Here is a 144,179-nt window from a genome sequence, read left to right as displayed (position 1 = left end):
GTGCAGCTGTTTTGGGACCCACAGCTGAGATGGGCCACCTTCCCTGTCACAGTTACATGTGTTATATACAAGGGTGTAGCTACCAGGGGTGGATTGGCCCACCAGGACATCATGACAGATTTCGATGGGCTGGTCCCATATCCCCCTCAGCCAGGCCGATTCACACTCAGGCTGGGCTGGCTCACACTGCTTCCAGTAGTTCATTGGAATGCAATCTGGAAGTTAGGCTAGCGGGCCCTTCCAGGTGCTGCTAGCCATGAAAAGTGATGATGCTGTTCAACCAATGGGGGACCTTGAGAAAGTTAACCAGCCCAGCAGATCCTCTCCCTGGCCCCGGTCAAAGGTCTCTTCAACAAGCCCGGCCCAGGAGCAGCAGCACAGCTTGACAGTAAGAGGGCGTTTGTGGTTGGCTACTGACTGTTTTTTGGGAAAACGCAGGTGTGTCCAGGCGTTTGCAGGGTGGGTATCTGATGTCAATTCCGGGACCTCTGTCGCTAGAATCATCGCACAGGATAAGTAACTACAGGGCTAGTCTTGTTTTGCACAAAATGTGTTCATGTCGCTCGGCTGCACATGCGATCGCACACTTGCAAAGCGAAAATACACTCCTCCGTGGGTGGTGACAATGTGTTTGCACAGCTGCTAAAAGTAGCTAGCGAGCGATCAACTTAGAATGAGGGCCACAGTCACAGGTTAACGTAAAGCAAAGAAGGCCCCAACTGTGTCTATCTTAGAATCAGGACCTCTGAGGAGTGACCCCGCCCTCTTGACAGGCTCCTCCCCCTCAACAGACTCTGCCCTCATTAGGGCTGCTTCCATGAATTTCCCGGGCTGGTGTTCGATCCCAATTCGCCCCTGGCAGCTACTATGGGGCCCAGAGCTGAGAGAGGCCACCTTCCCTGACACAGTTACATGTGTTATATATAGGGGTGTAGCTACCATAGGTACTGTGACTGCCTACCAGTGTAATTCCTCACCTACTGGTGTGATCTCCACCTCCTGTGACATGATCCTCCTGCTGGTGCTGTGACTGCCTACCAGTACAATGCCTCATCTACTGGTGTGATCTCCACCTCCTGTGACATGATCCTCCTGCAGGTGATGTGACTGCCTACCAGTGCAATGCCTCACCTACTGGTGTGATCTCCATCTCCTGTGACATGATCCCAACTCTGACAGCAGTAGAGAAGGGACACCATCGCGCGCCGAAGGTGCGCGCCCGATTTAGGGGGCGTGGCCTAGCAAAATGGGGGTGTGACCTCGGCGCAAGTGCCACAATCGCAAGCCACGCACCCGGTTTCGTCATTATGGGGGCATGAACAGTGCTGTGAGAGCTGCTGGTCATGCCCCCTGTCCCTCTCTGCTGTGAATAGACGCTGTGCGCATTCTCACAGGTTCTATTCACCGCTGCTCTCCTCAGAGCAGCGAGTGATAGGGAGAGATCTCCCAACTGCCCCCCCCACCCGCGGGACACTGAGACCCACGGGTGGGACAGCGGGACAGACCGTGAAAAATGGGACTGTCCCGCCAAAATCGGGACAGTTGGGAGGTATGTGATCCTACTGCTGATGCTGTGACTGCCTGCCATGCTGCATTAGCCTTGCTTACTACCACTGTGGGTAGTGCTAACAATTTGCTTAAGCCCAATTTGTGTTGGGCCCCGCTTATAGCTGACTTACTCCAGCCTACATGAGGCCACTTTTCATATATTTCCAGAGCCACTTTATGTTCCCAATCCACCTCTGTCTGGCATGGAAGAAATGTGAATGATAAATCAATGTACCTGTACTTGTCCTTTGCTCTGGGCACTGATAACCCAATAGCAACCCTAAATGGCTGTCTAGCTGAACTACAGGAGTGGATGAGCGCCAGTTGGCTGCGACTGAACCCGGATAAAACAGAGGTCCTTATGATACGACCGCAACATCAAAGGACAAGACTGCAGCTTAGCCAACCAACTGGACTTACACTCGGGGATTCAGAATTACAGACCAGTGATCTTGTGCGGAATCTTGGCGTTGTCCTGGATGGTGGCTTGACACTTAAACATCAGATATCAGCCACAATCAAATCCTCATTCTTTCACCTGAGGAACATAGCCAGAATCAAGCACTTAATTCCCTCAGATGATATGCCAAAAGTCATACATGCATTTGTATCATCTCGTTTAGACTACTGTAATGCCCTCTACCTTGGTCTACCAGCAAAAGAATTGCAGCGCTTACAGCTGGTGCAAAACACAGCTGCCAGGCTATTAACCAACCAGCCCCGTTCTAGCCACATAACACCCATCCTCTACTCCCTTCACTGGCTGCCTGTACGATGGCGAATCATCTTCAAGATTGGCTTACTGAGTTTCAAAGCATTACATGACCAAGGCCCAAGGTACCTGAAACAGCTTCAGACCCCATACTGCCCCACTCGATTACTGCGATCTGTAGATGAAGGACTTTTAGCAGTACCTAGAATCTACCGTAATTCATCTGGGGGTCAAGCTTTTAGTCATGCGGCTCCAACTCTATGGAACTCACTTCCCCGCACAGTGCGAGAGGCCCCAACTATAGAATCCTTCAAAAGTAGACTCAAGACTTTTCTGTTTACTCATGCATTTCCATAATGTCCCTTTTAGTATCTTCATGCTTCTGTATTTTATGAAAATGTACTTCATTATTTTCTGTACTATATTATGCTATGTATCTGTTAAGCGCCTTGAGTCCTATTGGAGAAAGAGCGCTATATAAATAAAATTATTATTATTATTATTATTATACCAGGAGGTATTGACAAGCCTTTATAACATTATCTTATACTGTGAATTTCTTACCCTGTTTCCAAGACAATTAGTTAATTTAACTTGTTAATTATGTGAAAGGAAGACATGATATTTTCCGGGAGATGTATCAAGTCGTGAAGAGAGATAAAGTTGAGTATTTGCCCAAATCAAATGAAGCTTCTAAATACAGGTATCATTTCATGTACTGTGCTAGATAAGTGACAGAAGGTGATTGGGTGGTTTGTACATCTGCACTTTAGCTCTCTCCAAGGCTTGATACATCTCCCCAAGAGTGCTGTATATAAAATATATGTCTGGCTGCTATACAGCCGGCTAGGAACACCAGCAGGACAGTAGAGTAACAGTCATATCAGTAATAATTTGCGGACCCTGTGAAATTAGCATTCAGTAAAGATGGGAGTCTAAGTCAATGAATACATAAAACATTTTTTTAGTTTATGTTAAAATATAAAAAGTTTATTAAGTGGAATATTTAATAAATAATATTTGCGAGACATCTCCATAAACAGTCAGTTTTGGGGGGCTGCCCACAAATATTAACCAGCCCCTGAATGTATGTATTGGGGACTGCAATGGATATTTTAGATATCTATTGCGTTACTCCTATTTTGAACACAAAAGCAGCCACCAAAAGTTTCTACGGCAGATGGTAAACTGTGAAACTCACCAAGCTCCAGAATGCAAAGTATTTCTGAGCTTGGCACAGCAGCTAATGCCATTTCTAAATGGCTTTTGTAGCCTGTGGGCTACATTATGCAATAATTCCCAGGAGAAGGATCATTGGGATCCCTCTTCATTACTGTATGCTCTCACATACACAGTCTGATGATTGCACATGTGAACTAGCGCAGCCAGGGTCTAAACCCAGAAGTAAAGTGATCGCATTAGCAATTATTTTACTTCTTATACATTGCAGGGACGGGCATGAGATTGGTACTCATTATGGCATAAAAGCTACACCTCTGGACTCATGAAGAGTCATCCTTCAGCACTCAGGAGAGGAAAACCCCCTTGGGGGGAAACCTCTGGGGAACCATGGCCTTAGGATCGCCCTTCCCTCTGGGCATTAAAAGATGTACTAATAGAGGGGTCAGTATGCTATCGCAGCGCATGGGATCCCGGTGGTTGTCATACCGATGCCGGGATCCCAGTACAGAAAAGACCGACAGGGGTGAGTAAGGGGTGTTCTCCCCTCTCCCCATCCCCCTAATCCTGCCTGTCCGTACTCTAACCCTAACCTCCCCCTTTTTGCCTAACCCTCCCGTGGAGGTGCCTAATCCTAACCTCTGTCCCTGCTGCCTACACCTAAGCCTCCCTTCCCCGCTGTCTAACCACTCTCGGGGGTGCCTAACCCACCCTACCCACAGCCTAACCCTAACTTCCCCCACACACAGCCTAAACCTATCCTCCCCCCATCAACAGCCTAATCCTAACCCCCCGCCTGATGCCTAAACCTAACCCTCCCTTCCCCACAGCCTAACCACCCCCAGGGCTGTTTAACCCTAACCAACCCTACCCGCTGGCTAACCCTAACCTCCCCCCACCCACAGCCTAAACCTAACCCCCCCACCTGATGCCTAAACCTAATCTCCCCACTTGATGCCTAAACCTAACCCACCCTACCTGCGGCCTAACCCTATCCTCCCCCCACCCGCAGCCTAACCCTAACACCTCCACATGATGCCTAACCCTTTCCCTCTCCCCACCCCCCTAACCCTGCCTGTCCACAGTCTAACCCTAACCTCCTCCCTTTGTGCCTAACCTTCCCGCGGAGGTGCCTAATCCTAATCTCCGTCCCTGCTGCCTAAACATAACCCTCCCTCTCCTGCAGCCTAACCACCCCCCCCTCCATCCCTGGTGCCTAAACCTTACCCTCCCTCCCTCACATCCTAACCACTCCCAGAGGTGCCTAACCTTAACCCACCCTACCCACAGCCTAATGCTAACCTCCCCCACATGCAGCCTAAACCTAACCCAGTGCCTGATGCCTAAACCTAACCCCCCCATCCCTAAACCTAACCCTCCCTCCCCCACAGCCTAACCACCCCCAGGGGTGCCTAACCCTAACCCACCCTACCCACAGCCTAACCCTAAGCTCCCCCCACCCGCAGTCTAAACTTAACCCCCTCACCTGATGCTTAAACCCAACCCTCCCTCCCACGCAGCCTAACCTCCCCCGGGGGTGCCTAACCCACCCTATACGCAGCCTAACCCTAACCTCCCCCCATCTGCAGCCTAACCCTAATCCCCACCTGACGCCTAAACCTAACCCCTGCCTGATGAATAAACCTAACCCTCCCTCCCCCACAGCCTAACCATTCTCCCCCCTTCCGTGCCTGATGCCTAAACCTAACCCTCCTTGCCCAGTCCTAAACCTATGATCGTGGGAATACGGGCGTCGGTATCCTTGCTTATTCGGAGCTCCAACGTCGGGATTCTGAAGAGTGTCGGGATCCCAGTGTCAGTATTCTGACTGCCATAAACCTGACAGCCGGCATCTTTACCGCATCTCCTAATAGGTAATGCATATGTCCCAACATTTGGAGCATGTGTCCGCAGCTCTCCTCCCAGGGCAGCTATTCAAGGATCATCCACTGCGTGTAGACGAAGAGGAAGAGATGAAAAATCATTGTTAGTGGATGAACAAGCAGAGAGACAAACTGCAAACAGTGGTGTGGTTGTGTAGAGAGAAAAATCTCTCTATGTAAATATGTTACTCTAATTACTGAGGACATGGAAAATACCTAAAATAAGGACAATTATCCCAAAGGGCCCATTGTTTTTATACAATACACACATTGGGGGATAAGTTCTCTCTTATAGCAATTAGTGGGTACCTTCAGAAAAGAAATTTTACCAGTAAATAAAAAAAGCTTTAAATTGCTAACATTTAGGGGTCAATTCAATTAGGTACGAGTTACCATTGCTGCAACGTTTCAACAGCATCCAAACTCACACCCTTCGTGGCCAGATTCAGCCTATGGGGCTACCGGAAAGTGCGGCTGTTGTAAGACAAACTCGCACCTAATTAAACTGACCCCTTAGTTGTTAAATGTGATAAAATAGTAAAATATAATGGTGTAATTGTGGGCCTGATTCAGTTGTGGTTGTTGAAGCGATCGCTGCTGCAATCTTGCCGTTCACATTTGCATCGTGAGTCTGAGCAGTCGTAGGCTGAGCAAGTCTCCTAGACACAGGGGGCTCTCCAGCAGCAACACAGGTCGCAATGGGTAATTTATGCACGCACACGGAACAGCGTTTGAACAGACCTCACATGCCTGTATACAATTAGCCACCCCCGTTACCACCTCAGATGCTGACTTCCTGTCAATCACTTTGCGATGGGATCCTCTATGTGAGCTTGATTTCATTTCGTACACAGTGCAGCTTACACGCATGCACAGTGAAAAAGCATTGAGCCACTTGGTGCAGCAGCAGCTCTGCGTCCGCATCTGAATCAGGCCCCCTGAGCGGTAGGGAGAAGGACTCTAGAGAAAGGACTATGTCACCTTTATTATATGTAAAGATAGGGAAACAGTCACTTGTTACAGCTCCAATTCACATCATTTATACCATTCTGTACCATTTCATCATTTGGTTATTCTATGGGGGAGATGTATTAAGTAGAGATGAGCGGGTTCGGTTTCTCTGAATCCGAACCCGCCAGAACTTCATGTTTTTTTTCACGGGTCCGAGCGACTCGGATCTTCCCGCCTTGCTCGGTTAACCCGAGCGCGCCCGAACGTCATCATGACGCTGTCGGATTCTCGCGAGGCTCGGATTCTATCGCGAGACTCGGATTCTATATAAGGAGCCGCGCGTCGCCGCCATTTTCACACGTGCATTGAGATTGATAGGGAGAGGACGTGGCTGGCGTCCTCTCCGTTTAGAATAGATTAGAGAGACACTTGATTTACTAATTTTGGGGAGCATTAGGAGTACTCAGTACAGTGCAGAGTTTTGCTGATAGTGACCACCAGTTTTATTTATAATCCGTTCTCTGCCTGAAAAAAGCGATACACAGCACACAGTGACTCAGTCACATACCATATCTGTGTGCACTGCTCAGGCTCAGGCCAGTGTGCTGCATCATCTATTATCTATATATAATATTATATATATCTGTCTGACTGCTCAGCTCACACAGCTTATAATTGTGGGGGAGACTGGGGAGCACTACTGCAGTGCCAGTTATAGGTTATAGCAGGAGCCAGGAGTACATAATATATTATATAGTGAGTGACCACCAGACACACAGTGCAGTTTATTTAATATATCCGTTCTCTGCCTGAAAAAAGCGATACACACAGTGACTCAGTCAGTCACATACCATATCTGTGTGCACTGCTCAGGCTCAGGCCAGTGTGCTGCATCATCTATATAATATATATTATATATCTGTCTGACTGCTCAGCTCACACAGCTTATAATTGTGGGGGAGACTGGGGAGCACTACTGCAGTGCCAGTTATAGGTTATAGCAGGAGCCAGGAGTACATAATATTATATTAAAACAGTGCACACTTTTGCTGCAGGAGTGCCACTGCCAGTGTGACTAGTGACCAGTGACCTGACCACCAGTATATATAATATTAGTAGTATACTATCTCTTTATCAACCAGTCTATATTAGCAGCAGACACAGTACAGTGCGGTAGTTCACGGCTGTGGCTACCTCTGTGTCGGCACTCGGCAGCCCGTCCATAATTGTATATACCACCTAACCGTGGTTTTTTTTTCTTTCTTTATACATACATACTAGTTACGAGTATACTATCTCTTTATCAACCAGTCTATATATTAGCAGCAGACACAGTACAGTGCGGTAGTTCACGGCTGTGGCTACCTCTGTGTCGGCACTCGGCAGTCCGTCCATAATTGTATATACCACCTAACCGTGGTTTTTTTTTCTTTCTTTATACATACATACTAGTTACGAGTATACTATCTCTTTATCAACCAGTCTATATATTAGCAGCAGACACAGTACAGTGCGGTAGTTCACGGCTGTGGCTACCTCTGTGTCGGCACTCGGCAGCCCGTCCATAATTGTATATACCACCTAACCGTGGTTTTTTTTTCTTTCTTTATACATACATACTAGTTACGAGTATACTATCTCTTTATCAACCAGTCTATATATTAGCAGCAGACACAGTACAGTGCGGTAGTTCACGGCTGTGGCTACCTCTGTGTCGGCACTCGGCAGCCCGTCCATAATTGTATATACCACCTAACCGTGGTTTTTTTTTCTTTCTTTATACATACATACTAGTTACGAGTATACTATCTCTTTATCAACCAGTCTATATATTAGCAGCAGACACAGTACAGTGCGGTAGTTCACGGCTGTGGCTACCTCTGTGTCGGCACTCGGCAGCCCATCCATAATTGTATATACCACCTAACCGTGGTTTTTTTTTCTTTCTTTATACATACATACTAGTTACGAGTATACTATCTCTTTATCAACCAGTCTATATATTAGCAGCAGACACAGTACAGTGCGGTAGTTCACGGCTGTGGCTACCTCTGTGTCGGCACTCGGCAGCCCGTCCATAATTGTATATACCACCTAACCGTGGTTTTTTTTTCTTTCTTTATACATACATACTAGTTACGAGTATACTATCTCTTTATCAACCAGTCTATATATTAGCAGCAGACACAGTACAGTGCGGTAGTTCACGGCTGTGGCTACCTCTGTGTCGGCACTCGGCAGCCCGTCCATAATTGTATATACCACCTAACCGTGGTTTTTTTTTCTTTCTTTATACATACATACTAGTTACGAGTATACTATCTCTTTATCAACCAGTCTATATATTAGCAGCAGACACAGTACAGTGCGGTAGTTCACGGCTGTGGCTACCTCTGTGTCGGCACTCGGCAGCCCGTCCATAATTGTATATACCACCTAACCGTGGTTTTTTTTTTCTTTCTTTATACATACATACTAGTTACGAGTATACTATCTCTTTATCAACCAGTCTATATATTAGCAGCAGACACAGTACAGTGCGGTAGTTCACGGCTGTGGCTACCTCTGTGTCGGCACTCGGCAGCCCGTCCATAATTGTATACTAGTATCCAATCCATCCATCTCCATTGTTTACCTGAGGTGCCTTTTAGTTGTGCCTATTAAAATATGGAGAACAAAAATGTTGAGGTTCCAAAATTAGGGAAAGATCAAGATCCACTTCCACCTCGTGCTGAAGCTGCTGCCACTAGTCATGGCCGAGACGATGAAATGCCAGCAACGTCGTCTGCCAAGGCCGATGCCCAATGTCATAGTACAGAGCATGTCAAATCCAAAACACCAAATATCAGTAAAAAAAGGACTCCAAAACCTAAAATAAAATTGTCGGAGGAGAAGCGTAAACTTGCCAATATGCCATTTACCACACGGAGTGGCAAGGAACGGCTGAGGTCCTGGCCTATGTTCATGGCTAGTGGTTCAGCTTCACATGAGGATGGAAGCACTCAGCCTCTCGCTAGAAAAATGAAAAGACTCAAGCTGGCAAAAGCAGCACAGCAAAGAACTGTGCATTCTTCGAAATCCCAAATCCACAAGGAGAGTCCAATTGTGTCGGTTGCGATGCCTGACCTTCCCAACACTGGACGTGAAGAGCATGCGCCTTCCACCATTTGCACGCCCCCTGCAAGTGCTGGAAGGAGCACCCGCAGTCCAGTTCCTGATAGTCAGATTGAAGATGTCAGTGTTGAAGTACACCAGGATGAGGAGGATATGGGTGTTGCTGGCGCTGGGGAGGAAATTGACCAGGAGGATTCTGATGGTGAGGTGGTTTGTTTAAGTCAGGCACCCGGGGAGACACCTGTTGTCCGTGGGAGGAATATGGCCGTTGACATGCCAGGTGAAAATACCAAAAAAATCAGCTCTTCGGTGTGGAGGTATTTCACCAGAAATGCGGACAACAGGTGTCAAGCCGTGTGTTCCCTTTGTCAAGCTGTAATAAGTAGGGGTAAGGACGTTAACCACCTCGGAACATCCTCCCTTATACGTCACCTGCAGCGCATTCATAATAAGTCAGTGACAAGTTCAAAAACTTTGGGTGACAGCGGAAGCAGTCCACTGACCAGTAAATCCCTTCCTCTTGTAACCAAGCTCACGCAAACCACCCCACCAACTCCCTCAGTGTCAATTTCCTCCTTCCCCAGGAATGCCAATAGTCCTGCAGGCCATGTCACTGGCAATTCTGACGAGTCCTCTCCTGCCTGGGATTCCTCCGATGCATCCTTGCGTGTAACGCCTACTGCTGCTGGCGCTGCTGTTGTTGCCGCTGGGAGTCGATGGTCATCCCAGAGGGGAAGTCGTAAGCCCACTTGTACTACTTCCAGTAAGCAATTGACTGTTCAACAGTCCTTTGCGAGGAAGATGAAATATCACAGCAGTCATCCTACTGCAAAGCGGATAACTGAGTCCTTGACAACTATGTTGGTGTTAGACGTGCGTCCGGTATCCGCCGTTAGTTCACAGGGAACTAGACAATTTATTGAGGCAGTGTGCCCCCGTTACCAAATACCATCTAGGTTCCACTTCTCTAGGCAGGCGATACCGAGAATGTACACGGACGTCAGAAAAAGACTCACCAGTGTCCTAAAAAATGCAGTTGTACCCAATGTCCACTTAACCACGGACATGTGGACAAGTGGAGCAGGGCAGGGTCAGGACTATATGACTGTGACAGCCCACTGGGTAGATGTATGGACTCCCGCCGCAAGAACAGCAGCGGCGGCACCAGTAGCAGCATCTCGCAAACGCCAACTCTTTCCTAGGCAGGCTACGCTTTGTATCACCGCTTTCCAGAATACGCACACAGCTGAAAACCTCTTACGGCAACTGAGGAAGATCATCGCGGAATGGCTTACCCCAATTGGACTCTCCTGTGGATTTGTGGCATCGGACAACGCCAGCAATATTGTGTGTGCATTAAATATGGGCAAATTCCAGCACGTCCCATGTTTTGCACATACCTTGAATTTGGTGGTGCAGAATTTTTAAAAAAACGACAGGGGCGTGCAAGAGATGCTGTCGGTGGCCAGAAAAATTGCGGGACACTTTCGGCGTACAGGCACCACGTACAGAAGACTGGAGCACCACCAAAAACTACTGAACCTGCCCTGCGATCATCTGAAGCAAGAAGTGGTAACGAGGTGGAATTCAACCCTCTATATGCTTCAGAGGTTGGAGGAGCAGCAAAAGGCCATTCAAGCCTATACAATTGAGCACGATATAGTAGGTGGAATGCACCTGTCTCAAGTGCAGTGGAGAATGATTTCAACGTTGTGCAAGGTTCTAATGCCCTTTGAACTTGCCACACGTGAAGTCAGTTCAGACACTGCCAGCCTGAGTCAGGTCATTCCCCTCATCAGGCTTTTGCAGAAGAAGCTGGAGGCATTGAAGAAGGAGCTAAAAGGGAGCGATTCCGCTAGGCATGTGGGACTTGTGGATGCAGCCCTTAATTCGCTTAACAAGGATTCACGGGTGGTCAATCTGTTGAAATCAGAGCACTACATTTTGGCCACCGTGCTCGATCCTAGATTTAAAGCCTACCTTGGATCTCTCTTTCCGGCAGACACAGGTCTGCTGGGGTTGAAAGACCTGCTGGTGACAAAATTGTCAAGTCAAGCAGAACGCGACCTGTCAACATCTCCTCCTTCACATTCTCCCGCAACTGGGGGTGCGAGGAAAAGGCTCAGAATTCCGAGCCCACCCGCTGGCGGTGATGCAGGGCAGTCTGGAGCGACTGCTGATGCTGACATCTGGTCCGGACTGAAGGACCTGACAACGATTACGGACATGTCGTCTACTGTCACTGCATATGATTCTCTCAACATTGATAGAATGGTGGAGGATTATATGAGTGACCGCATCCAAGTAGGCACGTCACACAGTCCGTACTTATACTGGCAGGAAAAAGAGGCAATTTGGAGGCCCTTGCACAAACTGGCTTTATTCTACCTAAGTTGCCCTCCCACAAGTGTGTACTCCGAAAGAGTGTTTAGTGCCGCCGCTCACCTTGTCAGCAATCGGCGTACGAGGTTACATCCAGAAAATGTGGAGAAGATGATGTTCATTAAAATGAATTATAATCAATTCCTCCCCGGAGACATTGACCAGCAGCAATTGCCTCCACAAAGTACACAGGGAGCTGAGATGGTGGATTCCAGTGGGGACGAATTGATAATCTGTGAGGAGGGGGATGTACACGGTGATATATCGGAGGGTGAAGATGAGGTGGACATCTTGCCTCTGTAGAGCCAGTTTGTGCAAGGAGAGATTAATTGCTTCTTTTTTGGGGGGGTCCAAACCAACCCGTCATATCAGTCACAGTCGTGTGGCAGACCCTGTCACTGAAATGATGGGTTGGTTAAAGTGTGCATGTCCTGTTTTGTTTATACAACATAAGGGTGGGTGGGAGGGCCCAAGGACAATTCCATCTTGCACCTCTTTTTTCTTTTCTTTTTCTTTGCATCATGTGCTGATTGGGGAGGGTTTTTTGGAAGGGACATCCTGCGTGACACTGCAGTGCCACTCCTAGATGGGCCCGGTGTTTGTGTCGGCCACTAGGGTCGCTAATCTTACTCACACAGTCAGCTACCTCATTGCGCCTCTTTTTTTCTTTGCGTCATGTGCTGTTTGGGGAGGGTTTTTTGGAAGGGACATCCTGCGTGACACTGCAGTGCCACTCCTAGATGGGCCCGGTGTTTGTGTCGGCCACTAGGGTCGCTAATCTTACTCACACAGCTACCTCATTGCGCCTCTTTTTTTCTTTGCGTCATGTGCTGTTTGGGGAGGGTTTTTTGGAAGGGACATCCTGCGTGACACTGCAGTGCCACTCCTAGATGGGCCCGGTGTTTGTGTCGGCCACTAGGGTCGCTAATCTTACTCACACAGCTACCTCATTGCGCCTCTTTTTTTCTTTGCGTCATGTGCTGTTTGGGGAGGGTTTTTTGGAAGGGACATCCTGCGTGACACTGCAGTGCCACTCCTAGATGGGCCCGGTGTTTGTGTCGGCCACTAGGGTCGCTTATCTTACTCACACAGCGACCTCGGTGCAAATTTTAGGACTAAAAATAATATTGTGAGGTGTGAGGTATTCAGAATAGACTGAAAATGAGTGTAAATTATGGTTTTTGAGGTTAATAATACTTTGGGATCAAAATGACCCCCAAATTCTATGATTTAAGCTGTTTTTTAGTGTTTTTTGAAAAAAACACCCGAATCCAAAACACACCCGAATCCGACAAAAAAAATTCGGTGAGGTTTTGCCAAAACGCGTTCGAACCCAAAACACGGCCGCGGAACCGAACCCAAAACCAAAACACAAAACCCGAAAAATTTCAGGCGCTCATCTCTAGTATTAAGCCCTGCAGAGTGATAAAGTGGAGAGAGGTAAAGTACCAGCCAATCAGCTCCTAACCGCCATGTTACAGGCTGTGTTTGAAAAGTGACACCTAGGAGCTGATTGGTTGTTAGTTTATCTCTCTCCACTTTATCACTCTCCCAGGCTTTGTACACCTGCCCCCAGTTCATTGATATACTGTAAATGTCAGCCATTTACTATCTCCCCCGATCTGTATTGTTCTTCCCCTGATCTGTGTGTTCTGTATCATGCTCTCCCCACCCTTCCTGTTTTTCTGTATTACAGTATGTTCTACATCTTGCAACCCCCAAAAGTGTATGTCCTTCCTCTATATGTCCTATAGAGTACGCCACAATTTCTATGTTTTTGTATTGTGCCCCCACACCATCTGTATGTGCTATACCAAGTTGCCCCCTTCTGCATGTTTTGTATTGTCCGCTCTCCCCACCATAGACCCTATGTTTTGTATTGTGCTCTCAATACCCCCCACCACACACACACAATTACACAAGTATGGTAACTTACCTCCTGCATGCTATTCTCCAGTCACTAATTCCTCTGCGACCCCTCCCGTCATCTTCAACTGACACTTTGCAGATCTCTTTGCCGGTTACCCGACACTCTGCAAATCTCTTTGCCAGATTATCTAAAAAACACAAAAGACTATCATTAAGCATAGTACTAGTTTAAGTACAATAAAATATCCATGAGTCAACCAGTTTCCCAATTTTCCTTAAACCAAACAAGATACTTTCAAAGTTATCAATATCCCATTTATCTATTTTATTAACTTTTTCATCCCAAAGCCATGATCCTGCCTCATAGAGTCCCAGGTTATCTGCATCCCCTGTATGTGTGCTTATCCTCCATACTGACCTCTTTATTCCTGTAATGCTACATTCTTATTCCTAAATATGTCGTTCCTTCCTGCACTTCTCCTATTTATCATGTGTCCTTGTACCTCTATTCCCTGTTCTGTATCTTGTCTTACCTTTCAGCTGACTATACTGCACTCTGTCTTCCTTACCCCTCTCCATCATACCCTGCTATGTAGGACTCACCTCCTCCTACCTGTCTTCCTGCATGGAAACTGGAAACGTCAGCAGCTGTAGATAGAATGTTACAGGAAGAAGCATTGTGATGTCACGGGCTAGTGATGTCACAGACTAGGTGTGATGTCACAGTAACCAGCAGCAAAGCTACAGAGTTACAGCTATCTTACATATACATTTTCTACATCAATTACAACTGGATATACATGAGTTTCTAGTGTAAAAAAGATTCGACTATTGTAGAAAATGAAGTATAAGGCAATGTTGTACAGAGTGCCTCAATATATAGGTAAAGGGAAAATATAAGTGACAGGAATTTATAGACTAAATCACCGCTAATATTTTATAAGGAAATAAAGCTCTTTATCTAAGAGGCTGAATTAATCATTTTCCGTTATGTGTGTGTGTGTGTGTGTGTGTGTGTGTGTGTGTATATATGTGTGTGTGTATATATATACATATATATATATATATATATATATGAGAGAGAGAGAGAGAGAGAGAGAGAGAGAGAGAGAGAGAGAGAGAGAGCTATTATACTATCCCATTAACCAGGAAACTCATGAATTATACAGTTTCTGTGGCTGGCTGACCTCAAGTCTGCATTTCACCTGGTTTAATCAGCCACAGAACCTGTGTAACCCGTGAGCGTATAAAGAGGAGAAGAAATAAGAGTTGTCATTTTTACTGGCGCACTAGAAATGTATTATTCAATACCAGCGTATATAAAACTGTAAGGCGGGCCCGCAAGGTGACATTTACAGGGAATAGGTAATGAAATCCACTCGACTTGTTCACACCCGCTGGACGTGTTGGAAAGAGGTTGAGTGGACAGAGAGCGTGGCTGTGCCCTGTGGCACCATTGTACCGACAGCCGGACTGCTGAGAACGGAACCTGGAGGGTACTTAACTTTTTGGTTTTCATTTCATCTCATGACACTTCACCCAAAGCTACTCTTCTGGTTATCCTATCAACTAGGCCAACAATGAAGGTCACTCCATAACATTTCTTCCATTGTTTTTCCATGTCACAGAAACATTTTATGTGTGTTACAGGTGACCATCCTAATCATCTCTCCTTCACTTCACAGTAATGTCATTGTTACTGATACATTATTTGGATCAAGCATCAAAAGGAAACTTAGGTATAAGAGTCTGGCCGGCATATCACTTATTGCATGACGACCTTGTGCCTGCGCTGTACTGTATGTAGACGGAGCATTTGGTTTTGCTAATGACTTACATAGACTCCATAAGAGGGCATGCCGACATAGCATATTGTTCAATGTTAACATGTATGATCTTAAACTCCATCTATAAATGTTCTGTTGCGAGACTTCCAATATGCTCAGAATATTTCTACTGTGACAGATGATTTAGTATATACTATCTGGAGTACCCGGCATTGCCCCGGATTTTAAGAATGTCTGTTTACGAAAATAAATGTAAATATTAAACACACAGTATAAATAACATTGTAGATAGCTGAATACCCGTGCTTTGGTACGGGATGAGGATGGTAAATTAGAATGATAGTTTGATCATTTATGTTGATTGGAGATCTAGTACATAGGCATATCTTGCTTCCCTGATGCACTTTGTGTAGTGGCCGCACCCCTTTTTGGTCCCCCAAGGGACCCTGCTCTTCCCACTATACAACTCTCAGTCTGTGGCTTCCTGCTGCCTCCATTCCCCTCCTCACATTATGTCACTGGCCCTGTCACATGCAGCCCTGTCATCACTGAGATGTATCATGCATGTCCTAATACAGTGTGTGCTGCTGGCCCACCCCTAGGGGTGCTCATGGTGTGTTACCCTCACAGTGTTTGTTCCCAGAGTGTAAGCATATCTGTAGCAAGTAAATTGCTCCAGGCATTCCAGAGTTATGCTGACTGCTGAAAAACTCTGTGCTGCTGCCTCACCCCTAGGGGTGCTAGGGATGTCTTCCTCCCACAGTGTTTGTTCCCAGATTGTAAGGCATATGTGTACCAAGTTTTGAGTACATTGCTCCAGCAATTCCGGAGTTATGCTGTCTCCTGATATACTCTGTGCGGCTGTCTGCCCCCCTAGGGGTGCTAGGGATTTCTAATTATTTTAGTTGCCTCCGCCGTGTTTTAATACACTTGTATGTAAAATTTCACGGTCGTCGCTTGTAAACTGTGGATTTGTATAGAAAGACAGAAAGATGGATTTTCACTTTTATATAGTAGATACACTTAGGGGTATATTCAATTGCGGTCGAATTCCAGAAATTGTCGAATTTCGGGTCATTTTCGACCAAAAAAAAAAATCGCCTATGCAATTCAGTGCTTTCCGACCAAAAAACGGACTTTCAAAATTCGACTTTTTGAAATTCGAATTTTTGCAAATTCGACTTTTCTGCAATGATACAAGTGCTGCAATTCGACCAAAGCGTATTCAATTCAAGTTTGGAAATTCGACAGCAGTGCTTTTAGACAGCAAATTCGTCATTTTCAATCCGCCACACTTTGGAGGGTGAAAACAAATAAAAAAATTTTAAACATGTTTTTTTTTGTGTTTTTTTTGGGGGGAATAGCAGATGTATTTATATTAGAAGGGATTAGGTACTTTTTTTTTTTTTTTTGGAGGCACAAATATTATTTATATATTTTTTAAAATATTATTTTTTTTTTTTTTATTTATTTTTATGCTGGAACGGTGAAATCATAAAAAAAAATGGCGTGGGGTCCCCCCTCCAAAGCATAACCAGCCTCGGGCTCTTCGAGCTGGTCCTGGTTCTAAAAATGCGGGGAAAAAATTGACAGGGGATCCCCCGTATTTTTAAAACCAGCACCGGGCTCTGCGCCTGGTGCTGGTGCCAAAAATACGGGGGACAAAAAGAGTAGGGGTCCCCCGTATTTTTAACACCAGCATCGGGCTCCACTAGCTGGACAGATAATGCCACAGCCGGGGGTCACTTTTATGCCGTGCCCTGCGGCCGTGGCATTAAATATCCAACTAGTCACCCCTGGCCGGGGTACCCTGGGGGAGTGGGGACCCCTTCAATCAAGGGGTCCCCCCCCCCAGCCACCCAAGGGCCAGGGGTGAAGCCCGAGGCTGTCCCCCCCCATCCAATGGGCTGCGGATGGGGGGGCTGATAGCCTTTTGTGATAATAAAAAGATATTGTTTTTTCCAGTAGTACTACAAGTCCCAGCAAGCCTCCCCCGCAAGCTGGTACTTGGAGAACCACAAGTACCAGCATGCGGGAGAAAAACGGGCCCGCTGGTACCTGTAGTACTACTGGGAAAAAAATACCCAAATAAAAACAGGACACACACACCGTCGACAGTAAAACTTTATTTCATACGTCGACACACACATACTTACCTATGTTCACACGCCGACATCGGTCCTCTTCTCCATGTAGAATCCACGGATACCTGAAAAGAAAAGATCAATATACTCACCTCAGCCATGGTCCAGAGATAAATCCACGTACTTGGCAAAAAAACAAACCGAACACCCGCTCCATGCCGGACTGAAAGGGGTCCCATGCTGACACATGGGACACCTTTCCACGAATGAGACCTGTCAGTGACAGCTGTCACAGAAAGGTCTCTAAGCCAATCAGGAAGCGCAACTTCGTTGCGCTCACCTGATTGGCTGTGCGCTGTCTATACTGTGACAGCACATCGCAAAGCCGCTCCATTACTTTCAATGGTGGGAACTTAGCGGCTAGCGGTAAGGTCACCCGCCGGTCAGCGGCTGACCGGCGGGTGACCCCACCGCTACCCGCAAAGTTCCCACCATTGAAAGTAATGGAGCGGCTTTGCGATGTGCTGTCACAGTACAGACAGCGCACAGCCAATCAGGTGAGCGCCACGGAAGTAGCGCTTCCTGATTGGCTGAAGGGACTTCAGTGACAGGAGTCACGTGATGTCCCGGCATTCGGGAGAAAGGGGTCTGATGTGAAAGCATTGGACCCCTTTCTAGTCCGGTATGGAGCGGGTATTTGCGTTTTCTTTTTTTTTTACAAGTACGTGGATTTATCTCTCTGGACGTGGATTTATCTCTGGACGCTGGAAGGTGAGTATCATTTTTTCACAGGTACCCTCGGATCGTCGGAGACCGTGGCAGTCGGCGTGTCAACATAGGTAAGTATGTGTGTGTCGGTAGTGTGTAATAAAGTTTTACTGTCACGGTGTGTGTGTCCTGTTTTATTTGGGGTATTTTTTCCCCAGTAGTACTACAGGTACCAGCGGGCCCGTTTTTCTCCCGCATGCTGGTACTTGTGGTTCTCCAAGTACCAGCTTGCGGGGGAGGCTTGCTGGGACTTGTAGTACTACTGGAAAAAACAATATCTTTTTATTATCACAAAAGGCTATCAGCCCCCCCATCCGCAGCCCATTGGATGGGGGGGGACAGCCTCAGGCTTCACCCCTGGCCCTTGGGTGGCTGGGGGGGGGGGACCCCTTGATTGAAGGGGTCCCCACTCCCCCAGGGTACCCCGGCCAGGGGTGACTAGTTGGATATTTAATGCCACGGCCGCAGGGCACGGCATAAAAGTGACCCCCGGCTGTGGCATTATCTGTCCAGCTAGTGGAGCCCGATGCTGGTGTTAAAAATACAGGGGACCCCTACTCTTTTTGTCCCCCGTATTTTTGGCACCAGCACCAGGCGCAGAGCCCGGTGCTGGTTTTAAAAATACGGGGGATCCCTGGCCAATTTTTCCCCGGATTTTTAGAACCAGGACCAGCTCGATGAGCCCGAGGCTGGTTATGCTTTGGAGGGGGGACCCCACGCCATTTTTTTTTCCGGGTTTTTCCCGTTTTTTACCGGTTTTTAAAATCGCGGCAAAATCCGCCAAATCGGCCGATTTTCGCCCGCGACTCTGGCGAATCCGTTTTTCATTGAATATGGTGAATTCCGGAAGCCACCTTCCGGAATTCACCTGGCGAATTTAGTCGAATTAAAAAACGGCGAAAAATTGCCGCGATTCGCCGTGAATTGCATATACCCCTTAGAGTTTACTTTGATATGTGACTGTCATACTTGGCAACATTTTATAACAAGTTCCAGGGATGCTTGGTGGCTGAGCCCAGTGCATGGTGGAATGTCATGTGCGGATCTGTCTAGGAGGACCTTGGTGCACTACAACTCCCATCGTGTCATGTGTACTGGACTTCATTATAATGTGATGATTTGTTTTTAATTCATGTTAATTACTCATGTTCCATACATTTTCATTTATACCACTTAATGTGCACATAACACAGTGTTTATAGGGCCTAATTCAGACCTGATCGCTCGCTAGCATTTTTTGCAGCACTGCCATCAGGTCAGAACTGCGCATGCGTATGCACCGCAATGTGCAGGCAAGTCGCACAGGAACAAAGCGGTTCGTTGCTCTGCGATGGGTTTGTGCAAAGAATCCATTCGCTTGGGCGATCTCAAGGAGATTGACAGGAAGAAGGCATTTGTGGGTATCAACTGACCATTTTCTGGGAGTGGTTGGAAAAACGCAGGCATTCCCACGCATTTCTAGGGCGATCGCAGCAGCTGAGTAAGTCCTGGGCTATTCAGAAACTGCACAAACTCTTTTTGTACCGCTCGGCTGCACATGCGATCGCACACTTGCACAACTAAAATACACTCCCCGGTGGGCGCCGACTATGTGAACGCAGGACTGCAAAAAACAGCTATCGAGTGATCAGGTCTGAATTGGCCCCATAGATCCTCCAGAAACCCCATGGGGCTGTTTTACTGGTCCATGTAAGGTTTGGCCATCCAAGTGTGAGGTCAAATTGATCAATAATCCTGGGCCGCAGCTCCAGAGGCGGGATGGGCCTGCATGTGGCCAGCTGTACAGTGGAGACATCGGATAACAGCCCATGTCCTCTCATGCTTTACACTGTTTAGTTGCAAAATTGGTGGTTTGGTAGGCTAAAGCACTTGGGTTCGTTACAAATACTGGAGTCTATTTACTAAGCCTTGGAGAGAGAAAGTGGATGGAGATAAGTACCAGCCAATCAGCTGCTAACTGTCATATTATAGGCTGGGTTTAAAAAATTACAGGAACTGATTGGCTGGTACTTTATCTCCATCCACTTTATCTCTCTCCAAGGATTAATATATAGACCCCATTGTATGCAGTGGATGTGGGGGTGATGAAATGGTTAAAAAATACTTTTTTGCTGGTGAGCTACAGGGCCCAGATATCACACACTTACCAAGTTCTTGGTTGCCAGTTGGGAGGGGTATGGCACAACCGTGTGGGCAGTGCAGGGGCATGACAGCAGAATCGCATCATCAAGGCACAGTATATAAAGCCACGATTACATCATTGTAAGGGGCCATGATAATGGGATTCAGTAGGAATAGCGTCATCAGCTCGCCTGGACTGGTCACTTCACACGGGAAGTGGGCATCAGCGTGTGGAACTGAGGTGTTACTGAAAATACTGTATGCCTATACCTTGGTGCCTGCTATCCTGGAGTCTCCAAGACATTGCGAAAGAATAGGCAAGTACCATATGCTCTATCATGCATTGGGATCGTGTAACCGGCGGTTGGGATCCCAGCGGTCAGCATCCTGATACCGGGATCCTGGCCGCCAGATTGCCGGTGGGGGTACGAGTGCAACAGAGCCCCATGCGGGCTCACCAAGGGCGTAGCTATCATAGGTGCAGGGAGTACAGCTGCTATGGGGCCCAGAGCTGAGAGGGGCCACCTTCCCTGTCACAGTTACATGTGTTATATACAAGGGTGTAGCTACCATAGGTGTAGGGAGTGCAGCCTCCAGGGGCGGATTGGCCCACCAGGACATCATGACAGATTTTGATGGGCCGTTCCCATATCCCCCTCAGCCAGGCCGATTCACACTCAGGCTGGGCTGGCTCACACTGCTTCCAGTACTTGTGGTTCATTGGAATGCAATCCGGAAGTTAGGCTAGCCAGCACTTCCAGGTGCCGCTAGCCATGAAAAGTGATGATGCTGTTCAACCAATGGGGGACCTTGAGAAAGTTAACCAGCCCAGCAGCATCCTCTCCCTGGCCCCGGCCAAAGGTCTCTTCAACGAGCCCAGCCCAGGAGCAGCAGCAAAGCTCGACAGTAAGAGTGCATTTTTGGGTGGCTACTGACTGTTTTTTGGGAAAACGCAGGCATATCCAGCGATGTAAATTCCGGGACCTCTGTCGCTAGAATCATCACACAGGATAAGTAACTACAGGGCTAGTCTTGTTTTGCACAAAATGTGTGTCACAACTGAGGGCTGTGCTCAGTACTGGAAGCCTCAGTTGTAGGGGCTGAGGTACACTTAAATGTGAGAGCCCAGATAGGACTCCTGGACATGCGTGAACCTGCAGTACCTAAAGCCCGAAGGCGTGACCACGACAACAGAGGATATGTTCAACAGGTTTATTAAATGATTTCAACTCACAAATGATAGCGACAGTTAGCAGTATGGTAACAGGATGACAATTCACGGCTCTCAGAGATGCACATAGGAAGTCTCTAGGGGGTATATTTACTAAGGTCCCGATTTTGACCGATTTGGTGTTTTTTTGTCAAAGTGTCATCTTGGGAATTTACTAAACTCAAATCTCGGCAGTGATGAGGGCATTTGTATTTTTTTTTAAGTCAAAGAAAAAAAATACGAATGAATACACCATCGGTCAAATACGCCTGTTATTTGATAGAACTCGGTCATTTACTAAAATTTGTATTTCACAAACACTGCCGGCAATAGCCAAACACTGCCGTGAATAAATACAAATCGTAAAAAAAAGCAGTTTTAAAATAGACCTGCTTTTTTTTACCGTGTTCTGATAGGCATGCACGGATCCGTGAGATCTGTGCATGTTTATCAGTGGTAAGGGGTGGGAAAATGTTAATTTAAAAAAAATTTAAAAAAAATGCGTGGGGTCCCCCCTCCTAAGCAAAACCAGCCTCGGGCTCTTTGAGCCGGTCCTGGTTGACAAAATATGGGGGAAAAAATGACAGGGGTTCCCCCATATTTCATCAACCAGCACCGGGCTCTGCGCCTGGTCCTGGTTCCAAAAATACGGGGGACAAAAAGTGTAGGGGTCCCCCGTATTTTTAAAACCAGCACCGGGCTCCACTAGCCAGGTACATAATGCCACAGCCGGGGGACACTTTTATTTTGGTCCCGGCGGCCCTGGCATTACATACCCAACTAGTCACCCCTGGCCGGGGTACCCTGGAGGAGTGGGAACCCCTTAAATCAAGGGGTCCCCCCCTCCAGCCACCCAAGGTGCAGGGGTGAAGCCCGAGGCTGTCCCCCCCATCCAAGGGCGGCAGATGGGGGGCTGATAGCCTTTTGAAAAAAATTTGAATATTGTTTTTAGTAGCAGTACTACAAGTCCCAGCAAGCCTCCCCTGCATGCTGGTACTTGGAGAACCACAAGTACCAGCATGCGGTGGAAAACCGGGCCCGCTGGTACCTGTAGTACTACTACTAAAAAAATACCCCCAAAAAAACAGGACACACACACCGTGACAGTATAAGTTTATTACATACATGCACACCTCCAAACATACATACTTACCTATGTTCACACGAGGCTCGGTCCTCTTCTCCATGTAGAATCCTCGGGGTACCTGTGAAAAAATTATACTCACATAATCCAGTGTTGCTTGTGTTCTTTGAATAATCCACGTACTTGGCAAAACAAAAAAACGGAAACCCGACCACGCACTGAAAGGGGTCCCATGTTTACACATGGGACCCCTTTCCCCGACTGCCAGGACCCCCCCTGACTCCTGTCAAAGAGGGTCCCTTCAGCCAATCAGGGAGCGCCACGTCGTGGCACTCTCCTGATTGGCTGTGTGCTCCTGTAGTGTTTGTGAGGCAGCAGACGGCAGAGATACAAAGTTGCGCCTATGCGCTCCATTGTATCCAATGGTGGGAACTTTGCGGTCTGCGGTGAGGTTACTTTCGGTCAACCGCTGACCGCAAAGTTCCCACCATTGGATACAATGGAGCGCATAGGCGCAACATTGTATCTCTGCCGTCTGCAGCCTCACAGACACTACAGGAGCACACAGCCAATCAGGAGAGTGCCACGACGTGGCGCTCCCTGATTGGCTGAAGGGACCCTCTTTGACAGGAGTCAGGGGGGGTCCTGGCAGTCGGGGAAAGGGGTCCCATGTGTAAACATGGGACCCCTTTCAGTGCGTGGTCGGGTTTCCGTTTTTTTGTTTTGCCAAGTACGTGGATTATTCAAAGAACACAAGCAACACTGGATTATGTGAGTATAATTTTTTCACAGGTACCCCGAGGATTCTACATGGAGAAGAGGACCGAGCCTCGTGTGAACATAGGTAAGTATGTATGTTTGGAGGTGTGCATGTATGTAATAAACTTATACTGTCACGGTGTGTGTGTCCTGTTTTTTTGGGGGTATTTTTTTAGTAGTAGTACTACAGGTACCAGCGGGCCCGGTTTTCCACCGCATGCTGGTACTTGTGGTTCTCCAAGTACCAGCATGCGGGGGAGGCTTGCTGGGACTTGTAGTACTGCTACTAAAAACAATATTCACATTGCAAACGCTAGGCCGCCGCCCTCTGGGAGTGTATTTTAGCATAGCAGAATAGTGAACGAAAGAGTAGCAAAACTGCTACTAAATAATTTCCTGCAGTTTCTGAGTAGCTCTGGACCTACTCCTAGATTGCGATCAGCTCAGTCCGTTTAGTTCCTGGTTTGACGTCACAAACACGCCCTGCGTTCGGCCAGCCACTCCCCCGTTTGTCCAGACACTCCTGCGTTTTTGCCTGTCACGCCTGCGTTTTTTAGCACACTCCCTGAAAACGCTCAGTTACCACCCAGAAACGCCTCTTTCCTGTCAATCACTCACCGATCAGCAGTGCGACTGAAAAGCGCCACACAGACAACAGCAAAACTGCTAAGTTTTTAGTTAAATAACTAAGCGCATGCGCACTGCGTACCATGCGCATGTGCATTTAGCAGCAAATCGCAGCATAGCGAAAATCGGCAACGAGCGAACAACTCGGAATTACCACCAATGTTTGCAAACGGTCTCTTATGTGACCCAGAGGGGTCGCCTGTGGATGAGAAAGCAGAACCTTGAAAAATCACATCTTCCACTGATTTCTCCAGCATTCTGCATGAGACTCAGACTTATCTAATCTCCTACTGATATGATTCACACTATCACGTATTTTTTTCACCCATTCAGGCTCGTGGTGTGCCAGCAGTGCCACCACATTACAACTCTGTGTCCCTAAAATGGCTCCCTCAGGGGAAGAACTCCCTGCCTCAGACATGTCACACAGTGCCGTTAGTACGTGTGTGCCGAGTGTGCGCTGCCCACAGCGCATGGGCACTGCAGGCGCAACCGGCACACTCGTTCTCCGCTCTCCCCCCTCCCACGCCGCCCTCGCCGCCGCCTCCCGCATCCAGTGCACGCAATCGCGCTGCCGCCCGCCCTCTCACGCGTAGGTGGCCTGTGTCCCTGTTTAGCAGATAAGCCGTTGCCTGGGTGATGTGCAGAGCTCCGGTCTCCGGAGCTCTGCCTTGAACTCGGTGGCGGCACACGTGATTGCAGGAGCCGGAAGAAGCGCAGGAGCGGACCGAGGCAGTGTGGGGTTAGTAACAGAGACGGAGGCGGAGGGGGGAGGTTACAAGTGGCAGCCGCAGCATTAACGCACACTTAGCTCGGCACTGGCAGCTCCATACTGACTGATGTCACCACGCACTGTTCCCTACACCCCAGTCTATGGTCCCCTCAGTGTCACCCACTTGCTCTGTTCCCCTTACTCACTGCTCCCTACACTCACCCTCTCTGCTCCCTACACACACTTGCTCTGTTCCCATCACTCACTGATCCCTACACTCACCCTCTCTGCTCCCTACACCCACTCTCTGCTCCATACACCCGCTCTCTGCTCCCTATATCCACTTGCTCTGTTCCCCTCACTCACTGATCCCTACACCCGCTCCCTGCTCCCTACACCCGCTCTCTGCTCCCTACACCCACTTGCTCTGTTCCCCTCACTCACTGCTCCCTACACCCACTCTCTGCTCCCTACACCCACCCTCTCTGCTCCCTACACCCGCTCTCTGCTCCCTACACCCACTTGCTCTGTTCCCCTCACTCACTGCTCCCTACACTCACCCTCACTGTTCCCTACACCCACTCTCTCTCTGCTCCTCACACTCGCTGCTTCCTACACCCACTCTCTGCTCCCCTCACTCACTGCTCCCTACACCCACTCTCTCTGCTCCTCACACTCACTGCTCCTGCACCCACTCTCTGCTCCCCTCACTCACTGCTCCCTACACCCACTCTCTCTGCTACCCTTTCTGCTCCCTACCAGGGCCGTAACTAGATGTGTGCCAATGGTGCCTTGCCCACAGTGCAAATGCACTGAGGGCGCACCATCTGGCAGCACACCCCTCACCCACATGGCCACTTTCCCCAGCCCGACTCACTCCCACTGGCGCCTGTCTCCCGTCTCCTGCTTCCTTTGCTGCAGGGGACTCAGTAGCGCTGGCTCAGTATGCGGGCAAACAAGGTGATCGTCCGCGGCACTGCTGCTGCCTGCTGCAATCATCCTGCTAGCGCAGTCTAATCTGACAGTGCCCACTCACCACTATCAACTCCTCAGCGTCCAGGCTTCGCTGACCCAGCCCTCTGCCTCTGCACTGATCACCAGCACCAGCAGCGAGCTGTTCTCAGACATAGTTGCATCGATGGCTCCTTTACCATACCCCTGCAAGTTCCATACTTGTCAGTGCTGGGAGCAACTGCATCACGCCGGTGGAGCGGCCGCTGGGGAGAGAGGATGGAGGAGCAGCAGCTCTGGCTCCAGAGTCCCGGGACATAGATGTTCGCCTCTGGATGCCGGATCGCCACCCCTTGCAATTCGGGAGAGACTGCACTGCGAGGAGCTGAGAGCTGGGGGAGGAGGAGGAGGACTCGGCCAGGAAGGAGAAGAAGAGAGGCCTGCCACTCTGCCAGCTGGTCACAGTTAAGTACACACACAAACACTGTCACTCTCACACACACACACACGCACACACACACACACACACACACACACACACACACACACACACACACACTTTCTCTCTCTCTCTCTCTCTCTCTCTCTTTCATGTAAAAAGGGTGACTCTGCTTCCTAATGTGTAAAATGAGACTCTGCCTGCTTAATGTGTAAAAAGACGAATCTGCTGCCTAATGTGTAAAAATGGGACCCTGCATGCTTAATGTGTAAAAAGGAGGCCTCTGCTGCCATAATGTGTAAAAAAGGGGACTCTCTGCTGCCGTAATGTGTAAAAAAAGGGGACTCTCTGCTGCTGTAATGTGTAAAAAGGGGACTCTGCCTGCTTAATGTGTAAAAAGGGGGACTCTGCCGTTGTAATGTGTAAAAAAGGGGACTCTACCTGCCTAATGTGTAAAAAAGGGGGGCTTTGCTGCCATAATGTGTGAAAGGGAGCTCTGTGGCCATGCTCCTATAGTTTTGGCATGCGCCTGATGTGCGCAATGGCCCTGTTTTGTATATGGGGGGGCGCCGATGCTGTTTCTTGCACACAGCGCTAAAATGTCTAGTTACGGCACTGATGTCACACACGTGCACAAACACACCACAAATACTCCGGGACTTATAGGGGACAGACCCACAGTAAAATCTGTCAGAAGGACACAGATAGGAGCAGCCGGTTCACAAACCCAGCGCCAATAACACAATGCCTGTGAAACATAAAATGCCCACTGACATGCAGCGCTTTTTTATAATGTCAATACACAATATAAAGCACCAATTTCACTGTGCCCAACCCCCCCGTTTTGCACCCTGATACTTGTATTCAGTAGTGGAGGAGGACCAGCGTTGTCTCTGCAGCCTGAGGAGAGAGAGAAAATGGCACTGAGCAGTGTGCTGGCTGACTGAGGAGGAAGCTCCGCACCCGCGTTTCTCCTCAGAGATTCTGATATTTATACTGGCGGGGGTAGGGCTGTGCCTCGGCATCTTATGCCCCTTTTCTGCCAGTTATATAAGGTTTTATGTTGCCCAGGGTGCCTCCCCCACGCCCTGCACCCTGCAGTGCCTGTGTATGTGTGGGCAACATGGCGCGCTGTGCTCCTGCCAGCCGCGCGGTACCTTTAGCCGTCACATTGATTGAAGATCTCTCTTCTAACACTCACCTGTCTTCTGACTTTTGGCTCTGCAAGGGGGGTGACGGCGTGCTGTGGGAGTGAGCATCTAGGCACAGCTAGCGTTCAGTACCCTTCAGGAGCTAATGGTGTGCTGTCAGCCAGAAGCAGAGCCATGAAACTATTCAGGAAGTTGGTTCCTACTTCTGCCCCCTCAGTCCCATGAAGCAGGGAGACTGTTGCCAGCAGTCCTCCCTGAAAATAAAAAACCTAACATAAGTCTTTTCAGAGAAACTCAGTAGAGCTCCCCTGGAGTGCATCCAGTCTGCCTGGTCACATTTCTAAAACTGAGGTCTGGAGGAGGGGCATAGAGGGAGGAGCCAGTTCACACCCTTTGAAAAGTCTTAGAGTGCCCATGGCTCCTGCGGAACCATCTATACCCCAGGGTACTGAAGTGGACCCCAGGGTACTGAAGTGGACCCCAGCATCCTCTAGGACGTATGAGAAAAACACTTGTATGTGTTTATGGTCAGGCTGTGCATCAGACTGAGAAGTTGTCAATTGTGAAAAAACAGGAAAAAGGGTGACTTCCGGTTCTGGTGCTGGTGTGAGAGAAGGGAGAGCTCCGGAGTCCCACTGACACCGCCGCAACTTTCTGCTTCAATCACCACTAGGCGGTGTCCATGCGCTATACAGTGTCCTCCCCACAGTGCGCTGGCCGTCTATGGAGCGTTATTTCGGCCCCAACATGCCTTCTAAGGCCAAAAACAAAGCTAAGGCTGAGATGGCTAAAGAATCTAAAATGGCTGCTGTGACTGCTGCACAGCATTCTCAGCAACCCTCTGCCCTCACCAGGGGACCTGCTGGCTCATCTCCTGCAGCCTCTACCATACCAGAATCGGGCAATCAGGTACCTGCTGCCTCCCCCTCTCAATCCCAGCCTCACGCTGACCTTACACTCCCAGCACTTCAGCTGGAAGCTCCAATTACATACTCCATGATGGTGCAGACAATTAAAGAAACAATGCAGCTGTGGTGTTTGCCCAAGCTATACAGCAAGTCACTGTGCAAGTAAAACACCTTGAAACTACTATGTGCACTTGAAATTTTTCGGGTTTTGTGTTTTGGTTTTGGGTTCGGTTCCGCTGCCGTGTTTTGGGTTCGACCGCGTTTTGGCAAAACCTCACCGAATTTTTTTTGTCGGATTCGGGTGTGTTTTGGATTCGGGTGTTTTTTTCAAAAAACACTAAAAAACAGCTTAAATCATAGAATTTGGGGGTCATTTTGATCCCAAAGTATTATTAACCTCAAAAACCATAATTTCCACTCATTTTCAGTCTATTCTGAACACCTCACACCTCACAATATTATTTTTAGTCCTAAAATTTGCACCGAGGTCGCTGGATGACTAAGCTAAGCGACCGTAGTGGCCGACACAAACACCTGGCCCATCTAGGAGTGGCACTGCAGTGTCACGCAGGATGGCCCTTCCAAAAAACACTCCCCAAACAGCACATGACGCAAAGAAAAAAAGAGGCGCCATGAGGTAGCTGTGTGAGTAAGCTAAGCGACCCTAGTGGCCGACACAAACACCTGGCCCATCTAGGAGTGGCACTGCAGTGTCACGCAGGATGGCCCTTCCAAAAAACACTCCCCAAACAGCACATGACGCAAAGAAAAAAAGAGGCGCAATGAGGTAGCTGTGTGAGTAAGCTAAGCGACCCTAGTGGCCGACACAAACACCTGGCCCATCTAGGAGTGGCACTGCAGTGTCACGCAGGATGGCCCTTCCAAAAAACACTCCCCAAACAGCACATGACGCAAAGAAAAAAAGAGGCGCAATGAGGTAGCTGTGTGAGTAAGATAAGCGACCCTAGTGGCCGACACAAACACCTGGCCCATCTAGGAGTGGCACTGCAGTGTCACGCAGGATGGCCCTTCCAAAAAACACTCCCCAAACAGCACATGACGCAAAGAAAAAAAGAGGCGCAATGAGGTAGCTGTGTGAGTAAGATAAGCGACCCTAGTGGCCGACACAAACACCTGGCCCATCTAGGAGTGGCACTGCAGTGTCACGCAGGATGGCCCTTCCAAAAAACACTCCTCAAACAGCACATGACGCAAAGAAAAAAAGAGGCGCAATGAGGTAGCTGTGTGAGTAAGCTAAGCGACCCTAGTGGCCGACACAAACACCTGGCCCATCTTGGAGTGGCACTGCAGTGTCACGCAGGATGGCCCTTCCAAAAAACACTCCCCAAACAGCACATGATGCAAAGAAAAAAAGAGGCGCAATGAGGTAGCTGTGTGAGTAAGCTAAGCGACCCTAGTGGCCGACACAAACACCTGGCCCATCTAGGAGTGGCACTGCAGTGTCACGCAGGATGGCCCTTCCAAAAAACACTCCCCAAACAGCACATGACGCAAAGAAAAAAAGAGGCGCAATGAGGTAGCTGTGTGAGTAAGCTAAGCGACCCTAGTGGCCGACACAAACACCTGGCCCATCTAGGAGTGGCACTGCAGTGTCACGCAGGATGGCCCTTCCAAAAAACACTCCCCAAACAGCACATGACGCAAAGAAAAAAAGAGGCGCAATGAGGTAGCTGTGTGAGTAAGCTAAGCGACCCTAGTGGCCGACACAAACACCTGGCCCATCTAGGAGTGGCACTGCAGTGTCACGCAGGATGGCCCTTCCAAAAAACACTCCCCAAACAGCACATGACGCAAAGAAAAAAAGAGGCGCAATGAGGTAGCTGTGTGAGTAAGCTAAGCGACTCTAGTGGCCGACACAAACACCTGGCCCATCTAGGAGTGGCACTGCAGTGTCACGCAGGATGGCCCTTCCAAAAAACACTCCCCAAACAGCACATGACGCAAAGAAAAAAAGAGGCGCAATGAGGTAGCTGTGTGAGTAAGCTAAGCGACTCTAGTGGCCGACACAAACATCTGGCCCATCTAGGAGTGGCACTGCAGTGTCACGCAGGATGGCCCTTCCAAAAAACACTCCCCAAACAGCACATGACGCAAAGAAAAAAAGAGGCGCAATGAGGTAGCTGTGTGAGTAAGATAAGCGACCCTAGTGGCCGACACAAACACCTGGCCCATCTAGGAGTGGCACTGCAGTGTCACGCAGGATGGCCCTTCAAAAAAATACTCCCCAAACAGCACATGACGCAAAGAAAAATGAAAGAAAAAAGAGGTGCAAGATGGAATTGTCCTTGGGCCCTCCCACCCACCCTTATGTTGTATAAACAGGACATGCACACTTTAACCAACCCATCATTTCAGTGACAGGGTCTGCCACACGACTGTGACTGAAATGACGGGTTGGTTTGGACCCCCACCAAAAAAGAAGCAATTAATCTCTCCTTGCACAAACTGGCTCTACAGAGGCAAGATGTCCACCTCATCATCATCCTCCGAAATATCACCGTGTACATCCCCCTCCTCACAGATTATCAAGTCGTCCCCACTGGAATCCACCATCTCAGCTCCCTGTGTACTTTGTTGAGGCAATTGCTGCTGGTCAATGTCTCCACGGAGGAATTGATTATAATTCATTTTAATGAACATCATCTTCTCCACATTTTCTGGAATAAAGCCAGTTTGTGCAAGGGCCTCCAAATTGCCTCTTTTTCCTGCCAGTATAAGTACGGACTGTCTGACGTGCCTACTTGGATGCGGTCACTCATATAATCCTCCACCATTCTTTCAATGGGGAGAGAATCATATGCAGTGACAGTAGACGACATGTCCGTAATCGTTGTCAGGTCCTTCAGTCCGGACCAGATGTCAGCATCAGCAGTCGCTCCAGACTGCCCTGCATCACCGCCAGCGGGTGGGCTCGGAATTCTGAGCCTTTTCCTCGCACCCCCAGTTGCGGGAGAATGTGAAGGAGGAGATATTGACAGGTCGCGTTCCGCTTGACTTGACAATTTTGTCACCAGCAGTTCTTTGAACCCCAGCAGACTTGTGTCTGCCAGAAAGAGAGATCCAAGGTAGGTTTTAAATCTAGGATCGAGCACGGTGGCCAAAATGTAGTGCTCTGATTTCAACAGATTGACCACCCGTGAATCCTTGTTAAGCGAATTAAGGGCTCCATCCACAAGTCCCACATGCCTAGCGGAATCGCTCCGTGTTAGCTCCTCCTTCAATGTCTCCAGCTTCTTCTGCAAAAGCCTGATGAGGGGAATGACCTGACTCAGGCTGGCAGTGTCTGAACTGACTTCACGTGTGGCAAGTTCAAAGGGCAACAGAACCTTGCACAACGTTGAAACCATTCTACAATGCGCTTGAGACAGGTGCATTCCACCTCCTATATCGTGCTGAATTGTATAGGCTTGAATGGCCTTTTGCTGCTCCTCCAACCTCTGAAGCATATATAGGGTTGAATTCCACCTCGTTACCACTTCTTGCTTCAGATGATGGCAGGGCAGGTTCAGGCGTTTTTGGTGTTGCTCCAGTCTTCTGTACGTGGTGCCTGTACGCCGAAAGTGTCCCGCAATTCTTCTGGCCACCGACAGCATCTCTTTTACGCCCCTGTCGTTTTTTTAAAAATTCTGCACCACCAAATTCAAGGTATGTGCAAAACATGGGACGTGCTGGAATTTGCCCATATTTAATGCACACACAATATTGCTGGCGTTGTCCGATGCCACAAATCCACAGGAGAGTCCAATTGGGGTAAGCCATTCCGCGATGATCTTCCTCAGTTGCCGTAAGAGGTTTTCAGCTGTGTGCGTATTCTGGAAACCGGTGATACAAAGCGTAGCCTGCCTAGGAAAGAGTTGGCGTTTGCGAGATGCTGCTACTGGTGCCGCCGCTGCTGTTCTTGCGGCGGGAGTCCATACATCTACCCAGTGGGCTGTCACAGTCATATAGTCCTGACCCTGCCCTGCTCCACTTGTCCACATGTCCGTGGTTAAGTGGACATTGGGTACAACTGCATTTTTTAGGACACTGGTGAGTCTTTTTCTGACGTCCGTGTACATTCTCGGTATCGCCTGCCTAGAGAAGTGGAACCTAGATGGTATTTGGTAACGGGGGCACGCTACCTCAAGAAATTGTCTAGTTCCCTGTGAACTAACGGCGGATACCGGACGCACGTCTAACACCAACATAGTTGTCAAAGCCTCAGTTATCCGCTTTGCAACAGGATGACTGCTGTGATATTTCATCTTCCTCGCAAAGGACTGTTGGACAGTCAATTGCTTGGTGGAAGTAGTAAAAGTGGGCTTACGACTTCCCCTCTGGGATGACCATCGACTCCCAGCAGCAACAACAGCAGCGCCAGCAGCAGTAGGCGTTACACGCAAAGATGCATCGGAGGAATCCCAGGCAGGAGAGGACTCGTCAGAATTGCCAGTGACATGGCCTGCAGGACTATTGGCATTCCTGGGGAAGGAGGAAATTGACACTGAGGGAGTTGGTGGGGTGGTTTGCGTGAGCTTGGTTACAAGAGGAAGGGATTTACTGGTCAGTGGACTGCTTCCGCTGTCGCCCAAAGTTTTTGAACTTGTCACTGACTTATGATGAATGCGCTGCAGGTGACGTATAAGGGAGGATGTTCCGAGGTGGTTAACGTCCTTACCCCTACTTATTACAGCTTGACAAAGGCAACACACGGCTTGACAAATGTTCTCCGCATTTCTGTTGAAATACTTCCACACCGAAGAGCTGATTTTTTTGGTATTTTCACCAGGCATGTCAACGGCCATATTCCTCCCACGGACAACAGGTGTCTCCCCGGGTGCCTGACTTAAACAAACCACCTCACCATCAGAATCCTCCTTGTCAATTTCCTCCCCAGCGCCAGCAACACCCATATCCTCCTCATCCTGGTGTACTTCAACACTGACATCTTCAATCTGACTATCAGGAACTGGACTGCGGGTGCTCCTTCCAGCACTTGCAGGGGGCGTGCAAATGGTGGAAGGCGCATGCTCTTCACGTCCAGTGTTGGGAAGGTCAGGCATCGCAACCGCTACAATTGGACTCTCCTTGTGGATTTGGGATTTCGAAGAACGCACAGTTCTTTGCGGTGCTTTTGCCAGCTTGAGTCTTTTCATTTTTCTAGCGAGAGGCTGAGTGCTTCCATCCTCATGTGAAGCTGAACCACTAGCCATGAACATAGGCCAGGGCCTCAGCCGTTCCTTGCCACTCCGTGTGGTAAATGGCATATTGGCAAGTTTACGCTTCTCCTCCGACAATTTTATTTTAGATTTTTGAGTCCTTTTTTTTACTGATATTTGGTGTTTTGGATTTTACATGCTCTGTACTATGACATTGGGCATCGGCCTTGGCAGACGACGTTGCTGGCATTTTATCGTCTCGGCCATGACTAGTGGCAGCAGCTTCAGCACGAGGTGGAAGTCGATCTTGATCTTTCCCTAATTTTGGAACCTCAACATTTTTGTTCTCCATATTTTAATAGGCACAACTAAAAGGCACCTCAGGTAAACAATGGAAATGGATGGATACTAGTATACTTATGGATGGACGAGCGACTGCCGACACAGAGGTAGCTACAGCCGTGGACTACCGTACTGTGTCTGCTGCTAATATAGACTGGATGATAATGAGATAAAATTAAAATATATATATATATCACACTAGTACTGCAGCCGGACAGGTATATATTATGTAATGACGGACCTGCTGGACACTGTCTGTCAGCACTGCAGACTCCTAAAGTAAGCTACTAGTATCAAGAAGATAGAAAAAAAAAAAAAAAACACGGGTAGGTGGTATACAATTATGGATGGACGAGCGACTGCCGACACAGAGGTAGCTACAGCCGTGGACTACCGTACTGTGTCTGCTGCTAATATAGACTGGATGATAATGAGATAAAATTAAAATATATATATATATATCACACTAGTACTGCAGCCGGACAGGTATATATTATGTAATGACGGACCTGCTGGACACTGTCTGTCAGCACTGCAGACTCCTAAAGTAAGCTACTAGTATCAAGAAGATAGAAAAAATAAAATAAACCACGGGTAGGTGGTATACAATTATGGATGGACGAGTGACTGCCGACACAGAGGTAGCTACAGCCGTGGACTACCGTACTGTGTCTGCTGCTAATATAGACTGGATGATAATGAGATAAAATTAAAATATATATATATATCACACTAGTACTGCAGCCGGACAGGTATATATTATGTAATGACGGACCTGCTGGACACTGTCTGTCAGCACTGCAGACTCCTAAAGTAAGCTACTAGTATCAAGAAGATAGAAAAAAAAAAAAACCACGGGTAGGTGGTATACAATTATGGATGGACGAGCGACTGCCGACACAGAGGTAGCTACAGTCGTGGACTATCGTACTGTGTCTGCTGCTAATATAGACTGGATGATAATGAGATAAAATTAAAAAATATATATATATATCACACTAGTACTGCAGCCGGACAGGTATATATTATGTAATGACGGACCTGCTGGACACTGTCTGTCAGCACTGCAGACTCCTAAAGTAAGCTACTAGTATCAAGAAGATAGAAAAAAAAAACCACGGGTAGGTGGTATACAATTATGGATGGACGAGCGACTGCCGACACAGAGGTAGCTACAGCCGTGGACTACCGTACTGTGTCTGCTGCTAATATAGACTGGATGATAATGAGATAAAATTAAAATATATATATATATCACACTAGTACTGCAGCCGGACAGGTATATATTATGTAATGACGGACCTGCTGGACACTGTCTGTCAGCACTGCAGACTCCTAAAGTAAGCTACTAGTATCAAGAAGATAGAGAAAAAAAAACACGGGTAGGTGGTATACAATTATGGATGGACGAGCGACTGCCGACACAGAGGTAGCTACAGCCGTGGACTACCGTACTGTGTCTGCTGCTAATATAGACTGGATGATAATGAGATAAAATTAAAATATATATATATATCACACTAGTACTGCAGCCGGACAGGTATATATTATGTAATGACGGACCTGCTGGACACTGTCTGTCAGCACTGCAGACTCCTAAAGTAAGCTACTAGTTTCAAGAAGATAGAAAAAAAAAATAAACCACGGGTAGGTGGTATACAATTATGGATGGACGAGCGACTGCCGACACAGAGGTAGCTACAGCCGTGGACTACCGTACTGTGTCTGCTGCTAATATAGACTGGATGATAATGAGATAAAATTAAAATATATATATATATCACACTAGTACTGCAGCCGGACAGGTATATATTATGTAATGACGGACCTGCTGGACACTGTCTGTCAGCACTGCAGACTCCTAAAGTAAGCTACTAGTATCAAGAAGATAGAAAAAAAAAAAAAAAACACGGGTAGGTGGTATACAATTATGGATGGACGAGCGACTGCCGACACAGAGGTAGCTACAGCCGTGGACTACCGTACTGTGTCTGCTGCTAATATAGACTGGATGATAATGAGATAAAATTAAAATATATATATATATATCACACTAGTACTGCAGCCGGACAGGTATATATTATGTAATGACGGACCTGCTGGACACTGTCTGTCAGCACTGCAGACTCCTAAAGTAAGATACTAGTATCAAGAAGATAGAAAAAATAAAATAAACCACGGGTAGGTGGTATACAATTATGGATGGACGAGTGACTGCCGACACAGAGGTAGCTACAGCCGTGGACTACCGTACTGTGTCTGCTGCTAATATAGACTGGATGATAATGAGATAAAATTAAAATATATATATATATCACACTAGTACTGCAGCCGGACAGGTATATATTATGTAATGACGGACCTGCTGGACACTGTCTGTCAGCACTGCAGACTCCTAAAGTAAGCTACTAGTATCAAGAAGATAGAAAAAAAAAAAAACCACGGGTAGGTGGTATACAATTATGGATGGACGAGCGACTGCCGACACAGAGGTAGCTACAGTCGTGGACTATCGTACTGTGTCTGCTGCTAATATAGACTGGATGATAATGAGATAAAATTAAAAAATATATATATATATCACACTAGTACTGCAGCCGGACAGGTATATATTATGTAATGACGGACCTGCTGGACACTGTCTGTCAGCACTGCAGACTCCTAAAGTAAGCTACTAGTATCAAGAAGATAGAAAAAAAAAACCACGGGTAGGTGGTATACAATTATGGATGGACGAGCGACTGCCGACACAGAGGTAGCTACAGCCGTGGACTACCGTACTGTGTCTGCTGCTAATATAGACTGGATGATAATGAGATAAAATTAAAATATATATATATATCACACTAGTACTGCAGCCGGACAGGTATATATTATGTAATGACGGACCTGCTGGACACTGTCTGTCAGCACTGCAGACTCCTAAAGTAAGCTACTAGTATCAAGAAGATAGAGAAAAAAAAACACGGGTAGGTGGTATACAATTATGGATGGACGAGCGACTGCCGACACAGAGGTAGCTACAGCCGTGGACTACCGTACTGTGTCTGCTGCTAATATAGACTGGATGATAATGAGATAAAATTAAAATATATATATATATCACACTAGTACTGCAGCCGGACAGGTATATATTATGTAATGACGGACCTGCTGGACACTGTCTGTCAGCACTGCAGACTCCTAAAGTAAGCTACTAGTTTCAAGAAGATAGAAAAAAAAAATAAACCACGGGTAGGTGGTATACAATTATGGATGGACGAGCGACTGCCGACACAGAGGTAGCTACAGCCGTGGACTACCGTACTGTGTCTGCTGCTAATATAGACTGGATAATAATGAGATAAAATTAAAATATATATATATATCACACTAGTACTGCAGCCGGACAGGTATATATTATGTAATGACGGACCTGCTGGACACTGTCTGTCAGCACTGCAGACTCCTAAAGTAAGCTACTAGTATCAAGAAGATAGAAAAAAAAAATAAACCACGGGTAGGTGGTATACAATTATGGATGGACGAGCGACTGCCGACACAGAGGTAGCTACAGCCGTGGACTACCGTACTGTGTCTGCTGCTAATATAGACTGGATGATAATGAGATAAAATTAAAATATATATATATATATATCACACTAGTACTGCAGCCGGACAGGTATATATTATGTAATGACGGACCTGCTGGACACTGTCTGTCAGACTCAGCACTGCAGACTCCTAAAGTACGCTACTAGTATCAAGAAGATAGAAAAAAAAAAAAACCACGGGTAGGTGGTATACAATTATGGATGGACGAGCGAATGCCGACACAGAGGTAGCTACAGCCGTGGACTACCGTACTGTGTCTGCTGCTAATATAGACTGGATGATAATGAGATAAAATTAAAATATATATATATATCACACTAGTACTGCAGCCGGACAGGTATATATTATGTAATGATGGACCTGCTGGACACTGTCTGTCAGCACTGCAGACTCCTAAAGTAAGCTACTAGTATCAAGAAGATAGAAAAAAAAAAACAACGGGTAGGTGGTATACAATTATGGATGGACGAGCGACTGCCGACACAGAGGTAGCTACAGCCGTGGACTACCGTACTGTGTCTGCTGCTAATATAGACTGGATGATAATGAGATAAAATTAAAATATATATATATATCACACTAGTACTGCAGCCGGACAGGTATATATTATGTAATGACGGACCTGCTGGACACTGTCTGTCAGCACTGCAGACTCCTAAAGTAAGCTACTAGTATCAAGAAGATAGAAAAAAAAACCACGGGTAGGTGGTATACAATTATGGATGGACGAGCGACTGCCGACACAGAGGTAGCTACAGCCGTGGACTACCGTACTGTGTCTGCTGCTAATATAGACTGGATGATAATGAGATAAAATTAAAATATATATATATATCACACTAGTACTGCAGCCGGACAGGTATATATTAGTAATGACGGACCTGCTGGACACTGTCTGCAGAATGCGTTTATAAAAACACCACACGACGAGTGTTTAACTTTTTCAGGCAGACAATCACAATATACTGGTGGTCAGCAGACAATCACAATACTGGTGGTCAGTGGTCACTGGTCAGTCACACTGGCAGTGGCACTCTGGCAGCAAAAGTGTGCACTGTACTTAAAATATGTACTCCTGCTATAACTGCTCCCCAGTCTCCCCCACAATTAAGCTGTGTGAGCAGGGAGCACTCAGCAGTCAGATAATGATATACAGTATATGATGCAGCACACTGGGCTGAGCACAGATATGGTATGTGTGACTGTGTCACACTGTGTATCGTTTTTTTTCAGGCAGAGAACGGATTAATTAAACTGGTGGCACTGGTCACTGGTCACACTATCAGCAGCAAGTAGTACTCCTCCTATATGCTCCCCAAAATTTGTGTCTCTCTCTAGTACTAGTCACTCTAAACGGAGAGGACGCCAGCCACGTCCTCTCCCTATCAATCTCAATGCACGTGTGAAAATGGCGGCGACGCGCGGCTCCTTATATAGAATCCGAGTCTCGCGATAGAATCCGAGCCTCGCGAGAATCCGACAGCGGGATGATGACGTTCGGGCGCGCTCGGGTTAACCGAGCAAGGCGGGAAGATCCGAGTCGCTCGGCCCCGTGTAAAAAAAACTGAAGTTCGGGCGGGTTCGGATTCCGAGGAACCGAACCCGCTCATCTCTACTTGAAACTACTATGGCTGTGCTTGAAAACAGAGTAGGGGGGAGTTTTCAGGATATTAGATCCCAGCATGTTGTAACTTCCAAGCTGCAAAAGGACACTTTTCAGATATGGAATAAATTAGACGACCTTGAGAATAGGTCCAGTCATAATAACTTGAGGTTTATTGGTATTCCTGAAACAGTCAAGGGACCAGCCTTATATCACTTTCTGAAGGTCACGTTACCCTCCCTCCGTCAAACTGACTCGGTTTGTGCAGACTTAGTGATTGAAAGGGCGCACAGAATTGGACCACTATGTGATCATAACTCCCAACGCCCCAGAGTGGTAATCTTTCGCTGCCTGAAATATGCTCATAAAGATGCTATCTGGGCCGCATCGAGACGTCATCGTAACTTACACTGGGAAGATTCTAACACTAAATGACTAATATTCCAAGATTATTCAGTTGAAGTCACCAAAGCTCACAAATCTTTCTCACCGGTGTGTACACGGCTCATACAGGAAGGCCGCAAGTTTGCTTTGCTTTACCCCACACGAATTGTGTTTTTTTGATGGTTCCGCTTCCATTGAATTCACTACAGTGGCTGATTTGGAAGCACACATGCTGGACTGCCAGGCTGAAGCTCCTGACAATTCTGATCGTTTTGACGAGGAAGATGATATTTTACGTTTTACCTTTATTTCAATGTCATGATCTATTATAAGCTTCTGAACTTTAGCCTTCGATCCTGACCTAGGCCTGCCTTGCCACTGCTACCAAACCTGCCACATATTGTATTTACCATCTCAGTACTGATTATCATTATGTCTCTATACTAGATTTCTCTATTCTCGTATAGCAATGGTTATATATATATTTATACATATTTTTCTGCCAGTCTGACCAACTATAGTTACTATGTGGGCTGTACAGGTTTAAATGTATACTTGTTTTTCATACCTTTCCAACCTTTATATTTTTGACATTAATGTCTGACTTGGTTATGGTTCTTTTTATTTGTTATAGGACTTTTTTGGCCCTTTTGGCTTATTGGGGTTTGTCTCATATTTTTGATATTTTTGCGGCGTTTGCTTAGGGGCTCCGTCCGCGCCCTGTTTTCTTATTTCTTGTTTTCCTGTTTAGCGATTTTTGCTGCCGCTATAGCTACCGGAGGATGCACGTGCATGTATTAATTCACATGTTTGATGTATATAGGCAGGTAACCCGGAGTTTCCCTGTCTATTAACTTTTTTATGTTAAACTCTTATGCTTAACTCTCTTTGTTTCTCTCGCTTATCTTCTTCCTATATCTTTTCACCTCTTTTCTTTCACCTTTTCTGCCTCTTTCTCTCTACACAGTCAGAGTGAGGATATGTGGTACAAGTGTATTGACCAACATACTTTTATAGGTTTATTGTATTTACCATGTGTATTCTTCTCATTTACTCCCCTGATGCATTATAATGACGTCCCTTAATATATGCTCTTGGAACATCAGTGGTATTAATTCCCCGGTCAAGCGTAAACATGTCCTCACCAGAGGCAGAACTCTGGGAGGCAACGGAGTCATCTGCCGCCGGGCTCCTGCTCTGGAGGGGGGCACCTCTCCTCCCATTCTGTGTCACCATTGAATTAAGTTAACTGATAGCTGTCGTTGTCTTTTCAGTGGCCGACTTCCTCACTGGTCCCTGCACTTTACAAATCACACCCTCTTTATTATACTGAATATACACATTTTACAAGTATCACACCCAGGATTAGAAACCACAACCTATTACACTGGAAGCAGACACCTTACTGATGAAGTTATTTGCTCCTGTATAGGAAATATGAGAATTTTAACTATATGAAGATACTTCTCTGACAATTACATGTAACTTCATATAGTTAGAATTCTCATGCTTCCTCTACAGGAGCAAATAGCTCCATCAGTAAAGTGTCTGCTGTTAGTGTAACAGGTCATGGGTTCTAATTCTGGGTATGACTGCTAAGAAAATGTGTGATTTAAAATAAAAGACAATTAAATGTATAAATACAGTCACACACACACATATATATTAATATAGGAAATAGGGGGGCACCAATATTTATCTTGCCTCCGGGCAACTGTGACGAACTTACGCCACTGGTCCTCACTTATATAAAGGAATTGAATATTGATGTGGCGTTACTCCAAGAGACACACTTGTCTTCATCAGAAACTGCCGAGCTGACTATGTACAACAAAGTAGTATTAGCATCTGCATCAGGGTGTTGGAATTTTACTGAAGAAATCTATACCCCATGTGCTACTTTCTGCTGCGGGGTAAGCTGGGCTCCACAAGGATTAACATCGGGGTGTGGAGTAGGATCTTGATCCGAGGCACCAACAGGCTCAAAGCTTTGACTGTTCCCAAGATGCACAGCGCCGCCTCCTCTATAACCCCGCCTCTGTGCACAGGAGCTCCGTTTGTAAGTTGTGTGACATCACATTTTCAGTGAAAGGAATGTGTAGTGGATGTTATAATGGTAAGGGGGCACTGTAATGTGGCACAATTAGAACTAGGCGCACGGTAATGTGACATAATATGAACTGGAGACACTGTATATCATAATATGAATTGGGGATACTGTGTGGCATAGTATGTACTAGCAGCCCTACAGTGTGACATAACGCAAACAAGGGAACTATGATGGTTCATAAAATAAACTTAGGCACTAATAATATGGGGCATAATATTTACTAGGGCACTAATATGGTTCAGAAAATGAACTAGGGCACTATTATGGTACAAAATTAATAAGTGCTGCAGAGAGGTGTCTCTCAAGAATCATTGGCCCCCTTCAATATGTTGCTATGGGGCCCACACAGTTTTGGTTACTCCCCTTTGTCACCAAGTTTACAATCTTCTCTATATATCAGCTACATGTGTATGTATGTAATATGTCAGATTTTACTTTGTTCAGCAGATATCTTTTAATAACAATTTAGGCATGATAAGTGTGCAGCTGTATGTAATATGCTACAGTAGCATCCTGATAAGGCTGTATATTCTGTTACTTATACTGTACATAGAAAAAACCCTCTAAATAACTGTGTAATACTATCGGCTTAATATAGCATAGAGCATCATGGTCGGCTGGGTATGCCTTTTGCTATGCATAGACTAATATTGGTACATGTACTGTAGATACTATGGCTAATTGGTTTACTTCTCTGCTCCCCTACCAAGCAGGTCTCGTTGTGTGAGCATATATATTACTATTTGTGTTATGTAACCTGGGGGCACTATTGCTTAAAATAATATGTACTATGGGCACTACTGTCTGGAATAATATAAAAGGGGCAGTGCTCTTTGGCATAATGTGAATTGTGGGCACTATTATTTGGCATAATGTGAAATGTGGGCACTAAGAAATACTGGCACAATGAGAATTGTGGGTATACTGTTAGGGGGAAACCCAGGCCAGCCATGGAAAGAGATGAACCCTCTCCTGTATTGTGGAGGTGCACAAAATCTTCTTAGTGGATCTTTTTACAAGTAGAAATGTGCTTAGTCACGCCACTGCTATAGCAACAGAACTCGCAAGATGTGTTGGCGATCCTAGAAGCTGGATCTTGAGCCACCCATTACCAAATGTCTAATTTCACTCTTTGATTGTGTTCTAAGGTTCTGGCGATGTTGTTCAATAAATTTCTGTTGTAAAAATATGTAGTAAGTGCTTGCACTATGGCCCTCATTCCGAGTTGTTCGCTCGCTAGCTGCTTTTAGCAGCATTGCAAACGCTAGGCCGCCGCCCTCTGGGAGTGTATCTTAGCTTAGCAGAATAGCGAACTAAAGGTTAGCAGAACTGCTACTAAATAATTCCCTGCAGTTTCTGAGTAGCTCCAGACCTACTCCTAGACTGCGATCACCTCAGTCCGTTTAGTTCCTGGTTTGACGTCACAATCACGCCCTGCGTTTCTCCAGCCACTCCCCCGTTTCTCCAGCCACTCCTGCGTTTTTACCTGGCACGCCTGCGTTTTTTTAGCACACTCCCTGAAAACGGCCAGTTTCCGCCCAGAATCACCCACTTCCTGTCAATCACACTACGATCACTCGAGCGTTGAAAAAACGTTGCTCAAGCTTGTGTAAATCTACTAAGTTTTGTGTTAAATAATTAAGCGCATGCGCGCTGCATACCATGCGCATGTGCTTTTTCTACATGATCGCTCTGTTGCGAAAAACGGCAACGAGCGAACAACTCGGAATGACCACCTATGTCCTGAGTTTCAACAATAATACAGAGCGGTACTTAAATATTTGCAACAAAATGCAGACAACCGTTTTTTCCACTTTTTTGTTTGTGACAAAACCTGCTGGTACTTTGTCCCTTAATGTATACATCAATGGATAATAATTTTCTAAACCATCACATCCACAAATGAATTGCTCTGATTTCTACAATAAACTCATGGCGAGTTTAAAACTAATTCTTCACTAAAAATATTTTTTTCATCATGAATATGCCCCTTCAACTTTGACATTAAAGGGAATTGCCTATAAAGAAAAAACACAAAGAGATTTACCAAGCTTAGTTTTACAGTTATACATTGAAATTAAGCTTCTTAATCTATACAGATGTGTTGACCTCAGGTCACATACAACTTTCAAAAATAGTTAATGATGCTCAAAGTGGCATGAAATCATACAGTAATACACCCAGCATAGAAACATTGTAGACTCTGGAAACTGTTTGCATGTTCTCATTAACATTGGTTTAAAAAAATAGAATAATGTTAAAGGTTAAATGTCTGCTACTATAGTTTAAGATTGATGTCTAATATATTCCTTTGGGTTAGAATCTTTGTTTGGTGACAGGCTCTGTTTTTATGGCTTGGCTTAGTACTTCTTATTGTAACTGTGCCAAAATGTTGGTTTTGTGTGTTTGCAGTACTATTACCCCGGTGCTATGGTTTTGGTCGACAAGAATTAACAATTTCTTACAATGGCCATTGATATTTACAGTGAACACAATTAATTAATTCAAATGAAATGGCTGTATTCTATTTATACAGTATGCAGTTATTGCCAGGATAATAAATCCGAGAAAGGCAACTAAAGAGTTTATAGCCCAAGTAGCAAGATCCAGGATAGGGAGGACAATGTGGAGGTAGTAAATTGGATAAGCAAGTAGCGTTAATGTCAGATCAGCAGTGGAAACATCTTCGTGTTTTAATGGGTAGACCCTTGTAAGCTAACATAACATCTAACTAAAAATGTATAACTGAGTCCTCATAAGGCTATTGTATGGAAAAAGTATTGCTATTAATATGTCAATAATAATCATTTTATAAATTTGCTTCATTATACGAGGATGGTAGAATAGGTAAGGCAATAAGGCGTCTCACGTGTGTAATGTTCTCTATTTCCTGCCATGCCACAGCAGGTCGACTATTGCTTTCCCTCACGGCCAATAGACTGAGCTCGATATGGGGGATAAAATGTAACGGCTGACAGCAGCATCAGTCAGAAATTTTAGTCAAATCATCATGCATAGGAGAACACAAATAGGTTGAACTCGATGGACAATTGTCTTTTTTCAACCTCAGATACTATGTTACTATGATATCAGTCATACTGTCCCAACATCAGCTGTGAGGTAGCAGGGCTGGCGGAAATGGGTTCCAATGTATAGACAGACAATGTCTAGGTTGGCAGTCAACCCCATATGGTCGACATGCATTAGGTCGACACTGACAAAAGGTCAACATATGAAAGGTCATCACTGGAAAAGGTTGACAGGTACAAAAGGATAACTGGTTCAAATGGTCGAAATGGCAATGGTTGACACACGTATGGTTGACACATTTTGACACACTTTTTAAGGTTTTTTTTGCATTATTTACACCTTTTTCATACTTTACCATCCACGTGGACTACGATTGGGAATAGTAACATGTGCCAAGAGCAGCAGGACATGCAAGGGGACGCGGTACCCTAATTGGAGTTACCTGTGCTCTGACGGTGAAAACGACACAAAAAAACTAAATAAATGTTGTCGACCTTTTTGTGTCGACCATTTCCCACGTCGACCTTTCATAGGTCGACCTTTTGTCCATGATGACCTTTTGTCAGTGTTGACCTGATGCATGTCAACCATATGGGGTCGACCTTATGAATGTCGATTTAGAAATTGTAGGTACGGTATTCTATACCATACCAGGCGGAAACTTGGTCAAACATTGAGGTAAGTAGTGTGAACATCTCAGTGGACACTGTGCACAACATCGTTCATGAGCAACAGGAAAGAGTGTTTACGCTGGGTTCTGCAGCTTGACACTGATTTCTTCTATGCAGAGATAGATACCTTGGTGTACTGTTGGAACAAATGCTTAGACAAGTATGGAAAAACTGAATCTGTACCAAGGCCATATAATTGTTTAAACGTATATATACACTAGTTGAATAAATGTATACAATAAGATTTTTTGCAAATATAACCCCTATCAATCTGTAACTGTTTGCTATATACGATCTGTAGTAAAGCTACTGCAGAGCCGCCGGGAGCATTCAATGGAAGCTTCGGGTAGGCACCCTGCAGCCTATGAAGCTGCCCGGAACGCCATGTTCTGGGCAGCTCTCTCTTTCACAGATTCGGCAACCCAGCCCCCTAGCATGAACATCATGTGTTTAGGGGCATGGCCATCACAGGGCACACTGCCACCCAGTTATGGCACTCCATGTATAGTATGTCCCTTCTCCACATTTTGCCATTTTTGGTGTATCGGCTATATTGAGCTGTCTGTCTATAGCAGCCTCCACCGCCACTCAAGTTACCAGCATCATTAGCTCTGGACTGCTAATTTCAAAAGCAACTCCTGCTAGTCTTTTAAGAAGTGATAAAGTTTGGTTTGTATCTGGGTAGAGGATTGTAGGACCTGGAAAAGTGGAAAGTGTTGTTAATTATACTGTATATATTGCAAATGGTTCCATATAGCACAGTGGTTTATATTTGCATAATAGATGTTAGGTGTATGATGCACATCTAACTCATAAAAAAACAAAAATACTCCGCTAAGTTGAAATTTTACTTCAAGTTTAGAGATCAAAAGTAAAAATGAATTTAGTATTTACTGCATTTATTAGATTTATTTGCATCACCAATCACTTCAGTATGGAAATGAGTATTTGCATACAAAAGGTGATCAATTATTTAACATATTTCAATATAGACAACGGTAAATAGAATTTTGGCAAATATAGTGTTATCGGGGCCATTAAGACTGCCAGGAGGCCTGGGTGTTGAAGGGTGTGTGGCCAAACATGAGAGGCATGGTCACACCTCCTCCAGGAAAAAAATGTAACAGAAATTACATTGTGCAGCACCGTGAAGTGTTGCAGCACGCTACAAACAGGGACCTCTGAAGTTAGCCAGGGCCCCTCCAACAGGCCAGGGCCCAGGAACTTAGTACCCGGTCCATTCGCCTCTTGGTGCCCCTGAGTGTTATACATTTGTACAATTATGACTACCTACATACAATGGTGTAAATTAAGTGTTGAATGCAAGACAGTTGTGCAGATGTATCTTGTGTGTTTCACACTGCGCATGCTCCTGAGCTGAGTGTACGCAAGTATGGGCAACACAGAGTCACATGCAAGTTTCTCCAATTGTGGCTTAAAAGGTGTAAATGGATGGTAACCGGCCAATATCACAGAGTTTACATTCAGAGACGTATAGACAGAGGTTCAGTCTATGCATATTTGTGCATACTGCATAGGGAGAATTACACTGGATTTCAGACTGATCTTTTGAACCAGGGATTGGGTTGGTGTCAGAGGAGCATTGATAATGATCTTGGCACTGTGCATAGTGGTGGTCCAATCATAGCACAAAACACAGCCAGTTATTTATTTATTTATGTTGACTGCTCTAAAAAAGAAATCTTTTTTACATTTATAACAATTATTATACAATTGACATATTATTCTTACTTCCAAAAGTTTTCAGTATTACATTAACAGTCTATTTTCATTATATTTACAACCTCCACTATTAATATACAAGAACAGCTTGGAGAAGAACAGACCATGGAGGCAATGTAGGAAGCTTATTACCAAATTATTTTTTGTACACACGCATATTTAGAGCTTAGACTTTACATTTCATAAATGCTGATATATTTTAGCAACCATCGGTGAACTGATGCTATTTCACATCGTTTTATAGTCAGTTTTCATATGCTCCCCTGTATAGAGATCTCTACTATCCTATCACACCCTTTTTGTGCCAAGAGATCTAACACATTACATAAAAAAAGCTTCTATTTACATTACAATAAGTATAAAACACAATTTACACAGTGCAACTATTTTGTTAAAATGTCTGAATCTAAAATAGTTTAATTTTTAAATGTACATTCTCATTTTAGTATATTTACAACCTTCACTATTAATATGCAAGGACAGCTTAGTTTCCATTTGGAGAAAGGCATGGCATGGATCCAAGGGTACCATTACATTTCTATTGGTGCTGCATGGTGCCATTGTAGATCCAAAGACTTGAGCTTCTCAAATTAAATAAATATCACTAATCTTCAAATCAAATAGTGTGTAATATTTGAGTAGCATAAATTTGGGGCTGCTTGGCTGCCTCACATTGGTATCATTTTCCACATCTGGCTTCTCTGACTATTATTACATGGTTTTAAAAACAAAAATGTGTTTCCATTCTGTGTGGTCCCAGGTTCCATGCATTTGCCTGTAGAAAGATGTAAGATCGATCCCACCTGAAATTCAGATATCACAGTAATGATTTATTTAAATGTATATAATAAAATAATTGCACTACATTAACCAATATGTTCTTACAGCTACAGTACCTTAACGTATACTGGGGATTATTTACAAAGCATCGGGTTGTAAAGCCTGGCACTTCTGATAGTGCTTATTGCCAATATTTAAAAGGACGGGTTGGGGCTGGAATCCCCGCGGCTGGAATCCCGGAGGTCAGTAGGATCCCAGCCGTCAGAATGCCAGCAGCAGGGCGAGCGCTAGGAAGCCCCTTGCGGGCGCCCTGTGCTTGCAACAGGTTCTATTCCCACTCTGTGGGTGTCATGGACACCCATGAGTGGAAATAGCCCTAGCGCAGTTGTCGCCATTCTCAGCGGTTGGGATCCCGGCATCGGTATTCCGACCGCTGGGATATTAACTACATCCCAAAAGGACAATGCTTTTACTAGCAAAACACAGCTGGTAAAAGCTTTGTCCTTTTAAATATGGGGAATAAACATGATCAGAAGGGCTGAGTTTTACAACCTGACTTTTGGTAAATACCCCCACTGTATTGCTTAGTTCATTTACTGTATGTATAATACTAAGTTTTGAATGTATTACAGCATAAAATCTTTTGTAGCATTTTGGATTATTAGTCTGAATATATGATTGAAGGGGTGAAAGGTTTCAATCTATTGATAGTATCTTACCTATTAAATGAATGTATTTTACTGTATGAGGTTGCTATGGAAACTGGCACTAATATTAATAAGTAAATACATATTATCGACAGATGAAATTTGCAGTAGTAAATGTTATTACATTTTAATCAAATCAATGTTTGCCAAGGTTTCCAAGTTTTGAGAGCTTTCAGAAGTTAAACACAAGTGGAAATGCAATTACAGTGAATGAGTCTATATAAAATGAAATCTCTAGGAATGGGCAGGCCTGTGGAAGCTATGATTTCATGTTACCTTGTAAGCCGGTCATTTAATAATAGGCTCCACAATTTACATCAATTGTCTGAGATCATTCTACTAAAACATAAAAGTGTAGCGGCTTATAAACCACTTTTATTGGTTGCTATATTGAACTTCTCAGGGTCTACAAGTCTGTAAACCTCTCACCATTACATATACTGTAAGTCTTGAGATGTGTAGCTCTACAATATTATTTAAATACAAAGCATTTGCTTAAGTCTAATGTGCAAGATTCTAAGATCCCAGTATCAACCGCTAGCGCTCCAAATAAATTATCTTACAAATGAAATACTGCAGTAAAACAATCATAGGTAATGATGACAATAAAGTTAACATTAAAAATCTATACTAATTTTACAGAGTGCAAAGATCAGCTAATAGTGCAGCGTGGGGAACTTCAGTTCTCCTGTTTGCACCTGATTTTAACTTTATATCCTGAGCATGCAGTCGAGAATAACGTTTGCATAGCATTCTGGGGCACAAAATCGGGAGTGATATATGCTGACCACCAATGCTGGGGAGCCAGGCCAGCAGCAGGGATGCAGTTCCGCACTTATAATGTAGACATGCACAGTGTCGACAATTTCAACATGTCGTTATTTTGTCAATATTATGAACATGTCAGCATATTTATCCAACACGTCACCATTCTGAATGTTAACCATTCAGAATGTCAGTGTAAAGTGACTCGGTAGAAGGGCTATTTAAGGTACCAGGAGGCTAGATGTATATGGACACATCTGTATCTACATTTAAAATATCAAACTGCATATAACTATACAAACTCAAAATTCTAGATCTATACAATGATGTTTAATATAATAAGATAACATATAAAAACAACTAATATTACTGTTTGGCATTTGCTTACCCCACTAAAATCCCATGTGGAGACATCATAGAGAGTGCAGTTTCGGAGAGCTATCTGTTCATGTTTTACATCAAGACATAGGGATTCTGTTACTTTTGATTGAATCTTCCTATTGTGATAAACAAATTGCTGCAAAATAAAATGTTTATATTAATAAAACCTAAAAATACATGTACTGTATATGCATCTACACATTTTTACACGCCTACTTTTAGATGAATATGCACAGATGCTCTATTGATTGTGTTAGTCAGTTAAACACTTTATTTGATCACAAACTGTCAAACATGCAGAATGCTGACATAAAATAACCACACATTAACTAGGCTCTAAAGTGCACCAAGAATATTTGATTATATTAACTTTTTACATTAGAGAGTAGATGAATTAAAGCTTCCATAAAGGAGATAATGTAACATTTTCTCTTTATACACTGAAGTGGTTGTGCTCGCTCAGTAGGCCAAACTGACTTCCTTTCTTTATGGCTGAATTAGTTCTACCACTAATTACCTGTTTTGTGATATCTTCATTATGATTGTTGATATTGTAAATGTCATCAATATGACTGCACCCCGTCACAGTACTGTGTTCAATGTTCAGTGGGGAAGATATATTAACCTGGAGAAGAGATAAAGAAGTGATAAAGCAGTGATAAGCACAAGGTGATAATGCACCAGCCAGTCATTACGAATTTGAAAAATGACAGGAGCTGACTGGCTGGTGCATTATCACCTTGCACTTATCACTGCTTTATCACTTCTTTATCCCTTCTCCAGGCTTAATACATCTGCCCCACTGAACTTTGAACACAGTACTGTAACGGGGTGTGGTATGGCTGACCGATGGTCTCCTGACCGCCGGTCAGCATACCGATGCCAGGATCCCGGAAGCATACTGTTGCCAGGATCCCGGCGGGGGGGGCGCGGGGGGGGGGGAATGCGGGTGCAGAAAGCCCGTTGCCGGCTCGGTAGTGAATTGTGGTGGCCACAGGTTCTATTCCCACCCTATGGACACCCACGAGTGGAAATAGTCCCTGTTGGTCGGCATGCCGAACGTAGGGATAGTGAGGGGGTGGGATTGTGGGGGAGGTCTGCTCACCGCCGGTCACATGAATACCACCCTGGGACGGGGTCCCAGTATTTGATGTTCACTATTTGCATTCAAGATGTGTCCAATTTTAAGGGAGACTTTTTTTATTTTATTTTTATGTTGTTGTTCTTTTGTATGGTTCTTCTTTTATGCCATCTATTTAACCTGTGATACTCATTTTAAAAAATAAGTTCAAACTATTTTGTATAAGTTTTAGCAATGTAGCATTTATACTAGTGCTAACATTTATCCTAATTATTTTTTTTTTATCTATCACAATATTTTAATGTATTTTAAATACCATTGATTGATATTCATAAAATAATTTCATTCAACTTTCTGTATACTTTGGTCATTCCCATTTGCTATTGCAGCTCACATTACCATGAGTATGTAAGAGGTTTGACTTATTAATTATATGGTTGTGACACTTGTCTGAACTGTCCCTTATTACGTACAAGCTCTCCGGGATTGGGAGTAAAGGGATTGTCTAGTGACTGCCTGAGTGTCAGAAATTCTATAGATTACTAGTATACAGTATTTCCATATCAGTGCCAGAAGCCATATTTACATGTACCCGATTAGTTTATTTACATGTACCTGATTCAGTTGATCACTACAATTGGAAAGCTCAACCATCTGAATTATTTTATTATATGTGCATTGTACACAATGTCCAGCATCAGAATTGAAAAGCTGTAAAAAAAAAAAAAAGACACACAGTACAGTAAAAAGATTTAAGGCTATTTCAAAACGATGTGTGTAAACAAATAGGTCTGAGATGAGCTTAAAACCTGTGATCAGCATTCCAGCTGACAAGAGTCCATTCCCTCTTTTACAATCTATTCTTCACTCGCTTCTTTATAGACAGAAATTGACCAAGGAGAGTGGAGGACTCACTACAGGTTATTTTTGACTTTCAATAGCAGCACTACAACAGATGAACCAGTTATCACCAGGAGTCAGCTACCTTCTGTTCCTCCAGCCCCCTTGTGTCTTTCCAGGGGTGCGGGGGTGAAGCATAACTGCAAAAGTTGCCCAGTAGCTGTGATAGCTCTTCCTAAGAAGCCTCTTCTATCGATCCAGCCCCCTTCTGTCTCTTCAGTCCCCTTCTGTCTCTCCAGCTCCTTTTCTTTCTATCCCTTCTGCATCTCCAGCCTCTTGCCTCTCCACCCCTTTTCTGTCTGTCTTGCTCCTGTCCCTTGTGTCTCTCCAGCTGCACCACCATACTCGTGTCTCCCCAGCTCCTTGTGTGTCTTCACCCCACCCCACCCCCTCCCCTTCTGTCTCTCCAGCTACTTTCTGTCCCTCCAGCTCCAGCCCCAGCCCCCGCCCCCATGTGTCTTTCCAGCCTCCTTCTGTCCTTTGTCCTTATCTTTAATACAGTCCGGGAGGGGCCCCATCCCCTCTGTGAATGTGATCATGTAATTAGTGTCATCATAACAGTACGCCTTGCTACAAATTGACATGTGCACTGTCACTGAGTAACTGCCACCTCTTCTTCTCAGTCATAACCTCTGCATTTCCCAAAAGATGTGCAACTTAAGCAACTATGGGTCACTTGTACACTTAATTTATTCTGGAATAATGATTCTCAATCATTTTACACCTGAGTATCCCTGACAGAACATATAACTTATTAGCACGCCCAGCATTTGCAAAGTAATAGTAAAATTTGTATTGAATATATTTGGTTTTACTGTAGATTAAATGTTTAGGCCCTGCTTTCTATAACAGCAATACATGTGCTATAAATAAGATATATTTTTTTAAAAGACACAGGAATACAATGAATTGTACATGTATAGTTCTCACATATTACTATTTATGAAAACATGTAAAATTGGTACTAAAACTTTAGTCCACATACGCTTTCTGGCTTACAGACTATCTCATTTTGTTATTAGGGTCCTAATCTGAAGCATGGGGCCAGTGATCCGTACAGCTTTCCCTATGTGTCCGAGTGCCACCAGGATGTCCTGCCCTGCCATTACAAAATATTGTTCAAGTGCCGCCGATCACAGCGTGTACCCCCGAGGGGGTCTCCATACCCCAGGCTGAGAATCACTGTTCTAGAAGAACTGTATGGGACTGATACAGCATTGAACACTAGTCCGTTATGTGGACAGATCTTGCAGTTTTAGTACTGTGCATGCTATGTAGGAGTAAGTGTATGCACATACAGGTAAGTCCGAACCACACGCATCTGTTCACCTAATTCAGCATGGAACGCTGCGTCAGCTTTCACATGTTGATGCCCAGTGCAGTGTGCACACGCGCAGAATCCGCACTGCGCAAGCACACACGGGGTAATTCAAACCTGATTGCTGCTGTGCGTTTTCGCACAGTGGGCGATCAGGCATAAACTGCGCATGCATATGCGTCGCACTAGTACAAAGCGGATCACCACTCATCGATGGGTTTGTGCGACGGATCCGCTCGCACGGGTGATCGCAAGGATTGACAGGAAGAAGGCGTTTGTGGGTGTCAACTGACCGTTATCAGGGAGTGTCTGGAAAAACGCAAGCGTGTCCATGCGTTTGCAGGGAGGGTTCCTGACGTCAATTCCGGTCCTGGACAGGCTGATGTGATCACAGAAGCTAAGTAAGTCCTGGGCTGCGCAGTGACTGCACAAAATCTGTTTGTACAGCTCTGCTACACATGCGATCGCACACTTGCACAGCTAAAATACACTCCCCCTGTAGGCGGCGACTATCTGATCGCAGCAGTGCAAAAATGGCTTGCTAGCGATCAGGTCTTAATTAGGCCCACAGTGAGATGTGATGGCATCTCACATGTGCAAACGCCTCTGCCTGTTTGATAGGCAGAGGCGTTTGCGGGGCAGGAGGGGGTGTTGCAGCGGTGTTTTAGGGGCATGGCTGCGGCATTGGGGGGCCCAGTCCAGGCAATGTAGGTATGTCTGGACTGTTTGCGAGCCGGGCCACAGCATCTGCCTTACGCACAGCCGTTGCGACCCAAAAGATGGCGGGTTGTCGTCTGCCTTAGCAGCTGCATAGGCTGAGGGCAACCCTAAACATGGGAAAGCATCGCTATCATAGTAACATAGTAACGAAGGTTGAAAAAAGACAATTGTCCATCGAGATCAACCTGTTTGTGGTCTCCTATGCAGTTTTATTTTAGGACTAGTTATTTTTATGTTAGGACTAGTTATATTAACTATAATGCGTGACTACGCACCAGAACCCTGAATATCTTTATCCAATAGGAATTTATCTAACCCATTCTTTTTAAGGTGTTGACTGAGTCCGCCGTTACTACTCTCTCAGGCAGGGAATTCCAAACACGTATTGTCCATACTGTGAAAAAACCTTTTCTCCTCAATGTGCGGAAACTTCTCTCCTCTAACCTAAGCGAGTGACCACATGTCCTCTGTGCTGATCTTATTGAAAACAGGTCCCTCGCAAGCTCTGTGTATTGACCCCTTATATATTTGTAAATGTTGATCATGTCCCCTCTTAGTCTCCTCTTTTCCAATGTGAACATGCCTAGCCTTGCAAGCCTTTCCTCGTATTCCAGCGTCTCCATGCCCTTAATTAGTTTGGTCGCCCGCCTCTGAACCTTTTCTAGCTCCAGGATATCCTTTTTGTAATATGGTGCCCAAAATTGCACACAGTATTCAAGATGTGGCCTCACTAGTGATTTATATAATGCGAGTATAATACTCTCGTCCCTTGCATCAATTCCCCGTTTTATGCATGCTAATATCTTAAAGGCCTTCTTTGCTGCACTCCTACTTTGGGTACTGCTGCTTAATTTGTTATCTATGTGAACCCCTAAGTCTTTTTCCAGTACAGAATCCCCTAATATTACCCCATTTAGTATGTAGGTGTTATTTTTGGTCTTACCACCACAGTGCATTACCTTACACTTGTCTGTGTTGAATCTCATTCTCCATTTTGCTGCCCATGCTTCCAGTTTAATTAAGTCATTCTGAAGAGACTCAGCATTCCCCTCCGTATTTATAACCTTACACAATTTGGTATCGTCTGCGAAAATTGACACCATGCTCGCTAGATCTACTGTTAGGTCGTTGATGAAAATGTTGAACAAAAGTGGTCCGAGTACAGACCCTTGTGGCACACCACTTAGCACTTTAGTCTAATTTGAAAATGATCAATTGACCACAACACCCTGTTCCCTATTATCTAATCAATTACTGACTCAAGTGCATATTGGGCTCCCTAGCCCTATTTCTTGTAGCTTATAGATAAGTCGCATGTGTGGTACTGTGTCGAAAGCTTTGGCAAAGTCTAAAAAGATTACATCCACATGCGTTTGCATGTTTGCGAGGGGCGGGGGTAGGATCTGGCACGCGGGGCGAACTTTCCCTGTGCTGGGCGTCCCTCCGCATGTCAGTGTAATGGGTCGTGGATGTGCAATTTTTCACACATCTACAATCCATGCGGAATTAGACCCTCAGTTGTATGTCCAATTGGGCAGTAGTGGATTTTCCACTAGGCTCTTGAGGCACGTGCATAGGGGTGACACTCGATGAGGGGCGGCACAGCCAGATAAAGCAAGTGATTTTTATTTATTTTTTTGTTATCATTTGACTAATTATACTACTGTATTTTGCGACTGGTAGGGGGAGGGGTGGGGGAATCGAAGGCTGGTAAATTGTGTTGCAGGAGTAGGTGAGGGGTGAGGTTGGGTCTGCTTTGGTGGTCTAGAGGCATTGGAACGGGCCCCAACATGAGAAGGTCAAAGGGGGCAGTGGTGATGGGGGCGATCAACAATGTTGTACCTAGGGGCAGCCTAACCCTTAAATTCGCCCCTGCAATTGGGTGTAACTGGATAGCAATGGGGCATTTGCACATTAGTTAAGCATGTACAGAGATCCACCTGTTGACAGCGTATGAATAGGGACAGTGTAGCTGATAGATGCATACAGCTGTATACAGAGAAGAATATCGCATTAAGTTCTGTGCATGTACTATAGTATGCATGTAATTGTGGGTGATTTACGTGCAACTCTGGATTGGCTCCTATATATTTCTTTTGAAGTATGTTTGAACGGGATCTGGTCAGAAACCCGGCAGTGGAAATACCGATGTCGGGATCCCGACACTACTCAGAATGCCGACACCAGAATCCCGAATAGGCTTACAAGTCCGGCGCCGGAAGCCCGACCACCGGGATCCCGAACGATTGTGTTCCAGGCTGCAGGAGAGGTAACAGCCGGGGAAAGAGGTTAGATTTAGGCTGCGTGTGGAGGGTTAGGGTTAGGCTGTGGTCCGGTGGGGTTAGGTTTAGGCTGCAGGGAGGGAGGGGGTGCGGAGGCGTAGGGTTAAGCACCGCTGAGGAGGGTTAGGGCTAGGCTGCACGGTGGGGGTGGGTGAGGAGGGTTAGATTTAGGATGCTAGAAGGGAGGGTTAGGCACCCCTGGGGTGGGTTAGGGTTAGGCTGCAGGGAAGGAGGGGGTGCAGGGGCTTAGGGTTAAGCACCACTGAGGAGGGTTAGGGCTAGGCTGCACGATGGGGGTGGGTGAGGAGGGTTAGATTTAGGATGCTAGAAGGGAGGGTTAGGCACCCCTGGGGTGGGTTAGGGTTAGGCTGCAGGGAAGGAGGGGGTGCAGGGGCTTAGGGTTAAGCACCACTGAGGAGGGTTAGGGCTAGGCTGCATGGTGGGGGTGGGTGAGGAGGGTTAGATTTAGGATGCTAGAAGGGCGGGTTAGGGGGCCATTGGGGGAAGGTAAGTATACTTACCTTTCCCTGTCAGAATTCTAAGCATCGGGATGCCGCTGTCGGTATTCTGACCGCTGGCATCCTGACCGCCTGCATATCCATCCCAACCCGTTTTAACATAATGTACATTAAATAAAGCAGGTTATTGATGGTTACTCTAACAGTTGTTGTTTTTTTTACTTTTCATAACACTCAAAAAAAAAAAATGAAGTATTACTTGTCCTGATGACTCCAGGGCTGAAAACGAAGTGAAGATCTCAGGATAAATATTGGCTAAAAACCACTGGAATCCTTTGCAGCCAAGTGTAAGCCGCAGTTGCTCACGCTCAGTAACATCGGCTGCCTCAATCTACAGTAAGTCAGAGAAATTCATGAAACAATAAATAAATAAATAAAAAAGTGGTATTTGTGAATAGTGCCACAAAGTGGGAGAACAACTGAAAGAAAAAAAATGGTTTAAATATGGAACTGACACGAGGCTATTTATATTCAGCAACGTTGTTCAAAGTGTGCTTTACCTAATAACATATACAATTGGGGACACTAATTAAGAATATAAACTATAATCATTATGTACACTGGTAACATAGTAAAGTATATTATATTGTATGTACATTATTTTGTACCAAATAGGAAATATAACCAGAGGAAATCAGATGATTCTTTCATGTGCCTTGTCTTTTGCTGTCAATAATGAAGTAAGTGTAAGGCCAGGGCACACATTAGAGCAACCGCCAATCTTGCTGATGGTTGGGGAGATTTCCATTCACCCGAACCAGCAGAGATTGTTGGTACACACTACTTGATGTAATGAACGACATTGTTCCGTTTCATTACACTGCAACGGGTCGCACACGATATCTTCTGATATCCAGAAGATATTGCATGCAACCCACAGGAGCGCGCGATCAGACGTATACACACTAGACGATATGTACAATTTGTTGTTCTAATATGACAAATCGTACCGATATCGTCCTAGTGTGTACCCTGCCTAACATGTCACTAACTATTAGATGAACATTAAACAGCATCTACATATACTGGATTGTAAGTAAAACCTGATATGGACCTGAGCTGCAGGCCTCACTTCACTTTCCTGGTGATTTCAGTTTCCATAGTTTAATTTTAAAACCATGTATAAAGTAGAGATGAGTGGGTTCGGTTTTACTCGGATTTACCCGAATCTCCTTATTGGCTATCGGACGTCACGTGTTTTGGTTAACCAATAAGAAAAAAACTGAAAATAAGAAATGGCGATAATTCTGGCGTAAAGAACCGAGAAAATCCGAACCCGCTCATCTCTAGTATAAAGTGCTTGTCAATCTCTGTTGACATCCTGGGCTGATGCGGAGTAGCATTAAAAATGTAAATTGCCTCTGTACATGGGGGGTCATTCCGAGTTGATCGCTCGCTAGCTATTTTTTGCAGCGCAGCGATCAGATAGTCGCTTCCTATGGGGGAGTGTATTTTCGCTTTGCAAGTGTGCAATCGCTTTTGCGGCCGAGCAGTACAAAAATGTTTGTAGCAGTTTCTGAGTAGCTCTGGAGTTACTCAGCCGCTGCGATCACGTCAGTCTTTTTGGTCTCGGAATTGACGTCAGACACCCGCCCTGCAAACGCTTGGACACGCCTGCGTTTTTCCAAACACTCCCAGAAAACGGTCAGTTGACACCCATAAACGCCCTCTTTCTGTCAATCACCTTGCGATCGGGTGTACGAATGGATTCTTTGTTAAATCCATCGCCCAGCACCGATCCTCTTTGTATCCGTACAATGCGCATGCGCATTGCGGTGCATATGCATGCACAGTTTTGCTGAGTTTTGACCTGCAAAAAATAGCTAGCGTGCAATCAACTCGGAATGACCCCCATGGTCAGATGCATTTACGGCTATGGAGATTTGTGTGAATCCAAGACTTTGACTGTTTGCACCTGGAAAGGTGATACAGGGTGTACTGTACAGTGTTCTAATGTAGGCTGAGTACAGTAGAGGCAATCTCACCTACATTAGCTGTGAACAGATACAGACTGGCACAGAAATGCAAAGCCGTATCATCTATGCAAATACACATGCATGATGGCTGTCACCAGCTAGTACTAGCTAGCCGCTTCTGATTGACTAATTGTGGATTTACTGCTGAAATGTATAAGCGCTTTTATGTAATGCCTGGCGCATACTGTATATTATGATTTTATGAGCAGATTTAACTAATTTCCTCTGACGATAACATATTATAATGCATTTTTCATGGCAAAATGGCAGACTATGCATGCGGTTATCTTACCAGGTTACTTAGTAACTCCTTTCCAATGTTATTATAGAAGATGTTTTTGTATGAGTCCAACCATACCTCGGCTATCCGAATTTTGTTTCTTAGAATGGCATTATTCTGAAGTGTAGTATAATTGTGAAGCAGGTGACCAACACGTGAACATGGAACAATTTCTACTGATCCACCACAGAGCCAAATCTGCAAAGGAAATACATTATTTAATAAAGAAAATAAATAAAAAAATAATATATACACACACACACACACACACACACACACACACACACACGAGGGTAAATTCTGCACTCATAGTGGTAATCTGCTTCGTTGCCTTCCCCAAATATAAATGTAGGTGAGCGAATGTCCAAAGGAGCAGGCGGCACTCGAAGACTTTCAATGAATGGTATTTTATCATCTATGTTTCAGGGGACGAACCCCTTTCGTCGGGAGGTGATCTCCTGATGAAAGGGCTTCGTCCCCTGAAACGTAGATATAAAATACCATTCATTGAAAGTCTTCGAGTGCCGCCTGCTCCTTTGGACATTGGCTCACATGTATGTATGTATGTATGTATGTATGTATGTATGTATATTTGTATGGTGATCAAAAGTGCGCTATAATCTAAAATGCTTTTCATCAATTATCTTATAAATTGGAATGTCAGCAATATTGTACCAATCTATTTGGATTCTGATATATCTCTATATCTTATGTCCCATCAAATGACCATATAATCTATTTATTTTGTACATTTGTTAAAATAAAAAAATAAAAATATATTAAAACCAAGACATAACATATATCACAATATACAATGCACAGTGGGGGTCATTCCGAGTTATTAGCTCGCTAGCAGATTTTAGCAGCATTGCACACACTAGGCTGCCGCCCTCTGGGAGTGAATCTTAGCATAGCAGAATTGCAAACGAAAGATTAGCAGAATTGCGAATAGAAAATTCTTAGCAGTTTCTGAGCAGCTCGAGACTTACTCCTAGACTGCGATCAGCTCAGCCCGTTTCGTTCCTGGTTTGATGTCACAAAAACGCCCTGCGTTCGGCCAGCCACTCCCCCGTTTCTCCAGACACTCCCGTGTTTTATCCTGGCACGCCTGCGTTTTTCCGCACACTCCCAGAAAACGTCCAGTTTCCGCCCAGAAACACCCACTTCCTGTCAATCACACTCCGATCACTTCAACTATGAAAATTATTCGTTCGGACGTGAGTAAATCTACTAAGTTTTGAGCTAAAATACTTAGCGCATGCGCACTACGTACCATGCGCATGCGCATTTTCGCCTTAATCGCTCCATTGCGAAAATCAGCAACGAGCGAACAACTCGGAATGACCCCCAGTGTTGGAGTTGTTGGAGATCAGGAAGGAAGAAAGTCTAAAGTGGGGGTACTCGGTGCGGTGTCAAGTGGGAGTGTGGCTGCTACGGTTAGGAGGTGGGGTTTCATAAAGTAATGAAAGCATTGCAGGGTGGGGGAGAGTCTGGTCAGGCATGGCCTGGAGATTTATAAGTGATTAGCAGTTCAGGACAAACCTTGGGGGCAGGTGAGTGGGACATTCAATAGAGATGATTTAAGGAGCAGGTCAGAATAGCCTATTGGAGAGAATATAGACAGGAGGTCAGAAGTAGAAGTAGTGAAGTGTTGTTGATGACTTTATAGGTGAGAGCCAGGAGATTGGAGTGGAGGGCATGTAGTACACATGAAGAGTTGTGGAGCTAGTGTAAGGAGTGAGACATTTAGAAAGGATTGGCGTGTGTTGGGTAAGAACAATCTTAGTTAAGAGATGGTTGCAGCAGTAGAGACAGGAGAATATAAGCAAACTGAATAGGTGATGACACCAAGGCAGCAGGATACAGGGGAAAGTGTGGATTTGTAATTTATGGTAAGCAAGATTGGAGGGGATCTTGGTAATGCTGGAAGTCAGACATATTACATTTTAGGTATAGCTGGGACAACCATGGGTGGATGACAGAGAGATAGCTGGAGAAGTAAAACTGTATAGAGGTGGAAAGAACAAGGAGGAGATGTTGGTGTCACTGGCATAGTGATTGCACTGAAGGTGCATATACTGTAATTGCACAGAATCAGAGGCAGAACTCTGGGAGGCAACGGAGTCATCTGCCGCCGGGCTCCTGCTCTGAAGGGGGGCACCTCTCCTCCCATTCTGTGACACCATTGAATTAAGTTAATTGATAGCTGCCACTGTCTTTTCAGTGGCCGACTTCCTCACTGGTCCCTGCACCTTACAAATCACACCCTCTTTATTATACCGAATATACACATTTTACAAGTGTTACACACAGGATTAGAAACCACAACCTATTACACTGGAAGCAGACACCTTACTGATGAAGCTCCTGTTTAGGAAATATGAGAATTTTAACTATATGAAGATACTTCTCTGACAATTAAACGTAACTTCATATAGCTAGAATTATCATGCTTCCTCTACAGGAGCAAAATAACTCCATCAGTAAAGTGTCTGCTGTCAGTGTAACAGGTCATGGCTTCTAATCCTGGGTATGACTGCTAAGAAATGTGTGATTTAAAATAAAAGACAATTAAATGTATAAATACAGTATATAATTTTTTTTCAGACCACACACGCACGCACACACACACACACACACACACACACACACACACACACACACACACACACGTGTGTGTGTGTGTGTGTATATATATATATATATATATGCACACACACATCTACATACATATATTTATCTTAATATAGTAAATAGGGGGGCACCAATATTTATCTTGCCTCCGGGCAACTGGGACGAACTTACGCCACTGCACAGAATAGAAATGTACAATGAGTCAAGAAGGGAGTGAAAGGCAGCAATCTAATTGTGCTTACAAATTGCTCAAGTAGTTTTGGTGCAAAGAGGATAGAAATTTGGTATTACTTTGGTAAAGAGGCTGGTTCAATAAATGTTTCTTAAGGATAGGAGATATGGAGTAAGCTTGAATAAGAAAGGGCATTGTGTTAGTGCAAGGAGACAGATTTAAGATGGCAAGCATTGGGGAGAGGGAGCAGTAGAATTGAGAGAAATGGGGTTGAGGGGTACACCCAAGAGAATAGAGGGCAGGTGTGGAAAGTTATATTTGAGATGTCTTGTTGAAATTCTTTTATTGATGTAGATGTGTCTTTTGAGGGAAGAAGATGTTCATTGGGGGGAGACTAAAGCTAAAAGGGCAAAAAGTTGCCTGGAGTTAGATGTTTGGGAGGACTGCAGAGTCTTGAAATATGATTGGTTAGAGAGAGGGCAATGTTGTAAGATACCAAGTCATTTGTAGAGCAGTGAGTTATTACTGAAGTAAGGTTTCCTACAGTGGTCCTTAGCAGCGCAGGGGCACTTTTGTAGGTAACAAGTCAGTTTATTATACAGTAAATTATACAGTAGTAGGAGACAGATAGATCAACTCAGGACTATTGGGTTATGGGTTAGTGGAGAACTTACAGAGAAGTTTCGGCTTCAAGATCACATAGGTGATGCTGGATGCGCATGAATGTAAGAGAGTCAGGGCGGGCGGAGAGTGCATGGCTGCAGAGAGCAAAGGAAGGCTGACAGAAAGGAGGGGGAGAGAAAGGGAATGCTGGCTTGGAGAAAATAGTTTTCAGGAAAAGAGGAGTTCAGCAGAGTGTCCAACAGAGTGGTGTAAGTTCCATTGGAAGTTATTATGTTATATTTAGATACTGTATTGGTTCAATAAATATATATTCTGTTAACTTACCCGAATAGAAAGTTCTATGTTTTCAACTCCTGAGTAGTTCATGCCTGTGTCAAATGCTCCAATGTTTTGGAAGTAGTGACGATTGACTGCTATAACATATGCAGGTATTGCTGGGGATCTATAAATTCAGATTAGATACTTTATCACAATTAAATTCACTATCTATTTCTACATTAAACAGCTAGCAAAATCAAGCCACAAAGAATGGATTAAATTGTCAGCAATAGGGAGGCCAATCCCGGGCCATTTTTTTAATACCGGGTCACGGGATTGAAAAATGGTCAAGTCTCGGGATTCCCAGTATTGGTGTTTCCCTGTGTTTCCGCCCCCCTCGCCCCGCCCCACACACATAACTCACCATACACCAGGGGCAGGCGGGTGGGTAATATCAGCTGCTCTCTCCCGGCGGCTCTCAGCGGTGAGTGACGGCGCAGCGTGACCTCTCACTGGATATTACGCTGCGCTGGGGAGCTGGAAGAAGGAAGCTGGGCAGCGTCTGAACGCTGATCCCTCAATCCCCAGGACTGGAGCTTCCAATCCCGGGATTGAATCCCGGCCGTTTTTGGACCTAAATCCCGGGATCCCGCCAATCCCGATCCCGGGATTGGCCTCCCTAGTCAGCAACTACTACTCTTGTATCACTTTCCCTGCAGCGACACACACTGTATACTTCAGCACAAAAATCCACAGCGAGAGTGATTGGTAACAGATGGATTCCCCAACATTCTAAATGTGGGGGCAGATTTAATTAACTTTGAGAAGCCTCTCTAAAATCAGAGAAGCGGAGATATTTTCTTTAAATGTATTCTTTAGTTTAATTGTTAACACTAGTTTATTGCAGTTTTCGTTTGTATGGTGATTTTTGTTAAAAAATGTACACAAACATAATGCAGGCTTGGTGCAGACTTATTACAGTGCCAAACAAATTACAGCAATGGGAGCAAAAGTCCAAATGTAACATTGTAAAAATCAACATGGTATGAATTACTTTACCCTAATGGTTGTCATGTCACTTCACATGGTTCATAAAATCTTACTTAGGGTGTTCTGCTGCCAAAAACCTAGTTTGATTCATGGATCATAAGTTAGAGGGCCTGATTCTGAGATTACCAAGCTACCATTGTCAGACGCAGTGTAGTGATTTCTTTCTTCTGCGCATGCATCTATGTGGCACTGAGTATGCGTCTAGATCAGTGGTTCTCAAACTCAGTCATCAGGACCCCACACGGTTCACGTTTTCCATGTTACCCGGCAGTTGCACTGTGTATCACCAACTGTCACATTTTAAAAATCCACAGGTGACCTGCAAAATATGGACCGCATTTGAGAACCTGTGGTCTAGATAGTCGGAGTTGCAACTGAGATGCACGGGAGACACGGTCTCAGAAATGTGATAAAATGTAGTGGCTATTCCCAGGTCGTGACAGGGAGGTGGCTTAGTGCACACAGAGATGAGCCATCTTCTGGGAGTGTCAGTGAAAGTAGCTGCATACACAGATGCTCAACCGCTCACATAGGAGGGCATACTCAGACAGAGAAACTGCACCTGCCACAAGGTCGGTGCAAGTTTTGGTGGTGAGATCAATGGTGAGTCTAAAGACGCACCAATCAGAATTACAGCATGTATGGATGCCGACAGTCCATGCACATTAGATTACATGAATGTACATGATGGATGGACTCACAGACAGGCAACCACTATAAGACACAGGGCCTGATTCAGAGATGTACACAATGCCAATATTTACAGTTGAGTGATTACCAGCCATCTGCGCTTGCGTCATGGTCACAGTGCTCCTGCACCAAGCTACCTTAGCGATGCCGCTTGCAGTCAGGATTTATTTGCATAGTGAAAGACAGTCAGGGACTGTCTGGGGGAGGTTTAGAGGAGTTGCGGCAAAAATACAGGCATGTTGCGACCATTTTTGGAGCATGTTTCAGCCGGGTGTAGTACGGTATGCTGGCGGCCAGGCTCCCAGCGACCAGCATACCGACGTCGGGAGCCCGTCCGCCGGCATACCGACAGTGTGGCGAGCGCAAATGAGCCCCTTGCGGGCTCGCTGCGCTCGCCACGCTATTTAATTCTCCCTCCAGGGGGGTCGTGGTCCCCCACGAGGGAGAATATATGTCGGTATGCCGGGTGTCGGGATTCCGGCGCCGGTATACTGTGCACCGGGATCCCGACATTCGCCATACAGAAGACCAACCGTTTCAGCCTACTACTGCAATTCCCTACTCAGAAACATGACATCAGTGTCTCCGTTCTCGTAGCCATTCTACGTGACCATAGGGAGTTGATTAGCGAAGGATCTGCGACCACCGGTCTTGAATGCAGTTGCTGGGATATGAGAAGCCGCTGGTGGGCGCCTCAATACATTTCCAGGTAGCTGCAGCATTGGCATTTTCACACATTAGCTGATTACGAGATAGCAGCTGTGAGTGCATTAGTGTACATCCGTGTATCAGGCCCACAGACATGGATACACTTGCGTTCAACTCAGAATCAGACCCATAATCTTTGTGTGTGTGTGGACAGTTTGCCCATCATTCTGAATATTCCATGGATAAAACCTCCCAATCAAAGGCATATACATTCACACTAACCAAGTACACAATATACTGTATGAAGTAAATTAATGTTTGCCAGGTGTATACAATTTGGATTTACAAAGAACGTGTTACACAATTGAGGAACTGTCACAATCCTACTTATATACTAATGTCTGTAAGTAGTATAATTTAAATAAAAAGGGATTTTCTTTTTCCGCAATAGAGAAATTCTTGCCATGTACTTTTCTTACTGTGTCAGGAAGGAATAGAGATTTGTTTTGCGTAATGTGTCCCTTTTAATATTTCACTCACTCATATGATGGCAGGTGCACATCACATCCACCCAAAAAATGTCATCCGATTCCATTGGTTTATATATGGCTACTCCACTCATATCTCAGGAATAAAAAAAATGTTTAAAATATAATGAAAAGGATAATGGGGCTGATATATCAACAGTGTTTTTTTTGCGTTAAAAAATTAGATAAATTTCGATTTTCGTTAATTTTCGCATTTTTTTTAAGTATCATCTGTATGTATGTAAGTTCTTCGATTTTATTTATCAGGGGTTTTTTTTTCCCCGCAAAAATCTACTTTTCGCATTTTTTTTCAAACTTTTCCAACCTCTATTGAAAATGAATTGGAACCTTATGTATCATTGTATTATCGTGAAAATTGTCTGAAACATTTCATATCTTTTTTTCGCCAGCTTTTACTGGCGAGTTTAGCAATAGGCCATGATTGTTCTTGTAGTTCCACCTCTAAATTTACTTTTTTTACAAAAAGAATATGCTAAAAATATCTTCCTTTATCTAAATTATACTTATATATATTGAAGTAGTCTAAAAATGTACTAATATTTTCTATATGTTGTTTGCTTGAGATTTATATTATATAAATATATAAAAATGATCTCATATATTATATATATATAATATCCCATTTGGGATATTTATGCATTTTGGCGCAAACAGGTCACACTGTACGCCAGCCGGGGTCGAGGCACCTCCCCCTTTTGTGACTTCCTAGTCATCTTTTTCACCATACCGCACCCTTTTGTCCAGGTGGAGTTCCACAGTCACTTACACAGCGGTGTCCACTTTAGCACCAGGCACTCACAAGTCAATCTTCACGCATTCACCATGGAGACCGCATCCTCTTCAAGGCACGATGAAGATACACCGGGATGCAGAGGGATGCCATCAGTCCTGGGCGAATCCTTTAGTTTCACGGATGACGACGCGGAACGCCTTCGTTTCACGGAACAATTGGGCGCTTCAGAACGTACAGGGGGCATTGAGGATGTCTATCATCAATTACTGAAGCTGAAACGCCGTGAATGCGATTATTTACTTCACGGCATCTCATTGTCGGAATATCACCGTGAAAAGCTGATCCCAAGAGGCTTCAGAGTAAGGAACGTCCCCACCATCGGGCGGTACAATCCCGAGTTCTGCAAGAAATGGGTAGGCATACTCAACAAATGCAGCCTCGACTTGATCTTGCTGGTCGTGGAAGAATCGGGCCGAGAACTGAGGCAGACCAGGGACAAGATCTCCAAGCTTGAGATTGAACACAAGACTGTCCTGCAAGCGGATTGCAACCACGATTGGCTCACTAAACTGCAAAAACAATGCGATGAATATAGGAAAGACTTAATTAAATTTAAGCGCAATAAACAACAAATAGTCAGAGAAGACTATGACCTAAACAAGGTATACAGATGGCTGATGGGAGGAGAGGGTGGTCAAAACACCACCTATAATGCCAGAGGCCGACAAGGCTGGAGAAGACGGCGGGAGCAGAAGTCATTCACTGCCGGTACATCAAACAGCGACAGCGAGAGCGCCTTCTTAGACTCGGAAGGGTCATCCAGGGCACAGCCGGTCCCTTTAGGGACCCCCGGGGCTACCCCAGTAGAACAAGGCAGAAGAGGGCGCCCACCCGCAGGGGCAAGCAGTGCGCGCGAATCAAAGGCGCGTGCAGCCAAAAAGAATCCCTGATCTTCAACCTATCCAGCAGATCCTTCTCGGATATAGAACTGAGAGTTCTGGAGAAGGGTCTTTCTTTTGTACCCACCAATCCATTCAACAAATTTCAGTGGCAAATTGACCTGCACCGCTTTTCACGCAAGTTGAGACTGCAGGAATTTTTTCAAAATTCCGACCCACAGGATCCAACAACAGTCTCCTTCAGCGACAGATTCTATCAGACCCGACATAAATCCACCTTCGATCCCCCTTCAACCAACCCTTCCATACAAGCTTTTACCAGATTACTGGACGACTCAGTCGCCAAATACACAGCGGCGACACCAACTATACATCGGAATCTCTCCAGGGCTGAGCAAACAGCCCTCAAACAGTTGGGAACGTACCGCGATGTAATCTTCCGTCCTGCGGACAAGGGAGGAGGTTTAGTTGTCCTTAACCTCTCCGATTACATCAAAGAAGTAGAGGGACAACTGGCAGATCCGGAGACGTATGAGGAATTGTCCCACGACCCCACCTCCGACTACCAGCAAGAATTGGAGCAGCTGCTCAACCAGGCCCGGTCCAATGATCTACTAACAGGAAAGCTGTGTGAGGCACTCAAACAGGATCACCCACGGGTACCCCTTTTCTTTGTGGTACCCAAAATCCACAAGAATGCCACATCCCCGCCCGGCAGACCCATCATAGCCGCTAGAGAGTCCATCTTTCAGCCCATCTCCACATTTCTAGATGGTATTCTGCAACCATTGATCGTTAAACATCACAATTACATCAAGGACACCACCAGTTTCCTGGAGCGAATCAACAACATTGGGCAGGTTCCTCCAGGGACACTAATGTGTGTGGTAGATGTTAAGAGCTTATATACGAGCATCCCCCACCAGGAGGGTCTACAGGTTATGCAGGATTTTCTCATTAAAGAAAAGATGGACACTCTTGACATTGGGCTCTTCATGCAACTCCTTACATTGACCTTAAAAAGGAACTTCTTCATGTTTAATGGGAAATTTTTCCAACAGCGAACAGGATGTGCGATGGGGAGCAACGTCTCCCCATCCTTCGCGAATGTCTTTATGTTCCAGGAGGAACAGGCGGTATTCTTTGACAACCAGGCCGTTGCGCAGAACATCTTGATGTTCGTCAGATATATAGACGATTTGTTCCTACTTTGGACAGGGGACAAAGCACATTTTGAGCATCTTATGGAGGAAGCAAACAACAGACCATCCACGATCAAGTACACCTACAATATCAGTTACGAAACTGTGAATTATCTGGATGTCAGGATCATAATCAAGGACGGTACTTTAACCACCGGCCTGTTTTCAAAGCCCACAGACAAGAATGTGTATCTCAGGGCTAATAGTCATCACCCAAGACCCTTAAAAGAGGGACTCCCCAGATCTCAGATGATCAGGGCGTCCAGGATCATCAGTGACCGCTCTACCTTGGATCAAGCATTAGGAAACATGGTAGACAAGTTCGCTCAACGGGGTTACAACTACCATAAGCTCAAGGTACAGAAAAACGAGATCATGGCAACGCCGAGGGAAACCTTACTCAAGCCCACAGTCCGCAAGAACCAAGCGGTTATACCGTTTGTGAATCAGTTCAGTACAGCAAGCCCAGTAATCCAGAGAGCGGCTAGGGCTTTGTGGCCCATAGTGGCCTCAGACGCGAAACTTCCAATGTTCAGAAAACAACGTCCGATGCTATGCTTCACCAGAGGCAAAAGCATAAGAGATATTACAGTACACTCGGATATAACCGGGTTCCAAAGCGAGACACAACGATCCTCTACTTTTCTCTCAAAGGCCCCTGGATGCTACAAGTGCCCCAAATGTACCACCTGTAACAATATGACCACTGGGTCTTTTTTTAAACATCCTCACAAAGAAAGGACCTACCAGATCAGACACGTGGTAACTTGCACTACCACCCACATAGTGTATACACTTACCTGTCCGTGCCACCTAGTGTATGTGGGCAAGTCCATCAGAACTTTTAGAGAGAGGATGGCCCTACACAGGTCCGCAATTAAGCAGGCCCTTTCGGGCAAATCCTCCGAACAACCCGTGGCCAGACACTTTGCGGCGATGGGCCACTCATTGAATGACTCGAGACACCAGATTATCGACCACGTACCCCGCAGCATCCGAGGAGGGGACAGGGATCGAAGATTACTACACATTGAATCCAAATGGATCTTTGAACTGGGCACCATCAGCCCAGGAGGGCTGAATGAAAAATTTTCATGGAATATATTCATATAATTCTATGCTGCTATGTTCCACTCTGCGTTCCGGGGTGACCCAGCCACTCACTGCATGTTTCCCCATCCTGGTCCAGCCTGACACACAGGGCGCGCACATTGAGTCCTTAGCTGGCATCTGACAGAGCTCGGTGAAAGCAGGTCCCCCTCAGCAGCATATACGGCTCACAGGTGGAGCATGTTTTTTCACCAGCAGACACACCGGTCATACAACCAGCCCAGCCATCGGGTTTCATGCCCATGCGCACCACAACGGTCGCAGTGCCAGGCCGGCACGAGCCGCAGTCATTACCAGGGCACACGGTGGATCCCAGGAGTCTATATTTCCCACAGACTCCAGCATGTTATCACTTTTATTAGCTTTGAGGGTCCAGCTCCCACCGAGTCCTGCCACATGCATGCAATATTGTCCCTCTGCGCTCGGATCACATAGTGCCCCACGGAGATGTTGGGTTCCCCAGGCACTATTACACGTAGTCCTTTTTGCACTCTATTCATCACCCTGATATGGTCACCAGCTGAGTTATCATCACACTTTTCGGCATCAGGCGTCCCAGTTGCCATAGCTACGAGCACACGCACCCAGACGTCACGTAGCCATGGACGGCTATTCGGGCGTCCCTGTTACCACAGCAACGGGCGCAGTCTTTCAGACGTCACAGAGCCGCGACCGGAAGTCCGGCGGCTCCACCGCGTCTCCGTTCACACACCTGCACTGAGTTGAACTTCACGGGGATATAAGGTAAGCCTTCACTCCTACACATTGTTATACACCTTGACAAAGGGGCATGTAAGCCCCGAAACGTCGGCCTCTTGTAACCTTCTTTTGAATACAGTTTACTTGTTTCACTAAATCCTCGAGTGCCGCTGTTTTCTTCTGGATTGCTATATATATACTGTATATATATAAAATATATATATGAAAAAAAAAAGATGTCTAAGGGAGCTGTGTAATTGTAACTTTAGATGTAGGTTCTTTTCCAAGATTATTTGACCACAGAATCATTAAAATAAATTTATTCACATATTGTCCTTGAACAGTACATTTGCAGTGAGTAATGTGTACCTGACAAAGTTTAAAATACAGACTTTGATACACAACCTGACATAAAAATTCTAAATGAATTCATCCAATAATGTCTTTCAATGAATGTCTGATGTTCTCACATCTGAACCTCAACCCAACGCGTTTCGTCCCGAAGGACTTCATCAGGGGTTCATATCAATAGATGTTGAAAGGGCTCTATGGGATCAATAACCGATTTATCAGTAATGCTGTTCCCACAGGGATATCAGTATGGAAATAACACAACAAGAACGTTGAATTCGTCAGTATTAGACAACGAATCAGGCCAATATAAAAAAGTCATAAAAGGATCTCAATGCTGTATTCTCTACCAGTTATAACCACAATTATGTTGGTCAGGCTTTGTGGTCTGACAGGCTCTCAAGAACGTTGAATTCATCAGTATTAGACAACGAACCAGGCCAATATAAAAATGTCATAAAAGGATCTCAATGCTGTATTCTCTACCAGTTATAACCACAATTATGTTGGTCAGGCTTTGTGGTCTGACAGGCTCTCCAGAACAGCAGTTCTGGAGAGCCTGTCAGACCACAAAGCCTGACCAACATAATTGTGGTTATAACTGGTAGAGAATACAGCACTGAGATCCTTTTATGACATTTTTATATTAGCCTGATTCGTTGTCTAATACTGACGAATTCAACGTTCTTGTTGTGTTATTTCCATACTGATATCCCTGTGGGAACAGCATTACTGATAAATCGGTTATTGATCCCATAGAGCCCTTTTCAACATCTATTGATATGAACCCCTGATGAAGTCCTTCGGGACGAAACGCGTTGGGTTGAGGTTCAGATGTGAGAACATCAGACATTCATTGAAAGACATTATTGGATGAATTCATTTAGAATTTTTATGTCAGGTTGTGTATCAAAGTCTGTATTTTAAACTTTGTCAGGTACACATTACTCACTGCAAATGTACTGTTCAAGGACAATGTGTGAATAAATTTATTTTAATGATTCTGTGGTCAAATAATCTTGGAAAAGAACCTACATCTAAAGTTACAATTACACAGCTCCCTTAGACATCTTTTCTTTTTCTTGTATCCTACCTCAGTACCCCAGCTAACAGAGGGTACGTCTTAAGGTTGAAGCTCACTTATTAGCACGGAATTAGGTCTACACCACATCCATATATATATATATATATATATATACACACACATATATATTACATACTGTGTGGGTATATATATATATATATATATATATATGTGTGTGTATAAATATATATATATACACAGTGTATAAATAGTTAGATATTTTGTTTGTGATACTCTTAATAGAGTCACACTACTAAAGGCCAGTGAAATGTCATTTTAGTAACCAGTAGCGGATGTTGCCACGGGCAAGCAGGACTTTTGCCCGGGGCGCCACCTTCCGGAGGGCGCCGCACCATGGCAAGATCCGCTACTGCAGTGCTGTGCCCCCCGCTGTGTCCCGCTGCCGCTGCGTCCCGCTGTGAAGGGCGTCAGGGAACTAGACGCGTAGCGTCTAGTTTCCCTTCGTGGAGAGGACCTTTACTGTGCGGTGCGCGATGACGTCATCGCGCACCGCACAGCATTTCAGCGGCACTACTACTGTACACGGGGCGTAACTGACCACGCCCCCTGCATGAAGCCACGCCCATACTACCCGCCTGGGGCGCAAAAAGGCAGAGAACCGGCCCTGTTGGTAACATGTTTATAACAGTCATTAGAATAACCAATCGAATTGTCTTTGTAAAAGTTCCCTCCCCTTTCAGTTTTCTAATACGTGTCCCCATAGTAAACTAGCTTTTTTTTCCTGTTGTTGTAGGTCAGGTACGTGCTGAACGCCACCAAGGAAATCATTGTGCATGTCCGGCTCTGAAACAAATCAGGCACACTTCATTTCATTATTTCGAAATGCGATTAAAAAATTTGATAAAATGAGCGAAAAGTAGAGCGATAATTATCAAATTTTTGAGCTTTTATCACAATCACAGTTTCGATTAAAAAAAAAAATTATACATACTCCGGGGGGGGGGGGGGGGGGGGGAAATTGAGTCACGAACAACAAACGATAAGTGACGGAAAAAAATGTTGAAACTTATCACATTTTTGATACATCAGCCCCAATGAGGCTTACAGACATCTAAATGTTTTCACAAGATTCGTTAAAACCCCATTACTTTATACCCCTTTGGGTAAGGTTTTTTCGATCGCAATAATCTCCAAAATCATCATGTATCAGTCATCCCAATTTGCATTATTGTTACCATTAGATAAACAAATCTATTGTCATTACATTTGATCAGTGCTGATTTAACAATCCAGACTAGTGCGTTAATGGACACTGTCAGTTTGATGATAGAGCGGCGCAGTAGCGCCCACCTCTGAACCAGACATGTTGTTATATACATTTTAATACATTAACAATTGAATAGTCTATTCATTATACAGTACATGCAAATGTTTTCATTATTAGGGTATGAGAGTAGTAATTCTATATAAATCAAAGTAAATGACTCCTTATATGTATTATTACAGCAGCATTGGGCAATTGGCAGTAAATGGTTTACATGTGACTCTCCGCACTCCAGTACTGTAATAGTAATCTATAACAGGACTTCTCATGAATTTTCATAGCTAACATGAGATTTATACTGCACCTGTCACAAGTAGGCTGTAGAAACAAATCAGCCTCATTAATGTATTTGACAAAATGATGTTTGAACATTTGAGTATCAAAATACATTTGCAGAATAAGGAATTATAATGTTTCAGTTTGTTCTAAAAACAATTTATGAAAAAGTCTTGCATGTCGCAAATACTGTACAATGAGATAACCTGATTCTCAGAGTAAACGGGAACAGATAAAGTACAGTAGTTCTTGCTCTCACACAGTGATACATGAGAAATTTAATTTACACCTACAGTATGGGACTGATTCAGACCTGATTGCTGATGTACTTTTTCACACAGCGGGCGATTAGGTCTGAACTGCGCATGCGTATGCACCGCAATGTGCAAGCATGATGGACCGCAGCAACGGTGATCGCTGGGCAGCGACGGGATGGTGCAAAAATTACAAACTCACCGGCGATCGCAAGATTGACAGTAAGAGGGCGTTTGTAGGTGGCACCTGACCATTTTCAGTCCGGAAAAACGCAGGAGGGACCTTGCCTTTGGAGGGAGGGTTTCTGACGTCAGCTCCGGCCCCGATCATCGCACTGGAAGAGTAAGTCCTGGGCTGCGCAAAATTATTGTGCAGCTCTGCTACACATCCTAACGCACACTTGCACAGCGAATTCCCCCTCCCCCTGTAGGCGGTGACTACCTGATCGCAGGGATGCAAAAACTGCACCCTAGCGATCAGGTCTGAATTAGCCCCTATGTGAGAGCCCTAACGCCTTTATTCTTGACGGAATATGAAAACATTACCTGTATGGAATGATGGGAGATTGGCGTACCTTCTCTTCCCTTTCTGGTAGAGTAACCCAGTGAAAATCGAGTTTCCAATCAAATACTCCTCGTCTCAGTTCAGCAGTGTGGTAATAGTCAAATGTTTTCCAGTCAATGACATCTAAGACAGGGGATACGATGCGATTTCTTTAAAAAAAGAAAACATTGAATTGCTGTCACTAAAGATAAAGGAACAGAGTAAAGACTAGGGTGTCCAACTGGAATAACTACAAAACACGTTTAGGGGTATTCACTAAGAAACTATTTAGTATTCAGTATTCAAATCCAAAACGCAGGTTTTATTATGCTGCAGTTTGGGACTGAAACCTTACATCGGGATGCAGTTAATATCCTGGTGGTCAGGATCACGGCGGTCAGAATACCGACGCCGGGATCCCGACCACCGAGAATGCCGACAGCTGCACCATGGCTATTCCCACTCATGGGTGTCCGCGGCTCCCATAGAGTGGGAATAGAACTCTTGGTGAGTGCAGCGAGTAACTGAGCCTGCAAGGGGCTTTCTAGCGCTCGCCCCGATGCCGGCATTCTGACAGCGGGGATCACGGTGTCGGTATACTGACTTCCGGGATCCCAGCCGCCGGCATTCCATACCTAACCCCTCACACCACGCCTGATGTGTAGCAAGCTCTTAAACCACATGCGTTGCAGACTAAACCACATGGTAAAATCAGATGTGAAACTATGTGCACTATCAGTCTCACTTGTGTTAAATATAAATGAAAAAAAAAAAAAAAAAATAAGACACATAAAACTCCCCTTTACCAGCCTACATGGCATCTGGTAGGTCTGATAAATAGATCAAGCCTCAACACCTACCATAGTAACATTGGATCTTCCCAGTGTCCCTGGCCATGGGACACCAGGGTAATAGTGGGAAATATAGTGCAAGCTTTTATGGCATTATAAAAGCCAACATGTACTGACAGTTCATGATTTTCAGTGCATGCTGGTGCCTTAAGAACTACAGGTGCCAGCAAGCATATTTGAGCAATTTTGGATTGAGTACATTATTTTGTTCCGGACCAATAGTATGTTAGTTGCTTCTTATAGATGTTACACTTGTAGTGCACAATTGTGGTAAGTATACATAAGGGAAGAAGCAGATAGAAAGTACTCAGGCCCAGGCTGTCATGGAAATACAGCAATGCCCCCCCGAAACAGCATGAACGCCAGCCTCCTTCAGTGGGCTGCACAGCACATAAATAGGGTCCTGGTAATCACATTGTGTGTGTACCATGCTTCCATAACTTGTCACCTAGGATCTAAAAAGAGACTTGATATTCATAGTGTGGTCCAATTGGTTGTGACAAGCAGGGAGCATTTGTGTGTGTGTGTGTGTGTGTGTGTGTGTGTGTGTGTGTGTGAGAGTAACAGGGAAGTGGTGACTAAAACGCAGGTGTGTCGCGACCATTGTGGGGGGGGGTGTCACAGCTTACAACTGCAATCAGTTAAAATGGCTTTGACAAATTACATCCTGTGGCCATGCAGCAGGTTCATGGGTTACCCAGAAAGTCAATGACTAAACAATATGCATGCGATATCCGTGTCTTTACACACAAGTGGCGGATCTCAGGAGCCCTAAGTGAGCGTCCCAACACAAATCCTGGAGGCTGCAACATTTGTATATTTTTGCATAGCTGCTGCGTACTGAATGGCATTGTGTACCTCTCTGGACAGGTCATACATAGCCTAACACATTGATAACACATTCACACTGGGGCTCATCTTCTGTTAGAAGCCAATTAACACATTAGTATGTTTTGGTTTTTTTGCTTGTTGGAGGGAATTGGAGCATCCAGATTAAAACCCACATAAACATGAGTAGAATATACAAACTCCCCACCCAGAGCTGACGCTACCTACTCAGCAAGGGTATGCAGTGCAGGTAGGCGCCAACTGCACTGCTACCCTGCTGCTGCTGGCTGCCGCTGCGCCTGTCACACTGGGTGTCAAGCAGTGGCGCCGGCAGTGTGTAGCGTGGTTCCCCAGGTAATGTCCTTCTGGCTGCCTCCCCCTCCGCCCCAGAGAGACTGCTGCCGCCCACAGCCCACACACAGCGCCACCGCCATCCTCCAGAGCCGCCGTTCCTGGCTGAGTAACGGAGCAGAGCATGTGAGAGGTAGGTGGAGAAGTCGGAGGAGGTGCAATCCCAGCCGAGGCCTCCTACAGGTACAGGGGGTGGGAGAGGAGAGGGAGAGTGTGCAGCGCAGGGGAGCATTTAGAGGACCCAAGCGCCGAGCAAGAAACAAAGTCAGTCACACTGCAAAATTGTGTACTGGAGTGGACTCACTCATTCACTCCAGTCACCAGGGCAGCCAAGCAGTGCAGGCACTCTGTGTGAGTGTGGGCAGTGTGTGTGTAGGGCACTCAGCGTGTGTGTATATGTGGCCTTTATCATGTGCATAAGGGGCTCTGCTATCGTGGGCTTGTGCATAAGGGGCGCTGTACTGTGGGCATGTGTAAAAGGCACGCTGCTACCCTGGGCATGGGTAAAAGGGGCGCTGCTACCCTGGCCATGTGTATAAGGCGCGCAGCTACCCTGGGCATGTGCAAAAGGCACGCTGCTACCCTGCAAAAGGGGCGCTGCTACCCTCGGCATGTATATAAGGGCCGCTGTTACCATGGGCATGTGTATAGATGCCACTGATAACATGGGCATGTGTTTAAGGGTTACTGCTACTGTGGGCATGTGTATAAGTGGTACTGATACTATGAGCATTATTATGTCTATAAGTGGCACTGATACTGGGGGCATGTGTATAAAAGGCACTGATACTGTGAGCATTATTATGTGTATAAGAAGCACTGATACTGTGGACATGTGTATAAGTGGCACTGATACTGCGGGCATTATGTTTATAAGGGGCAGTACTGTGTGTCATCATAATGTGAGTAAGGGACACTACTCTGCTGTAATATGAAATAGGGGCACTATGTGAAGTGTAATAAAGACTGTGCTACTGTGTGGCGGAACTTGAATTGTTACTATTGTGGGGCCTACGGCGCGCACTGTCCCTTTATACAGTATGTGGGCACAAATTTGTAGTTTGTAGGGGGGACGAACATCCTCCCATCAGCCCTGGCTCTGCCTAATGGGTATGGAGTAGGTGGCGGGGGAAATGAGGTCCACCACCTCTCCAGGACCACTTTAAGCCCTGGCTCTACCTAATATAATGTGTATAAAATGCTCTACCCGACATAATGTGTATAATGGAATCTACCTGGCATAATGTGTATACTGGGCTCTACCTGGCATAATGTGTATAAGCAACTCTACCTGGCATAATGTGTATAAGCGGCTCTATCTGGCAAAATGGGCTCTACTTGGCATAATGTGTATAACTGGATCTACCTGACATAATGTGTATAATGGGCTCTACCTGGCATAATGTGTATAAAATGCTCTACCTGGCATAATGTGTATAATGGGCTCTACCTGGCATAATGTGTATAAAATGCTCTACCTGGCATAATGTGTTTAATGGGATCTACCTGGTGTAATGTGTATAATGGGCTCTACCTGGCATAATGTGTAAAAACTGCACAACATAGCATATTGTAAATAATGGACTCTACCTGGTATAATGTGTATAAGCGGCTCTACCTGGCATAATGTGAATAATGGGCTGTACCTGGTATAATGTTTGGATTGGGCTTTACCTAGCATAATGTGTATAAGGGGCTCTACTGTGGCATAACATGTATTAGGGCTTGTATTTTAAAGTGTTGCTTGGATTTGTAAGTGTATGTGAGTTGGAATCAGCAGAAGGTGAGTTCTGATTATTCTCTTTCTATCCATATAGGGATAAGTTAATCTGATTGTTTGTATCTGTACTGGGTTTTTTTTTTTGAGGGAGAAAAAAAAGTGTGAGGAGATAGCCAGAGGGAGGGGGTTGAATCAGGTGTGAGTAATCAGGAGGAGGAGGGTCTGACTAAAACAGCTGGCTGAGCCTATATAATCCATGATTTGACTCATTGGAGCTTGCTCATTGTAAGGGCTTGTATTTTAAAGTGTTGCTTGGATTTGTAAGTGTATGTGAGTTAGAATCAGCAGAAGGTGAGTTCTGATTATTCTCTTTCTATCCATATAGGGATAAATTAATCTGATTGTTTGTATCTGTACTGGGTTGTTTTTTTTGAGGGAGAAAAAAAAGTGTGAGGAGATAGCCAGAGGGAGGGGGTTGAATCAGGTGTGAGTAATCAGGAGGAGGAGGGTCTGACTAAAACAGCTGGCTGAGCCTATATAATCCATGATTTGACTCATTGGAGCTTGCTCATTGTAAGGGCTTGTATTTTAAAGTGTTGCTTGGATTTGTAAGTGTATGTGAGTTGGAATCAGCAGAAGGTGAGTTCTGATTATTCTCTTTCTATCCATATAGGGATAAATTAATCTGATTGTTTGTATCTGTACTGGGTTTTTTTTTTTTGAGGGAGAAAAAAAAGTGTGAGGAGATAGCCAGAGGGAGGGGGTTGAATCAGGTGTGAGTAATCAGGAGGAGGAGGGTCTGACTAAAACAGCTGGCTGAGCCTATATAATCCATGATTTGACTCATTGGAGCTTGCTCATTGTAAGGGCTTGTATTTTAAAGTGTTGCTTGGATTTGTAAGTGTATGTGAGTTGGAATCAGCAGAAGGTGAGTTAGAATACAGAAAAAGGTAAGTTTTATAATACGCAATCAGGAACACATATTTGCAGTACCATTAAACTTCTGGTGAGGCTGCAAGGGGCTGACCTTGTGAGTGAGTGAGAGGGTCTCTTACTTGGAGTAGCAGAGGGGCTGTGATTGTGCGTGTGTGAGGGGCTTTTTTTTTTAGCAGGAGCTGGAAGCCGAGTGAAAAGGAGGTGCAGTGAGCTGGAACAACTGCAACTGCTAAGTGGAGTATCGGTGCCGCAGGAGAGGTCCCACTCAGAGGTGGCACTGGAGTACTACGGCTGCATAAAAACGAATGACCAAGAACCGCACAAAGATAGATAAGTATAAGCCAGCTTAATTATTGTATAAGTGAGTGTTTGCCCAGATTGTTTGTCTTCTACTTTTTCTTTTTGCTTCTTTTTCTTTGAGAGTAACAGGGAGTTAGACCTTACAAACAATATGAGAGGGGCTGTGATTGGGGACCTCACTCAGTGCATGTCGTGCAAGATGTATGCACACCTGGAGCTACCGGCCCAGTGTGATTACATCTGCACGAGGTGTGTGCGAACGGTTGCCCTGGAAGCCCAGGTAACTGATCTAGAGCAAACCGTTACGCGACTGTGGGAGATTCACAATCTCGAGCGAAGTTTAGACAGAACGGTGGAGGAGTTGCGGGAGGGATCACTGGTAGAAGAGGATGATGATCAGGTAGCCAGCTGGGTCACAGTTAGAAGGAAGAAAAAGAGGGGGAGGCTCGACATCTCCGAACTATCAAACCCGAACAAATTTGCCCGACTGGACGAGGAATCTGAGGATGATAGTGAAGAAATGACGGTGCCGGAGGAGACTGCTCCCTCTAGCATCCTGAGGAGCGGTCCCTCTGGCGCAGTTGGGATAAAAGATAGTGAGGTACCTAGTCAGATGGTGGTGGTAGGGGATTCTATCATCAGGAAGGCAGATAGGGCAATCTGCTACCGGGACTGTGATCGCCGTACAGTCTGTTGTCTCCCGGGTGCTCGGGTACGGCACATCGCGGACCGGGTAGATAGATTGTTGGGAGGGGCTGGGAAAGACCCGGCGGTCTTGGTGCACGTTGGCACCTGCACGTTGGCACCAATGACAAAGTTAGCGGAAGGTGGGATGTCCTTAAGAAAGACTATAGGGACTTAGGAAAGAAACTTAAGGCAAGGACATCTAAGGTAATATTCTCCGAAATATTACCAGTGCCACGCGCTAGCCCAGGGAGACAGAGGGAGATTAGGGAGGTAAATGTGTGGCTTAGGGATTGGTGAAGGAAAGAGGGGTTTGTGTTCCTGGAACACTGGGCGGACTTCTCAGTCAGGCGCCATCTCTTTTGTCGTGACGAATTGCACCTGACTGGGGAGGGGGCAGCGGTGCTGGGGGGAAGGATGGTTAGAAGGTTGGAGGAGATTTTAAACTAGGAGCCTGGGGGAAGGGTTTAGCTAGAAACTACAGGTCATGCAGTGAGAATAGTGGGGATGGCGGTAGTAAACGAAATGGGGGAGAAGTTGGGGGGAGGGTAAGAGCAGGCGGTAAGGTTACTAACATGGGTACTAAAAGAGATTTTACCATAGCACTAACCAATGACGATTACAGGTCATCATTGCTACATAAGGTGAAAGATGTCCCTAACGCAAAGGGAAAATACTTATCTTAGTTGTATGTATGGAAACGTTAGAAGCATTACTGGTAAAAAGGGCAAACTAGAAATACTTGCAGCAAGCAAACAGTATGATATTATAGGCATTACTGAAACTTGGTGGGACGAATCTCATGATTGGACAGTCAATCTAAAGGGCTATACACTGTTTAGGAGAGACATATTAAATAAAAAGGGTGGAGGGGTGTGTCTTTACGTAAAGCCGTTTATAAAACCTGATATACGGGAAGATATTCAGGAGGGGACTGTAGACACTGTCGAGACATTATGGGTAGAAATTGCATGCGGGGAAAAAGGAATAAAAAAGTTAGTATTGGGTGTATGCTATAGGCCGCCTGGTATCAACGTATCTGATGAGGAATTGTTACTAAAGCAAATTGAAAGAGCAGCAGGAGTAGGAGACATAGTAGTGATGGGAGATTTTAACTATCCAGAGATAAACTGGAAAAACGATTCATGTGATACTGCTAGGGACAATATGTTTTTAAACACACTTAATGATAACTACTTAGTTCAACTAATTGAGGAACCAACTAGGTACAATGCAATCTTAGACCTGGTATTAACAAACAATGGGAATTTGGTATCAGGTATTATAGTAGGGGAACCCATAGGAAACAGCGACCACAATATGGTCACATTCAATATCAGTTTTCATAAGCAGCCCTATACTGGCTCAACTAGGACTCTAAACTTTAGCAAAGCGAATTTTGAAAAGATGAGGGTATTTTTCAGGGATATTGAATGGGAAGGTTTGTTTTTAGGAAAAAATACTACGGAGAAATGGGAGGTACTAAAATTCCTGCTAGCTAAAAATACTCTCAAATTTATTCCTACGAGCAGCAAAAAAAGGAATAAAAATCATAAACTGATGTGGCTTAACAAAAAGATAAAGGAACTTATGGGCAAGAAAAGGCGGAAAATCTGACGGGGAAGCAGAGTCATTTCAGCACTATAAGGAATGTAACAAAATATGCAAAAAGGAAATAAGAGCGGCTAAAGTAGAAACTGAAAACTTAGTAGCAAAGGAAAGCAAAGCGAATCCCCAAAAATTATTTAAATACATTAATAGCAAGAGTTTAAAGAAGGAGAGTATAGGCCTTTTAAAAGACAAGTTGGGAGTCTTAAGCAAAAATGATAATGACATAGCGGACACACTAAATGAGTTTTTTTCAACAGTATTTACTAGAGAGGATCCAATTCAGGGACTAACACATAATCTCAATAATGAGAATATCCCACTGATAGGTACTTATTTAAGCGAGGAAGTAGTCTGTGACCGATTAAAACATTTAAAGATTAATAAGTCACCAGGTCCCGATGGTATTGACCCAAGGGTTCTAATGGAGCTTCACTCTGAACTTGCAAAACCGCTATTTTTGATCTTTAAGGATTTAGTAATATCAGGTATGGTTCCCAAAGACTGGCGTATTACGGAAGTAGTGCCTATATTCAAAAAGGGAAGTAAAGCTGAACCAGGTAATTATAGACCAGTTAGTCTTACATCTATAGTGGGGAAAGTATTGGAAGGTATTCTAAGAGATAGTATTCAGAAGTTCCTTGAAGTCAATAAGGTCATTAAAAGGAATCAACATGGGTTTATGAAGGACAGATCCTGTCAAACCAACTTACTTGGCTTTTATGAAACAGTAAGCGCAAACCTAGATCAGGGTAAAGAGGTGGATGTAATCTTTTTAGATTTTGCCAAAGCATTCGACACTGTACCACACATGAGACTTATCTACAAGCTACAAGAAACAGGGCTAGGAAGCACAATATGCACTTGGGTCAAAAACTGGTTAGATAATATGGAGCAGCGCGTTGTGGTTAATGGATCTTTTTCAAATTGGACTGAAGTGCTAAGTGGTGAGCCGCAAGGCTCAGTATTAGGACCGCTATTGCTCAATATTTTCATTAACGACCTAACAGAAGGTCTAGAGAGCATGGTGTCAATTTTTGCAGATGATACCAATTTGTGTAAAGTTATAAATGCGGAGGGGGATGCTGAGTCGCTTCAGAACGACTTAGTTAAATTAGAAGCTTGGGCAGCGATATGGAGAATGCTCTTCAATACAGACAAGTGTAAGGTAATGCACTGTGATAACAAGAACAAAAATAACACCTACCTACTAAATGGGGTATAATTAGGGGATTCTGTACTGGAAAAGGACTTAGGTGTCCTCATAGATAGCAAATAAGATAAGATAAGATATTAGCATGCATAAAACGGGGAATTGATGCTAGGGACGAGAGTATTATGCTCCCGTTATATAAATCACTTGTGAGGCCACACCTTGAATACTGTGTACAATTCTGGGCACCTTACTACAAAAAGGATATTCTGGAGCTAGAAAAGGTTCAGAGGCGGGAGACCAAACTAATTAAGGGTATGGAGACGCTGGAATACGAGGAAAGGCTTGCAAGACTAGGCATGTTTACACTGGAAAAGAGGAGATTAAGAGGGGACATGATCAACATTTACAAATATATAAGGGGACAATATGCAGATCTTGCGCAGGACCTGTTTTTGGTTAGATCAACACAGAGAACTCGTGGACACTCGCTCAGTTTAGAGGAGAGGAGATTCCGCACAATACGGCGTAAAGGCTTTTTTACGGTAAGGACGATACGTGTTTGGAATTCCCTGCCTGAGGGAGTTGTAATGGCCGACTCAGTCAACACCTTTAAGAATGGGTTAGATAAATTCCTAATGGATATGGATATCCAGGGTTACGGGGCATAGTCACGCACTATGGTTATTATAAAAAAGAGGGGTAAAACGTAACGGCAGTCATCAACTTCAGTCAAAATTTTATACAAAATAATCGTGCATAGGAGACCACAAATAGGTTGAACTCTATGAACAATTGTCTTTTTTCAACCTTAGATACCATGTAACTATGTAAGCAGGTCTGACGGAAAGTAACCTCACCGCTGACCACAAAGTTCCCACCATTGGTTACAATGGAGCGCATAGGCGCTACATTGTATCACTGCCGTGTGCTGCCTGACAGACACTACAGGAGCACACAGCCAATCAGGAGGTTGCCACGACGTGGCGCTCCCTGATTGGCTGAAGGAACCCTCTTAGACAGGAGTCAGGGGAGGGTCCTGGCAGTCGGGGAAAGGGGTCCCATGTGAAAACATGGGGCCCCTTTCAGTGCGTGGTCGGGTTTGCGTTTTATTTTTTTTACAAGTACGTGGATTATACAGAGAACAGAAGAGGACCGATCTACACTGGATTATGTGAGTATAATTTTTTCCACAGGTACCCCATGGATTCTACATGGAGAAGAGGACCGACCCTCGTGTGAACATAGGTAAGTATGTATGTTTGGAGGTGTGCATGTATGTAATAAACTTATACTTTCAAGGTGTGTGTCTCCTGTTTTTATTGGGGTATTTTTTTAGTAGTAGTACTACAGGTGCCAGCGGGCCCGGTTTTCCACTGCATGCTGGTACTTGTGGTTCTCCAAGTACCAGCTTGCGGGGGAGGCTTGCTGGGACTTGTAGTACTGCTACTAAAAACAATATTCACATTTTTTCAAAAAGGCTATCAGCCCCCCATCCGCCGCCCTTGGATGGGGGGGACAGCCTCGGGCTTCACCCCTGGCCCTTGGGTGGCTGGAGGGGGGGACCCCTTGATTGAAGGGGTCCCCACTCCTCCAGGGTACCCCGGCCAGGGGTGACTAGTTGGGGTTTTAATGGCACGGCCGCAGGGACCGATATCAAAGTGTCCCCCGGCTGTGGCATTATCTCCCCAGCTAGTGGAGCCCGGTGCTGGTTTCAGAAATACGGGGGACCCCTACGCTTTTTGTCCCCCGTATTTTTGGAACCAGGACCAGGCGCAGAGACCGGTGCTGGTTGATTAAATATGGGGGAACCCCTGTCATTTTCCCCCCCATATTTTTTCAACCAGGATCGGCTCAAAGAGCCCGAGGCTGGTTATGATTAGGAGGGGGGACCCCACGCAATTTTTTTTTCTGATTTTAAAATAAACAGACCCTTTCCCATAGATAACCATGCACAGATCTCACTGATCCGTGCATAGTTATCCAAACTCGACTGGAAAACGCAGGTCTATTTTTTTGCTGCTTTTTTTAACGATTCGAAAAAAAACAGACCCGCACTTGAGCACTCAGAAACTAACACCCAAATACGAATGAATAGTGAATGGCCGTATTCTATGAAATAACAGCCGCGTTTGACCGATGGTCTATTCATTCGTATTTCGGGACGTTGTCATTCAAACCATTACGAATAGACCAGACACTGCCGAGATTGGTGCTTAGTAAATTCCCGGATTGGGACTTAGAAAAAAAAACACAAATCGACCAAACTCGTATTTTTAGTAAATACTGGCCAGTCTGTCTATTTCTGGTGACAGGTTGCTTAATGCTATAATAACACAATAATGGGGGTCATTCCGAGTTGATCGCTCGCTAGCTGGTTTTAGCAGCCGTGCAAACGCATAGTCCCCGCCCACAGGGGAGTGTATTTTCACTTTGAAATAGTGTGCGAACGCCTGTGCAGCCGAGCTCTGCAAAAACATTTTGCGCAGTTTTTGAGTAGATCTGAACTTACTCAGCCCTTGCGATCACCTCAGCCTGTCTGGTCCTGGAATTGACGTCAGACACCCGCCCTGCAAACGCTTGGACACGCCTGTGTTTTTACAAACACTCCCAGAAAATGGTCAGTTGACACCCACAAACGCCTTCTTCCTGTCAATCTCCTTGCGATCGGCGGTGCGAATGGATTCTTCATTAAATCCATCGTCCAGCAATGATCCACTTTGTACCCGTACGACGCGCCTGCGCATTGCGGTGCATATGCATGCGAAGTAGTGACCTGATCGATGCGCTGCGAAAAACGGCAGCGTGCGATCAGGTCGGAATGACCCCCTCTATCTGTAAACTATAATAAATAATTCAATGTCAAATAAAATATAATCACAATATACTGTACGTGTTTGCTAACCTTCCTTATGGCTCATATTGTAAAGCTGGGTACACACTCAAGTGATGTGTACCCAGCAAATATGTAAGCCTGACAGGCTGACATATCGGAACCTTGGGTACACACTGAGCGATGTCGAAGGACGGAACGATCATGGGGGTCATTTTGAGTTGATCGCTAGCTGAATTTGTTCGCAGCGCAGCGATCAGGCTAAACAACGGCAGTTCTGCGCATGTGTATGCGGCACAATGCGCACTCACGACGTACGGGCACAATGAACAATGTAGTTTTGCACAGGGTCTAGCAATGCATTTCAGTCACACTGCTTGCCGCAGAGTGATTGACATGAAGTGGGCGTTTCTGGGTGGCAACTGACTGTTTTCAGGGAGTGTGCGGAAAAACGCAGGCGTGCCAGGAAAAAATCAGGCGTGGCTGGGCGAACGCTGGGTGGGTTTGTGACGTCAAATCTGGAACTGAATAGTCTGAAGTGATCGCAAGCGTTGAGTAGGTTTTGAGCTACTCTGAAACTACACAAAATTTTTTTGTAGCCGCTCTGCGATACAACCATTCGCACTTCTGCTAAGCTAAAATACACTCCCAGTGGGCGGCGGCATAGCGTTTGCACGGCTGCTAAAACTAGCTAGCGAGCGATCAACTCGGAATGACCCCCCATGTTCCCTCCTTCATTAGCATACTACAGGACACTAGCAATACGTCAGGTTTGAAGTGCAGCACATCAAACCTGATAACGTTGCTACTGCTAGTGACCGTGGGCACCCACATATGCACCGTTGTGAGTGATAGGTCTGTCTGATCTGCCGGATAGGACGACATATTGCTCAGTGTGTACCCAGTTTAAGTCTGCAATAAGCACACAGTCTATATGTACAGTTTATTACTTAAACCCTCTCACCGGTTATCCATTATTCTGCTCAGCAGAGGCTCCAGCCAGCCTGGGTGGCACTCACAGTGTGGTTCCATGAAGACCAGAATCTCCCCTGTTGCTCTGGCTGCCCCAAGCATACGTCCTCCAATGACGCCGAGTCTCTTGTTGCTTCTTATTAGCTTTACTCCAGCAATTCTAGAAACATATTCACTTAGGGCTGACTTAAGGTGACCTGAATTCAATACATACAAATATTAATATAAAACTTACAGTATGTGACATTACTTTGATTGTCAATAGTGAACAGTCCAATCAGAAACCAATAGATTATCTAGCTTGCTAAACTTTACATGTTCTAGTTATGGGCTACAGATGGGTCCATGTTTTTCTTGACCTTTAATAGGATTAACTGAGACTGGGCAGTCGGACTTAATCCCCTGCTGTAATGACTTAGGGCAGTGATTTTCAACCTTTTTCAACTCGCGGCACACCGAACAATATTTTTAAATTGCTGAGGCACACCACCAGTCCTTCACGGGGAAAAACACACATAGTGGCTCCCACGGTGATAAAAGAAACACACGGGCACTCACAGTAATAAAATAAATACATTTGCCACCACAGAAAACCCCCACACACATTTGGCCCTCACAGTAATAAAACAAACATTTGCCCCCTCAGAATAAAAAAACAAACATTTTACCCCTCACAAATAAAAACAAACATGTGCCCTCTCAGAATAAAAAAACAAACATTTGCCCCCTCAGCAATAAAAACAAACATTTGCCTCCTCAAGAACAAAAAACACACACACACTAGCCCCCATAGTATTAAAACACACATTTGCTCCCAAAATAAAAATGAATAAAATACATTGGTCCCTACCTGCTGGTAGAAGAGAAAGGAGCTCAGGTCCCTCATCGGCTGGAGTGAAACTCACAGTGCAGATCTGTGAGCGGTAGACAGGCATGCAGGCAGACTAGCTGCCCGGCTGTCTGGCTGGTTAGCTGGCGAGTGGGGCCGTTATGCGGGCTGGATGGCAGACGGTCGTACGGGCTGGCTGGTGGGCGGGCATGCTGCCAGCCATGCTATGTAGCGCATGTGACCTGTGATGCCATGCCGCCGCGTCACTATAGGTCACGGCTCAGGCACTATCAGAAGAGCCCAGCACTGCCCGCGTGTCCGCTGTCAAGGTCCACAGTTAGTGAAGGGGGCTCTGACTCTGCGGCACACTTGTCAACCAGCCGCGGCACACTAGTGTGCCGCGGCACATGGGTTGAAAAACGCTGACTTAGGGGTTCATTCTGACTCGTTCGCTTGCTGCATTTTAATGCAGCAGAGCGAATGGGTCCCTACTGCGCGTGTGCCGAAGGCCGTAGCAGGGATGTGATCGTCTCTGTGTAATTGACAGGCAGAGGCGATCGCTGCGTGGGAGGGGGCGGAGCGGCGGCGTTTGGCTGCCTTTTCGTGGGTTTGGTCCGGCCAACGCATACGTGGCCAGACCGAACGGGGGGGGGCGGGCCGCAGCGGCTGCGTGACGTCACATGCAGTCGCTTCGGGCCGGGGAGCGATGAGTAGCTCCCGGCCAGCACGCTAAAGCTGCGCTGGCCGGGAGCTACTCTTGAAGTGCAAAGGCATCGCTGCTGTGCGATGCCTTTGCACTTCTGCGAGGGGGAACCGGACTGACATGCGGGGCGGGCTAGCCCTGTGCCGGGCGTCCCCCCGCATGTCAGGGAAGAAGATCGTAGCTGTGCTAAATTTAGCACAGCTACGATCAACTCGGAATGACCCCCTTAATCCCCTGCTGTATTCTTCTCTGTATTGTATTGCAGCTGAGAACAATAGATGAAGGGTTTATGTTAATAAACCATGTTGTGCCTAGGTGCAGCAAACTAGCCAAGATTACCATGGACCCATCTGTATATTGTAAATTCAAGATCCTACCAGGATGCAGGCCACAAACCCGACTGTCAGAATACCAGCAGTGGGTTCCCAATGGGTGAAAATGCTGATAACTTTAAATGGTAAGTACGAGGGTCAGGGTTAGGCTGCGGGGGGGGGGGGGGGGGGGAAGGTTTAGGCTGCGAAAGGGGGGTTAGGGTTAAGCTGCGGGATGGGAGGGTTAAGCTGCAGAGGGGAGGTTACGGTTAGGCTGTGGGAGGATAGGGTTAAGCTGCAGAGCGGAGGTTAAGGTTAGGTTGTGGGAGGGTAGGGTTAGGCTGCGGTAGGGGGGGTTAGGGTTAGGCTGTGGGAAGGGAGGGCTAGGCTGCAGATGGGAGGTTAGGGTTAAGTTGCAGAGGGGAGGTTAAGGTTAGGTTGTGTGACGGTAGGGTTAGGCTGCACAGGGGAGGTAAGGATTGGGCTGAAGAGGGGAGGTTAGGCTAGGCTGTAGGAGGGGAGGGTTAGGGTTTGGCTGCAGCAGGGGAGAGTTAGGCTGTGCAGGGGTTGGTTAGGGTTAGGCTTCCAAAGAGGATGGTTAGGGTAGGCTGCAGGGGGTGGGGGGTGGGGGTCAGGGTGTCATTTAAGGTTAGGTTGCAGGAGGGGTGGGTTAGGGTTTGGCTGTGGGAGTGGAGAGTTAGGCTGTGCAGGGGTCGGTTAAGGTTAGACTTTCGAAGGAGATGGTTAGGCTGTGTGTGTGTGTGTGTGTGTGTGTGTGCGAAGGGCACAGGGTGTTGTTTAGGGTTAGGGTGCAGGAGAGGTGGGTTATTGTTTGGGCTATCCGTAAAATACTTACCAAAGATTGCTACCATTTTGACTGCTGTGAACTTGCTGTCACCATTCTGACCGTCTGGATTATGGCCATTGGGATTCCGTGCCAAACCCATTCCAAAACCTACATGCACTGCTCCGACACTTGTCTCAGAATGACCATGAAAGTAAATTGCTGGCACTGACTTGGGTGGATGACTGTCGCAGCAGAAAATAATCAGCTATACTGACAATCATTCAATGCCAGTATGCTTTTTTACATTTGCAGTCTGCCTGGACCAGTATGCAATGTGTAGCACTTATACTCCGGTATCAAATTTCTATTTCTCCATAGATTGTAAGAATTTAATTTACTAAGAAATGTGTTTGCTCCGAGTCTAAACACTATTGGCATTGCAGTGATACTGTACGTGAAAGTCTTTCAATATCAAACGCTCCGATTTACTTAGAATCATGTTTGACAGAATCGTGTTTTCTGACGGTGTATGCAATTGTGTTTAACCGTGTTTAATAATGTGAGTGTTCAGTAGTGTTTGTACACAAATTGTATAGTCCTGCGGCTCCTGCCTGTGAGCAGCGTGTTTACAGTAGCCTGATCAGTGTGTTCTGTGCAATGCTTCTCTATGTGTAACTGTAAAGAAATAGTTAAAAATCAGAATTTTTTTTTTATAGGTTTCCCCCCTTCCCAAGCATAACCAGCCCAGTCTCTGAGTCATACTTGCCTACTCTCCCGGAATGGCCGGGAGGCTCCCGAAAATCGGGTGACCCCCCTTGCCCCCTGGAAAAGCAGACAAGTCTCCCGATTTCAGGGGTCCCCCTGCCCGTCCACCCACTTAGTGTGTAAAGTGGGCGGTCCGGGCAGTCGATGACGCGATTCTTGCTGAATCGCGTCATCATAGCCACGCCCCCCTGCAGTGTAATGCCGGTGATTGCGGCATTACAGAGTGGGGGCGTGGCTTAAAGTATGTGCCACTGCAACCCCGCCCCACCCCCATCCCGCCTCCGGTCCACCTCCTCCTCACGTCACAGCCCTCCCCTGCCCCCCTGCTAAGCCGACCTGGCTGCCCTCTCCCGCAGAGAGCAGCCAGAATGTCGGTAAGTATGCTCTGAGTCAGCTCTGGTTAAAAAAATACAGGAAACAAAATGTGTAGGGGTCCCACATATTTAGGGCCTAATTCACACCTGGTCACTGCAGCGGCAGCGATCGCAGGCTGAAGCCCAGTGAGGTCAGCAGCCACACCGCGTGTGCGTACACAGTGAGAGGCAAAGGCATCTCACTGGTGCGTTCACTTCTGCCTGGGGTTGGTGGTTGTGGGGCGGGAGGGACGTGTTAGCGGTGTTCAGACGGTAATGCGGTGGCATTGGGGAATGCGGTCCAGACAACGAAGGCGTGTCTGGACCGTTTGTGGGGTGGGCCGAGGCAGCTGCATGACGTCACTAGCTAGGCTGCGTGGGCAGGGAGCTACTCTTCAGGTGCAAAAGCATAGCCGCTGTGCGATGCTTTCACACTTCTATGGGTGGAATAGGGCCTGGCAAGCAGGGCGGACTAGCCCTGTGCGGGGGGACACCCAGCACATCTGAGATTTTGATCGTAGATGTGTGTTTTTTCGCACATCTACGATCACTTCTGAATTAGGCCCTTAATGATCCAGCACTAGGCTCTAGGAGCTGGCCCTTAGTTGAGAAATAATATTATCTTTTACTGTACCTGCATGCCGGTACATGGAGAACCATAAGTACCAGCATGCAGAGCAGCAGAATCACGCTGCATGGATAACAAAAATACATATCTAACTCTTGGTGCAGGTCGGTCCTTTTCTTCATCCCTTGGTGCAGGATGGTCCTCTTCTCCAAGTAGGCATCCCCGGGAGTGTAGAAAAGCAAACCCCATTTCCCAATCCATTCCAGACAATGAAGCAATGTATGTATGTACTGTACATATATTGTTGCCCGCTGACTGACCGGTCCACCTTGTGGTTCTCTGCTCTTCTCACAATTGTATCCAATCAGTGGCCAACCAGCAGCTTGTTACCATGGTAGTGGCCACTGATTGGATCCAGCTGTGAGAAGAGCAGAAAACCACAACGGGGATCTGTCATGTAATGTTGGTTGGGTTTAAGGCCTGATTCAGAGGAAGAAACTAACTGCATGCAATGCCGGTGCAGTTGAGTAATTTGCTACTGCGTACAGATGTGTCCCCCTGCAGTGTTGCTGTGATGTGTGCACACTGCTATATGCAGCAAAGCAGTAGCGGGATACATCTGTATGCACAGAAAATTCTGCCAACACCTACAGCACAAGCATTAACCAGAGTGTACACACAAAAGCACTACTGCGTAAGGTAGAGCTGGTAAAAGAACAGGAGAACAGGCAAAGAATGGGCGTTCCTGTTCAGTGTCTGAGTAGCCTTAAGGGACTGCCAAAACCCCCCACAAAAACAACCAAGTGGGCATGTACTGTGAGTGTCGCAGACGTGTCACTGCAAGTGTGCTGCCTTCTCAAACACACAGCCACTTCCACAGAGGCCATGTTCAAGCGGAGACGCTAAAGGAGGGAGCAGCAAGTCACAACAGGATGTGTCATTAGCATAAATTATCGCGCCCCCCCCCCCCCCAAAACAATGCCCAGATTAAAGGCATTGTAAAGTGGGGGCGTGGCTATAATGACATGAAACAGCGCAAATTGCATCAATATTCCCCCAGACTGCCTACTTTGACAGATTGCTGCAGGAGGGCGCGGGCAAGTGCAGGGGAATGTGGATGGGGAGGCTCCAGTAGAGTTGGCAACTTTTCCAAGTGGCCGGGAGTGCCATGCAATTTCCGAGAGCCTCTTGCCGTTTCGAGATGATAGGCAAGTATGGACTGTAGGGGGTGAGGCTGAGCTCATAGCTGCCTGAGCACAGAGCACTTCAGTGATGAGCAGCTGTTGAGTGGAGGGTGGGGCCTGTAGTGAGGCCACACCCTTTCCCTGCCACCACTAACCTCGCCCCTTCACCTATCACGGTGACACCCCTGTAATTTTATTCCGGATCCACACACACATATATATATATATATATATATATATATATATAGCAAGTGTGGAGACTGCGGCACTCAAGTTTAAATAAGTGTATAATTTGACTAATTCATATACACTGTATCTGATCCCTGCAACATGCAGTCCTATCCTTTGCATGTTGCAGGGATCACATACAGTGTATATGAATTAGTCAAATTATATGCTGACAGTTTACCCCTATGTTCATTATGAAATTATAGTGTGTGTCGTGAACTCCGGAAACTACAATCAGCGCCCATGAGGCCATATATGAGTCTGTATTTATATTCATATTCACATCTGTACTTTTGTGCTTATTAAAATCATTGCTCTTTGAACCTAATTATAAGGAATATGACAGTTCATTTTAATATTCTTGATGGAATAATACCGCGCGCTATGAACTCTGAGAATCAGAGTTAATATTAACAGGGCTCTTTAACAACCTGTAATCACGTCTATCATTATATACCATATATGCATTTCTATACTTATCAAAAATTACCACATGTGTGGTCTAAATATATGCAAGAACATATGTAAAAAAGCCACCCTCACAATGATCTCATTGTATCATTGGATTTAAATATAGCACACGATTTATGATCACAGAGACTGTGAAACCCTATTGAAAGCGGAGAATTAGTGTGTGCATAATATATCAAGGAATCGAGATATTGATACATGTAGACTGTGAGGGAGATACTTTTGATACATACTTATATCTTGATAACAGATTATCTACTGTCAGCATCTGCTGTGTCTCTGGGTGAGCTGCAACAGTATAAAGCGAGGCTGGGACAGTATTGCCTATCAATTGTTACATCAGAAAGAAATTATATTAATGGAAATCTAATTTTCAAACTGACACCTGCTGTTTCTCCCCTAATAGACACATTAGTATCCATATGTTCTAGTGTCTCTTCCCCAGTGGATACAATACTATCTACATGTCCAGAAGTGCATTTATGTATTATTTAGACTGAACAGTATGGGAATAGCCCTGATATTTATTTTGAGGTACAGTGGAATATGAGAATTATATATATCCCTTAAGACTGACAATCATATATAAAAAAAAATGTGGTAAATTTTTTTGGTCAATTTACTGAGGGCATTAACAAAGGAGCACATTGAGTGATATACACTGGGCAAAGCTTTTATATAAAGCAGCACTTGTAATTCTGTCTGTTTATTGATGTGAAATTGAAAGTCCTGGGAAGGATAAGAAAATCAACACATCCATTTTTGTTTTGACATTTATGAGTTCCATTAATGCCATATAAGGACTTCATATATATTATACAAAAATAAAAGGACACCCCTGTTTATTTCCAAACTTTAATACACCATAATACTATTATATTAATTGATCCAGTGGCATCTAGTGCGCAGAATTCTTATTTTAATCACAATTTCTCTTCTACTTACACTATTCTATTTTCCTTTTAATATTCGCTGATTTTACTATATATTATAATAAAAGTTATATTTTAATATACATATGTGTGCACCACCATAAGGCATTTCGAATCTCTCTCTCTCTTTTTCCTATAGTATACAAATTATAAATGTTACTTCAATGCAGATTGGTTGCCATGGGCAACTTCTCCATTGGCTCACTTTTCCACACTTTTCACTGCTTCATGAATAGTGCCCTTTATTACAAGTTCTAACATTTACCGAATCCGAGTGCCGCTGCTTGTTGGGTGTGTTTACACTAATTATATATATATAAACAGCAATAATCCTGCACTCTCATCAATAAAAGTTCATCAAATGGTGGGTGCTCCTAATGGGCCGAATCGGTCCACACATATACCATAGGGAGTTCCAAATCATTTGGAAGGTGCACTCGCACAAGTAAATAATCGTAGATACTTCTTCATAAAATCACCAAAGCTTTTATTGTCGACGTTCCGGTCTGGTCACAGGCCTTTATCAAGACAGGTGATGTATCATCTCCTCAATTCATCATTAAAGACAACATGCATGTAATCTGCAAATGCACAGTAATATACAGTCACAAGCAATATGCCTCACCGGCCCCTATGGGTACCTAACAGTTACAATAATGGACCCACCACCAAAGAAAAAACACCTATTAAAACTGTGCCTAAAGGATATTTCCATCCAAAGGAAAAGTACCAATTACCTGGGATACCTGTAAGAGTCCACTCCGGGCATCTCTCATATCAGAATATAAGGCCATATAAAATGCCAAAAATCCATAAAACACTTACACAGCCACCGGGATGGCCCATCATTGCCGCCGAGGGGTCTCTTCTTCAACCACTTGCCATTTTCTTGGATAGTTTATTACAACCTATGGTTCATTCAATCCCTAGTTATTTGAGGGAGACTGGCAATTTTCTCCAACATGTAACAGACATCAGGGTGACCAATGGAACTCTTTTGGCTACCCTTGATGCCTGTTCATTGTACACCGTAATACCTCATCAGGCAGGATTAGAAGTGCTAAGAGCAGCATTTGAATGCACACCCTGTACTGAGTACCCCACAGAGTTTCTTTTGGAGCTGATTGAGTTGGTATTTACACAGAATCACTTTGTATATAAAAAGGATTTCTATATGCAAATTGCCGGTACAGCAATGGGGTCAAATCTGGCACCTGCTTACGCAAACCTATTCATGGCATGGTATGAGAGTACATATATTTTTCCAAAATACGGGCACAATATTATTTTTTTCCGCAGATTTATTGATGATGTCTTTTTATTGTGGCAAGGGACACAGGTTGAATTCAATACGATGGTGGAGGAGTTGAACGCACTGCCTAGTCCCATAAAATTTACACAAACGAGTTCCTATTCAGAAATTAATTTTCTGGATGTTACTCTCATGAATACAGGTGCACAGTTGAGTTATACCCTCTTTCGGAAACCCACGGATCGTAATCAGTTATTGTTAGCTACCAGCCATCATCCCTCAGCTCTAAAAGAGAGTCTGCCGACTTCACAGTTCCTGAGGGTAATGAGGCTGAATTCCGAACCGAGGCGTAGAAATGACCAATGCAATGAGATCACTACACGTTTTTTAGAACATGGCTATTCCGCAAAACAACTATGGGGGTGTAGACAAAAAGCTGAACAGATATTTACCGGCACCAAACCTAAAAAGAAAATCCAAGATCGTTTGATCTTTCCTACACAGTTTGATGGCAACTCTGCTAAGATGAAAAAGGCATTACATCATCATTGGCTCATTATCAAATCAGATGAAACTTTACCTTTTTCAAAAACAGGGGTACCAATGATGGCGTATAGAAGGGGAGCTAATCTCAAACAGCTCCTCATGAGACCAAGATTATTTCCTGAAGAAGATTCGATTAATACCCCTTGGACTGCTTTGATGCAGTCTAAACCGGGATGTTTTTCATGCGGTAGTTGCACTACGTGCCGGTCCATGATTACAGGACCTACATTTAGCCACCCACACACTGGAAGAACCATTCGATTGAAATACCATTTGCATTGTCGCCTTGATTTCATTATATATATATTGAAGTGCCCGTGTGGGCTGTACTATGTTGGCCTTACTACTCGAATGTTCCGTGATCGGATGGCCAACCACAGGTCTTCAATACACATGGCCATCCTTACGGGCAAGACTGATAAGCCGGTAGCTCGCCATTTCTTGGAAGCTAGGCACCAAGTGGCGAGCCTCAAGTGCAAAATTATCGATTAAATTCCCCCAAATTCAATAGGAGGGGACCGATCTTTGGCCCTCAAACAACAAGAGTGTTATTGGATATACACTCTCGATAATGTGGCCCCTAGGGGTCTTAATGAAGCGAATACATTACACCCTTTTCTGTAGTAGCTAATTTGTCTGCCGTGTGGTTGGGCTCTGATGCGGCACATAGTAGGCGCGACTTCACTTTGATATATAGGCTCTTTTATATATAAGCTTATGTATTAATTCAAGTTATTTGTATTTGTTAGGTATGTGTCTCTTTTTTTTTGCTGACTTTAGGACCATTGTTTTGTGAATGACTCACCGGCCTCTTGGGTTTCTGGCATACATTTGGACCGGATAAGTTAATAGCTACCCACGGTGATGTATGTGTGTGTGTATATATGCACATATACATTAACGTAGGGTTGGATGCATGATGCATTATAATCTAACTGGCACCTGTATGAGTGCTTATTCCCTTTAGTTATGGAACTAATCCGTTTGTATTGTATTAGTTGGGTTCTATGATGATCCATTAGTGCCTATTAGCCAATTGTGGAACCTGTCAATAGTGCCTTTATAGTGGATACAAATTTCCATCTTATTTTATTTAAGGTTGCTAGAAGATTGTAGTGATTGGTTGCATTATTTAGCTCAGTGCTGGGACGCACTAGTATTGCGCCCTGGTAGCTTAGCAACAGGGATGTGATAGTTTTCCGTACACTTCCGGCTGCTGAGCCGTACGGAAGTTTGGCTACTGAAATGCTTGATGACACTGTGTTGTTTTACCCAGTGCAGGGATGTCCTAGCACTGTATGGTTGTCGCTGACTACAGGGTCGTGATATGTGTGCGTACACTTCCGGTTGCTGAACCGCACGGAAGTGTTGTCGCTGGAACGCATGATGACGCGTTTCCTGTAGCGTTACACTACGGGAGACGGCGTCTGGCTGGAGCCGGCGCTGATGCTTGTGTGGCTGGGTGGCCTGACCCGCAGGTGGGGCACTGTTTTTCAGCGTGTTTAGGGCATTATAGAACACATATTAGTTTTCTACCACGAGTGGAATTGTGATTGCGGGGGTGGCTTCCGGAATGGACATCACTTCCGGTCATTTCAGTTTAAATAGCTCTCTTGCACACAGGGACAGCATGCAGCAATGCTTGTTGTGTCCCTTGGCTGAAGTGAGTACTGATCTTTTATTTTATATTATTGGTTATATGATGACCTGTATTTTTGATCCATATTAGAATCTATTGAGGGTATCTCCCATTTGGTTTTAGCAGGTTGGACTACCTTAGATGCTAAACCACCTGCACCGCTGCTTCATTTTTTCCATGGCTACTCCAATGAGGTATGGGGTTAATTGTTCTGATGTGAGTTTAACCTATGGAGGTTGGAGTGCAAAGTCGTTTATTATGATCTTCATTATCTCTTTGGCAGAATGGAGTACGCCCTTTTAGTGTATTATTCCAAGCATTTTATATGGCCTTATATTCTGATATGAGAGATGCCCGGAGTGGACTCTTACAGGTATCCCAGATAATTGGTACTTTTCCTTTGGATGGAAATATCCTTTAGGCACAGTTTTAATAGGTGTTTTTTCTTTGGTGGTGGGTCCATTATTGTAACTGTTAGGTACCCATAGGGGCCGGTGAGGCATATTGCTTGTGACTGTATATTACTGTGCATTTGCAGATTACACGCATGTTGTCTTTAATGATGAATTGAGGAGATGATACATCACCTGTCTTGATAAAGGCCTGTGACCAGACCGAAACGTCGACAATAAAAGCTTTGGTGATTTTATGAAGAAGTATCTACGATTATTTACTTGTGCGAGTGCACCTCCCAAATGATTTGGAACTCCCTATGGGGTATATATATATATATATATATATATGTATATATATATATATATGTATGTATATATATATATATATATATATATATATATACACACTCTGTCTTTGCGCACATTGTCTATAGGAATCCTACGTTTTATATTATATGTCCATGTGCAGCTGCATCCCACTCCATGCCATTGGAGTATTATCTAGGAATTATGAAACAAATGAAGAACGCACACATGAGTATACTAAAAGACAATAGCTTTACTTAAATAAATGGTCAGGTACAGTGCATCAAAATGTTAAATCATAGGTACAAATCAAGCAGTCACTTAGACGCTTCTGTAACTAACATAGAATTTGACGGCAGATAAGAACCACTTGGCCCGTCTAGTCTGCCCCTTTTTTTTCGGTTGCAATGATCTGGCTGGCTCACATTCACGCCAGCTTCAGACTCAGTGGGTGACGTCACAACGTCCACGTCTTTAACATTAATGTAACGATTGTCGTCTGTGAATAGTCACAGTCTAGCATGCCATGCAGCAAGCCGTGTTGCAGCATGCAATGATGAGCATGGCTACATCTGTACACACACACACACACACACACACACACACACACACACACTATACCATACTCTCCAACTGTACCTTTTTACCAGGTACAGTACCTTTTTTTTATGGTCTGTACCGATTTTTTGCTCTCCAAACTTCCATTGAAAGTATAGGAAAAGGGGCGTGGCCACACCCCCTTTACCAGTGACCATGCCCCCTTTCCCAATTTGTATCGATTTTTATGTGTAAAATTTTGGATGGTATGCTATACTATATATACACACACTAATATATATATATATATAGAGAGAGAGAGAGAGAGAGCGAGAGAGAGAGAGAGAGAGAGAGTGAGTGAGAAACAAATGATGTATTGCTGCATTGCAAGAGCCATTGGATTCATATTTGTGTGAGTGTGTGAACTTTGCTCTGGTACTAGCCAGTGCCTCCCCAGCCACTGACCTCACCGCACCTCACCGCTGAAACCAATATTTATTTTGGTAAAGCACTGTTTGGAGTCTGAGCACTATTTTTCTCACCCAGATTCAAAGGATTATTTTTCTCCTTGTAAATTTGACCCCATCCCTGATGGATTGGATTTAGTTGATTATATAATCATTGTCGGATTGGACTAGTGACTGGAAGTAAATCCGGTAATGCAGGTTCACAGTAGAATATTATTTATTACTAAATACATACGCCCTGATTGTCTGCACACAGAGATGCAGAACAGAATCGGACACATGGGGGGAATGTAATAACCTGCCGTGGGAGGAATGTAATACCTTGCGAGAAGCAGGAAGTGCGAGACTTTGTGCGAGTTCTCACAGTTTTTTAAAGAAGCAATCATTTACAGAAATTGCACAGTCTCGCACTTCCTGCTTCTCGCAGGTTATTACATTCCCCCCTTGCTATGAGATTTATAGGGAGCATTCCTGGAAAGTAGTGAGGAAGACAGACTTGGGCGTGTTGCAGGCTCTGTCGTTGAAAGTGACTGCGTTCATAGACACACAGCCGCTCACACAGAAAGCCATATTCATATGGTGAAGCTGCATCTGCCATATCGATGATGCGTTTAAATACGCACACTGGAGGAAATGCACTTGCTTAGTATGCTGCAAGTGGGTGTCTGTTTCTTTATAAATTGGATGCAACATTAGTATAAAGACACAGACACTACTGCGGCAAGAGATGCAACAATTGGCGCATCTATGTACATCTCTGAATCATGCCCTAAGTATTTTCTTTCCATGTATTCCTTGTTCTATGTATGCAATGGGTTTAGTATGAAATACCTACAATCAAAATCCCGACAACAATTGACTGACGGTCAAAATCCTGACATTTAAAATGTCGACAGGTCAAAAAGTCAACACAAGTTTTTCATTGATGTTTTGTGTGTATGTCGATATTGGTTGACATGGACACCGTAAATGTGTACCGCGTCCCCTCGCATGGCACATTGCGCTCATCATGCTTCGGACACGGTGCCTCGCTGTGCTCAGCACACTATTATATTCCCCCTCCAGGTCCACTGAGATGGTAAAATATGAACAAGTCAGTTTCAATGAAAAAAAAATAATGAAAAACTCATGTTGACGTTTTAACCTGTCGACATTTTGACAGTCGGTCAATGGTTGTCGGTAATTTGACCGTTGGGATTTTCTTAGTTAGTTTGTTTGTGATCATAGTTAGTTTGGGATGTTCTGGCAAATCGAAGCCTTGATATACTTTCTAGTAGAATATGGGGGTGTTTCAGACCTGATCACTGGGCTGACAACTTTGCTGTCCTGCGTTTGGATAGTCGTCTCCTCCAGTGTGTAAATTCGCCGGGCTGATTGGGGCTGGAGCTGAAGTCAGACACCCTGAAAACGCTTGGGCACACCTGCGTTTTTCCAGACACTCCCTGTAAACGCTCAGATGCTAACGACAAACGGCCTCTTCCTGTTAATCACCTTGTGAACGCCCATGCGATAGGATTTTTCGCACCATCCCGTCACTGACAGGCGATGCCCGTTGTTCTTGTCCGAAGCGCGTGCGCATTGCGGTGCATACACATGCGCAGTTATGACCTGGTTGCCCACTGTGTGAAAACCACAGCAGCGATCAGGTCTGAATCAGGCCCTATATCAAATGCTTACCTGATGTACAAGATTCTGCTATGTTTATACAACACAATGCAGGTGATTCTCATTCCTTTCTCATCAATCTTCACATTTCCAGCCCAAAAGAAATGTGGATTTGAAAGCTGCGGACATCGAACACAATTTTGTTTCACAGATAAGTGTTAGATACACTACTAGGCATGAATGATGCAATAATTATACAGGTATCTATCAGTAATCTCGGGCGTAGTATGGTATGCCGGCGGCCGGGCTCCAGCCGACCAGCATACCGGCGCCGGGAGCCCGACTGCCGGCATACCGACAGCGTGGCGAGCGCAAATGAGCCCCTTGCGGGATGATGGTGCGCCACGCGCGCCACGCGCGCCACGCTATTTATTCTCCCTCCAGGGGGGTCGTGGACCCCCAAGAGGGAGAAAAAGTGCCGGTATGTCGGCTGTCAGGATTCCGGCGCCGATATACTGTGCGCCGGGATCCCGACAGCCGGCAAACTGAAGACCACCCATAATCTCCACTCAGCCTACTAATCATCTTTTCAGTGTCAATTGTGCCATTCTATACAGGAAGCACATGAATTACCATGTAAAGATGCCGGCTTTCATGGGAGGTATGCATTTTCTAATTAGACAGGCTAGACGCACTCGCGATCCTTACACTGAGCACTTATGTAAAAACAATATTTTACATGTGGGTTAAGGTATTTTCATGAGGTTCCAAGGATGTATTGGTGCATTTGGGGGGCTCTGACCTGGTTAGTGAGGGGCTATAGAAACAAATAGTTCTCCAACAATGGACAATTTTTTTTTTTAACATGTACTGATAATAATGACTCATACTTCAAATGGCTTATGTACAAAGCAGACACACTTGATCATATTAGTATTGATCACACTTTCGAGACCTTACTGCCAATTTTGGTCAAAATGCAGTGGTGTCGCAGATCATCTTTGGGCTCGAATGCACAATCTAGCTTAAAGAATAAAGTAATGCATAGAGATCTCATGTTCTATTGTGGACTGCCATGCATACAGTACTTTACATTTTGTTTCTATTTTTCAGTTTTTCTGCTCTATTGGGCAAATGTACTGTAACCAGGGCCGGTGACAGGGAAAAAGGGGACACCTGTACCTGGCCCCAGGGATTAGAGGGACCCCAAGGATACACCAGGTAGTGCTCAGCAGATAGGGCAGCGAGCTGTAGGAAGTGTGAGCACAGCCACAGAGAGACAGGAGCCTCTGTGTGGCATGAATGTGCATCCACTCTTCTGGGTCCAGCTCTGTCACAGGAAGATACAGGACATGGCAGCAGCTCCGCTAGCCAGGATTCCCATGCCCTGCACCGGCCTCTTCTATTGGGGGTCTGCTGTGTGGTGTTCTGGTCTGGGTGCTGGGAGCGCATGCGTGTCTCTCCCCGGGGATGCAGAACTTTGGGATGGGGTGGGGGCGCTGGGAATGCAGCATGGAATCACTGGGGAGAAACAGACTATGGGCTGTTGTGTCCTGCTGGTCACAACAACAGGGGGAGCTGTGTGCTGCTGAACACAACAGGGGGAGCTGTGTCCTGCTGGTCACAACAACAGGGGGAGCTGTGTGCTGCTGGACACAACAGGGGGAGCTGTGTGCTGCTGGACACAACAGGGGGAGCTGTGTGCTGCTGGACACAACAGGGGGAGCTGTGTGCTGCTGGACACAACAGGGGGAGCTGTGTGCTGCTGGACACAACAGAGGGAGCTGTGTGCTGCTGGACACAACAGGGGGAGCTGTGTGCTGCTGGACACAACAGGGGGAGCTGTGTGCTGCTGGACACAACAGAGGGAGCTGTGTGCTGCTGAACACAACAGGGGGAGCTGTGTGCTGCTGGACACAACAGGGGGAGCTGTGTGCTGCTGGACACAACAGGGGGAGCTGTGTGCTGCTGGACACAACAGGGGGAGCTGTGTGCTGCTGGACACAACAGAGGGAGCTGTGTGCTGCTGGACACAACAGGGGGAGCTGTGTCCTGCTGGTCACAACAACAGGGGGAGCTGTGTGCTGCTGGACACAACAGGGGGAGCTGTGTGCTGCTGGACACAACAGGGGGAGCTGTGTGCTGCTGGACACAAAAATAATACTACTGTATATATATCCCTCACCCACCAGCAAGTACTGACAGACTTATTGTACATTATTTACTTATATACAGCCCCTCTTGGTGCCTCTGTTCCTGGCGACTCAGCCACGTGGGGAAGGGGGGGGGGGGGGTTAATGTTTAGGCGCTAACTGAGGGGGATAGGGTTAAGCTTCTGGATAGGAGGTTAAGGTTAGGCTGCGGGAGGGGAAGTTAGGCACCTCTGGGGTGAGGTGAGGGTTAGGCACTAAGGGGGATGTTAGCATTAGACTGCGGGAAGGGAGGGCTAGGGGGTAGGGGACAGGAGGGAACAGTCTTACCTCCCCCCTGTCAGGATTTCAACTATTGGGATGCCGGCTTCGGTATTCTGGCCACTGGCATCTCATGGGTCGGCAAATCATACTGAACCCATGCATATAATGTGTTTATGAAGCAAAAATGCATTTTGTGCTTAGACCTTGCTCCCATCCCCAAGATATGTCATTATGGTATGCAAATACTCCAAAATACAGAAACATCTGATAACCAAAACACTTCTGGCCAAGTATTTTGGTTATGGGGGACTCAACCTGTAGCTCCATACAGTATTACTCTGTGTAGAGTGTAGACAGTTACATCCCTGAAATTACCCTGTCCACTATAAAGAGTCATTTTCAGTAATAGTATTTGTGCAGAAAACTCACAGAAAGCCTCTGGAAATAATCACTGGGATGTTGGTGGCTAACGCTGCTCCTCACCTCTATGGGGAAATTCAAGTGTTTTGTGCGCCAGTAGCCACTAGATGGCACCTGATGGAACAATTCAATTGTTGCTCCTCTCAGGGGCGCACAGTCGCCTGCGCTGACATTACTGTTATGTTGTTCCGTCATTTTGACGGGCGGGTAACTAGTCTAAAATAATGATTACTGGGTAAACGTTGTTGTTTAAGCCTAACTGCTGCATAGAGGTTACCTTGGTGACTTAGATCATCCACAAGAATAATTTCCTTCAGGATCTTTTTTGGAGAGTTGTCTAGTACACTGTGCACAGTTCTCAGGAGCGTAGACCAAGCTTCATTGTGGAAGGAGATAATAACACTGGTTGTAGGAAAATTCTCATTATAAATTTGCTGCAGACATCTGTATTAAACAGAAAACATGTATCATTTACCTTGTAGAATAGCTTTCTATTCATCTGTTTTTAACTCCTATAACGTTTATTCTCCTATTTGTTTGTTTTTTGCTGTTGCTCTGTTTAATATTTATAGATATATTATGTGACCAAAAGACATTTTGGACAACTAAGTGGTATATTCAATTAGTGTCGAATTTTCCGACAGTCGTAAAATCGGCATTAATTCGACCTGTGAGTATTCAATAGCAGGCGTTTTCCCCATTTTTCAATCCATTTTCGCCCATGCCCAAAAACTGTCGAAAACGCCCACAAATTCGACAAAACGCGTGGATCGGCAGTGAATTTGCAGATCCACGTGGTTTTCGCCCATGCTGATTTTTCCACCAGTTGAAAAAAACGGCACGGACATTGTATAGGTTGAATGTTAATTCGACCTAAAAATGGGTGAAAAGTACGTTTTTGTAGATTAATTGCTCCCCCTCCCCTGTGTCTAAGATTGCTCTTTTGTCTCTTTAGGATGCATCTGTATCGAGACCAGCATTTTATCCCAGATAAGTGTCATCTCTTATCACTGCTTAATATGAGGTTCTTTCTCTGAGGTATTTTCTTGCAGGGACACGGGCTCCAACAGAAACTTATGCTTGGAATGTCTAACAAGTACAGGGTCCAGCAGAGCTATTGCGCATGTGCAGCAGCTATACAATATCATCTTGCCTACAGACTACAATGATTAATAATTAATCAAACGGTGGCTTGAAACACTAAGCTTTTTGAAGCTTGATAAATTTGGCCATACCCTTTGGGGAAAGTATTTGCAAACAAAATTAGAGCAGCTACAGCAGACATCTTTGGTCCAAAAGCATACTGGTAGGTTAATTAGATCCTGACATAAAGAAGAAGAAGAAAAAAACACGTGGGCAGGGACTGCAAAATATTGAAAGAAATTAAGTAACTTTACCCCTTGCCCTTCCCCTTCCTCCCCGCAGCCTAACCCTAATCCCCCCCCCCCCCCTCCCAAGCATGGTATCCTTTTGGATGGTCGACCCTGTTATGGTCGACAGTCATTATGTCGACCACTATTGGTCGACATTGACATGGTCAATATGGACACATGGTCGACACATGAAAAGGTCGACATGAGTTTTTAAAAAAAAATTCCTTTTGGGAAACTTTTCCATACTTTATGATCCACATGGACTACGAATGGGAACGGTAATCTGTGGCGAGCGCAGCGGTAGCGGAGCGAGGCACCTTGCCCGAAGCATGGCGACCGAAGCGAGCCATGCGAGGGGACGCGGTGCACTAATTGGGGTTCCCCGTCACTTTACGCAGAAAACAACACCGAAAAAAGTAAAAAAGAACCTCATGTCGACATTTTCACGTGTCGACCATTTTCATGTGTCGACAATTTGCACATGTCGACCATGCTAATGTCGACCAATAGTGGTCGACCTAATGACTGTCGACCATAACATGGTCGACCATTCATACTGGAACCTTCAAGCATACTAACATACAGGATGCTGGCTGTTGAAATTCTGGTTTCGGCATTCTCACAGGTCTCAGGATTCCGGCACCGGTATTCTAAATGTCATCCCATTAATTGTGTGTGTATACGTACATATTTATGCACAGACAGACATATACAGTAGTGGTATGCTCCTTATTGTGTTCCATCCCCCATCTGTTAGTTCATTACTGACCCTCATACAGAGACATCCTTCAGTTTTTTGCTAGATGAATTCAGTGGTGCCGTCTAGGGGCCGGTGGCCCTATGCAGCCACCTAAAGCTGCCTAATGGTAGAGCCGGCATTGCTACTACATCTTTTGCTGAACATGTACAGAATAGTTAAGTGAAAAATAATAATAATAATAATAATAATAATAATAATAATAATAAATTATTATTAAAAAAAAAAAAGGTGCATTTTCTCAGCATACATGCTTATGTAAGAGATCTGGAACTCTTGCTGCACAACTACTGCTTATACCGGGTTTTAAGCAACCTGCTGGTCTCAGCAGCTGGCCTGGACTGGTCTGGGACTTACAGATCCACAACATATAGTGTCTCCATTTGGATTCTAGTATTAGCCTCAAAGCAAATGTGTACTCACAGTGCATGTCGACCCTCAGGTATTGCTCTGTGTAAGGGAATTTTCTGGTTGCCAGCCACATTAAATCCACGTGTGCCCATTGTCTGCTCAATGTGTCCAATCGGGGTAGCTATATTATCTTCATTCTTCCTCTTAGGTTGTTTCACTATCCTGTACATGTTTTTCCTCATCTTGTCTAGGTGTCTCCTGCGTCCCGACATCCCAATGGCAAGCAGTTCCTCATCCCTGAGAGAGGACAGTGGGGACAAGATCTCCACCTTATACTGATTTGCTTCCTCAGCCTGCTCCATCGGTGAGCTCACACCTGCCCATCCTTTCCCATCACCATGATGCTGATGTAGATAGTTGGAGCTGTCCTCACTCTGGACTTCTGGTTCTAACATAGCCACCATGACTAGCAGCAAAACTAATGCCAGCACTAGCACCATTATCTGCAGCTGGCACAGCAGGGATCTGCACCTCTTCCTCAACATGTTTCTCCTTGCACAGTACAGCACACACCGTCATAGTATTTGCAATTATCTTCATTCCAGATCAGTTTCCCTGACGGACTTACATGTATTTTCCCACACAGGTCCGTCTTTCTTCTTTGCATTCCCCTTGCACACTCCTCCTGTGTATATTTTCTTTTCTTTTCCCCCTCTAAACCAATCAGCACTCTTCAGATAAATTCCTTCCAGTCAATGTAAGAAATATATAGAATCAACAAACAAGTTACAGTAATCCCAAGGATTTCAGATAAAAGGTCCTCAATGAAATTTCACATGGTAGCAAAAATCAAATCTGTCATTTTCTCATAGAAAGTATTTATATTCCCTAATATTGGTGCAGTGTTATCATTTAATCCCAGCTGCTCGTAGGGAAATAGCCCAGATGTGTGATCCCAGCCTCTGTTGTGATACTACGCTGAAATCTGATGAACAGATGTAAATAGGCAGCCACTGCCTCCCCTTCTCACAGAACTTCAGCACTGCCAGACACTCCGGAGCACTGCATCCTGGTCCTAACGCCCTCTATGTTTCCTGGGATCTGCCTAGTCTACAATAATACATTCAACATAGGAATGCACGGTACACTTGAACATGCAATACAGACAGACAGATAGCCAAAAGTCAGCACAAATCTTCAGGTGCATTTACAAATGTACAACAGACATGAGGAAGGTTAGCAGGAATGAATCATATGCATCATATGAACAGCAGCATTTTGCATATACTTCTCAAAGTTTCAGAGAATAAACAGGCAAGGCATCCTCCCATGGTAGCAGCTCAAGTACACACACACACACACACACACACACACACACACACACACATATATATTACACAAGCAAAGCGATTCTGCGCAATGTCCAACGTCTCAAGACTTTATATATAAAAATGTCCTGCACTCCACGATGCTCCAGTAAAGTGCTGCACCCCTTGCATGCCCTATCTACTGGGCTGTGTCTACAAAGCAAGAAGTAATAAGGAGGCGCGCAATAGTGAAGTCTTCTAAAAACATTTATATTGTATTAGGTACAATATACACTCACAATATATCACTTAAAACAAGCATCTCACAATAGCGGCAACAGTTGGACTCTCAGCTCCATGTGGAGGCTCTATTCCATTCAGCGTTCCGGAAATCCCCGACACCGTCCCGGAAGTGAGTCACAAACCAAGCCTCGATCTCAGCGATACGCAGACGTCACCTCAGCTCAGTCATCAAGTTCCCAGACCGGTTTCGTCTTCCGACTTCCTCAGTGGGCACATACATGTAGTGTGCATGGTGGTGTTTAAATAGAGCTATGCTTTGAGCCATTAATCAATTACCTCTCCACAGGTGTACTTTACTATGATAACCCCATACTTACTTATAAGCAAATCACAAATGTGAACAGTACTATCACAGTCAGTCATAGTACACATATACATATTACATCATTACATATATAATTATACACATACAAATTCATAAAACATAAACCAGAAAATCTAAAACAAACTGTCCGGTTACGATCACCATTTTATGGAAGACCAACTGCAGTATATAGCATTACCTTTCTTTAAATTACTTAAGCTAAAAATGCTTTCGTTTATTAAAAACACCTGATTTGTATGCAAAACTTTCTGTGGCATAACCAATTTTTTGGGGAATAATAATGTAAGGATGTGCCCTGTGGGCACATCCATGTTGTGGTCCCTAGCTGGGGACAGCGCTGGGGCAGCTTGTCTGTCCCCAGCGCTTGGTGCGTGGCGGCGGGTGTCCGGTGCAGGGATTACCCTTTTCCCTGCACCGGACAGGAGGCTGCAGGAGGATTCGAATGTTGGCGCCCTCCGGGAGCCAATCGCGGCTCCCGGAGCGGCGGCCAATCAGGAAGAGACGCGGCGAGCCAATCGGCGCTCGCCGCGTCATAGGCCCCGCCCCCGGCGTCTGACGTCAGACGCCAGGCGGGACGGAGAAGAGGAGGCCGCGCCGAAGAGCGGCGAAGACAGAAGACACGTGCGGGAGCAGCGGAGGAGGAATGCCGGGCGCGCGCGGAAGAGCGCGAAGAGGAAAGAAGATCCCGGCGGCGCAAGGAAGAGAAGACGACGACCGCGGGGAGAGGAGGTCCTGAGGCCGCGGAAGAGGCCAGAAGACGTCGGCCTGCAGGAAGGAGATGTCCAGCGGCGGCTGGACGCAGAAGAGTGGAGGCGGCGCCGCTGGCCAGGATGGGTCAGCGGCAGAAGAGGACGTTGGAGACCCCGGGTTAGGTAAGGCCTCAGTGAGGCTATCCTCTTCCTCCCTCGACCACCAGGGACGGGCATTAGGCCCGAGGGCACTAGTCAGGCACTAGGCCTGTGGCGCAGTTAGGAGTTTGGGGGCCCCAATATTTGATGAGGTGGTTTGGGCACTAGGCCCAAGCCACCCCACCCCTGTGGCACCAGTTAGGCGGGCACTAGGCCCGGGGGGGGGGACAATCTAGGCACTAGGCCTGTGGGTAATAGAGGGCGTTAGGCCCTAGGGTATTTGTGGCCAAATCAGGGATACGATAAGGTGACCCTGGGCACAAGGCCCAGGTCACCCAACGGGCGGCAAGTTAGGCGGGCGCTAGGCCTGTGGGCGAAGTCAGGCCTCCGGCCTGTGTGCAGTTAGGGGGCGCTAGGCCCAGTGAATTAGTGTTCCCCCGAGGTGAGTACAGGTGGCCCTGGGCGCTAGGCCCCGGCCACCCTGAGGTGTTAAGTAGGCCGGTCAGCTCGGCCTGAGCCCCTAAGGAGAGAGCACGGTAGGTGGGTGGGCTGTGCAGCCCCCACTATGGGGTGTTCTGAGTCGGGTAGATAAAGGGACAGCACCGTTTTATGTTGTAACTCCGATAGTGTGATATATGTTGTTACCGTGCAGGGCAAAGTGTATGTGTTGTGTAAGTTGTGCATAGTTGTGTCGCACCACCCACACGAGCTAGTTTGAGGGCTCTGTTTATGTAGCTAGTGTAGCGGACGCACACTAGGGTAGTTCTTGGCCCTGCACGGCTGTTTCTCTTTGCCTCCTTACAGGGACCTGTAAGTGGAGAAGATCGGAGTGCAAGACTCGTGACGGTGAGTAGCATCCGTGTATGTCTGTCCCTTGTTTGTCCCCGAGCGCCGGAGTTAGGATTGCTCACGGACGTGAGAATCCCTTTTCATCACACTACGTGCGAAAGCACGAGTGTGTGAAATCTGGGTGGCTGAGGCTTTGTGCCGGTGATGACCATTCGCCCAACCGGTGAAGGTCGCGGCCACCCCTGGGGTATCCCCTGTTCCAGCGGAAGAAGGGTCGATACCCCCTTTGATGTAAACCATTCTCTCCTCAGCTCGGTCGACGGTCAGCTCCAAGAGGGAATTGCCGTGTCCGGATCCGACTGAAGAATTCCAGGTCCGTTGAAGGTTCCGGTACCTGAAGGTGAGAGAGAGCGGCGCCTGGTGAGTACCGCGTCTACACCTGCACGGCAGCAGGCACCACCACACGCACGCACCGCAGGTCCGCACCTCTCACACTTGGCGTAGTCGGCAGGATAAAAGAGACCGGATCACGGACACGATGTGGAACGCCACCAAGAAGACCTCCCTGCGGACGGCTCCGGAGAAGACTCACCCCCGGACGTGTGCGGACCAGAGCGACTGGGTGACGGTGTCTGGGGCAGACATCCTGAAGATGGTGCAGCGGTCGGTCCAGCGGGAAAAAGAAGAGCGCCGGGAGAAGGGGCGCAAGAAGGCCGCTGTGACGCCCTGCAAGAAATGTCGGCAAACAGGTCACTTTGCCGACGAGTGTACTTGGCGAGAGACGTCCCCAAAGAAGGTGGTCCAGGAAGCGGACCGAAGACGTCAGAAGGGCCAAGCGAAGGAGTCCTGGTGTTTGCTCTGCGGAAACTACGGGCATGAGCACAACAGTTGTCCCTGGGACGAAGAGTTGAGTGAAGACGAGGTTGATTCCCGGTGTGAAAGCTGTGGAGATCCCCGACATCGGCTCCTGGAATGTCCATGGACGGAAGACAGGACGGACTACGAGGCCACGGTGAAGCAGCTGACGGAATCTCGTCAGCAGCTTTGGGACCGGGTGGCTGCAGAGCCTGTGTGTGCGCTCTGCGAGGCGAGAGGGCATGCGCTTCCCGATTGTCCGTGGAATGAAGACCGGATGATTGCGGATGGTCGCGCCCAGAGATGGGAGGAGGAAACCAGGGAAATGGAGCGGAAGGCCTTGCTTGAAGTTAATTCGCAGGTGCCCATTTCCTCTGAGCCGGAACCAACGGGTGAAGATTCCCCAGTGAAGGAGGTGGACCAGGAACCCGTCTTGGAGAAGGTGGCAGTGGCCCTCCCTTGTTGGAAGTGTCGGCGACCAGGACATGCGGCCAGTGAGTGCCCTTGGGAAGATGCCGCGGACCTACTCTGTCCCAAGAAAGTGACCCCAGTAAGGCAGAATCCTTTCCCGCATGAGGCGGAGGTGGACGACTGGGAGGTGAAGAGGCCACGCTGCGAAGAAAAGCGTGAAGACCCAGTGACTGAGACGTCCGGAATCTCCCCGCGATGGAACCGTCCACGACCAGGACGTGCGGAACAGGAGTGTCCTGGGTACCAAGAGATGCCAGCGGAAGCAAAGGAGTACGCTGAGGAAGTAACGATGCCAGCGGAAGCGAAGGAGTACGCTGAGGAAGTAACGATGCCAGCGGAAGCGCAAGAGTACGCTGAGGAAGCAGAGGTGCCAGCGGAAGCGAAGTACGCTGAGGAGGAAAGTAATACCCCAGTCCAGATATCGGAGGAGGACTCGGACTACGGTGAGCTGTCCGCCGACGAATCCCTCCCAGAACAGATGGAGGACGACTCTGGCATCGGAAGCGCCGACGAGAGTGACTGGCAGGATCGGGTGGAGTCATGCTCCCAGTTGAATGCCCTCCGTGAAGAGGAGGAGATAGTCCTGGAGCAAGAGTACCTGCCGGGAGTGCCGAGATGGACCGACGTACGGGGACAGGACTGTGATGCCGTGGGAGGACCCGTTCCAGAGGAAGAGACAGGACCTTTGGAGATGCCCCACGAGGAAATTCGACATGTGGTGGCTGTTGCCCGGGAGGAAACGGATGCCCCGGAGGATTCCGCTGTTGGGTGGTGGTCGATACCACACCCGGAAGACAGGGACGAAGCCACAGACGATATCGGAGGCCAAGAGTGGGTGACTGTTGTCCCCGTGGAGGAAGATTCCCCTTGGTGGCCAACGTCAAGCGACCGTGAGGAGATGCCACTCCCCCAGAGGATCCGCCGATGGAGGTCAGGAGGACGTGAGAGGAACCCGGAGCTGGAGGAGGAGGGATGTGGGGTCACAGCTGTTCCAGGCTGGGCCCCCGAATGCACCTTCGCCGGAAGGACCTTGGAATTCCCTGACCCGCGGACAATGGAAGTCGTGAGGAACTTTGTAGGGACTACAAAGGATAAAGGGGGGGGGGAAATGTAAGGATGTGCCCTGTGGGCACATCCATGTTGTGGTCCCTAGCTGGGGACAGCGCTGGGGCAGCTTGTCTGTCCCCAGCGCTTGGTGCGTGGCGGCGGGTGTCCGGTGCAGGGATTACCCTTTTCCCTGCACCGGACAGGAGGCTGCAGGAGGATTCGAATGTTGGCGCCCTCCGGGAGCCAATCGCGGCTCTCGGAGCGGCGGCCAATCAGGAAGAGACGCGGCGAGCCAATCGGCGCTCGCCGCGTCATAGGCCCCGCCCCCGGCGTCTGACGTCAGACGCCGGGCGGGACGGAGAAGAGGAGGCCGCGCCGAAGAGCGGCGAAGACAGAAGACACGTGCGGGAGCAGCGGAGGAGGAATGCCGGGCGCGCGCGGAAGAGCGCGAAGAGGAAAGAAGATCCCGGCGGCGCAAGGAAGAGAAGACGACGACCGCGGGGAGAGGAGGTCCTGAGGCCGCGGAAGAGGCCAGAAGACGTCGGCCTGCAGGAAGGAGATGTCCAGCGGCGGCTGGACGCAGAAGAGTGGAGGCGGCGCCGTTGGCCAGGACGGGTCAGCGGCAGAAGAGGACGTTGGAGACCCCGGGTTAGGTAAGGCCTCAGTGAGGCTATCCTCTTCCTCCCTCGACCACCAGGGACGGGCATTAGGCCCGAGGGCACTAGTCAGGCACTAGGCCTGTGGCGCAGTTAGGAGTTTGGGGGCCCCAATATTTGATGAGGTGGTTTGGGCACTAGGCCCAAGCCACCCCACCCCTGCGGCACCAGTTAGGCGGGCACTAGGCCCGGGGGGGGGACAATCTAGGCACTAGGCCTGTGGGTAATAGAGGGCGTTAGGCCCTAGGGTATTTGTGGCCAAATCAGGGATACGATAAGGTGACCCTGGGCACAAGGCCCAGGTCACCCAACGGGTGGCAAGTTAGGCGGGCGCTAGGCCCGTGGGCGAAGTCAGGCCTCCGGCCTGTGTGCAGTTAGGGGGCGCTAGGCCCAGTGAATTAGTGTTCCCCCGAGGTGAGTACAGGTGGCCCTGGGCGCTAGGCCCCGGCCACTCTGAGGTGTTAAGTAGGCCGGTCAGCTCGGCCTGAGCCCCTAAGGAGAGAGCACGGTAGGTGGGTGGGCTGTGCGGCCCCCACTACGGGGTGTTCTGAGTCGGGTAGATAAAGTGACAGCACCGTTTTATGTTGTAACTCCGATAGTGTGATATATGTTGTTACCGTGCAGGGCAAAGTGTATGTGTTGTGTAAGTTGTGCATAGTTGTGTCGCACCACCCACACGAGCTAGTTTGAGGGCTCTGTTTATGTAGCTAGTGTAGCGGACGCACACTAGGGTAGTTCTTGGCCCTGCACGGCTGTTTCTCTTTGCCTCCTTACAGGGACCTGTAAGTGGAGAAGATCGGAGTGCAAGACTCGTGACGGTGAGTAGCATCCGTGTACGTCTGTCCCTTGTTTGTCCCCGAGCGCCGGAGTTAGGATTGCTCACGGACGTGAGAATCCCTTTTCATCACACTACGTGCGAAAGCGCGAGTGTGTGAAATCTGGGTGGCTGAGGCTTTGTGCCGGTGATGACCATTCGCCCAACCGGTGAAGGTCGCGGCCACCCCTGGGGTATCCCCTGTTCCAGCGGAAGAAGGGTCGATACCCCCTTTGATGTAAACCATTCTCTCCTCAGCTCGGTCGACGGTCAGCTCCAAGAGGGAATCGCCGTGTCCGGATCCGACTGAAGAATTCCAGGTCCGTTGAAGGTTCCGGTACCTGAAGGTGAGAGAGAGCGGCGCCTGGTGAGTACCGCGTCTACACCTGCACGGCAGCAGGCACCACCACACGCACGCACCGCAGGTCCGCACCTCTCACAATTACATACAATGATGATCCCGGAGAGGGGCGGTATAGGTGCTTTTAATAGCAATTAGTGAATGAATTCCCGGTAACACATATGACATATCTTTGAAACTTACGGTGGTCTGACCGCCACCTTTGGTATGTGATCCTAACCTGTTTTTATATGGATTTGTGCAATAAACCTTTTAAAAGATACAGTACATGCACTATGGAGAGCGCCCTCTGTATCATTTGTTTAATAAATATACATATATATATATATATATATATATATATATATATACAGGTTGAGTATCCCATATCCAAATATTCCGTAATACGGAATATTCCGAAATACAGACTTTTTTGAGTGAGAGTGAGATAGTGAAACCTTTGTTTTTTGATGGCTCAATGTACACAAACTTTGTTTAATACACAAAGTTATTAAAAATATTGTATTAAATGACCTTCAGGCTGTGTGTATAAGGTGTATATGAAACATAAATGAATTGTGTGAATGTACACACACTTTGTTTAATGCACAAAGTTATAAAAAATATTGTCTAAAATGACCTTCAGGCTGTGTGTATAAGGTGTATATGAAACATAAATGTATTCTGTGCTTAGATTTAGGTCCCATCACCATGATATCTCATTGTGGTATGCAATTATTCCAAAATACGGAAAAATCCCATATCCAAAATACCTCTGGTCCCAAGCATTTTGGATAAGGGAGACTCAACCTGCACACACACACACACACACACACACACACACACACACACACACACACACACGCACGCACGCACGCACACACACACACACACACACACACACACACACTTCAAACTGTGGGCCTAATTCAGACCTGATCGCTGTTGTGCAAATTCGCAAGGGGGCCAATTATCGAATAACTGCTCATGCGTGCGGATCATAATGCGCGTATACGAGGCCAAACTGCAATATAAATCAACATCTTTTCTGATCGCTAGGCGAACGCAGGTGGATTGACAGGAAGTGGAAGTGTGGGGGGTGGTAACTGGCTGTTTTCTGGGAGTGTCAAGAAAAACACAGGTGTTCCCAAGCGTTTTCAGTGAGGGTGTGTGACGTCAGCTCTGGCCCGATCAGCCTGATTCTTTTGCACTGTAGGAGTAGGTCCTTGGCTACACACATACTGCACAGACTGGAAAAAACATTATATGATGAGTTATGAACGGATTTGCAGCTGACCGGCGTTTGCAAAGCTTTTCGCATGGCATACGCAGACTTGCACGTGACGGAAGTTCACTCTGTCTGGGCGGCGACTATCAGATCGCAAACCTTTGCAAATTTGCAGAGGAGCGATCAGGTCTGAATTAGGCCCCATGTTGCTTACATTGATGCAATATGGTTTACTACTTTTGTGCACTTATTCACAAAATGTTAGATATTTTACATTGATTTGTATTTTTTTGTTATAACCCTTTGACTATGGAGTCCTGCTAAATGTGCTTGAAAATAAGGTATAATGTGGACCTGAAAGGTTGCCTTATGCACATAAACACATTTCTTGTTTACGCATCAACTTATCAACAAACCCGATAGTATACATAGATCTCCAATATTTATTACTCTGCACATGCGCAGGATCTGTACTACGCATGTGCACATCTGTGTCTGCGATGGCGGCCATATTGCCGCCTAGTAGCAGCACGACTGACATTGCTGTTTGGGGGTAGGGAATGGGTGGCGACGCCCAGCATTACAGAAGACAGGGGCGTGCCACTATATATAGTGCAGGCTGCAGGACAGCATAGAATGGACAGCAGTCAGTAACCAGGAAATGCCTACATCCATGTATACAGATGCGTCATACATCTAGCCTCAATACGACACACAGGAAGATGCCTGGAGTGAGTGAGCTAACAGTCCTGTGCAACTCCGTTAGCGTCAGGAGTCTTTTATTACCGAAAATGGGTCTTATTTGCACCACTATGCGATTAAGGCAGACTCTGCTGATTAAAATTATGTGCGACATGACTATTTACTGTGTGCTCCACGGCTGTATCTGCATACGGAATTCTACATTACAGTGTTTTCTAGGAAATCACTATAACCTAGCTTTTCATATAAAGAAAAAGCTGCGGTTGCACACAGAATATAGGCATGCTGCATATCTATTTTAATCTGCATAAACTGCTTGTGAGTCCTATTCGCATTGTTTTGTGAATAAGCAGCATTTTAATGGAAAAAGTCGCAAGAAAAGCTTGGCGCTACCAAGTCATGGCCCGACATGGGGTGACTGTAAGGGCTGTTTAACATGCCAGGAGGCTAGGTGTATGTGGACACATCTGCATGTACAGTATTCTGTTGACTAACACTAGGTAGTCTGACATCATAGCATCAAACAGGAGCCAAAAAATCTCCAGGGTTTCCAACTTAATTTATTTACAGGCACTGTACACTACATTAACATTCCAATGGTTTCTGGGCTCTAAGAAAGGACTGGCAGCTATTTATTCTTCTTGTAATGATTACACGAACATACACAAAATTATTCTTTTAATTTATTGCCTGCTGGTAATTGTGCTGTAATAGTACAGCGGTCAATATACTTACTGTCCATGGTACTGAAAACATACAAAGTACCGTATGCTCATTTTATTTACATTAATTCAAAAAGGAGTTCTGTAATGCTGTTGAAGTAGAAAATAGATGCACAGCTCAATAATATAATGCAAGCTAAAAGGTCATCCACTAATATTGATAAAGTGATCACTAACATGCAGTAAAATTAGTATGTCTGATGAAATTACAAGTTTTAGGGAGGTTTCCAAATCCAAAAATATACTGGTAGGTTAATTGACTCCAAACAAAATTAATCCTATCGTGAGGGTGTGTGGTGTGTGGTAGGGAATATATCACTGACAACACAGGTTATGTATCTGGATGACAGGTCGACCCTAATTAGGTCGACAATCAAAATGTTGACCTGCATTAGGTTGACATGGTCAAAAGGGCGACACATAAAAGGTCTGCAGTGCTTATGGTCGACAGGTACAAAAAGGTGACATGTTCAAATGGTCAACATGACAATCGTCAGCACACATATGGCTGGCACACTTTATTTGTTCATTTTTTTTTTACTTTTTCATACTTTACCATCCACATTGACTATGATTCAGAATAGTAACCTTGCCCACAGCTGGCAGGGGATGCAGTACCCTAATTGGGGTTTCATATGCTTTGAAGGATAGAATGACACAAAAAAAGGTAAAAATTTTGTGTCAACCTTTTATTCATGTTGCCCTTTTCATGTGTCAACCTTTGTACCTGTCAACCTCATGACCTTTTGACCTTATAGGGTTGACCTAAGGGTCGACACATTGAGCCACACCCGGATCATGATTAATTCTTTGTTCACACACTGGAGCCCTGAAAGTGTACAGTGCATTGCTAAAGTATTCACACCCCTTGGCTTTGTACCTATTTTGTTACATTACAACCTGTAATTTAATTTTATTTTTTTTATCTGAATTTTATGTGAAGGATCTGCATGAAATAGTCTAAGTTGGTGAAGTGAAATGAGAGAAATGTATATAAAAAATAATTTTTATAAATAAAAATTTGAAAATTGGCATGTGCGTATGTATTTACCCCCTTTGCTATGAAGCCCCTCAAAAGTTCTGGTGCAACCAATTATATTCAGAAGTGACATAATTAGTGAAATAAAGTCCACCTGTGTGCAATCTAAGTGTCACATGATCTGTCAGTATAAACACACCTTTTCTGAAAGGCCCCAGAAGCTGCAACACCACTAAGCAAGAGGCATCACACCATGAAGACCAAGGAGCTCTCCAAACAAGTCAGGGACAAAGTTGTTGAGAAGTACAAGTCAGGGTTGGGTTATTAAAAAAAATAATCTAAATCTTTGACGATTCTCCGAAGCACCATCAAATCCATCATCTTCAAATGGAAAGAACATTGTACCACAACAAACCTGCCAAGAGAGGGCCGGCCACCAAAACTCACAGACCAGGCAAGGAGGGCATTAGTCAGGGAGGCAGCACTGAGACCAAAGGTAACCCTGAAGGAGCTGCAGAGTTCCACAGCAGAGACTGGTGTATCTGCGCATGTGACCACAATAAGCCGATACACAGTAGATTATCCCGCACCAGACTTAAATGTAGAAATAAGTTAGAAAAAAACCAACTAACACAAATAAAACCACACTAGATGGCTATCCGTATGTTGGAGGTGCTCCCGGATAAAAGTATAACAAGTACACAGTTGATCGGCGTCTGTGGTAAGACCCACAACTCACCGATAAAAGAAGATTCCTTTGTTGGAGCACTCTTTTTTATATAAATATGTATATGATAATGAATAGTTTGTTCAAAATTAAAATACAACTTTTATTTTTCAACATTAGACTATAAAATACATGGGGTAAATAATTCAAGTAGTAATTGATGAATTCCCCTAGAATTATAATATTGGACACAAAATTTGTCCCTGTGGCGATAATTTGTGTGATAGAATCATAAAAGTTTGAGCATCTAATTCATACATAGCTCAAAAAAGACAGTAATCTGTCTGAATTTTAGCAGGCGGCATCCGTAGTACATGGTAGGTCATTAAATCCTGGGGCTGAGAAAGATTTACACATGAAAGCGAGATCTCCTTCTCAATCTCAGTAGAAATGACATAAATCTAATAAGTGCATCGGCATGACTCCTCTATTGTATCTCCAGTATCAATATATACAATTAGAATGATACCGCAAAATGACATTCACAGAGGTACAAAATAAATAGCTACCTATCCAGTAAGCATTTGATAACAATACAGTTCAATTGTGACCATACAAAAAAGGTATTTCATAGACAAAACAGTTTGTAAAGTAACCATATACCTCAAGTGAGGCACTAATGTGGCAAACTGAAAGTATGTATCCAAATAATGGTGTCACAAGGTATCATACCAAATATGAATGCCCTATAAGTAGCCAATCAAAGTCATGGGAGATATGCCTGGTTCCCGTGGGATATGCACAACAAAAATCACTATGCACCTATTAGTGCGTGTGAAATTGTGACCATGAACAGTTTTGAAGCAGAAAAATATATAAGGTGAAAATAGATTTAGTGGATACTCTTGTTCACTAATCCCATCTGCTGTCTATCCTCATCAAAGAGCGGAGGACGGATGAGAGTGCGAACGTGAGCTGTATCCAGAAAAAATAAGATTTTACTCACCGGTAAATCTATTTCTCGTAGTCCGTAGTGGATGCTGGGAACTCCGTAAGGACCATGGGGAATAGACGGGCTCCGCAGGAGACTGGGCACTCTAAAAGAAAGATTAGGTACTATCTGGTGTGCACTGGCTCCTCCCACTATGACCCTCCTCCAGACCTCAGTTAGGATACTGTGCCTGGAAGAGCTGACACAATAAGGAAGGATTTTGAATCCCGGGTAAGACTCATACCAGCCACACCAATCACACCGTATAACTCGTGATACTACATCCAGTTAACAGTATGAAATATAACTGAGCCTCTCAACAGATGGCTCAACAATAACCCTTAGTTAGGCAATAACTACATACAAGTATTGCAGACAATCCGCACTTGGGATGGGCGCCCAGCATCCACTACGGACTACGAGAAATAGATTTACCGGTGAGTAAAATCTTATTTTCTCTGACGTCCTAGTGGATGCTGGGAACTCCGTAAGGACCATGGGGATTATACCAAAGCTCCCAAACGGGCGGGAGAGTGCGGATGACTCTGCAGCACCGAATGAGAGAACTCAAGGTCCTCCTCAGCCAGGGTATCAATTTTGTAGAATTTAGCAAACGTGTTTGCCCCTGACCAAGTTGCAGCTCGGCAAAATTGTAAAGCCGAGACCCCTCGGGCAGCCGCCCAAGATGAGCCCACTTTCCTCGTGGAATGGGCTTTTACTGATTTAGGATGCGGCAATCCAGCCGCAGAATGCTTCAGCTGAATTGTGCTACAAATTCAGCGAGCAATAGTCTGCTTAGAAGCAGGAGCACCTATTTTGTTGGGTGCCTACAGGATAAAAAGCGAGTCAGTTTTCCTGACTCCAGCCGTCCTGGAAATATAAATTTTTAAGGCCCTGACTACGTCCAGTAACTTGGAATCTTCCAAGTCCCTAGTAGCCGCAGGCACTACAATAGGTTGGTTCAAGTGAAAAGCTGATACCACCTTAGGGAGAAACTGGGGACGAGTCCTCAATTCTGCCCTATCCATATGGAAAATCAGATAAGGGCTTTTACATGACAAAGCCGCCAATTCTGACACACGCCTGGCCGAAGCCAAGGCCAATAACATGACCACTTTCCACGTGAGATATTTCAAATCCACAGTTTTAAGTGGCTCAAACCAATGTGATTTTAAGAAACTCAACACCACGTTGAGATCCCAAGGTGCCACAGAAGGCACAAAAGGGGGCTGAATATGTAGCACTCCCTTTACAAATGTCTGAACTCCAGGCAGTGAAGCCAGTTCTTTCTGGAATGAAAATCGACAGAGCCGAAATCTGGACCTTAATGGAACCCAATTTTAGGCCCATAGTCACCCCTGACTGTAGGAAGTGCAGAAAACGACCCAGCTGAAATTCCTCTGTTGGGGCCTTCTTGGCCTCACACCACGCAACATATTTTCGCCAAATACGGTGATAATGGTTTGCAGTTACTTCTTTCCTGGCTTTTATCAGCGTAGGAATGACTTCTTCCGGAATGCCCTTTTCCTTTAGGATCCGGAATTCAACCGCCATGCCTTCAAACGCAGCCACGGTAAGTCTTGGAACAGACAGGGCCCCTGCTGTAGCAGATCCTGTCTGAGCGGTAGAGGCCATGGGTCCTCTGATATTATTTCTTGAAGTTCTGGGTACCAAGCTCTTCTTGGCCCATCCGGAACCACGAGTATCGTTCTTACTCCTCGTTTTCTTATTATTCTCAGTACCTTTGGTATGAGAGGCAGAGGAGGGAATACATAAACTGACTGGTACACCCACGGTGTCACTAGAGCGTCCACAGCTATTGCCTGAGGGTCCCTTGACCTGGCGCAATATCTAGTTTTTTGTTTAGGCGGGATGCCATCATGTCCACCTGTGGCCTTTCCCAACGGTTTACCAACAGTTGGAAGACTTCTGGATGAAGTCCCCACTCTCCCGGGTGTAGGTCGTGTCTGCTGAGGAAGTCTGCTTCCCAGTTGTCCACTCCCGGAATGAACACTGCTGACAGTGCTAAGACGTGATTTTCCGCCCATCGGAGAATCCTTGTGGCTTCTGCCATCGCCATCCTGCTTCTTGTGCCGCCCTGTCGGTTTACATGGGCGACTGCCGTGATGTTGTCTGATTGGATCAGTACCGGCTGGTTTTGAAGCAGAGGCCTTGCCAGACTTAGGGCATTGTAAATGGCCCTCAGTTCCAGAATATTTATGTGTAGGGACGACTCCTGACTTGACCAAAGTCCTTGGAAATTTCTTCCCTGTGTGACTGCCCCCCAGCCTCGAAGGCTGGCATCCATGGTTACCAGGACCCAGTCCTGTATGCCGAATCTGCGGCCCTCTTGAAGATGAGCACTCTGCAGCCACCAAAGTAGAGATACCCTGGTCCTTGGAGACAGGGTTATCAGCCGATGCATCTGAAGATGCGATCCCGACCACTTGTCCAAGAGGTCCCACTGAAAGGTTCTTGCATGGAACCTGCCGAATGGAATTTTGCTTCGTAAGAAGCTACCATTTTTCCCAGGACTCGTGTGCAGTGATGCACCGATACCTGTTTTGGTTTCAGGAGGTCTCTGACTAGAGATGACAGCTCCTTGGCTTTCTCCTGCGGGAGAAACACTTTTTTCTGTTCTGTGTCCAGAACCATCCCCAGGAACAGTAGGCGTGTGGTAGGAACCAGCTGTGACTTTGGAATGTATAGAATCCATCCGTGCTGTTGTAGCACTTCCCGAGATAGTGCTACTCCGACCAACAACTGCTCCTTGGACCTCGCCTTTATAAGGAGATCGTCCAAATATGGGATAATTAAAACTCCCTTTTTTCGAAGGAGTATCATCATTTCTGCCATTACCTTGGTAAAGACCCTCGGTGCCGTGGACAGTCCAAACGGCAGTGTTTGGAATTGGTAATGGCAATCCTGTACCACAAATCTGAGGTACTCCTGGTGAGGATGGTAAATGGGGACATGTAGGTAAGCATCCTTGATGTCCAGGGATACCATGTAATCCCCCTCCTCCAGGCTTGCAATAACCGCCCTGAGCGATTCCATCTTGAACTTGAATTTTTTTATGTATGTGTTCAAGGATTTCAAATTTAAAAAGGGTCTCACCGAACCGTCCGGTTTCGGTACCACAAACAGTGTGGAATAGTAACCCCGTCCTTGTTGAAGTAGGGGCACCTTGACTATCACCTGCTGGGAATACAGCTTGTGAATTGCCTCTAGCACAGCCTCCCTGCCTGAGGGAGTTGTCGGCAAGGCAGATTTGAGAAAACGGCGGGGGGGAGACGCCTCGAATTCCAGCTTGTACCCCTGAGATACTACTTGAAGGATCCAGGGATCCACCTGTGAGCGAGCCCACTGATCGCTGAAATTTTTGAGGCGGCCCCCCACCGTACCTGGCTACGCCTGTGGAGCCCCCGCGTCATGCGGTGGACTCAGAGGAAGCGGGGGAAGAATTTTGATTCTGGGAACTGGCTGACTGGTGCAGCTTTTTCCCTCTTCCCTCATCTCTGTGCAGAAAGGAAGCGCCTTTGACCCGCTTGCTTTTCTGAAGCCGAAAGGACTGTACCTGATAATACAGTGCTTTCTTAGGCTGTGAGGAAACCTGAGGTAAAATATTTTCTTCCCAGCTGTTGCTGTGGATACGAGGTCCCAGAGACCATCCCCAAACAATTCCTCACCCTTATAAGGCTCTATGTGCCTTTTAAAGTCAGCATCACCTGTCCAGTGTCGGGTCTCTAATACCCTCCTGACAGAATGGACCTTGCATTAATTCTGGATGCCAGCCGGCAAAATATCCCTCTGTGCATCCCTCATATATAAGACGACGTCTTATGTTCTCAAAATAGTATCCCTGTTTGACAGGGTTACAGACCACGCTGCAGCAGCACTATCTGCAGGTCTCAGTCTAGTACCTGAGTGTGTAAATACAGACTTCAGGATAGCCTCCTGCTTTTTATCAGCAGGTTCCTTCAAAGTGGCCGTATCCTAAGACGGCAGTGCCACCTTTTTTGACAAACGTGTGAGCGCCTTATCCACCCTAGGGGGATATCTCCCAGCGTAACTTATCCTCTGGCGGGAAAGAGTACGCCATCAGTAACTTTTTAGAAATTACCAGTTTCTTATCGGGGGAACCCACGCTTTTTCACACTTCATTCACTCATTTGATGGGGGAACAAAACACTGCCTGCTTTTTCTCCCCAAACATAAAACCCTTTTTTAGTGGTACTTGGGTTAATGTCAGAAATGTGTAACACATTTTTTATTGCCGGGATCATGTAACGGATGTTCCTAGTGGATTGTGTATATGTCTCAACCTCGTCGACACTGGAGTCAGACTCCGTGTCGACATCTGTGTCTGCCATCTGAGGGAGCAGGCGTTTTTGAGCCCCTGATGGCCTTTGAGACGCCTGGGCAGGCGCGGGCTGAGAAGCCGGCTGTCCCATAGCTGTTACGTCATCCAGCCTTTTATGTAAGGAGTTGACACTGTCGGTTTATACCTTCCACCTATCCATCCACTCTGGTGTCGGCCCCACAGGGGGCGACATCACATTTATCGGCATCTGCTCTGCCATCACATAAGCCTCCTCATCAAACGTGTCGACACAGCTGTACCGACACACCGCACACACACACAGGGAATGCTCTGACTGAGGACAGGACCCCACACAGCCCTTTGGGGAGACAGAGAGAGAGTATGCCAGCACACACCAGAGCGCTATATAATTTTGGGATTAACACTATATTGAGTGAATTTTTCCCAATAGCTGCTTGTATATACAATATTGCGCCTAAATTTTGTGCCCCCCCCTCTCTTTTTAACCCTTTGAGCCTGAAAACTACAGGGGAGAGCCTGGGGAGCTGTCTTCCAGCTGCACTGTGAAGAGAAAATGGCGCCAGTGTGCTGAGGGAGAAGCCACGCCCCTTTTTCAACTGACTTTCTCCCGCTTTTTCTGGAATACTGGCAGGGGTAATTTTACATCTATATAGCCTCTAGGACTATATATGATGTAGATTTGCCAGCCAAGGTGTCATATATTGCCCTCAGGGCGCCCCCCCCAGCGACCTGCACCCTCAGTGACCGGAGTGTGAAGTGTGCATGAGGAGCAATGGCGCACAGCTGCAGTGCTGTGCGCTACCTTGGTGAAGACTGATGTCTTCTGCCGCCGATTTTCCGGACCTCTTCTTGCTTCTGGCTCTGTAAGGGGGACGGCGGCGCGGCTCCGGGAACGAACACCAAGGCCAGTTCCATGCGGTCGATCCCTCTGGAGCTAATGGTGTCCAGTAGCCTAAGAAGCCCAAGCTAGCTGCAAGCAGGTAGGTTCGCTTCTTCTCCCCTTAGTCCCTCGATGCAGTGAGCCTGTTGCCAGCAGGTCTCACTGTAAAATAAAAAACCTAAAATAAACTTTCTTTCTAGGAGCTCAGGAGAGCCCCTAGTGTGCATCCAGCTCGGCCGGGCACAGAAATCTAACTGAGGTCTGGAGGAGGGTCATAGTGGGAGGAGCCAGTGCACACCAGATAGTACCTAATCTTTCTTTTAGAGTGCCCAGTCTCCTGCGGAGCCTGTCTATTCCCCATGGTCCTTACGGAGTTCCCAGCATCCACTAGGACGTCAGAGAAATTAGAGATGGACAAAAACCTTATTCCTGTCGTGGTGTTAGATGGACCCTGATGCCTGTTCAGCCTTGCAGGGTCAAAATGCGCCACTAGGAAGGGGGTTTCTGTACATATAGAAAAAAGGAGGGAAGGGGGTTTAAAGAGAAAAACATATATATATAAATATGAAAATATATAGCCTGTTTGAAATGGCTAATTGATGGTCAAATAAATTTATTTTAATACATATAATTAACTATTAATAACAGTGAGGTAAATTAATGAATAAGAGGGAAGTTGGAATTCTATTCCCAACACAAGGTTTCTCTAAAGCACTGAAAGCAGAGTTCAGGGCTGAGAGAGACGCCTGCAGGGATTGCATAGTTGGCATAGGAGGATTTTAAACTAGACAAGACAAGACTAGGCTAGACTGGATTTCTAAACTAGACAAGACAAGACTGGATTTTTAAACACCGGACTGGATTCTGCACACTGAATTCTAGACAGGACTGGATTCTAAACACCGGACTGGATTCTGCACACTGAGTTCTAGACAGGACTGGATTCTAAACACCGGACTGGATTCTGCACACTGAATTCTAGACAGGACTGGATTCTAGACAAGACACTGGACTGGGCCAAAAAAGAAAAAGTTTTATTTCTTTTTTTGTTGTATGGCTGGTGATAATGTTAGGTTCCTGGTGCTCAGAACAAGGGAGATGTTGCGTAGTGAGTCCTGATCACCAGAACGTGACACTGAAATGAGGTGTGGTGTGGATATAGCCCCTAGCACCCTACCTGCGTTGTTTCACCCGTGTGGTCCGTTCACGCCTGAGTGACTATGGTTTCTTGGGCCCACGGCAGCCGCGTTTGAAGGGCGGATTAGGTCTGCCCAACTCCGACGCCCCCAGGTCTTAGATTGAGACAAGGCGTGAACCGAGACAGGATAATAACAAGGGGACCTCTAGCTAAAACAAACAGAAGGCTAGGGGCTACTAACAACCCTAAAACTAAATATATGTGTGGCACGCCACCAAAGGAAAAGAACAAAGGAAATGCTGTCCACTCGCCAACACAATACCGTTGTGTACCGGCGGTGACAGCACAAGCAGAACCCTCTGCAAAACACAAGAAACAAATTATAACCAAAGAATACTGCGGCCTGAGCCGACGGACGCGGCAAAGCCGCTACTCACAGAACCGGTACAAATACTGGCAAACGGACAGGAACCCCCAATGTAGCCGACACAGACTCTCAGAACTGGAGGACAGGCAGAATCCCAAACGACAGACCGGTGGACACCAAGAAGCCAGATATTCGACCAGGCACAGACAAAGCCACAGGACCAGGGGCGGAACTGCCGGAGACGACGGAGTCGGATGCCGCCGGGCTCTCAGCCCTGAAGGGGGCACCTCCTCCACAGTGTCTTCAGGTTCCGTGCTCTCACTGTTTTAAAAGAGCGACTCAGTGCTTTCCTGAGTGCTCTGGTCGTGGCCAGGACCCTGATTAAATGAGAGGATGTTAGGGAGACAGTGCGAGTGTGCAGAGAGAGGGGGCGGAACGGCTGTACTGTGAGACACTGGAAGGGAGCGAGAGCCTCAGCAGCAGAGGTCAGAGGCTGAACTAACAGTATGTGCTCTTCATAATGGGTGGGGGGAATGCTGAGCATCGACAACAGTGACTGCAGCAAGCCACTTGTGAAAGGTGCAGACGCTGCAGAGAGATCTGTCTCTCCTCACATTTCAAAAGTGATCTGTTGCAGTCGCTGATGTCGTTTCTCAGCAACCCCTGGGAGGACCCCCTACTGCCTGTGATCCACGTGTGTGAGGAGCGAGGCTGCCGGCATCTAGTACCAGCAGCATGATGCCCTCCTGCACAGACAGAAGAAAAAGTCTGTAAGTTTGGGCATCCTGGTGTTCAGACCCCCCTGCCCCTGCTCACTGCCCCAACAGGAGGTCAGGACCCTGCAAAGGTAATGGCACTGCATCCTACTGTTTATTTGTGCTGCTGCTGCTGCTGACAGGTTATCATACACTGCACTGTGTATACTGCAGCACTGATTCAATGTAAAGTATACCGATTATGACTTGCTCCTTATACTGTGATTCAGTGCTGCAGCATACAGGAGTGCAGAGTAGGACCTGTTCCTGGGCCTTAAATATACAGTGACTTAAGAGCCATTTATCATGGATTGCATATTTAATGCGATCTGGGCGGGATCTTATCACCTAGGATCGCATTGCAATATGTGATCCTATCACCCAAATGTATTAATGTGCACATGCAGGAACAGGGCTCCGAAAGGAGCTCGTCCCTGTGATGTGCTGTGGTGGCTGCCGTGGCTTCTGCGCATGCGCGGTCAGCTAAGATTGCACTGCACAGTGGCCACTGCCCTTTGCCCGGCCACAGGTGTGATGTGTAGCCCATAGGCTACAATGAGCTACCACCATCTTCAGATGGTGCTAGCTGCGAGCGACTATATCGGGAATGCATCGCATTCCAGATATTGGTAAATCAGGCAGCATCTCATCCTCCATAGAAACCTATGCGGGATGCGGATGCCAGCGGGAATGGAGCGATTACAGCAGGTATCTGCAAATATCTGCTGCAGTCCCTCCTTCTTACATTTTGGGGGATACTTAATATCTGCGGTTAACCCCCCAAAAAAGGGTGTTTCTGGGGATATAGCCACAAATATACAATGATACAATGATAAATGGGCCCCTTAGTGATGGGAGTGGAGATTATGGCATAGATAAACCATGTAAATAGTGCAGACTATCAGGGGACTTGTTTAGCCCATCTAAGCCAGTGATCACCATCACGTGAGTATGCCGGTATTAATGTACCAGGCCTGGACTTAGGGGTCCCTGGCTGTGTCATCTGTACTGGGACCCACAATCTCTGACAGTAGCCCCAGCTTCTGTGCAGAGTCCTGGACACCGACTCCTACCCTGGAATCTTTATTTACCCTGATGTACCACTGGGGAGTTACTGGGATATCAGAGCCCACCCCAGCACTCACTAAGAAGTAATGTTGCAACATTGCTTCCTCCCTTGACCCCTCAGCTGTCCGACTGCTCATGCGCCAACGGTCATTGGCATATGCGCAGGCTGGAGCCATGGGGGGGGGGGGGCAACACCATGCATATCGCCTCCGGGCATCTGGTATGAACTTACGCCTCTGCACAGGACTCCTGGACAGGAACGCTTCACGGCAGGACACAGGATCAGACACTGGAATCGACACTGGGACTGACACAGGAACCAACACTGGAAGCAGCTAGACAGACACTGCTAGACAGGAGCTCAGGAACTGGCAGGGACTAACTCAGAACTCAAGAACTCTGGAACCTTGGAAATCTGGAAATATCACCAGCGTCTGTGAATTGCACTGAGCCAGCATATAACAGAGAGTCTTAATTAATTATGTCGTGCAGCTGCCCTGTTGCACAACTGAGAGGTGCAATCAACAGACAGGTGAGGCTGAACACATAGGAACAAGCTGCAATCACACAGACTCACCACTGGCAGCAAACAAGAATCTTCTTAAACCAGAGCAACGGGAAATCCTGGCCTGCAAGACTACTTATAAACATAAAATAGGAATGAACCACTACCTGTGGTTCATAACAGTACCCTCTCTTTACGGGTGGGCTCCGAACACCCCATGACACCCACGGGGAACAGAAACAGAAGTATAACATAAAATACATAACCAAAAATGCAAAACAGGAATGAGCCACAGCCGTGGCTCATAACAATGAGCTGAACAGTCTCTGGTTTAACCCGAAAAGAAATTTCAGTTTCCCAAAAGAAGTCAGGCAGTTTAGCTTTTTCCATGCAGAGGACAGGAAAAGGTGGGAGTCACCCCCCATTTTAGACAGTGCCCTGTCACGGTTAAAGAAAAAAGGTGTTTCTTCCTGCGCCTGGGATGGCTTCACTTAAGGAGCCGGCAGCGCGCAAGTTGGAGACTACGTTGTAATCTATTGATGTGGCCAATGGGACACTACTCAGGCCTACCATTGCCTGTGCGTGGGTGAGTGGTGCTATTGAAAAGTAGTCAGAAAACTTGTCATCAGACATTGACACAATAGATAGAGATGAGATACTCCTAACGTTTGGTCATATCAACCATGAAAGATATTGGTCTCTTGGGATCAAGAGCCGCTACCATGGCAATCTCAGCACGGAGGGTGTTGTGGATTCGCCAATGGAATGCTGACGCAGATTCCAAAAGGAATATGAAGGCTCTTCTATATTAAGGGGAGTCCTTATTTGGAAATGGGCTGGATGCTTTAGTTTCTGCGGCTACTGCAGGTAGGTCGACAGTCTTGCCTATTGCTCCTGCGCCGGCGAAAAAGGACACATCACTCTCAGATGCAGTCATTTCGGCCCAAAAATTACATAAAAGGGTAAAGGTTCCCCTTTCTTTGTGGGTAAAGGAAGGGGAAAAGGAAATAAAAGTCCACAGTGTATCCAGGATCCCAGGAGCAGAAATCAATCTTCAGCATGACGCTGGGGCTCCCTTGCTGGAGTCCGCTCAGGTGGGGGCACATCTGAAACGCTTCTGTCACTTCTGGGTTCAATTTGGCCTAGACCCGTGGGTCATACAAATAGAGTCCCACGGGTACAAACTGGAGTTTCAAGACATTTCCCCAGGCCGTATTTCCAAATCGACCTTACCAGCTTCTATCCCAGACAGGGAAGTGGTGGCAGCAGCAATACAAAAATTGTGTCAGGATCAAGTTTTTGTCCTGGTTCCCTTGTTACAACAAGGAGAAGGGTTTTATTGCAACCCTATTCGTGGTTGCGAAGCCGGACGGCTCGGTCATACCGATTCTAAACCTGTATACTCTGAATCTCTACCTGCAAAGGTTCTAGTTCAAGATGGAATCTCTGAGGGCAGTGGTTTCCAGTCTGGAGGAGGGGGACTTCATGGTGTCAGTAGACATAAAAGATGCCTACTTACACGTTCCCATTTATCCTCCACATCAAGCTTATCTGAGATTCGCAATACAGAATTGTCATTACCAATTTCAGACGTTGCCGTTAAAACCTTCCACGGCACCAAGGGTTTTCACCAAGCTGATGGCAGGAGATGGTGGTCCTCCTTCGACAACAAGGAGTCAATATTATTCCTGACCTGGAAGATCTCCTGATAAAGGCGAGATCCAGGGAAAAATTGGTGCAGAACATGGCACTCTCCCTGACAGTACTTCAACATCACGGTTGGATCATAAGTTTTCCAAAGTTACAATTGGAACCGACGACAAGATTGTCCTTTCTGTGGATGATACTGGACACAAAAGTACAGAGGGTATTTCTTCCAGTAGAAAAGGCTCTGGAAATCCAGAGAATGGTCAAACAAATTTTGAAACCAACAAGAGTGTCGATTCATCAATGCATTCGGGTGTTGGGGAAGATGGTAGCGGTCTACGAGGCCATACAGTTTGGCCGATTCTATGCCAGAGTGTTCCAGTGGGACCTATTGGACAAGAGGTCCGGATCCCATCTACACATGCATCAGAAGGTAATCCTGTCATCCAAAGCCAGAATCTCGCTCCGGTGGTGGCTGCACAGTTCTCACCTCCTAGAGGGACACAGGTTCGGGAGTCAAGACTGGATCCTGGTGAACACGGATGCAAGTCTCCGAGGCTGGGGAGCAGCGAATGCTTCCAAGGAAGATGGTCAAGTCAAGAAACTTGTCTTCACATAAACGTTCTGGAGTGGAGAGACACTTACAATGGCCTTCTACAAGCGGGGCATATTCTTCAAGATCACCCTGTACAGATCCAGTCGGACAATGTAACAGCAGTCGTGTACATAACCCGTCAGGGCGGAACGAAAAGCAGAGTGGCTATGCCAGAGGTGACAAAGATTCTCCTTTGGACAGAAGGACATGCAAGAGCTCTGTTGGCAATTTTCATTCCGGGAGTGGACAACTGGGAAGCAGACTTCCTCAGCAGACACGATCTCCATCCAGGAGAATGGGGCCTCCGCCAAGAAGTCTTCGCGGAAGTGACAGGTCTTTGGGGAGTTCCTCAAGTAGACATGATAGCATCTCGTTTCAACAAGAAGCTTCAGTGATATTGTTCCAGGTCGAGAGACCCTCAAACAATAGCAGTGGGCGCACTGGTAACCCAGTGGGTGTTTCAGTCGGTGTATGTCTTCCCTCCACTTCCACTGATACCAAAAATTCTCAAAATCATAAGAAGAACAGGAGATCGAGCGATCCTCATTGTCCCAGACTGGCCAAGGAGGGCTTGGTATCCAGATCTTCAGGAGTTGCTCATAAAAGATCCTCGGCCTCTTCCTCTTCGTGAGGACCTGCTGCATCAGGGGCCGTTTGTGTATCAAGACTTACCGTGGCTATGTTTGACGGCATGGCTGTTGAGCGCCGGATCCTAGCCAAAAGGGTATTCCCAAAGAAGTCATTCCCACTCTTATTCAGGCCAGGAAAGGAGTAACGTCTAAACATTCCACCGTATGTGTTGAAAATATGTATCTTGGTGTGAATCCAAGAAGGCTCCAATGGAAGAGTTTCAGTTAGGACGTTTTCTCCATTTTCTCCAGGCGGGTGTGGATGTGGGCCTACGGTTGAGTTCAATCAAGGTCCAGATTTCGGCCTTGTCTGTTTTCTTTCAGAAAAAATTGTCTCCCTTCCAGAAGTTCAGACATTCATGAAAGGGGTTCTGCACATCCAACCTCCTTTTGTGCCTTCTGTGGCACCATGGGATCTTGACGTGGTGTTGCAGTTCCTTCAATCGGATTGGTTTGAACCTCTCCAGGAGATAGAGTTGAAGTTTCTCACTTGAAAAGTGGACATTCTGTTGGCCTTGGCATCCGCAAGGAGGGTGTCTGAATTAGGGGCCTTGTTTCACAAGAACCCTTACTTGATTTTCCAGAAAGATAGGGCGGAGTTAAGAACTCATCAGAAATTTCTTCCAAAGGTGGTTCCTTCTTTCCATATAAACCAACCTATTGTGGTGCCAGTGGCTACTGGCACTTTCGCTGCTTCAAAGTCCCTGAATGTGGTCAGGGCTTTGAGAATTTATCTCGCGAGAACAGCTCGGATACGGAAAACAGAGGATCTGTTTGTCCTGTATGCTCCCAACAAGATTGGGTGTCCTGTTTCTAAGCAGACTATTGCGCGCTGGATCAGTGGTACGATTCAGCACGTTCATTCCACGGCAGGATTGCCGGTACAAATTCGGTGAATGCCCATTCTACTAGAAGGGTGGGCTCATCCTGGGGGGTCTCGGCATTGCAACTTTGCCGAGCAGTTACTTGGTCAGGGGCAAACACGTTTGCTAAGTTTTACATGTTTGATACCTTGGCCGATGAGGACCTACAGTTTGATCAATCGGTGCTGCAGGGTCATCCGCACTCTCCCGCCCGTACTGGAGCTTTGGTATAACCCCATGGTACTGAAGTGGACACCAGCATCCTCTAGGACGGATGAGAAAACAGGATTTTAATACCTACCAGTAAATCCTTTTCTCCTAGTCCGTAGAGGATGCTTGGCACCCAGCCCAGTGCGTACTTTACCTGCAGTTGTTATTTTGTTGAAAATGTTTTCAGCACGTTTGCTGTAATGTTCATGCTGTTGGCATGTGTTTTGTTGAATACCATGTTGTGCGGCATGGTTGAAGTGTGAGCTGGTAGGAATCTCACCGTTAACTTAAAAGTAAATCCTTTCCTCGAAATGTCCGTCTCCCTGGGCACAGTTCCTATACTGAGGTCTGGAGGAGGGGCATAGAGGGAGGAGCCAGTTCACACTCTGAAAAAGTCTTAAAGTGCCCATAGCTCCTGCGGAACCATCTATACCTCATGGTACTGAAGTGGACCCCAGCATCCTCTACGGACTAGGAGAAAAGGATTTACCGGTAGGTATTAAAATCCTGTTTTCGTTAACGAGCAAGCAAAGAAGGCATTAGCTACAGCCAGAAAAAAACTGGGTATTGGTGAGAAGGCATATAAATCATATTCTAATTGGGAAAAAGGTATGCTGGTCTTTGCAGCCTGTTATTTGGAGACTAGACCACAAGAGCATTTGAACGTAATCAAATATATGTATTTGTTGAATGAGTTAGCGAGATCATTGCGTGGGATAGCTTGGAGGATTTATGATGAGGATTTTCATAGGAAGCAGCATGGTAGAGCTGTCATGGATTTTGGTAGAAAAGATGTTGAGATTTCTGTAGATGATACACAGCCACAGAAGAGTGGTTCTGAAGTGGTTAGTGAAAAATGTGGTAGTAACAGTAGTAGATGGACGTCAGGAAAGAATAGTCAAGGTAGGTGTTATGCTTTTAATAATGGCCAATGTACCCTAGGGTCTAGGTGTCGTTTTCGGTATGTTTGTATCCGCTGTGGGGGGTCACATCCCATTAGAGACTGCATGCAATTCTTAGGTGGTAGATGAGGTTTCAACAGGCAGTAGAACCGTGCCCCCACGGTTGCCATTACTAAGTAGGGCTTCTACTCCAATGAGACTGGATAATTGTCCTATTGGTTAGACCAGCGGTGGCCAACCTGTGGCTCTTGAGCCTCATGCGGCTCTTTCTTTATTCAAATGTGGCTCCCGACACTCAAAGTCATGTGACCACAACAGATCCAGAAACTGCTGCACTCCAGCCAGACAGGCAGCAGCAGCACTACGGACACTGAGAACTGAGAGAGCCAGATACTAGAGGTGAGACACCCACTGGCAAACAGAGGACACATAAGGGGCTGCTGCAATGGCACAAGGTGTATTTTCGGGGGGGCTGTAGTGACACACGAGGGTCCTGGCAGGAGTGACTCATGGTGGAGCTGGCTGCAATGACATACTGTAGGAGTGTGCTAGCCAGAGTGACACATGAGGTAGCTGGCTGAAGTGACACAGTAGGGTATGTGGAAGTGGCTTTTTAAATGTATTTTATGTTGGATCTGGTTTTAAAAATGTATTTTATGTGGTTCTGGCTTTAAAAATGTATTTTATGTGGATCTGGATTTTTAAATGTATTTTGCACCAGAGGCGTGGCCTAGCAGGCACAAGGCCACACCCCATTTTTGCATGTGCGCCTGTGGCTTGATGTCGGCTCTTTGACGTGCCTAACAAGATTTTTTGGCTCTTTGTTTCTGACTGGTTGGCCACCCCTGGGTTAGACTATTACCCAAACAGGGAAGACGCAGATTTGTTAAAGTTGGATTTTTTCCAGGGGCTTCCCTTTGCTTATTGAGGGCCAAGTTTTTTCAGGTATTGTTCGAAATTTGCGCTCGGCTGAGCAGTTTCTGAAAATTTTTAAAGAAAAAGTGAATAAAGAGGTTCCCTTTGGAAAAATGGTAGGGCCTTTTAGTTCTCCACCAGTGTCGGACTTGATTTTGTCCCCGGTGGGTGTTGTTCCTAAAAAGACCCCGGGAAAGTTTAGATTAATTCAGCATTTGTCATGTCCAAGGGGGTCTTCAGTTAATGATGCCATTCCGGAAGTTTTGACCATGGTAGTTTATCAATCTTTCGAAGATGTGTTGGCGAAGGTTAGATCATTTGGTAGAAGAGCTTTGATGAGTAAAATCGACATAGAGTCGGCTTCCGTCTGTTGCCCATTGAGCCAGTATTTTTTTGCTATTTGGGTTTTCGCTGGCGGATGGTTTCTATGTGGATAAATGTCTTCCTATGGGTTGTTCTATATCTTGTTCGTATTTTGAAAAGTTTAGTAGTTTATTTGCATTGGTGTATTTCAGAATATTCAGGCAAGTCTGGAATTGTTCTTTATTTAGATGATTTTTTGTTCATGGGCCCAGCTGAGTCCGATATTTGCGGTAGTATTTTAGCAAATGCATTTTCGTTGTTTGTTGATTTGGGGGTTCCGGAAGCTGATGAAAAGACGGTTAGCCCTATATCGGTTTTGACCTTCTTAGGTATTGAAATTGATATGATTAAGGGTTGCTGTCGTTTGCCCATGGAAAAAGTAGAGAAGTTGAGAGAGGATATAATGGTGGCATTGGCTAATGGCAAGGTGACTTTAAAACAGGTTCAATCATTATGGGGGTCGCTTAACTTTGCTTGCAGGGTTATCCCAATGGGTAAGGTTTTTAGCAGGAAGTTGGAAAGAGTGATAGCTGGTGTTAAGAGGCCAGGTCATTTTATGTGTTTATCTAAAGAAATTCGTAGGGACTTGCATATTTGGGAACAGTTTTTTGCGGATTTCAATGGAGTTCATATTTGGCAGACTGAACCCAGATACAATGTTGAGTTGCAGTTATTCACTGATGCATCTGGTTCTTTTTGTGGTTTGGGGCGTATTTGGAGGCCAGGTGGTGTGCGTCACCCTGGCCCAAAGCACGGTTTGATGACGGCCTAACAAGGAATCTGTTGTTGTTGCAGTTATTCCCAATCATGACTGCGTTGGAGTTATGGCACAAGGTATTAGTCAATGTTTCAGTAATTTTTTGGTTCGATAATTTGGGGTGATTCAGGCAATTACCAGACGAAAAGCTGCTAGTCTACCTGTTTTGCATTTGTTGGGTCAAATTGTCCTGCATTGTTTACAGTGGAATATTAATTTTTGCGCCAGGCATGTTCCAGGCATTCAAAATAGTGTGGCAGATGTTCTATCACATTTTGAGTGGCACAGGATCAGGGTGTTAGCGCTGGATGCGAATGTATCTGGTGACCCTTGCCTGCCTTATGCCTGGCAGGTGATACGCCCAGATTGGAGGGCCTAGCGCTAAGGTCTTTGGCGCCTTCCACTCTTCGGGGGTATAGAGCAGCAATGAGAGAGTGGGAGAGATTAGTCCGCTTATGCCGAGACCAAGGTTAGAGCAATTATGCCATGTTGTTAGATTATGTTTGGGAATGTTTTAGCAAAGGCAAGTCAAGAGGGTTTGTAGCATGCTTACTGCCTGCTCTTATTTCTTGAGACTTGAAGGCCGGCATGATTTAACTAAATCTTTCTTTTTAGCTACAGTATTGAAAGGGTGGGCGCGAGTGATGCCCCTGTACAGGATGCACAAAGACCAATAACCATTTCAATGTTGCAGTGCATGGCGATCGTGTTATAAGAGGTCTGTGTGCCAGATTACGAAGCACTTTTATTTAGATTGTGTTTTGTTATGGCCTTCTTTTGGGCTTTTAGAGTCAGTGAATTCTTGACAGCATCAAAAAGAGCTATGTCACTTATGCTTCTTGAGCATGTGTCACTGGAAGAGGGATGTTTATGGTGCAAAGTGCAGCGTTCCAAAACTGATCAACTAGGTATAGGGTGTTGGATGGCTTTAAAGATATGGAGATTTGCCCAGTATCACTGACAAAGGAATATTTGAGAGCGAGGACTGATGTGCCAGGTCCATGGTTGCAGCATGGGGATGGTGTGCCGGTTACTCAATTCCAATTTCGGTGGGTTATGGAACGTTGTATTTGCACAATGGCTTTGCCAGTATCGGTATACGGTACCCATTCGTTTCGGATAGGTGCGGCGACATCAGAGGCTGCAGAGGGCCATTCGAGCGAGCAAATTAGAGTTCTTGGTAGGTGGAAGTCTGATGTATTTTGGAAATATATCAGGTTTTGACCATTGGTAAATAAATCAGACTTGAGGTTTCAGCCATTCGCCATATTTGGGAGTCTTGAGGAATTTTTTATCCTGTCAAGTGCCTTAAGCCCAGGGGTTTACACCCGCTTGACAGGTGTGTTTTTCGCCTCTCGTCAAGTCTGATTCTTCATATCCCCCCCTTCCCAACCTTACCTTTTTAAATATATCTTAGAGTCCAAATTAAAAATAGTTTAATTATTAAAAAGTACCATAATGCAAAGGTTATAATGGGGTTAGTTGTTTTTTGTGTAGTAAGTTTGCTTTTAGGTTACTTCTTTTAGTGCTGGTGGTGTGAAGGTTGCGTTAATATTGATTTTATATTTTTCAGATTGGCGTTTGGATGAGTGTCCGATATGAATTGGGGGTCACTTGTATGTCTTTCATGGTGAAAGATCAGGTTTGGAGTGCCTACAGTCCCCTGAAGCGGAGCTGATCAGGCGGATCGGTGTGAAGGGCCTACATTGGGATCAAGTCATGCCCCTATTCTGGCAACAGCTTCAGAGGTTGGGATGCCCGTTGAGAGTGGTGTTCCATGTCGGTGGAAATTACTTGACCAGGAGGTCGGGTCTTGACCTCCGGAAAATCATGATCAGGGACCTAGTTAGCCTACAAAACAGGTTACCCTTCCTAAGCGTGGGATGGTCCGACATCATTCCACGTTTAGTGTGGAGAGGTGTGGAGAGGCCAGCCACCATAGAGTTGGTCCGGCACCAGATCAATTCTGTGGTGGGCCGGGCTGTGAGTGAGAACTGGGGGTTTGTGGTCCCGCATCCCTCCATTTCGGTTTCTACCCATCAGGTCTACATGGCCGATGGTGTCCATGGACTTGTTGTCCTCCGTCTATAGTTGGGAGTTTAGCAGTTAGGTGGAATGAGTTTTAAGAAAAGGAGTAAGTGGAGTTGTTAAGGTTAGAGGTATGGTGGCGGGGTTTCGTTGAAACTCTGGCGGGTTAGGACGGCCTGAAATTGTGGCTGTAGTTAAAAAGGGTTTACATGTGCTCAGGAGATGAGAAGGTGGTGGAGTTTGATACATTACGCGGCCGGAGTACTATCGGACCAGATGGGATTCGGTCTCCGGTGGAGTGGGTAGACACCTGAGCACCTTTTGGTTTGGCATTGGGGAATACCTTGAGTAGAGAGTTGTCCAAGATATCCCCGGTAAAGGTTAATCAACACAAGGGGTGGCAAAAGGACCCATATTGCCCTTTGTGATGCGATGGAGGCAGGGCTTAAGTTGGGCCCTTGCCTCTTCTTGTGGTTTGGAATTTAGAAATTGTTTCGGGCAGCCACAATAAATGGGGCAAAGTCTAGAATAAATAGGGACTTGATTTAAATAGGCCGTCCCTCCTTGCCACCATACCATTTTCTAATAATAAAGCTGACATTTTTATTTGGCAAAATGAATTCAGTTGTCGGTGTCAGTTATTTCTTTAGAGTATGTTTGAGGTATGCGTATGAATGAAGGATATTCTACGATAGGCATTTTAATATAAAGTTGCAGCAGTGTCTCCATTTCACACATATAAGTTGTGTGTAATACCTGTAATGGGGTTCTCTTACCAAATCTGAGCCCCTCAATCAGGATGTAACTTCCCCTCCAAAAAGGTAGGCACAGCAAACAATTGGACAGGATTCTCTGCTTAGCTTTATATGTGGCACTACAAGTCTCAGCCACTCTATTATTTTCTCTGCCTCTCTCTCAGCTGGTTGTCACTGAGCAACTGCATTACCTCAGCTCTCCTCTCACCACAGCTCCTTAGTCTCTCCTCCAACTGATCTGTTTTAAATCAACTTTATTTTAAAATGACACTGGTTTTAACTTTTAGCCTCTTTCCAAAAATGGCAACTGCGGGGTATCACACATGCACACATGGGATACTGCAGTGCAAGAATCATAAATCTGGAAACAAGGGGCCTAATTAAAACCCCGTTGCTGATGTGCGAAAAGCACTAAAAAGCAATGTTTACACATCTGTGCTAGCAAGTACGCCGGTACGCGCATGTGCAAGCAGAAAATGCAGTTTAGGACCTGGAGGGGGGCAGGATTGAGGCGTTGATGCCGCGTTTTGTTGGCGCTCCATTTAAGGGGCATGGTCCGGACATCGGAGGAGTGCCCGGACAGTTGCTGGGGCAGATCGCAGGGACAGTTGCTGGGGCAGATCGCGGGGGCTGCATAAAGCAGCGCGCAGCCACTGCGACCACAAACATGGTGGGTAGCCATCTGCCTTCGCAGCTAGGCTATGTAACAGAGGGCTACTGGAAACATGCGAAAGCATCGCTACGGTGCAATGCTTTCGCATGTCTGCGGGGGGGGCAGGACCAGGCCTGTTGGGCGTCCCCCCGCATGCCAAAGAATTTGATCATAGATATGCGTTTTTACGCACATCTACGATAGGTCTGAATTACCCCCCAGGTACGCAAATGGGATTAAAACTTCCCAGTGTTTTATTACATTGCTCCAGTCATCTAGTCTGTATCTGTTATAATCAATCCTTGATACTGCAACCATACTAGTCTCTCTCTTGTCTTACTACATACGTATCACCACTCTGCGCATCCCTACACTGGCATAACCCCCAGAATCCAATTCACCCTTACTGTGACACCCCTCACCAAAACCCCCTTCATTCATTTCTGACCTCACACTTTACTAGATCAGCCTGTGGCCTCTCTCAGCTTCTCACTTCCACGTACAAGACTTCTCCCATGCTGTTTCACATTTATGCAACTCCTTAACAATGGCAGGGACTACCTGGCAGTGGCAGTGACTTTCCACTGGAAGAACTTCCTGCTAATCACAGCCAGATAGGCAGTCCCTGGTAGCAGTGTTTTTCCCTGCTAGCAGAGCGACCACTTATCATGAGAAGCCACTCCCCTGTTATTACGGTAACCCTATCTGGCTTCAAGGGGCTGCAGCTGATGCGGTCCATAGAGGCCAGCCTGTTTGTATGATGCACATAAGCCCCACTTCCCGGTAACGTCAGCCATTAATCGCCAGGAAGGCAGGGAGGGCAGACACAATGCAGACCCTCCAGTCAGACAGGTATGGAGCCGCTGTTGCTCCTTATTCTGCCAGACCAGACTTTCCCCTAACCATTAATAAGTGATCTTAAAACCTCAAACATCTCTTTAGTCTTCATATGGGTACAACCAACTACCATCCTCTGCTAGATTCTCTTATCTAAGCTTTGCCATTATTGTTTAGATTGTAAACTCTCACAAACTGGGCCCTTTTCTGTAAACCTCATTCTGGGGCAGTTAAATACAAGGCTGTCAGTATTGCACTCACATTGCATACATGGAGAAAAATTTGGATATTTGCCTGTATGCCGAGTTGTACGCACTGATGTGACCACACCAGTACTATCTATGTGCTTGGCTTCATAGCAATATGTCACATGATCATGGGGTAAGACCTGCGCAGGAGTTGTGCGCACTGGTACTATACATGTGCTTGGCTTCATAACAAAATGTCACATGATCATGGGGTACGACCTGCACAGGAGTTGTGCGCACTGGTACTATACATGTGCTTGGCTTCATAGCAAGATGTCACATGATCATGGGGTGCAACCTGCACAAGCGTATTTTATCCTTGCTACGGTATGGACAGCTTTGTAAGGGATATGCCTTGTGGTAATCCTGCTGTGTGTATTCCACCTTCAGAAATGACTGAAAACTATTTTTAAAGGAAGATACATTACATTAGACATTTGCCATTCTCATCTCACATCCAGTCAGTGTTTTTTTCAGTATTCAAAAATACTGAATATTTAATCAGTAAATGGATTCACTCTTTTGCCTCTTTTTTATTAGCTCCCTGAAGAACATTCTCATTCTAAATACTTGAAATAAGAAACATTTCACTTCACAGCTTTCATCAGGATTAAAGACAATCTGTATAAATTGTTATAGAAAGGCATGCAATTTCAGTCCATTACAAGATGTACCAACAGCTTGCAATAGGCTGATCATGTGACTGGGTTACATCATAAGCAGCCATTGTGATGTCACTCACAGTAAGTAAAAGAGCCTGACACAGAACACTGAGGGGCTTATTTATCACCATCCGCATCCAGGATGCGGATGACAGGTGATAAAATCGCCCCAACTCGCACTGCGATAACTGATTACATTGCAGGGATGTATCAATTATCGCATGCAGCAACAGAGCTTGAGGTCAAGCTCTGTCCCTGCGATGCCTCTTCGCAGCATCATCGGGGTATTTTTTGTAAAAAATACCCCGATGTCCTGCTGCGCATGCGCCACCCCCGCCGACATCGCCGCTGCCCGGTCGACACCCCCCCATCGCGACTGCCCCCACGCGTCACAGAACACCCCCTCCCCAGAAGGTCAATATACTCACCTGTCCAGGGAGCCGGTCCGCGCTGCTTCAGGAGGCTGCCGGGCGCCGGGTCCTTCTCCTGCGCTATGACCCCCTGTGCTGCAAAGTGCGTTGCCATTTTGCAGCGTCACTTTACTGCACCGGGGTCACAGTGCATTATATGGGGGATCCGGCGCCCAGCAGCGCTCACCGGAGCAGCGGACACCGGCTCCCTGGACAGGTGAGTATGTTTTTTTTTTTTTTTGGGGGGGGGGGGGGGGGAGTTGAAGTTTACTTTTTTTTTTTTTTTACACTGTGATCAGCCATTGGACACACATAGCTGAACACTCTGCCGGGTCCCCACTCAGCTTTCACTGCCAGGGGCAGAGAAAGCTGGCGAAAGGGCGCATATCGCAGTGCTGCCCTGTGAACTTGCCAGCCTGAGCGAGATTATCACAGGGCACACTGCGGTGCTCTTTCACATTTTGTTTTAGTAAATTTGGCCACATCACATTTCCCATTATAAGTATGGGGAATGCGATGTGGGTTACCAAAATAAAGTAAATTAAAGGGTTTGGAGCAGTTTATCATGAAAACTGCTCCAAATGCCCTTTAATACATTCAGGTGATACTAAAATAATGTTAATAAATAGACCCCTGAGTGAGCAGCTTGCAGTGAGCATGCAGGGGTGCACTGTACACACAGTATGTGTTATTTCTTTATCCATGCAAACGAAATCTACCATAAGTATGGGGAATGCGATGTGGGTTACCAAAATAAAGTAAATTAAAGGGTTTGGAGCAGTTTATCATGAAAACTGCTCCAAATGCCCTTTAATACATTCAGGTGATACTAAAATAATGTTAATAAATAGACCCCTGAGTGAGCAGCTTGCAGTGAGCATGCAGGGGTGCACTGTACACACAGTATGTGTTATTTCTTTATCCATGCAAACGAAATCTACCACAACGTAGTCTGAGGTAAGGTCATTTTATACATGTGATATGATCATTTAACTGTAAGTTGAAATATACTTAAAGGAAACTATTTGTAAAACGTTAGCAGTTCAAATAAATATTGTAACATTTTCCATGTGACTAGTTTTCCTCATATGTATGACTCAAGTCTTATAATATTATTAGCATAAGATGCTCGTCCATTAAATAGCCATTCTGTACTCAGTGCCTTATCGCTGCCTCCTCTTTGTAGATTTTGCTGTGTGAGGAGTTACTCTGCATGTATTTTGGAAGCTATTTTCAATTAAGCCCTTGGGAGTGGATGCAGAGTAAAAATAAGAATTTACTTACCGATAATTCTATTTCTCATAGTCCGTAGTGGATGCTGGGGACTCCGAAAGGACCATGGGGAACAGCGGCTCCGCAGGAGACTGGGCACAAAAGTAAAAGCTTTAGGACTACCTGGTGTGCACTGGCTCCTCCCCCTATGACCCTCCTCCAAGCCTCAGTTAGGATACTGTGCCCGGACGAGCGTACAGAATAAGGAAGGATTTTGAATCCCGGGTAAGACTCATACCAGCCACACCAATCACACCGTACAACTTGTGATTTGAACCCAGTTAACAGCATGATAACAGAGGAGCCTCTGAAAAGATGGCTCACAACAATAATAACCCGATTTTTGTAACAATAACTATGTACAAGTATTGCAGACAATCCGCACTTGGGATGGGCGCCCAGCATCCACTACGGACTATGAGAAATAGAATTATCGGTAAGTAAATTCTTATTTTCTCTGACGTCCTAGTGGATGCTGGGGACTCCGAAAGGACCATGGGGATTATACCAAAGCTCCCAAACGGGCGGGAGAGTGTGGATGACTCTGCAGCACCGAATGAGAGAACTCCAGGTCCTCCTCAGCCAGGGTATCAAATTTGTAGAATTTAGCAAACGTGTTTGCCCCTGACCAAGTAGCTGCTCGGCAAAGTTGTAAAGCCGAGACCCCTCGGGCAGCCGCCCAAGATGAGCCCACTTTCCGTGTGGAATGGGCTTTTACAGATTTTGGCTGTGGCAGGCCTGCCACAGAATGTGCAAGCTGAATTGTACTACAAATCCAACGAGCAATCGTCTGCTTAGAAGCAGGAGCACCCAGCTTGTTGGGTGCATACAGGATAAACAGCGAGTCAGATTTTCTGACTCCAGCCGTCCTGGAAACATATATTTTCAGGGCCCTGACTACGTCCAGCAACTTGGAATCCTCCAAGTCCCTAGTAGCCGCAGGCACCACAATAGGCTGGTTTAAGTGAAATGCTGAAACCACCTTAGGGAGAAATTGAGGACGAGTCCTCAATTCTGCCCTATCCGTATGAAAAATTAGGTAAGGGCTTTTATAGGATAAAGCCGCCAATTCTGATACACGCCTGGCTGAAGCCAGGGCTAACAGCATTACCACTTTCCATGTGAGATATTTTAAGTCCACAGTGGTGAGTGGTTCAAACCAATGTGATTTTAGGAATCCCAAAACTACATTGAGATCCCAAGGTGCCACTGGAGGCACAAAAGGAGGCTGTATATGCAGTACCCCCTTGACAAACGTCTGAACTTCAGGAACTGAAGCTAGTTCTTTTTGGAAGAATATTGACAGGGCCGAAATTTGAACCTTAATGGACCCTAATTTTAGGCCCATAGACAGTCCTGTTTGCAGGAAATGCAGGAAACGACCCAGTTGAAATTCCTCTGTAGGGGCCTTCCTGGCCTCACACCACGCAACATATTTACGCCAAATACGGTGATAATGTTGCACAGTTACATCCTTCCTGGCTTTGATCAGGGTAGGGATGACTTCATCCGGAATGCCTTTTTCCTTCAGGATCCGGCGTTCAACCGCCATGCCGTCAAACGCAGCCGCGGTAAGTCTTGGAACAGACATGTTCCCTGCTGGAGCAGGTCCTTTCTTAGAGGTAGAGGCCACGGGTCTTCCGTGAGCATCTCTTGAAGTTCCGGGTACCAAGTCCTTCTTGGCCAATCCGGAGCCACGAGTATAGTCTTTACTCCTCTCCTTCTTATGATTCTCAGTACCTTGGGTATGAGAGGCAGAGGAGGGAACACATACACTGACTGGTACACCCACAGTGTTACCAGAGCGTCCACAGCTATTGCCTGAGGGTCCCTTGACCTGGCGCAATATCTGTCCAGTTTTTTGTTGAGGCGGGACGCCATCATGTCCACCTTTGGTTTTTCCCAATGGTTCACAATCATGTGGAAGACTTCTGGGTGAAGTCCCCACTCCCCCGGGTGGAGATCGTGTCTGCTGAGGAAGTCTGCTTCCCAGTTGTCCACTCCCGGAATGAACACTGCTGACAGTGCTATCACATGATTTTCCGCCCAGCGAAGAATCCTTGCAACTTCCGTCATTGCCCTCCTGCTTCTTGTGCCGCCCTGTCTGTTTACGTGGGCGACTGCCGTGATGTTGTCCGACTGGATCAACACCGGCTGACCCTGAAGCAGAGGCCTTGCCTGACTTAGGGCATTGTAAATGGCCCTTAGTTCCAGGATATTTATGTGAAGTGACGTTTCCATGCTTGACCACAAGCCCTGGAAATTTCTTCCCTGTGTGACTGCTCCCCAGCCTCTCAGGCTGGCATCCGTGGTCACCAGGACCCAATCCTGAATGCCGAATCTGCGGCCCTCTAGGAGATGAGCACTCTGTAACCACCACAGGAGAGACACCCTTGTCCTTGGAGACAGGGTTATCCGCTGATGCATTTGAAGATGCGATCCGGACCATTTGTCCAGCAGATCCCACTGAAAAGTTCTTGCGTGGAATCTGCCGAATGGAATCGCTTCGTAAGAAGCCACCATCTTTCCCAGGACCCTTGTGCATTGATGCACTGACACTTGGCCTGGTCTTAGGAGGTTCCTGACTAGGTCGGATAACTCCCTGGCTTTCTCCTCCGGGAGAAACACCTTTTTCTGTACTGTGTCCAGAATCATCCCTAGGAACAGCAGACGTGTCGTCGGAATCAACTGCGATTTTGGAATATTTAGAATCCATCCGTGCTGTCGTAGTACTACTTGAGATAGTGCTACTCCGACCTCTAACTGTTCTCTGGACCTTGCCCTTATCAGGAGATCGTCCAAGTAAGGGATAATTAAGACGCCTTTTCTTCGAAGAAGAATCATCATTTCGGCCATTACCTTGGTAAATACCCGGGGTGCCGTGGACAATCCAAACGGCAGCGTCTGAAACTGATAGTGACAGTTCTGTACCACAAACCTGAGGTACCCTTGGTGAGAAGGGCAAATTGGGACATGGAGGTAAGCATCCTTGATGTCCAGAGACACCATATAGTCCCCTTCTTCCAGGTTCGCTATCACTGCTCTGAGTGACTCCATCTTGAACTTGAACCTTTTTATGTAAGTGTTCAAGGATTTCAGATTTAAAATAGGTCTCACCGAGCCGTCCGGCTTCGGTACCACAAACAGCGTGGAATAATACCCCTTTCCCTGTTGTAGGAGGGGTACCTTGATTATCACCTGCTGGGAATACAGCTTGTGAATGGCTTCCAATACCGCCTCCCTGTCGGGGGGAGACGTT

General features: G+C 46.0%; 1 protein-coding gene across 1 annotated transcript; it reads right to left on the bottom strand.

Annotated features, from left to right (window-relative positions):
* Positions 1–46,791: 46,791 nt before the first annotated feature.
* On the bottom strand, positions 46,792–106,101 carry GALNT15 (polypeptide N-acetylgalactosaminyltransferase 15). The gene is made up of 10 exons (XM_063922162.1): positions 105,146–106,101; positions 102,870–103,036; positions 85,873–86,077; positions 73,647–73,814; positions 62,338–62,455; positions 58,596–58,781; positions 56,527–56,658; positions 51,205–51,300; positions 49,516–49,644; positions 46,792–47,678 (listed from the first exon to the last, which is right to left on the bottom strand). Exons 1-10 carry the CDS (start codon positions 105,616–105,618, stop codon positions 47,544–47,546), a joined length of 1,809 nt encoding a protein of 602 aa, XP_063778232.1. The 5' UTR covers positions 105,619–106,101; the 3' UTR covers positions 46,792–47,543.
* Between the last annotated feature and the right edge of the window lie 38,078 nt (positions 106,102–144,179).

This window comes from Pseudophryne corroboree, chromosome 5 (genome assembly GCF_028390025.1).
Source record: "Pseudophryne corroboree isolate aPseCor3 chromosome 5, aPseCor3.hap2, whole genome shotgun sequence".
NCBI classification, from domain to species: Eukaryota; Metazoa; Chordata; class Amphibia; order Anura; family Myobatrachidae; genus Pseudophryne; species Pseudophryne corroboree.
This window is presented reverse-complemented; position numbering and strand designations above follow the sequence as displayed.

Coding starts and splice junctions, on each gene's coding strand:
- GALNT15 (XM_063922162.1), bottom strand. CDS start 105,618: ATGTTGAGGAAGAGGTGCAGATCCCTGCTGTGCCAGCTGCAGATAATG. Junction 73,815..85,872: donor AGCAGAATAATGGATAACCG/GTGAGAGGGTTT, acceptor CTTTTTTTAAAG/AAATCGCATCGTATCCCCTG. Junction 58,782..62,337: donor ACATAGAACTTTCTATTCGG/GTAAGTTAACAG, acceptor TTTCCTTTGCAG/ATTTGGCTCTGTGGTGGATC.